The 110,319-nt window shown below is 37.8% G+C and overlaps 6 protein-coding genes across 7 annotated transcripts; 2 read left to right on the top strand and 4 right to left on the bottom strand.

Moving 5' to 3' along the window:
- The first annotated feature begins 4,746 nt into the window (after positions 1-4,746).
- LOC145779520 (solute carrier family 22 member 15-like) lies at positions 4,747-21,594 on the top strand. Its single transcript, XM_082591127.1, has 12 exons — positions 4,747-4,951; positions 7,595-7,702; positions 8,293-8,422; positions 9,342-9,506; positions 10,998-11,127; positions 17,372-17,475; positions 17,968-18,079; positions 18,302-18,442; positions 19,018-19,100; positions 19,441-19,622; positions 19,888-20,106; positions 20,485-21,594. Exons 1-12 carry the CDS (start codon positions 4,865-4,867, stop codon positions 20,530-20,532), a joined length of 1,509 nt encoding a protein of 502 aa, XP_082447253.1. The 5' UTR covers positions 4,747-4,864; the 3' UTR covers positions 20,533-21,594.
- Positions 21,595-21,666: 72 nt separating this feature from the next.
- LOC145780309 (uncharacterized) lies at positions 21,667-32,127 on the bottom strand. Its single transcript, XM_082592012.1, has 7 exons — positions 32,016-32,127; positions 31,164-31,354; positions 28,990-29,175; positions 27,890-28,021; positions 27,081-27,239; positions 26,190-26,316; positions 21,667-25,051 (listed from the first exon to the last, which is right to left on the bottom strand). The coding sequence occupies exons 1-7, from the start codon at positions 32,125-32,127 to the stop codon at positions 24,963-24,965; spliced, it is 996 nt and encodes a 331-aa protein (XP_082448138.1). The 3' UTR covers positions 21,667-24,962.
- Positions 32,128-47,755: 15,628 nt separating this feature from the next.
- Positions 47,756-71,502, bottom strand: LOC145779310 (protein tyrosine phosphatase type IVA 3-like). Its single transcript, XM_082590864.1, has 10 exons — positions 71,378-71,502; positions 65,140-65,237; positions 63,599-63,710; positions 62,381-62,501; positions 58,642-58,812; positions 58,346-58,452; positions 51,180-51,272; positions 50,049-50,179; positions 48,384-48,458; positions 47,756-47,932 (listed from the first exon to the last, which is right to left on the bottom strand). The coding sequence occupies exons 6-10, from the start codon at positions 58,448-58,450 to the stop codon at positions 47,830-47,832; spliced, it is 507 nt and encodes a 168-aa protein (XP_082446990.1). The 5' UTR covers positions 58,451-58,452; positions 58,642-58,812; positions 62,381-62,501; positions 63,599-63,710; positions 65,140-65,237; positions 71,378-71,502; the 3' UTR covers positions 47,756-47,829.
- An 11,143-nt stretch (positions 71,503-82,645) lies between these two features.
- On the bottom strand, positions 82,646-103,691 carry LOC145779322 (adenylate kinase 2, mitochondrial-like). Its single transcript, XM_082590879.1, has 7 exons — positions 103,542-103,691; positions 102,916-103,020; positions 96,047-96,178; positions 93,790-93,884; positions 84,616-84,688; positions 84,147-84,339; positions 82,646-83,579 (listed from the first exon to the last, which is right to left on the bottom strand). Exons 1-7 carry the CDS (start codon positions 103,629-103,631, stop codon positions 83,575-83,577), a joined length of 693 nt encoding a protein of 230 aa, XP_082447005.1. The 5' UTR covers positions 103,632-103,691; the 3' UTR covers positions 82,646-83,574.
- Positions 86,028-87,191, top strand: LOC145779610 (uncharacterized). The gene is made up of 2 exons (XM_082591247.1): positions 86,028-86,323; positions 86,798-87,191. Exons 1-2 carry the CDS (start codon positions 86,115-86,117, stop codon positions 87,189-87,191), a joined length of 603 nt encoding a protein of 200 aa, XP_082447373.1. The 5' UTR covers positions 86,028-86,114.
- On the bottom strand, positions 87,277-91,555 carry LOC145779609 (uncharacterized). Of its 2 annotated transcripts, XM_082591244.1 has the most exons (9): positions 91,399-91,555; positions 90,860-91,106; positions 90,262-90,434; positions 89,558-90,092; positions 89,111-89,297; positions 88,637-88,879; positions 88,272-88,443; positions 87,981-88,129; positions 87,277-87,771 (listed from the first exon to the last, which is right to left on the bottom strand). In XM_082591244.1, the coding sequence occupies exons 3-9, from the start codon at positions 90,330-90,332 to the stop codon at positions 87,575-87,577; spliced, it is 1,554 nt and encodes a 517-aa protein (XP_082447370.1). In that variant the 5' UTR covers positions 90,333-90,434; positions 90,860-91,106; positions 91,399-91,555; the 3' UTR covers positions 87,277-87,574. The 2 variants fall into 2 exon arrangements, with proteins under 2 accessions (XP_082447370.1, XP_082447371.1); XM_082591245.1 differs by lacking the exon at positions 91,399-91,555 and having other exon boundaries at positions 90,860-91,295.
- Positions 103,692-110,319: the final 6,628 nt, after the last annotated feature.

Below are 110,319 nucleotides of genomic sequence, written 5' to 3'. Positions count from 1 at the left end.
TTCAACTTGTACCCAGTTGGGCAGCCTAAAATAGTGTCTATTTGTCAGCCGGAACCAGATAGAATAACCTTATTGTGCTTTCTCTGCCTTACATAAAAATATCAACATTACTTAAAAAATTGAGTGATCTCTACAAAACAAAGTAACACCTGGTACAAACAAGTTTTGGTTCAGAGGAAATATTTGATTGCCAATAAGCAAGAGCTTGTAAAACAGTTCAGAAAGATGTTGAAATTAGACCAGAGAAGTTTTCAATTCAAGCATTGTCCGGCCACTCTTCAAAAAATTGCAAAAGAAGAAGTATAAAGTGATATATGCGCAGATCAGCTGAATAGAAAAATACTTGGGTCCAATGAAATAAAACATGTATAATGTGTGTTTAAAAAGGGTCATTCTTTGTGAAATCTTTCAGACTTTACCTATTTTGTCACCCATATTCACAGATTTTTATGAAATTTATACGTTTGTAGAGCCCAGTTTTCTGAGCAAAGTGGTGCAAACTTGAGAAAAATTGAGTCAGTACTTTTTAAGTTATGGCCATTGGAAAATGGAGAATTTCTGTGATCACTCAAGCATGAGATTTAAAAAAATCAAAATAAGTTTTAAAAATGTTGCAACAAACGGATTTTTCAACGTCTAAGTATGGCATTTGATTAACTTATTGTTGCTAAGGCATCATAATTTTTGAATGCAACTTTCAAGCAACTTTGGTCACGCTTGAGTGATTGGTTGGACACTTTTCCAACTCTACATTCATATAACCACTCATCCGCAACGCAACTTTGACCGATTATAAAAAAATGGCTATGTTTGAAATTTTTCGAGTAAAGTATCATATTAAAGGTTTTAAAATAATCTTTTTAATGGAAAAAAGTCCAGTGATGTTTATTTGAGTTTATCATATTACCAAAATAAGTAAAAACGTAATCACAACATTTTTAAGGGTTATTCATACGTTTTCTATTTAGTTATAAGGATATAAATTTCAGTTCAGTTCAGTTTTTCTATTATTTCTGACCATCACAACAAAAAACAATATATGCCAAACATAGCAGAGATCTAGAAAAAGGTAAAAGCGACAAAACGCGGACGTTATAACGTGCATGATACCAAAGCGTGATAATCAGTTTAAAATATGGCACGGTTGCAACACTTATCTTTAAATTCATTAAAATTATGTTGAAAGTACTAATGATCACAGTAAGTTGTAAAGCAAAAAAATTAAATTCTTAAATATTTTCTTCTTGCCTTCAATGTTTGTTTTTTCTATTGCATGCTTGTTCACCATTGATGAAATGAAGTTTTTTGGTAAAACATAAATAGATAGCTATTGTAACGTGTCTTGAAATCATTATATGAACACTTGCACAAGATATTATAACTTATTTGAATCAGACTGAAAGGGCCATGCTCGTGACATAACACCCAAAACAAAGTAGAACATCAAGAAGGAAATTATGTTATTCCCCTAAAGAAACAATGCTCTAAGTAAGACGATTTGACGCCGTTACATTTATCAATCAATATTTTGAAACTTGCATCAGCAAAAGAAATTGTTAAAACATTTGTGCTTCATCGAAAGTGGAAAGAGTTTATTATACTTGAATAATACCTTCTGTGACATGACGGGGTGACTCACGTGGCTTATCATGTAAAAATCAACACAATGCAATCGGAATGTAAATTTTTGACAGACTTCGAGCACTTTGTTCGTATGTTCATGTCAGCTTTATATCTATTTGAAACAATAGTTTTAAAACAGTAAGTTGCAAAAAGATAAGCGATAAATCTTGAATCACTCCAAAACTTCTGCTTTCACTAAAAAATAACTAATCTTTTCATGTTACCAGCGTTGGCAACCTTCGGATTTCCACAGCACAAGTCAAAAACCTAATTGAACATTAACATGGGTCTGCTACTATTCGGTGAGTCCGATTCGGTGAGAGCCTTTTCGGTGAGAGCCTTTTTCGGAGAGTTCCCTATTCGGTGGTTTTTTTTTATTTATTTTTTAAATTATTGGGTACCTTTGCCTAATTATTATCATTGCCGCTTTTACATCGTTTTAACGTCGCTAAACGTTGAAATAAGACCCTAACCCTAATCCCTAACCCGTAACCCATAACCCGTAACCTCTAACCCGTAATCTCTAACCCGTAACCCTTAACCCCTACCCTTAACTCCTACCCCTAACCCTAACTGTGGTCACAGTGACCGGATGCCTGCGTCCCACACCATTGGGCAATCTCCCCATTCTCGCTGGCATCCAACCCACTGAGCTTCGTCGCGAAGAAGCCACTCTGTCTCTCGGCCGACGGACACTGGAGCCTATAACCATCTTCTCCACCACAAGACCTCTGCTCTCTCAAATGAGCACCCCCGTCGACTGAAATCGAGACACCTATTCGTGCAAGGCTCTTAACTTTTGATCAACGAAGCTGATGAACATGACATTTCTGCGGCTGCTTGGGCGGACCATAAATGGAATTCTGAATGGAAGTAAAGGGTAGGCTACCACCAGACTCCATTCGTTCATCTCCGACGCCGACACACGCCCCATCGACCTGACACTACAAAGACAGGCATGGGTATGCCTCAACCGTCTCCCTACAGGCGTCGGACTTTTCCGCTCAACCATGCATCAATGGGGAATGGCCTCTTCCTCCTCCTTTGAATTGGGTGCCGAAGAACAAATTGCAGACCACAATCAATGACTGTACCATCTTCAAGTCACCTAATGGAGTGGAAGGTCTGCGCTTCATGGACGATGAAACCAAAGACTGGCTGCTCTCTAGTAGCCTTCCAGTGTAGCCTAGTCCTGAAATATTGTGAATCTGGGGTGGTAAAAGGATAGACCCTCGGCTCCAAAGGCTCACACGACGACGACGCTGCGTCCAGTTGTGGTTGGTGTAGATTGCAACAAACTGCTAACACAAGGCAGCGCAAGGAAATTGATAAGATGCTGTCTTTCACTGGCTAACAACAAGGGATGAGCAAGTTGGAAATCGTCTCTATTTTCTGAATACACAGATCAGACACAATAGTTGAATTAAGGAAGAGTTTATTGATTAGCCTGTAGGCTACACGTGGCGATATGCCCGGATTATCAGGCCAAGTCAGCCCGAACAGTTGTTTCAACTTGAGAAGTAAGAAGTTAACGCAAGCAAATCAGTTTATATCATGTTAAAAAATTGTGACCACAGAATGGCTCTCGGTAAGATGAAATTTGTTAAAAGGTGCCCAGTGAGGCCAAAGTTACAATGTTAATAAACTAAACTTGATGGTTAAAATTAAAATACTTGAGGGTAGCCTATTTCTGGACTGCAATGTAGAATATGACACAAAAATGTAGGAATGCGAAACCGCGTAGCCTATCCTACACTGGAACCAGTGTTTTGGTAAAAAATTCTAAGCAGTTTGAAAAGCTCTCATGTCATTGTTTAAAAAAGAGACGAAAACGTTAATTTTACAAAGCTATGGTGCATCATAAGCGATATGTTATAAAAATCAGTTTATCACTTATATATGCAATTAAAAGGTTTACGGTATTCTGAAACTTGAGTAATTTTTGCTTGTTTTTTTTGGGAATTTTGTGTTAACGTTATCTTCTTATCTTAACTAGGCTATGTTTTTTGTCTGTGTATGTGTGTGTGTTTTGAAATGCGGAAACGTTGTGTCTTTCTGCAACATTTTTTTTTTATTTAATAAAACTACCATTCAACGTTTTCTCTCTACATTGAGAAATTCCAAGTTTGACTACTTTGACTTGGAATTTCTCAATGTAGAGAGAAAACGTTGAATGGTAGTTTTATTAAATATTTGTGGAAACTTCCTTGGTTTCATATTATCTGAATTTTTTTAAATGGTGAAATTGTCGTTTCTTTATGGTGGCAATTGACTAGAAGACCGTATGGTTATGGTACCGTAGTCTCGTTGTCTCCCATTCATTATGAACTAGTGTAACTTTTTCATTGTAGCCTATATATTTCTTGCATATTTCAAACATGTAGGCTACTGTGTTTTTGTTACTGACAAGTACACCATTGATTGTTTGACTCTACGCCACTTGCATAAAATTATTTAGAACAGCTATGATTAGGCCTATATTGATAAATCTGGCGACAACAGTATTATTGGAACATTACACAGAGTTCCACAACATGAAACTTAAAAAGAAACCAACTCTGGCAGACTGCTTTTTTATTTTCACCGAACAACTCAATTGCCTTGTGACTTTCGCTAATACCGATGAAACAAAAAATGCACATATTCCCGCCTTTGATCGGGTTTCTATGGCAACGGCCGTGTGTGCGCAATGCGATTTGTACCAGCAGTGGCCGAGTGGTTAGCGCGTTGGGCTCGCAGTCGAGAGCCTGCATGTTCGACTCCAGCCACCAGCACTTGCTGTTGTTTCTCTGGGCAAGAAACTTTAGGATAATTGCCTCTACCCAGTGATCGATTTCGAGTAATGGGTAGTACCAAATTTAAGTCATAAGTAGAGTAGACAACCGGAAACAGACATTGTCGTCGGCTGCAGCGTGGGTCAGGTGTAAGTCGGAAGGCGTACACCGATGCATAGCGCTCGAGTCCGCTTTCCTGCAATGCAGGATAAAGATAAACAAACAAAACAAACAAACCAACGCCGAATTTAACTTGCAAATGATTGGAGCCTTTTTCGTGGCAGTTGGCTGGAAAAATACAATTATCTGGCAACATTGGTGTTTTCTCATAAAAAAGTGTAAAGCTTTCTTGTGAGTTGTGGTGTTTCGAACTTTCTGCCCTTCATGAGTAGCTAAGGATACTCTACTGTCAAACAGCATTGAATGAATTATGATTGTTTAGCAGTATATATCTCCATTCCGCAATCATGGATATTGACGATTGCTATGCGAAAGTTGCTGGTGGATTTGGAAGATATCAAATAATTCTGTTTTGTTTTTCCGGTTTGTTCCAGGTACGCAGAGATGGGCAAGATCAAGATCACTTTTTGTTTTGGCAGTGGCTATTTGACCGGCTCCGGTCTTTGAATCTGAAACACTATTTGACCGGTCATGACGTCATTACATAAGTACTTTTTTCTTTTTCTCTTTCAAAGCAAAAGACGTGAAGCGCCGATATAAAGTTCTAAATTCAACACGCTCTCTCCAACTAAGTCCGTGGCGCATACGTTGCGTCTCGGGTTGCCATTCTAGAGGGGATGAGTTCGATACTATCCGGAAGCATTGACTTTTTTTTCATTTTTTTTTATCTAAACTTTGAACCGAAGCGCATTTTTGTGATCAATTTTTAATTTGAGTAGCCTACAGCCCATTTTTTTATGTCTTTTCAAATGTGAGAAATAAAGTTAGAGTTTTTTTAATTTGCTGGAATTTGAGAATTTCTCTTGGTAATTTTCCGATCGTGATAAATGGTCCAATTTTCCAATTGTCCATTTTTTTTAAAAGAAAATTACATTTTTGCTCTCAAGTTAGTTATAGCCTATACAATACTACTTCTTTAAAAAATATAACTAACTTGAGAGCAAAAATGTAGGGTCGTTCAGCAAACACGGTCACTTATGACGATCGGAAAATTACCCAGAGAAATTCTCAAATTCCAGCAAATTAAAAAAACTCTAACTTTATTACTCACATTTGAAAAGACATAAAAAAATGGGCTGTAGGCTACTCAAATTAAAAATTGACCACAAAAATGCGCTTCGGTTCAAAGTTTAGATAAAAAAAAATGAAAAAAAGTCAATGCTTCCGGATAGTATCGAACTCCTCCCCTCTAGTATGGCAACCCGAGACGCAACGTATGCGCCACGAACTGAGTTGAAGAAAACGTGTTGAATTTAGAACTTTATATCGGCGCTTCACGTCTTTTGCTTTGAAAGAGAAAAAGAAAAAAGTACTTATGTAATGACGTCATGACCGGTCAAATAGTGTTTCAGATTCAAAGACCGGAGCCGGTCAAATAGCCACTGCCTTTTGTTTTTGTGTACCGTATATAGTTGGTATTGCTAACTTTTACTTTTAACTACTCGATTGCTGGCCTAAGAATTGTATTAAGTTAGTGACTGTTGCTGTTAGGCCTATCAATTGTTGACGTAGTTTGCGTAGAATCTCAAGGTCACACCCAAGGCCGAGGTTAATTGCGAAGTTAATTACAATTTCTATTTTTATTTAAATTTCTAAATTCTATTTGAATAAGATACTTCTGATGATCTGTTAAAGGTGAAACCAGCTGTTAAGGATTCAGATAGTAAAATAGGCGCCTAACTATTTTTTTGACCGTGGTGGCGAAAGCGTGTTTCATCAGCAGCAATGTAAATTCAGCAAAATGTCACGCAGATCGATGAAGTAATTATGCCGTCACACTAGGATTGCTTTTATTGCCACACTCGGAGTTATCGCTACGTTCGACCTATCGTTAATTATTATAAACAAAACTCGACCATTTCGGTTAAGCAAACACATGCCATGCGTCTACTAGCGGTTGATGGACCGCGACTCTTTAAGCTAAGCACAAGATAATGTTCAGCAACGAACTAGATTTATTAGCATGAAACACGAGACGAAAAGGTTAACTAAAAGGTATACTGTATTAATGGAATGACAATGTTTTAAAAATGGAATGCAAATACTAACTTGATCATACGCTTGAAAATATACCTGTTGAAAGTAAAATCATTCCATGTTTACATCAATTCAACAGCACGTCACCTTGAATAAATTTAGAAGTTGCTGACATCCGTAAACAGCCCTTGAAAATAGTTACGGAGAGACGTTTGATTAAGTTTTGCACTTGACATTTCTCCCTTTTCACTACAATGTCGCAACTTATGACTGACCTGCTTTCAATTCGCTGTAAAACGCCAGTTTTCGTGTTGTAGATGAAACAAAAGATGCACATATTCCCGCCTTTGATTGGGTTTCTATGGCAACGGCCGTGTGTGCGCAATGCGATTTGTACCAGCAATTGTTGCGTTGGTTAATGTTAGTGGTTACCTCGGGCCGAGACTTCAAGTTCATTTTCACAGCGAGGGATTCACTGCAGAGGTTTCGACTTTCGAAAGCGACATCGAGTCTGTTTGCAAGTGCATAAAGCTAAACGCACGCTTCGTGTCTACGCAGCAAATTGTGTTGTTTTTGGGTGCGTCTGCAGACGTTAAATCAATGTAACATGACAGATTTGTTGTCAGGTATGGGATTGTAGCATCGCTGCTCGTTCTGGTGATTATTTATTGCAAAGCTGTTGCGGTTTGCATTTAAAAAATGTTTTCCTGCTGCCGATCGCTAGTTTATTTATTGTTTTATGTATCAATAAAGCATAAAAGTTGCCCCCACGGAGAAATATGCGTGGGGGCCAGGGCCCACGCCCCCACAGGTTAGGCGCCTATGGATAGTAATAACTATATTTGATTTAATTCGCTCTGCTTTGCTTTTTTGCTTTGCATTGAGCACTTTTTGTAGTACGGTATTAATAGTTTTTATTGTTTTTCAGTTTATATAATTATTTTTTATTATGCAGTAGATAGATATTTCTTGCCTTTGCTGTGTATGCACTGCTACTTCATTTCAATATATATAACTCAAATTGCTGTTTTTTTTTGCAGTTGTTCCTTCCTTCTATAAACATCTTGACAGTATTTGTGGCAAAAAATCCTGCAAAACTGTCTCATGACAATCCAAGAGTAAAAAATGACAGCTCAATATTAACAGAAGTAATTTCCAGAAAAATTTACAATACAACAGTAAAATAGATGGCATTTTAACTGTCAGTCTCAATGTCTCATAGCCTAACACTTTTTTTCCTGTTTTTTTGCATTCAAAGAAGACTAAGTTTTTCTTCACCATAACATTATTGACATTGCGCTGAGTGACAGCTATTTTTATCTGATAACTTTGTATATACAAACATACATATTCTATTTTCCGGTAGTTGTATATATATATAATCATTTTTTGTATGTCTTGATTCTTAAGACTGAAAAGTTTAGCAATATTATTGCCGATGTCAACGCCAGTACAACCTGAGATAACAGCTTCTTTAGAAGTTATGTGACAATGGTATCATTAAATACATAATGTATTTGACTAACTTGCTAGTCACACAATAATTGCCACCTTTTGGTATGTCTTATCTATTCTGCTCAGCTAAGAGAATTGAAAGCAATGCTTAGGATAGAGTTGTACGGTACTCTATTTAATGTCACTGATCCTCTTCAGTGGAACTGCAGTGAAGCAGTCATGATTAGTGTATGCAATATACTTGTACTTTATTTTTGCTACACATTCTTTTAATGACTCACAGTGGCATTTGTTGGATGAGGCTTGGATAGGAGACTTAATACAAGCGATATATTTTTCTGGATTTTTAATTGGAGTTGTAATGTTGGGACAAATTTCTGACAAATACGGAAGACGACCAACAATGGTAGTAGGCAAGTTAGTTAGGTTAACATGTCTTTGATACAAGTAAACAAGGTGCTTTGCCTAGTTAGTTAATTCATTACAAAGTTTTCATGATTGTAAAGTAGATAATTAGGTAGCCATCACATGAAGGAAAGGGAGACATCACAAAGAAGACAAGGCCTGAGATTTTCACATAACATTGAAAATGCATATTTGGCAATCAAAGATATTTCAAGGATAGCTAAACTTAAAGTTTAGTGGGAAAAACTATTCATGGTAGCTTAGACTGACAAGCATGGCACATGGACAAAATTACTTGTTGCTTCTTTTTGTAGCATGAATAAAATTACAATCAGCTCCTTTTGAATTTAACTTTTTTTTTTATAAACATCAACAATTGCAAACAAATAATTTATGTCAACTGCATTTGTTAATAATGTAGTACAGATATTCAAGAAAATGAAGTATCTAGAGCTAGTGTAAAACGTTTTTTCATTCCTTCGCACTTTTATCATTTGATTTTTGTGAGGCTGTTTTCTTTCAGCTTAACAGAAGATGATCTAGCTTCTAGCTGATTGAAATCGATTTTTAGCTATAAGTTATGTATATGATTGAACTGACTCGAGTGAAAATAAATCTCTTTGTAGTACAGATATTTAATTGTTTGCAAACTTTCTCATTCATCTGCATATTTTCATAACCTGCTTAACTTTTACTAGTGATATAAATTTTGCTTTTACATCTGTAGTACCGCTTACAGTTACATTCAGTTAAATTTATGGATTGTTTCTTGAATTAGGAATCGCTGTGATTTACTTACATGCCATGAAAATAAAAAAGCTAAACCAAAAATTGTTTCCCGCTATTACATATACCGTATCAAATTCAAGTGTGACCCTGGTATGTTTAATAGGAAATTTACATTCCATTTATTTGATGATTTTGCAGGTTTCTGTCTTTTGTTTCCAATTTGTATTTTGTCATCGTTTTCTAACTCTTGGCAACTGTTTGCTGCTTTTCGCTTTGCCACTGGGTTTTTTCTGGGTGGAACTACACTTGTTATGTTTATTTATTTGCAAGAATTGACTGAACGTTCATATTGGGCTTTATCAGGTATGTACAAAACGAGTATCAATTCTAAACTTATCTGTTCTTTGGTGTAGCTATAAATTTATCAAGTTGAGAATGCTTAATGTTTAATTTTTTTGCATTTGAGGCTTGATTTGTGAATCAAGCCAAGGTTTTTAAAACTAGAATTTGAAGTAATTGCATTGAAAGCCCCATGGGTGTACGACTGTAGTGTACGTACAACTGACTAAAACATAAAAAAAAACATTCTAAACATAAAAGTTGCACAATTCATATACTGAGACAAATAATCGCCACAAGGACTCGTAACCAGAAACATTGTTGTAGTCAATCTTTTACTATTTTTTTTATTGTACGGTACTTTACTATTAAACAATTTGTTATGCGAGTTTACAGCATGCAGTTTGTGAATGTGTAGGAGGAACGATCTAGTAGTTGTGCACTTGTGCAGGTAGGCACTGTAAGCAGGCATCCGCTACTTTAAAAATGGAGCGTCCCAGCAACGGGCGCTCCCGGTACTTTTTCACGCTACGTTTGTCGTAAGCTGACACAGGAGGGTGCAAGGTACGCTATTCAAGTACCCTGTAAAGTTAAAATGAAGGCGAATACAAATTTCCCTAAAATACGCGTTTTTAAAATAATGATTATAAAAGATGAGGTTCGCGTGAGACCGGTATGAAACGTCAATCGCCGAAAAGATGTTTTATTTCATTGTATATAACGTGAAAGTAGCATTAACTTACGACATTAGCGACTACCACTACCCTGGGTTTTTTTTTTTCGCTGAGACTTTTCGGTTATTTGTCCGAAATAACTTGAAAAAATTCGGTCATTTTTTATTTATTTTGGTCATTTTTAGTCATTTTTGGTCATATATAGTCAATTGACTATACATTTTTTCGGACATTTTGACCGAATTGACTATATTTTTTTCGGACATTTTGCTAAAAAATCGGTCAATGACCGAAAAATGACCCAAAAAAAAAACCCAGCCACTACCGCTGCATTGATAAAAAGTGTCCTGCAATGGAAAATAGTTTACCCAGAAAAATGGGTCATTCCAAATGTCAAGTTAGCTGTGGAAAATTTGTATGATTAGGTGACCTCATTAACATTTCATTGACTGCAACAAAAGTAAATTACATTACGGTACGAACTACGAAGACCATTCTTCATAGATATCATATCTTTTTAGTTTTTGTCGTCAATGTCCCTTAGCTTCAATAAAGTTGAGTACCAGCCACAAATGCGAGTACATTGACTTGCGTCCATGAACAGAAAAATCTGGCAAAACCTTTGAAGCGTTTAAATCGTACATGAGTAATTGCTAGGGTCCAAGCGTGCAACTTGCACGACCACAAAACAGAAAAATTTAACCCAAATCACCATTACTTCTGCATACAGCAGTGTGATTGTGCGTGCTTGAAACTCTTATAGTCGCCCACTATTTATAATCTCTAATTTTAGTTTGTTGCTTATGATTCAAACTGTATAAGTGGCGTGTTGTCATTGCAGGTACCATTCAAAGTGTGTTCTTTCCTCTTGGCATAGTTGTGTTCGTGTTTGCGGCTTATTACATCCCAGCTTGGAGGCAATTGGTTAGAGTGTTATCCTGTCTACAAATACTGCCTATGCTTGGTCTTATGTGAGCTTACTTTAGTTGTATTATAGTTTCATGTTTTTAAAACTTGTTTTCTCATTTAATTTCGAAAACACAAACACGAAAACTGACTTGTAACTGACATACAATTTTGTCATGAAAAAATTCTCAAATTGAAAAAGTTGCAAGCTTGTCCGAGAGCAACACATATATTTGCGATGGATACTGTGCTATATGTATAACAATACATCGTTTCTTTTGGAAGAAAAGATGTTTGGTTGCTGGGTCATTCCATGCCAAACGTCCTGGACCCTCCAGTTTGACCCTCTCCGAATTTGCTGAAAATCGGACAAAAGGTTGGATAACTTGATTAAGCTAAAAATTGAAAATTTTAGCTCAAAATGTATTGTACTTTTCAAATTATGATATTTTTAAATTGGGTACACCCCTGCGCTGATGAGCGCTTGGTCATTTTCGGCCATTTTTAAACAAGCATATATCTCTAATTGCAAATTTAATCTACTTCATTTCTGGCAAAATGAGACACTTGTAGGTATATTACATGAATGCAGTTTCAAAATTATATTGTCTGAAGGCATTTTGAAAATATGGAGGCCCAAAGTGTCCCCATTTTGATGCGAAGACAAATTTTGGACCATATTAAAAAAGCTGTAGCTTCCATACAAAACATAGCATTGCTCTCAAATTTATCCTGGAGGGGCCCTCCTACTGGATTACAACTACATTGAATTTGGAAGGAAACACTGCTTTCATTAAAAAGTAAAAGTTATTTCTTGTCAAAATATGGACCAGCAGCTAATTTTGCTAAAATACGCCATCTTGTGGTGAAAAAATGACTCCGTCAGACACTGTTTTCGAAAAAAAAAATTTTTTATCTCAAAGAGATATTCATGAGGAACTCATCTTCTGAGTTTCAACTTTGTTCCGCAACTATTAAGGAGTGAGATGCAGTGATGTTTAACCCCTCTTAGTATCCATTTCAAGCAATGAGAAAAACATCAACATTAACTTTTAAGTTAGCCAATTGCACTTGTTGTATCGTAAATGACATAAACAACTACAGTACATTGTACAAAGCAAGCAAAGAACATTCAACCTAAAATGACTGGTTGCCTTGTAGGCTACTGGAATTTGACTTTTTCGTAAATGTAAAACTTGTAAGTGTGTTTGCATGTTAATTTTCCTCTTTGTTTGGGTCTTTACAACTTTTAATCTAAAGCATTTACAAAGCTGAAATTTGGTATTCTGAGTAAGAAGCAGCCCTAGTTTTCATATCTACCCTCAAAATTGCCAATTTCAAACTAGTTTTAGAGAACGTTGCAAAAATTGAAATTTTTTACATTTGAATTTTTTTTAGCAATTTTTGATGTCTGCTATCTCCCAAACCAATAGTCACAGTACTACCATTTTGCATATCGTTAATCTATACTAGTTGGTAATTAACCCCCATGAGACTGACACCAAACAAAAATGAAATTTTTGAAGTTTGGAGGGTGCAAAGATGAAGCCCGAGCAAAAAAAAACTCAAAATGCGTTATCTTGTGGTTAATATTTGACACTGTGGACAGTCATTCAGAAAGTCAAAACTTTCAGGAAAACATCTTCTTTGCCTAAGCTATAGAAAGTTCAAGTTTCAAATATGTAACCTAACTCCTTCAATAGTAAATGCAGCTGTGAAATCATGAGCTTGACCATCACATGCAAAAGTCTCGTGGGTGGGAGGTAGGGTAGTTCTTATTTGGCAACAAATGAAAATTTTGCTGAGGACAACCTTTTAACTGGTGAGGTTGTCAGAAAAAAATGACTCCTGCAAAATTTTTGAATTTGAAATTGATTTAGGGAGGGTCCTATTGGCTCTCCCCCCTAAAGTTTTGCGCCCTCCCCCAAAATACCATCTGCATATATCTCAAAAACTGCATGAGCTAGAGATATGGTTTAAGTGTCAAATATGCAGAAAACATGATTTCCTATCTGCTTTCTGAACAGTGATTGTGCCTATCTTGAGTAGAAAAGCAGTTATTTACTAAATAACTGCTTTACTAATTTACTTACTTAAATAACTGCTTTTCTACTCAAGATAGGCACAATCACTGTTCAGAAAGCAGATAGGAAATCATGTTTTCTGCATCTTTTGACACAAAAACCATATCTCTAGCTCATGCAGTTTTTGAGATATGCAGATGGTATTTTTAGGGAGGGCGCAAAACTTTAGGGGGAGAAGGTCAATAGGACCATCCCTAAATCAATTTCAAAAGTTTTGCAGGAGTCATTTTTTCTGACAACCTCACCATTTAAAAGGATGTCCTCAGCAAAATTTTCATTTGTTGTCAAATAAGAACCACCCTACCTTCCACCCCCGAGACTTTTGCATGTGATGGTCAAGCTCATGATTTCACAGCTGCATTTACTATTGAAGGAGTTAGGTTACATATTTGAAACTTGAACTGTCTATAGCTTAGGCAAAGAAGATGTTTTCCTGAAAGTTTTGACTTTCTGAATGACTGTCCACTGTGTCAAATATTAACCACAAAATGGCGCATTTTGAGTTTTTTTGCTCAGGCTTCATCTTTGCACCCTCCAAACTTCAATAATTTCACATTTGTTTGGTGTCAGTCTCATGGGGGTTAATTACCAACTAGTATAGATTAACGATATGCAAAATGGTAGTTCTGTGACTATTGGTTTGGGAGATAGCAGACATCAAAAATTGCTAAAAAAAATTTCAAATATAAAAAATTTCAATTTTTGCAACGTTCTCTAAAACTAGTTTGAAATTGGCAATTTTGAGGGTAGATATGAAAACTAGGGCTGCTTCTTACTCAGAATACCAAATTTCAGCTTTGAATATGCTTTAGATTAAAAGTTGTGAAGACCCAAACATGGAGGAAAATTAACATGCAAACACATTTACAAGTTTTACATTTACGAAAAAGTCAAATTCCAGTAGCCTACAAGGCAACCAGTCATTATAGGTTGAATGTTCTTTGCTTCCTTTGTACAATGCACTGTAGTTGTTTATGTCATTTACGATACAAGTGCAGTTGGCTAACTTAAAAGATAGTGTTGATGTTTTTCTCATTGCTTGAAATGGATATTAAGAGGGGTTAAACATCACTGCATCTCACTCCTTAATAGTTGCGGAACAAAGTTGAAACTCAGAAGATGAGTTCCTCATGAATATCTCTTTGAGATTAAAAATTTTTTTTTTCGAAAACAGTGTCTGACGGAGTCATTTTTTCACCACAAGATGGCGTATTTTAGCAAAATTTGCTGCTGGTCCATATTTTGACGTGAAATAATTTTTTAATGAAAGCTGTGTTTCTTTCCAAATTCAATGTAGTTGTGATTAGAGATGTAAATACAAAAAAAACGAACGTTTTTTTTTTAAAAACGTGTTTTTTGTCAAAAAAAAATTGGGCCAAAAAAACACTCGTTTTTTGTTTTTTTTATATTTTTCTGGAAAAGTTGCAAATTTTTTACAATTTGCAGCTTAGTTTCATTATAGTGCTCTTGAAAAACATTAAACTAGTAAAAATAGTTTTATGGTTGTGCTGAAATTCCTAAGTGTTTGTGCTTGGCAGCAGCATAGCCAATGTTTTTTGCATAGTCCTACGTTGTTTCGCTTTCTTCTTCATTCTCAGGCATGTTTGTGGCAGTAGACCTGACAAACATTGAATTAATGCAATTTGATACATGACATAATGTAGATGAGTTAATCTCTTTTTCCTTTTATGGAAGTTAGCCTACGATGTTAGTATATAGGTACTGGTTATTCTTGTACACATTCAATGGGTTGACGAAATTTTGGCAAAAACAAGACGGCAGTATTCAGAACACACATTACCTTGTTTGTGGTAATTTACTAATGCAAGCTATTGCCAATAGCTTGTTTAAACATGTTTTTTAAGTGATAGCTTAACAACGATGTATTGTATATGCTTCATAAATGTTGAAACAGAAGTATTTTTTTCGTGTGTTGTAACTTGTAAGGTCTTAGACACTTTGTCATTGATGCTTCTTGCAGATCTTGTGACATAATGCAAGAGATCTTATCACTGATATTTTTAGCTGTTAAAAGTAAGTGCATTTGTCAGAAAAGGTTTAGGTTAATGTTCCTTTCAAATGCCCACCACCCATGTTGACTATTGCTAGTAACTACCAACCTTGAATGAAGAAATTTTCCCTTTAAAGTAGAGTTTTTCAGCACTGCTCAGTGTTCACATAGTGAATAAATGCTTCATAGTACTTTTCCTGACAAGTATAAAGTTTTACCCATATTCCCGTAATGCAGGATAAAAATACAACACAAACATCAAAGATGAAAACTTATTTTATTTGGGAACTAGGCCTACTACTTTTTGAGATAAAAGAAATTGACCTCTTGTCGTTACGCACCAATAAAACCATGATGCGTAACTTTAAAAAAAAATTTTTTGTGGTAAAGGAAAGATTGACAAAAAGTTTGGCAAAAACAGAAAAGTGCTAACGTCTCAAAGTCTTGCAAACTAGTTCAAATTGGATGGATTAAGTGCAACCATACTTCTTTTAAACATGTCTATGACAGCACAATGGTGTGATTAAGGGAAAACAAACATGACTATGACATCACAAAGGAGTATTGAACCTCTTCAGGGAAAATAAAAAACATCAAAATGTTTCCATCTTTCACTACATTTAAATGTGATTTGGGCTAAAGTTGGGACTTTCGCACTACACTGCTTTTGCCAAACTTTTCATCAATTTTTCCTTTACCCAAATAAAAAAAAAAAAATTTTTAAAGTTATGCATCATGGTCTTATCGGTGCGTAACGACAAGAGGTTAATTTCTTTTTATCTCAAAAAGTAGTAGCCAAAACTTGTTTAAATGTTCATAAACAGATAGCCCACCCAGAAAACATGGGGGTAGAACTAAAAATTATCCAAATATGTTGAGCGGTTCTTGAGATATTGCCGTTTTTCTATTGTTCCTTATTATGAAGCCACCTAGTGGCTAAGGTTATTTCATTTATAACTCGAGAACCGCTTGTGTGGTTTTCATCAAGTTTGCACCAAATGCACATCAACTGGAACAACTTCTTGATGTTGTACTGGAAAAGGTGTGGTGTGCTGGTCAAAAGTGCCTTTGTGAAGCAGAGAAACAGGACACTGACCACCTGGTCCTCACATGCCCATTAACCAAAATCCCAGGTGGCTTCAAAACTGTACACGAGTGTGGTACTGCATTTAACAACTGGCTGGACCAAATTACAGACAATACTTGAGATGTGCTAACCATAGGATTTGTTACTACTATTTGAGACGATGAGAAATCTTTATGGCTCGTGTGTTGAGACTTGAGATTTACAAAATGGCAATGAAACAATATACTAGACATATAGTCTGATTTGAAATAAGTTATACAAGTTATGAGACTGTTTGTTTGTTGAAAGAGACGCTATTGCAATGAGTTTACCCTAATTGCTGCATATTGTGACATTTAATGTCAAAATAGGTAAAAAAAAAAACGAATAAAAAACAAAAAAACGATAATAAACAAAAAAAACGAGCTCGTTTTTTTAAAAACAAAAAAAAAACGTTTTTTTACATCTCTAGTTGTAATCCAGTAGGAGGGGAGCCTCCAGGATAAATTTGAGAGCAATGCTATGTTTTGTATGGAAGCTACAGCTTTTTTAATATGGTCCAAAATTTGTCTTCGCATCAAAATGGGGACACTTTGGGCCTCCATATTTTCAAAATGCTTTGAGACAATATAATTTTGTAATTGGATTCATGTAATATACCTACAAGTGTGTCTCATTTTGCCAGAAATGAAGTAGATTAAATTTGCAATTAGAGATATATGCTTGTTTAAAAATGGCCGAAAATGACCAGCGCTCATCAGCGCAGGGGTGTACCCAATTTAAAAATGTCATAATTTGAAAAGTACAATAGATTTTAAGCTAAAATTTTCAATTTTTAACTCAATCATGTTATCCAACCTTTTGTCCGATTTTCAGCAAATTCGGAGAAGGTCAAACTGGAAAGTTTCAAAATTTCAGGACGTTTGGCATGGAATGTGACCCTGCTAGGTTACTGTTGTTACTGAGATAGCAGTTTTTTTTATAACAAACTTAACACTATGCAAACGTTTTCATCATGCACAGTTGCACACCCAACCGTACGACCACCCTCAACCCAGTGTCGTTTTGTGTTTAAACAAGACAACAGCATGTCACATGATTACGAAAAGCTAATTTACCAACTTATAATAAATGAAATTCGTCTTCAGATTTTTTCCGGAATCACCACGATGGCTTTATTCTAAGGGTCGATTACAAGATGCTGAGCGTGTTCTCATGCTGATAGCAAGACGCAACGGGGTTCGCAAACCAGGTATTTTGAAAAGGTTCAGGATTGATAAGAAACTACGGTTAGCATGCAACACGCATATAAAGAATTTAATGATACAAGAACATTTTCTACGCGTGCTCTGAGGTGGCTGTTTGGAGATTGAGTCCGAAATTTTAGTTGTCTCGTTAGCACTTCAGAAACCGCATGATTGCTTTCAACCATCTTAGAGTTAGACGTGATACTACCCTGCCGCGCTTTCTCTTCGAAACAGCGCATTAGTACGACAAGATGTCTTTATTGTGACTTGTGAAGTCCTGAGATCCGAACTCGGGTTTCAGGACCCTTCATGTCCCTGTGACACTTTTCTTCGGAAAAAAAATTAGTACATGTTTATATCTTGTAATGACAGACCATGTTGAACGTGACAGCAAGGCGATAGTGGATGCACAACAATAAGTTTAGAATCGGTAAAGAAATATGACTCGGTTTGACAACGAGCACACAACTTTTCTGCAACAATGTGACTACTTTTAGAGATTCATTTGAAGCCTTTGGGTTCGGAGCACCCCAAACAGAATGTGACAATATTGGATTTGTGCCGGAATAAAGTGACATTGAAGCGACTTATCACTATGGGATTCATATGGTATGATAAGACTAAATTGATATATTAATATTATTTTTCATATAGATACTGTGTATAAACTGTATATCGTCTGTAACGCACTGTGCAAACAACTATTGGTCAAGCAGTTGATGGGGTTGATTGCTGCATTGTATTCACTTCCTGTGTTTTATGAGTCCTTTAGGTTGTATCAAAGCAAATTCACCAAAACTCATCTCATGAATTGACATTCCTCTGTGACAGGTTTGTCAATAGCTTTGTCTATTACGCCTTGACATTGGCTGCGGGGGAGATAGGAGGGAACACGTACAGCAGTGAAGCTCTGTCGGGATTGGTAGAGCTTCCGGGGATTTTTGTAATGCCATTGCTTCTCAATAGAAAGCGGTAGGTATTTTAGCTATACCTCAGTTGGTTAGTACGTGACTTCGTGAACTAAGAAGCTTCAAGATCAAGCGGCGCTGGTTCGACTCTCGGGGTGTGCACTTGAGCAACGCATTCTAAGGACTGCTCTCTATTCAGCGGCACCTAACGGATGGGATAATTCTCCGGCAACAACATTTCAACAATCGGAAAACTTCACTCTGTCAATCTCGGTAACCGGCCCTGCGTCAGAAGCCTCTACAAGTATGCGAAACTACCAGGAATGACCTATCAAGGCTTTGTCAGTCCCAGGATAAAGATTCAAAACCAAACCAACCAAACTTTGATTGTTGCTTCAAATCCTCCTGAAAGAGTAATTTCTTTACTAAAATTGCCCAATTTTTCGATTCTGGTTTCCGACAGCGCTGTTGTAAGACCCACTGTATCCCAGACAACAAAATCTGTCGTCTGCAGACGTTGAATCAAATATAAAAATGATAGATTTTGTTGTCTTGGAAAGTGCAAGTCGGGCACCATCACTATATATCGCCTTGCTGGACACCTGCTAATGAGGCATGTATTGTCCAACCCTGTTGCAGGTTGGGAAGAAGATATAACGTTATGTTTTCACTTCTACTGAGTGGATTCGCCTGTTTGTCGTTGATGGGATTTGATCCAAAATGTGAGTAGAAAAAAATAAAAACACCAGAGATTGTGGTGTTTTAATTAATCTTTTCACAAACTAGATTGTGAAAAGATTAATTATTATCGCTTCCAAGTAAAGATTTGTGCTCACACTGCTCAGTGTAGATTCACTGCCGTCAAGCGTTAAATTATTGCAGCAATACTTTAGTTTGTGAGCAACCAATATCATCGACAAGATATTGAATAGTTGATTTACAATTGGAAATGTTTTTTTGTTTTTTTTATAATCGCCCGAAGCTTTAGAAATTGTTTTTGTGCTTGGTATTGTATTGCAAAGGTGCACTGTGGAATACTTTATGGGGTGTCATCATTTTCAGCTACTTCTAAGTGGAAGATTTGTATTGGTCTGTTGGGAAAATTGGGGATATCTTTCAGTTTCAACAGCATCTACATCTACGCTCCTGAGCTCTTTCCTACTTCCGTTCGTAACGTTGCTCTGGGATCCTTGTCCATGTCGGCAAGAGTGGGAAGCATTCTAGCCTCATTTTCAGAATCTCTGGTTAGTGTAATAGCAACTTGTGATCTATACAGTAAAACAAGCTACGCCTTGTCGCGCGCAAAATCATGGAATTGATCAAGTGGATTTAGAAATAAAATGCATGATAAATAATTTTAATGTGTAAAAAATGCGGTGGGCCACGAAGCGTGTGAGGAAAATTTATATTTCTGGATTGCGGTAGAATTGATTTCTTGAGTAACATGTGGACTAGTCAACTTGAAGTTGACTTCCCAAACGCTTGTTGAGTGTTTGATTGTTTCATCAGTTGGAGTCGCACGCCATGCTGGGTTACTTTATGTTTGGGGCTTGTGGAATCTCAGCCGGTCTGATCACATTACTCCTGCCTGAAACACTGGGCAAGAAACCACCCGACTCTTTCAAAGATCTTGATGGGCCTTCTCTTCGTTCTAGCTACAGTGGCCGAGACAGTTCAGTCTCTCTCAGTTTTCCTGGTCTACGCAAAGGCGGCAGTGTTGATGAACAGGTGAGTACAGTTTGTCGTTCACACTTCTCATGTGAATGACTGAGGTGTTTGGTTTGAGAAATGCGAACTCGTGAGACTGGAAGAAATCGCTGTGTCAGTTCAGACACCAGACAGATGTCTCTGCGAATGAGCCTGTGGCTGTGGTGATCCAACCGACAACTAAAACATAACATGGACCTATTCGTTGTCTTTGCCTGTGACAAAAGCAAGTTATCAAGTGGCACGTTCAACCACCAATGTCGTGTTTATTCCAACGGAGTCTTGAAAGCGAACACTCGAAGATTTGTGTTAATCACATGGGATTTGCCTTTGTTCATCTTGATTTAATTCAACCTTGTGAACTTCGTTGACCTGATAACATGTTACTTGTTTTGTCAGGCTGACCTCCTCTTGGCTGATGAAGACGACGACAATGACGTCATGTGAGAGGAGCTTGTGAATTTTAGATCGATGAAGTACTGACGTATTTAAACTATTATGCCATTTTTGTGGAAAAAATAACGATCAACAGGTTATTTAGGCTACACTTGAAAAATCACGTAGTGCCTTTCTGCTAAGACTTTTTTTTTCTTTACAAAACGGCAAATTCTAGTGCAATGCTTTTAAATGAAAACTGGAAACTCAAATAAGCGGCTGTCCATAAAAGACGTCCGCAGTCAGGGGGGTTGCAAATTGCGGCTTTTGCTATGACAAAGTGCGGACATTTTTTTGCAATTTTATGAGGACATCCTTTATGGACAGCCCCTAAGCGGTCATGTATATTGTTTCCTTGTTGTGTAGCACTCGTTGTTTTGCACAAATGCCTGATTTGATCAGCTGCTGTCAAAGGGAAATATCTTGTTAAAGCAAAAGTGAATTACTGTATTTATGCTTACATGTAGGACCTGGACCATGTTAGATATTGATTGTTTTTATTGATGAAGTGATTATGCAAGAGATTGTGGTATTTCGTTTTGCTTTTTGATTGGCATTGTTGTTGGAAAATGATCGTAGAATAAAAAGTGTTTTATTTTGCTTAAACTTACGTAGGTACCGTATGCTTCGGATGGTTTTATTGTGCAATTTATACAGTTTATTGTGAGCAACCTATAGTACAATTACCTGGGCTCTTTCTCGCAAGATGTTTAGTTTTCATGTTTCCCTTACACTCTGTACACAATGCTGCAGTCTTGCAGATGCTAGCTCACATAGTTCATTTTCATGCAACTCGTTGTTAGTGATACGACAGTTACCTTTGATTCATTCCTAGTCGCTATTTTACCTCTTATTGTTTCTTAGACTGCCATGTGGAATATTCACGATAACGGTTCGTGTTTCTGTTTTTACCATGCTTTGACACAAATAATATTTATGGATCCTATTGCAGTGTTTTAACTTTGCGCGTATACCCAGCAATTCCGATGCATGACCTGCTGGACTTAAATAAACGTACCCTACTGCATTACCGGCCATGCTTGTTTTTAGGCCTGTTAAAGTAGGCCGGTTAGGCCTGTTAAAGTATGAATGCGTGGAGCTGTTTAAAAAAAAAACAAGCGTCAATGAAACAGCCTTATTATCGTGCCAATTTGTTAATTGTAGAACAGATCGATATAGAAAAAGCACAGAACTGCAATAATGCGGTAACATAACCACTCAGTCGTGAGGTAGTCATTGCTGCTGTGTCGACCCAGATAGCAAATCAGTCGTTTTTTTACATGAGTCAACATCTGCGGATGTTGAATCAATGTAAAAAAATGAATATAAAATTTGCTGTTGAACGATGCAGCCACAGAACGGGAAAAACACGGACCACGATGAATTGTCAAGTGCAGGAAGCTCAATCAATCAAAATTTCTTTTTGGAGATACAAATTTAGGCTATCCGTGTTATTGATGATTTTAGCTGTCACAGCAAAACATTGTCACATGATATCAAGTAAAAATGATGTATTCGACAAACAAACAGATTAAATCTGATTATGGTTGTTAGGTAAATTTGACAGGCTACTCCCGGGAAGATCTAAGAATTCCATTGGCTTTCCGGTAACTCTGCTGCCCAAATAAATCGTTCAGCTTTCTGAAATGGAGAAAGGATAGACTTTCCACATCAGTTAACAAAATGGCCACACGATTAAGGTTTGCACAGTAAAAAAATCATAAAAAATGATTTCCTTCACAAAGTAAAGGTGTATATTAGGGTGTCTCACTTTTAGGCGACTTTTCAGGAAAATTAGGTTCGGGTCAAATTCTGACTGGATTTTCGTCACTGATTTCAAAAACGACGTTATTTTTTCATTATGACGTCATCTTGATGTGCCAGCTAGCGGATTTTTGCTATTTTGGCCTTATCACGAATATGGTAAGAGCTAGAGAGTTGGAACTTGCGCCAAAATGACCGGAAGGGACGATTTCCTATTTATTGTCAACACAATATGAAACGCTAACTGCAACAGAAAAGGAGTTATTTTGAAAAAACATGTTTTTGGTCATTTTTGGACAAAAAAATGAGAAACATGGCAATTTTGCTACAGTGACGCTTTTATATCGATTAAGTTGCTGTGCTGCGCCACATTGTTTAACAATTAAGTACAGTGGTACTTGGTAGTAGTCTACTAGCATATTGTATTTACAATTAATTACCTCAGCATTGATTTTTGCATGCATGTTGCAATTACTAATACTAGCAAACGTTAAACCCTTGGTCATTTAGTTCAAAGATCTATCAAACAAAACCACCATTCAACAACACAACACAGTTCAATGGGATTATTTATCACACCATACTGTGCAAAGCAGCACAAATGCGCAAGTCTGTTTTGGCCAAATCATCTTGGTCATCTCGAATCAAGCCGTTCACAACGCGTTTCAGTCTTCCAATGAAGCGCTCTGTCGTTGTTGTCGATCATACGCTAAAACACTGATGGAGACGAAAAACATGCTATGCATGGAGCCATCTGACTTTCTTCGGAGTAAAAATCACGTAAGTTGCCACACTTCAAAAGCGTCTGCTCGATATCAACGTTCTTGGAAAATTTTTCTGTCTTACCGCATCAGCAGCAAAAGGCGGAGCTTCAGTGTGGGAACTTAAAGCAACGTTAGTGCTCAACCATTAGGATGCATGCTTAACGATGTATCAGAAAAGCGTTGAATACTGGTTCATCAACATATTTATCTGCAAGTTATAAACCTCTTGTGAACAGTACAATTGAGGGACCTTCAGCAGCGGAAGGTTTAAGATGGATGACCAAAGATGCTGGCAAATGAACACAAACAATGAAAGAAACCATACGTTGAAGTTTAGGGATATCCTGAGGCTCAACACAATACCCAAAAATCAGCATTCTTAAGTAACCCCTCGCTGTTGTTATCCAACGCGCATGGGACACGCCTTCTTGACGATAAAAAAGTGGGAGTTTCAAATTTCCTGGAACATCCATCAATAAATCAGCTGCCAGAGCAAGAAGACACATATGGTCGCTCCGAAAAGATGAATCTTTAGCTTCTTTCTTGTGCTCAGAAAGCCATAAGATCTTGGCTTTTAAATGATTTGCGGCTATATCTGTGATGGAAACTTTACAATCTTGTCGGATTTTCAGATGTTGGGGCTTAGGTTTTGGTATTTTCTTAATTCTGTTCATCAAACCACCATCTGCCAGACAAAATTTATGAATCTTGTTTGCAAAATATCCCAAACAAAAATGATGCAACATTGCATCATTTTTATTTTAGGATGTACTGTTTATGACATAACAATCGAAATAAAAGCGTCACTATATTCTATTGTTAAGCTACTACTACTGTACTTAATTTTTAAACAAGGTGGCGCAGCTAAGCAATCGAAATAAAAGCATCACTGTAGCAAAACTCAAGCAAAATTGCCATGTTTCACTTTTTTGTCCTAAAATGACCAAAAACATGTTTTTTCAAAATATCTCATTTTCTGTTGCAGTTAGCGTTTCATACTGTATTGACAACAAATAGGAAATCGTCCCTTCCGGTCATTTTGGCGCAAGTTCCAACTCTCTAGCTCTTACCATATTCGTGATAAGGCCAAAATAGCAAAAATCCGCTAGCTGGCGCATCAAGATGACGTCATAATGAAAAAATAACGTCATTTTTGAAATCAGTGACGAAAATCCAGTCAGAATTTGACCCGAACCTAATTTTCCTGAAAAGTCGCCTAAAAGTGGGACACCCTAGTGTATATAGCTAAAAAGTTTCGAATGTGCCTAACCCTACCCAGAGAGCAATATCCGTCATTTTTACATTAATTTAACGTCTGCAGACGTTGAATCAATATAAAAATGACAAATTTTGCTGTCTAAGATAGCAGTGTTATGCTGCAAACATTACATAAAGATCGAATGACAAAGGCCAAATAAGTAGGTTCGAAAGAACAATCGACCAGATTAAGATGTTTCATATGCAGGCAATTCTCTGCTGAGGCCTAATTTTATTCATAAAACGCTTTGTAACTTTGCTTTCCCAAATGCGTTAGACTAGGTAAAATTCGTCAAGATTAAAACAATTAAAGATTTTCTCAACTGTAGACAAATAATGCAGCCGCAAAAACATCTATTGGTGAGAACATACAAAATAATGACTGAATTTCTACTGCTTCAAAGCCTATTGACATAAAGTAAAATATTTGCGATCAAACGAGTTGATTCTCAGCAAATACATCAGTGATCTTCCGATTCCACCTCAAACATGCACAAAAACTTGGTTTCCATCTCCACAAGAACAGAGTATCCAGACAAGAACAGGCCTATGTCAAGTCCCAATCCTTTTTTCTCTTGCAATCGTTTTACCGATTCTTGGCCAAAGCATTTTGGTGGGGGTCAGGTTACGAGATAAATTCGTCAAGTTGGAAGAAATTCACCCCCTGAAGTTTGATATGGTTGTTGTTATAGTTTGAGGTATGGATTGCTTCAGCTGTCTGATCAGGTCTTCCAGAGCAGGTAAACCTGAACGTGAGTTACGATTAGCACGCTGCTTTGAAGACAAATAAGCGAGTGGCAGGTGTGGTCTTATATTGTTAGGACTGGTGTTAATTTCAAATTTTACTTCAACCTTAATTTTACGTTCCAATGAGATATTCAATGACTTCTAGTATAATGCGTTTAAGGTAGGAAAGGGGGTGAAAAGGAAATTCTAAAACAAACTGTGCAAAGGCGTTAGAATATCCATGGCCACCTAAAGATATGGCCTGATTTGTCACATTTTGCAGAAATTTCCAGGTTTTTCTAACTTTAGGCGAACGTTTAAATAAATTTTTCTAAAAATTAGATTTTTACGCTTTCTGTATTCTTTTCCCCAGATGACACAATAGGTTTTAACATCCTCACATGTTGAAAAACAAAAAAAATTTGATTTCGAAGATTTTAGTCAGACTGTTAATTTTCAATAACAGTCTGATTTTGCGTTTTTCAACTTACTTTTTCTCATTTGCTATTGCTTCCCCAAGGAAACAAAAAAGTTTTATGTCATTAGGAAACTGCAAAAAGTAAAAACATCTTAAAAAATGTCAGTCAAGCACTAGCAGCAGCTGTAATCAAAATCTGCAAAATGTGACAAATCAGGCCGCATCTCCAGGTGGCCATGGAATATCCTATTGCATCCGAAAATCAGGGCTAAAGTTGAGTTTACAATAAGATTTTAAATTGCGCTTCAATGATTGTAAGAAACGCCACAATGTTTACTCTATTCTCATTCAACAAAAAGCCAACTAGGTATATGAGAAAGTAGATTGCAAGCTCTTCTGAATCAAGAGCCAGACACGTGGAATCAATTCAAGTCGTTTACTCGATGAAAAAGTACGTCATACTAGATGGGAAAGAGCGCCACCCTTCTATTAAACAAATGTATTATGTCTCTCCACTAGAAGGGGTAGTTCGGTATCACCGCTGAATTTAATATGATCAACTTTTTATTAAAATTTGACCGAGCTTACTATGTTTTGCTAATTGCAGGTGTAAATGCACATTTTTGCAGGCTTAGAAAAGATAGTGACGCTCTTAACAAGTCTACAACGTAGTAACATAAATTACAACACTATTGACAAGAGATGAATGCTTCTTATGATGACAACGTGATAGGTCTTACTTTCTTGGTTTTCTAAGGTTCTGCGAAGGGTTGCTAATTTCTTTTTGAGCAAATCATTTTCTCGGATTAACATGGAATTAACGGCTTCCAGTTCAGAGATTCTTTCCACAAGACTTTCGGGATCACTCTACACAACACGGTTCATAAAATACAGTGTGGTCACCACCAAAGCACGTGAAAATCGCGATCAATGCTTTGCAAAGTTGACATTCACGTGCTAAATAGGTTAGAACTGTGCAGTGACGCCTTGTTTAACACATCCTCAGGCAACCAGATACCTCACTATCCGACAAGAAACAAACAGGAACGGATTTGATGAGCTTAGTGGGGCTTACGAGATGCAACTATATCTGTATTTTATTTCAAAGAATATTAAAAACTCATTCTTGGCATATTCATTATTCAAACATAATATGAAAGAAAAAGTTATAAATCAAATCAGCTGTTAAGTTGGGAAGCTCACAATTGTAGTAGATAAGTGCAACAGTTTCACATTTTGGTGCAGTTCCTAATGATGTAGGCTGATCCTCAGTGGAACACTCACGGGAAGAGAGAGTTGTCCATTAAGCGACTAAGCGTATGTATTTTTGATACCGGTAGATTTAGTTTTCATAATTCCAACCTGCTAGCTAGTGCGTCTACTTTCAGTGACCATAACCACCTGATTGCTTGTCAGAAGCCCGGAAAAATGAGGGTTGGCAGCAGGAAAGGCATCCGGCCGTAAAACGCATGCGAAAACCCAACTGGAGATGCAGCTTTAACCAATATAACCATGCGGTAACCTGCAAGCCGAACTGACGACCCCGCTTAAAGTGGGAATTCGACGAGAAACAAAACCTTTACATACAAGCAACCATAAAAATAGTTAAGCTAATATCAAAGGTTTTTTACTTGAGTGGACGCAGTGGACAAGTCACGTGACTGAAAACGGTGGAGCCAATCTTCAGTGTCGGAGGAATGGTTCAGTTCGTTGGGAGAGGGAAGATGAAACAATTCTTCTGGACTTTCGTTTGTTTCCATCTTGGGAGGAAGGGACTCCATGATCTGATTCTGAAATAAAACAAAAGTTTCTGAAAGAATCCTTACTCCACGCTGCTATTAAAATTAGAATCAATTCGTGAGGTAATTCTTTGCAGTTGCGAGAACAACGACATTTCGAATGCACGAAAAAAATTTCAAGTTTCATCGCTAGACCTAACGTTGTTGATTATACAATGTACACTTTTCAAAGAATCGTTTTCACAAACTACAAATACGTCACCTCCATAAACTACACAGGATGAACTAGCAAACAAAAGATACAACGCTATTCCTAACAGAAGTGATTGATGCAAAACCTGGCAGCAAATCAGTCAATTTTTACATTGATCCAACGTCTGCAGACGCTGAATCAATGTAAAATCGACTGTTTTTAGGCTTGTTAATGTCGAATCTAACTTTCGGCAACAGAACTGATTAACATTTAAAAAATTAAAATCGAATAATTTATGAGTCTTATTTTTTGAAGGTATTAACGCAGGGCTGTAAAAACTACCGGTAACGTGTTTTCAGACTGCAAACGTAGTGAAACGCACATACACGCAAAGCAGTTTTTCTCATTCCCAGATCAAACCCAAATTGCAGAAGTGTTAACCACACAATAACCACCCAGTAAGAAAAATCTTAAAGCACTGCCATAGACGGTTACCGTTGTTACTTACATTAGAGCCCTTGATATCGGTGACCACGCTGTTCCATCTTTCATATTCAGTTGAATGGAGATCTATCTGTGAAGTTCGCTCCTCCGCACTTCCGGTGGAGACCATTGTTCTCCGGTCAACCCATTTCTTCAACTAAAAAACAGGAAACAAACTGTTACGTCATTTATCACAGGCCTCGAAATTCCTTTTTGTTGACCGCGGACAAACGTGTCCGGTCTGAGCAGCTATCTCGGCGAAGCTACGACGAAGCCATCTCGGCGGACAAATTAAGTCTCACGGCGGACACACCATTTTTAGCGTGGATCGTCATAGTTAATCACTTTATCTTGATAATAATAATTCTTCGCCATTTCAGAACTATAGCTACCACTGTCTAAAAATCTTTGAGCAAACGTAAAAATCGTTGAAGCAACGTAAAAATCGAAAGTTTTCCTGCTTGAATTGAAGCTAAGGGATACATACAGTATTTACATTTTCTAGATGCGCGGGAGAATTATATTCTCGCCACAATTGTTCGTGCAATGCAATGACGATTTGTATCGCTAGTTCTTGTGTTATTTCTCGACGGACAAATATGACCGATCTAGATGGTACTTCCCGCGGACATCACATGCTGTGACGGCGGACATGTCCGCCGTGAATTTCGAGGTCAGCATCATCATGAATAAGTTCCTTCCTCTCATCGAGGGTTGGAAGCAATGAAGCGCCAAGTTTCTCTGTTGTGAAATTTTTGTGTTGCAGTTTCGTGATCAAGTCCTGACCAGTCTTTAAAATCATTAGTGCAAATTCATTGTGGTCTGCCTCTATTTGGTTTTCCATTAATTTTTTTCTTCTAACAGTTTGTCCTTGAATAGAATTATTGCAAACTATGAGGCCAAAATATTTCAATGTTCTCGTTTTAATTATTTGTAAAATTTCCATGTTAGTTTACATTCTTAACTAAATAGTCATTCAGCAATTGATGCGAAAATGTCCATGGAAAACAAGACATGGCCCCATCATAGTCACAGGCTCAAAGTGAGCAAAAATTGGTGTAAAAAATTAAACAAAAAGTTATTCATAGTAAAATGAATGTTTCCAATAACAGTTTTTTAAGTTACTTTTTTAGCTTCTTCGGACTGGCCACTTTCATTCCCGTTGTCAAGCTCATGGAATGGTGAGTCGCCTGCGTCTCCCACTTCAAAAACATCACATTCGTCGAGACTTCTTTTCCTTTTTGATCCAAAAGGAAGCATGACGAGACCATTTCCTTGCAACTTGGACTGACATAACTCACAAGGAAAAAGCTACAGAATATAAGTTTTCAGTTTTCACTAATTGCAATAGATCAAAAAACATTAAAAAATGTGCAAGACACCTTTAAAATCGTCTACATTTTATAATAAAGCAACCGCAATGCTAAACAGAAAATGTTACACAACTGCTGTGTCATGCCCAACAGTAATCACTAGGGTGATTCATAAATTGATTTTTTTTTTTAATTCAATGGGGCACCCTCTTGTATCGTGTCAATACCTGAAAAAATAATCCTGTCAAATTTTTAGGGCAATCGAAAGCATTTTTAAGGTTGCTACCGACTTTGAAAGCTGCACATAATACACAAATGGGTCATTCCCTGTCAACTCAACAGGGTGTGCAAGCTCGACCCTCTTAGATTTTCTTGAAATTTACACTAAAGTTTCATATTGATGTATAACACAAAAAAAATTTCAGCTCATTATCTCAAGACGTTTAGAAATTACAGCCCTTCAAAAGTCACCAAGGTCCCTCAAAATATGTTCGCATGTACAATTGTACATTTTCCTCCATGTTTGGGTCTTCATAACTTTTAATCTAAAGCATTTACAAAGCTGAAATTTGGTATTCTGATTAAGAAGCAGCCCTAGTTTTCATATCTACTACCAAAATTGCTAATTTCCAATTAGTTTTAGATATAGAACTTTTCAAAAATTGAAATTTTTTACACTTGAAAATTTTTTATTAATTTTTGATGTCCGCTATCTTACTATTGCCACAGCAAACTCGCAGCATCAGGCTAAGACAGATCATTTAAATCTACCTTGTGAAGTAAGCTACGATCATGCTGCTAAAAGCGAAACTCAATCAATTGCTTTACTGTTAGCTTGAACATTTCCAACAATGGTTATATTTGTTTCTTTAGTAAACCAGCAAGATTCACCCTAGTAAAAAATTTAACTGTTGTGACGTTGTACCCGCTTTGTCTGTGTCAATTGGTGGTGATCCTGATCACTACATTTCGTTGCTTTCTTTTAATAATTCCGAGGTACGATAAGTACGGTACGGTATTGCATACGTATTTTGAATGAACCTCGGCTAATACCCAGAATTTCATGCCAAACTTGTCTGGTTTGTTTGGCATGAACACGATAAAAGACATCTGTTTTCCATTGGAAATAGCTGTTCATCGATTGGCAGGCTCCAATCCGGAGTGTAATTGTTGATGCAATTAGCAACAAGTCCTTCCAGTGCCTCTCGAATACGAATAAACGTATCTGTTGCAAATTGCTGATAGATTTGTGGAAGATATTTGTAACTCAGTATGATGACCTAAAATCAAGCCGAGCGATAACACACATCAAGCCGAGCGTTGGACAATTACTATGAGAAACGCTATAAGTAATTGGGAAAACTATTGAATTAGTTTTTTTCACACAGAAAATCTTTTATACTTTACAAATCTTATTAAATTTGTATGAGGTGTCGATTTCGACACCTCGGCCGTTGGAGGTATATCCGCTCATTGTAGATAACATCAAAAGATTGTTTTAGAAAAATAATACTGAACTATATCATAAACTGTAAGCATAATTGGGAAGCTACTGAAAGTTTGAAAACGTTGCGATAGCAATTAAGGCCCAAAATAGTGAGCTAAATTTCTAAAAGTGTCGATTTCGACACCTCGGCCGTTCTAGTGTTAAGAACATATTTCACAAAAATTATAAGAATTTCTCATCTGGCAATGCAACAGCAACCCATGAAACTAGGTACAAAGCCATGGATTTGAAATACTCGGAATGGCTCGTTTCGGTGAGTCCGATTCGGTGAGTCCAATTCGATGAGTCCGACCCCTTAACGGGGGATTTTTTCAATTTTTTTTTGGAATTATAGTGTACCGTAGCCTAATTATCATTGCCGTTGTAGGGTTAGGGGTTAAGAATTAGGATTAGGGGTTAGAGGTTAGGAACTCACCGAATCGGTCTAACCGAATCGGACTCACCGAATAGTAGCAGACTCTGAAATACTAGACCCTTACCTTTTTTTCAAAATCTTTTGTTATACCATGCCAATAGAAGGATTTTTGTATCATTTTAACCGTTTCTTTAGGATTACAAAGTTCATTTCCTGGTCGTTTGTCATGAGCCCATTGTACAGCACCTCTCTTTTCCTCATCTGTGCGACATACCAGCTGTGTTCGACCTTTGCCAATGTAGACTAAATTTGAGCCTAAAACAAAAAACCAAGAGTAAAGTCAAAATCAATTTACAAGAATTGTGCTTTTGCTTCGTGCAAAAAGTTGTTTTGCCCTTTTGATGAAGTCTCTTGTGTATTATATTGTACCTGTGTCGTATTATTGAATATATTGAAGAGCGGATAGTTAGGGGCAATGGCAACAAGCATTTCTCTTCTTTTATTTGTAATCACATAAAAGTTGCAAATTTCAGTTTAACAAATTTACAGATTGTTGAAAAAAAGCTTTTAATAAATCAGTGCAATAGGCGCTTCATTGCAATTCACATGATTACCAGCAAGCATTGTGCATGGCCTGCATGCTGCTGATATGTCCATGTAGATAATGCAATTCATTGGCAAGGATAACTAAAAGCATTTTGTCAAAGCTGATGAAACATGCGGTGGCCCAAACTGAGAAATTTAACAAAATACTTGATCTTTTCTTTCAAAACACATATGCCCAAGTGGGTCACACACATGGGTGGGACGCTGCATAAAACTGTATGCCTGAGATAATACATACAAAAGGAATAATTTTAAAACCATGAACTTGTAGTTGCATCATATTGATCAAGTTAAAGAATAAATCTAAAAAGCAGTACTTAATATCAACAATACCATAAAACAAGCTTCCTTTTACAATTAGCTAACTTGCCTTTTACAACAAAATTGTGACTAGCTTTACGTATTCCTCGTTTTTTAAAATCTGGTGTGTTGGGATGGTATTTTCCAGTTTGCAGATAGAACTCCAGATGAGAAAATTCCATTGTTTTACAGCTGATGTAATCAATCACAATAAAGCAAATGTTATTTTTTACTGTCTCCCAAAAACAAAAAATGTAAAATTAATTTGCAATTATTCAGTAAGTTCAGTAGTCTATAGTCATTACCATAGTCATAGAGTTGCAAATGATGTCATCGTAGTTTACAACAACAGTATTATTATCTTGCAGCTCACCATCGCCAAAGCTTAATGCACCTTCCTGTTTATGCCAAGGTGCAATCAAAATAATTTCTAGATTTAGAACACATCTCTTTCAGGGGTTTTCTTTGCCTACCTTGCTCTTCATAATGAGCTAACGCATCAAGAGTGTTCCCCTTAAGATGATCAGCACTTTTGATAACCCACCAAGGTACGGTAGATCAACATTGCAACCGTCTTTTGTCTTGTTTTTTATTTATGTTTTATTCATATAAATTGTTAAAAAGAATTTTCACTACGTAGTTTTTTTCTCTTTTTTTTTAATTTTTTTAAATTCTATAAAGGTGTTGTGACCGTGCCATATTTTAAACTGATTGTCCTACTTTGGTATCATGCACGTTATAACGTCGGCGTTTTGTCGCTTCTACCTTTTTCTAGACCTCTACTATGTTTGGCATATATTGTTTTTTGTTGTGATGGTCAAAAACAAAAATAAACTGAATTGAACTGATCTCTAACGTTTTCACACCTGATTCTCAGCCATCTTTGCACTACCAACTTGTTGCACTCAGGCATGATTCTCGGTGTCCTGTAACTATTTTTGGCACGCATTACCTCTGTTCAAATCAGCTTTTTGCAATTATAGGTGATAGTCGGTACGTACACGATAAACTTCTCCAACATTTAAGTACCGCTGATCCAAGTGGTAGGTGACTCAGTCAGAAAAAGGTTGACAACAACTGCTCTAAACATACATGAACACCGCTGCCTGAAAATCTTTTTAAAAATGTTAAAAGATACATTCTAGTTGAAAAAAAATGGATTTGCACCTGTGATATGTGAAGGCAAGTTCGTAAAGTATTACAATTCAGCCACTTCAAAGTTAATGTGCGTTGAAAAAGCTGAAAATGCTTCAGAGCCTTTAGTTATCAGTTCTCTTTAAATCCTGGTCCTTGACTCCTTGTTCTTTTAGCTAGAGTTGCCAGGCGCTCATCAATAAATTTTCACAAACAGTTAGAATTTCTTCAACTCAAATTCAGTGCCCTTTACAAGACTGAGCAGAAGCAGGTGTAGGGGGAAGGCGGGGCAAGTTGTGCAACGGGGCAAGTTGTGCAAGTCCCCGTTTGAAAGGAAATAAATAGCGTAATGAATCTTTAACGCCATTATTATATTTTACCTATAATGTCTTTGAAGCACGTGAATCGCAGTTATCAGCTTTTGGGCAGATTAGGCTTGATCAACGATATAAGGTGTTTAGGTCTTAGGATCTAAATTCGGATGCAAACGAAATTTTGATTTTTTGGATGCACAGTAGAACTAGTCAAACATTAGCAGTAGGGGTCAGTAGACATATGATGTAGTTGTATTTTCGCAGGTAAAAATTTTTCGTACATTTGTTAGTTTTCTTGAAATTTTTTGTTCTTTAAAAAAAGTGTGAATGGGGCAAGTTGTGCAATTGATGACGGGGCAAGTTGTGCAATTGTTCCTGTAAACCGCCTTTGTTAATTTACAAATTTTCTAGCCTATTAGCCATTTTTACATAGTTTCAAAGTCTTCCACATAAATGAATGTAAAAAATGACTATAGTGAATGAATGTAAAAATAGCTGATTTGTTAAATTGTCTGTACTTTTGCTGGTTGTAATATGTTGCTCAACTTGCCTCTAGTCAAAACGAACAATTGTTGTTGCTCAACTTACCCCATGGTGCTGCACAGCTTGCCCCATGGTGCTGCACAACTTGCCCTGAAAAAATAATCTGGGGCAAGTTGTGCAATCGTTACTTAAACTTGAATACAGTGCAAAAAATAAAACCAACCAGTTTTTGTCTAAAAACTTGGCTTATTAGCATGTTTTTGAAATGCAATACTTGAGTCTTCGAAAAAGTTAGTGAAATAAAAAAAAAATAGATTTAAAAAAAACCTGCTCAACTTGCCCCGCCTTCCCTTACCTGAAAAAAATCTGTTTCCTTGTTATAACTAGTTTAAGTTGCCGTTTTGGCTAATGCGATTCTACCTTCACGTTTTTAATGAGATTTATTCTTGTAAGCAGGACTCATCGGCTCATCAAAAAACAATTATTTTTGACTAATTGATTGATTGAATCTTGATCCTCTGGGAAAGCTTCTTTGAGAGCTTAATCCTGACAGATTTGCATACTTGTAGAGGCTTTAGTTACAAAAAAAAAAGACATTTGGTAAAGGGTGAGAATCGAACCCACGCCATCGAAATGACAATTTCCTTGTCGTAACCCCAACACATTTGGCCACGCTGTTGGTGGTGATACTTGATGGTTTGGTTTTGAATCTCTACCCTCGGACTAACAAAGCCTTGATTGGTTGCTCTTGGAAGTTTTGCATTTTTGTAGAGGCTTTTGACGCAGGGCCGGTTATCGAGATTGGCAGAGTGAAGTTTTCCGATTGTTGAAGTGTTGTTGCCAAGGAATTACTTCATCCATTAGATGCCGCTCCCTAGATGCCGCTGAATGGAGAGCAGTCCTGAAATGCGTTGCTCAAGCGCACACCCCGAGAGTCGAACTCTCACAATATCACTTGCTAAAACACATGACTAAAATCAGTTGATTCGCAAGAAAACTGTCCTATGTTAGTGCCTAGCCCCTCATGACGCTTTGATCCTTGCTTGATCAAGCACATACGGTAGCCTACGGTAGGCTACTTTAAATGAGCCGAACCCGAGCTTTTTCATCTTACGGTTTCCTCTTACACAAAGTCGGGCATTTAAACAATTGGGCTATTGGAGCAGACAGCTATAGGAAACTGCAGTCTGCAAATAGAGCCCTACAAAAATTGAATAGCTCTCAAATATTATTATACGGTGCACACCAACAGCCAACAGATAATGTGCAAGCAGAGCTCTGGTGCAAGGGTATTTTTCTCGAATTGCACGCATATGTCGAATTGTAGCCTATCAACAACTCTCTGTCAAAACTGAGTTGCGTTTGAGCAGGCTGGCTATGTCCAATTAGGTCGAGTAGGTCGGCCGATAACAGACAAACTTCAATACCATTTTTTTATGTAATAATCTACTAATAAGCCTGCCGTTATTTGGTACAGACGAATCAGAGACGAATTTATGTGAAACACAAAAAAGGCACGCACGCATAGCTGGTCACAACGGTAAACCATAATCTCTTCATGGGAAAATTGTAACGTAAGATTCCCGAATCCGTTCGTCTGTATGTAATGACCGGAAAAGAAACACTCTTTGAAACGTCTATTCAAAAAGTGTATTCCTGTAAAATTAGCCCGCGGCTATCGAAATCGAGATGCAACGCCGTACACCTCTAAAAACTGTCACTACAATACAAACCACTTAGATAAAGACGGAAATTTTGTCCAGCTAGCAAGCACTAAGCAAACAGTTAAATGTGCGACTAACTCTCAAGCAACCATTTCACGAATGACCAGAATAGATAGCAATATCTCAAATTCACGTATGCAGTTCTGTGACGCAATAGTGAAAGACATTGTCACGCAATTCAAAACAGGTGTTCAAAGCTAGTAATCCAATGTTTCATGTTTAAACAGGTTTCAAACTGAAACAGGTTTAAACAGGTTTGACACAAATCTTATGAACGATGGTGCAATTTTGGCACATTTTCTAGCAACTTCCATGACGTAATATTCAGTAGACTTGAACGGTTTTTATATGACGTTTGATTAGGTGAACAATTGTCTGGAACATAGCGGCCCCTAGTTATGACAGTCTGACATGGCATAATTAAAAAAGAATTAACGACAATTGTGAGCAAATGAATAAAAACACATGATACACAAATTGTTTGAATCACTCACGTTTAAGTTGATACGCAAATACAAAGGGCATGCAAAGAATGAACAGCAATAAGAATAATACACGACGATACATAAAATTGGTACCATAGGTACACACTAAAATGACGCTATATACAATGGTTGCGATAATAACCGACTGTTCCGGGCTCAGACAAGGGTCGGCCACCGCAGACAAAACCAGGCTCAAACCCTAACACTTAGGTGTTCTTTACGGGGGCGAGGCACGAAATATCCCTCAACACGTAGTCTACTTTCACTTTCCCCGTACTCTCATCATAGTTGCAGACGGCAACTTTGGCTCTACGAACCACAGGCTTCCCTTTCCTAATTTGTGGAACTACCTCATGCACCCTCCCAAGTTGATACTTCCCACGTTTACCAATGTCTTGGAGAGAACCTACCACTACAAGTTGACCAGGCTCCAAATTCTCGGCCATTTTTAACCATTTTTTCCGGCCCTGAAGACCTGGCAAGTAAAAATCGATCCATTTACTCCAAAACTGCTGAGAAAGTGACAAATTGAACCGATAATCCCTTCTTAATTGGTCACGATCATGTGGTTGCCCAACAGCACAGTATGGGTCTAAGAATGGGGTCAAAAGTGAGGCAGGGGTGATGACAGTAAAATCTCTAGGGTCATCACTCAAAGGTACCAAAGGGCGTTCGTTCACGATCCGAACGGCACTGCTGGTGTACGTAAGCAATTCAATAAAATTAGGCTTACGTATTGAAGCGTCCAAAATGTGAAAAAATGCAATTTTAAATTGTTTTACCATTGCTTCCCAGGCGCCACCTTGCGCCGGAGCATACGGAGGTATAAATTCCCAGTTTATCTCTCTCTGTCTCAGGGCGTTGTGAAATTCAGCTGATTCTATCAACTCGGGTAACTTCTTAGATGCTGCCTGAAAGGTACTTCCATTATCGGAATAGATAGCATTAACCTGCCCACGTAAATCTGTAAATCTTGTAAAGGCAAGTAAAAAATCACTCAGCGACAATGACGTAACCAGCTCAACATGAATAGCTCGAGATGCCATACATGTGAACAAGAGTCCCCAAGCTTTTTTGTGACTTCTACCTTCAACAAAGGTTAAAGGTCCAAGATAGTCTAAGCCGCAATCAAAAAAGGGTTTCCTATGGGCAGTTGTGTGAGACAAAGGTAAATCAGACATGAGCTGCCTTATAGGCCGCGCTTTCTCAATCGCACATACACCACAATCATTAAGATACCTCTTCACGGAAGCATTACCATTAGCGATCCAAAACTTCTGTCGCGTAGACAACAAAGTGTGCTGTACTCCACAGTGCGCATTTCCATTATGATGCGACAGTACAACAAGCCTAGTGAAGGGGTGTTTCGAAGGCAAAACAATCGGATGCTTTGCTTCTAGAGAGATCTCGAGAGAATTACTTAAGCGCCCTTCAATGCGGATTACACCAGCGTCATCTACACAAGGTCTGTACTTTTTAAGTGAACGCAATTCTTTCAAGCGTTCCTTCTCATGTTGCGAAGCGCCAACACTACCCCGCTTTATCACTTCTTCAAGGGCATCCGGCGATCGCTTGGTCATTAAATGTACCACATCACCATACACGCTCTTCTGAACAAACTTCACAGTTAAGTCTAAGGCTCTATTAAGATAAGAGGCGTCCAGTTTTGGCTTCACAAAGCTACGCTTTCTCGTTTTACAGCACAAAAATTCAACAAAGGCGACTAAATAAGCGATTCTCTTTTTCATAACATACAAAGAAGGTGCGGCCTCGATCAATTTGTGAAGGCCACCCTGTTCAACGTCAAGCGACTCCTCTTCGTCACGAAGATATAGGCTATGGACAGGTACTGACTACTGAAGTGGCATTCTCTACAAATGGAATTTCCTCACACTGGTAGAGAAGACTAGAACCATTCAACCACAACTCTCGAAATTCTTTTTTTGTAATAAGATTTGGCCGTGTGCCAACATCAGCTGGGTTCATATCGGTAGGGCAAAAACGCCAATGCTGGGCTCCAGACAACAATAAAATATGCTCAACTCGACGCGTGACGAACAACAAATGCATGCCGGTAGGTTTTTACGTCTGGCTTCACCACCGCGCGGTGCGCCAACAGCAGTCGAGTACTGCGAACTCCCTGACATCACATCATCATGGGGTTTTACCGACGTCTGTCTAACCGGACATGAAGGCAATTTTCCTTTGCCAAACTTTTTAAAATGCTGCGACTCACCAGAATCGCCCATTAGCATAATGCTAAAATCAGTCGACTTGCGCGTTTCCTCCCGTACTACAAAATCAAACAAACTCTGAAAAGTAGGCTCATCAGTACCGCCATACTGATCACCTAAAAAGTCAAGATAACGCTGCTTAGCGTCAAACGGGAGTCGCTTAGCCAAATCCAAAACAAAACGTCCTTCCAATTTGTCACGCTGACTATAAGCTTACGCGTAAAGCAGACACTGTGACAATTCATCTTTAACCTCTTTCAAATCACTGGAAGAGATCGAAGTCAATTTGCTACCATAGCGGTACTTCCTAATTTCCGGTTCGGCGAAAAGACCTTCACGAACTCCAAAACGTTGAGACAAGCGAGCTAATGACATTTCTATCCTGTCTTCCTCTGACAAGCCAGGAGTGTCGGAAACCAAATTAGCAATCGTTTGCGCAGCTGTTCTAACACAAGCTGCTTGTAGCAAAGTCAAACGAGTTCGTTTAAAGGGCGAAGCTGCCATTTAGGCCGTAACACGATTTTTAAAGAAGATAAATGGCATATTATTACCATCGTAACCAATCAAGGCCGCCTTATCGAAAAACGTCCTACTATTTTGATATTCAAAAAAGCTATCCTGTTGTTGAGAACTCGATTTAGCGGGAGAAGACAAGCTATATCCCTTAAGGGGCTGAGGGGGCTCAGTCACATGCACAGCCCGATTACGCTTCTTACACAAGTTAAATTCAGGAGACGCGATTCGCCTCTCACAACCACCCAAATTACGTGCAGCTGGGCGATCAAAACCTAGCGGCGCAGAAAACTGTGAAGGGGGCAAAACATTACTTCGGATGGCGGCCCCGTGACCTGTACGCTCTGGGGGAGGAGTTCGGCTAAAATTCGCAGGCCTTGGCTTTAGATCCTTCGGAAGATCCTTAGCTGCGGCCCCGAGACCTCCTGAAATAGCTTGAAAACATGTGGATTGCACTGGTCCACTTACAGATTGAACAGGCGTCTGGAAAAGGTTATGTAAATTAAACTGCGATTTATGTTCACTTCTGGAATGGCTAGAATAACCCTTCTTAGAACTACGCCGGGAGCCCAACTCTGAACGATATTCAGCCAAAGCTACCTCTTTACGTTGTTCAGCCCTCAACTGTGCGTCTTTGAGTGCGAACTCAGCAGCTCTCGCTTCAGCTCTCGCTTCGGCCTCAACTCGTATGGTCTCAGCTCTCGTGGCGGCCTCAGCAGCTCTCGCTTCGGCGTCAGCTTGTATCTGGAGCTCCTCTCGTCTTAGCTGCAGGTTAATTTGTGCAACTATCCGTGACGAGCTCTCAGACATCCTAGTGCTTACATTTGAGGCGCTATCCTCAGGATGTATGTCAGCATCCAACATATCTGAGAACTCATTTACTTTTTGTTCGAAGTTATTTTTTAACGAGTTAAATTCGGAATCTACCCTATCACGAAGTTCTGCCAGAATTGCAGAGTTACAAATTTTACTCAAAAGAGCATGGAAATGCAGTAATTCCTCTTCTAAAGTAGATAAGTTAGATCGAAAAATTAACAGTTCTTGCTTATCACTCAAAGAACCTAGGGCTACAGAAAGTTTCGCAATTTGAGTCAAAATATTCCGTCTAAGATGCCGGGGCTCTCGAACTGACTTAGCCTCATCGTTACTGGGTCCCTCCCCAGAATGGCCTGCCCGACCGCAAAGAACATCATCAGGCTTAAACTCAGTCGAATCGACGGCGGCCGAGTCCCTGTCGCCACCGAGTGTAGACATATTAAATGTTGGGGCTAAATTTAACAATTAAAAAATTAAGTTACACAAACACACAAAATATTACAGTAGTTATAAAAAACTTAACTGCAAAGACCGTAAAATACAAAAAAGAATTTAAATGCACGATACCGTAGCTGTACGAGTATATGAAGTCCAAAAGTCCACAAAACTTGCTTGGATTCGTTCACTTGAATCTTCAAGCACAGATGGATTGTCTTCAATCTTCTTTCTTGCCAATGAATGTCAAAGTTGTTTTCCTTCAGAACCAACAAAGAAACGCCTTTAATTTTTAGCTTGAAGTTCTTCTTGGCCTACCAACTAACAAGCCACGTCTTTATTTTTTTATGGTCACAACGGTAAACCATAATCTCTTCGTGGGAAAATTGTAACGTAAGATTCCCGAATCCGTTCGTCTGTATGTAATGACCGGAAAAGAAACACTCTTTGAAACATCTATTCAAAAAGTGTATTCCTGTAAAATTAGCCCGCGGCTATCGAAATCGAGATGCAACGCCGTACACCTCTAAAAACTGTCACTACAATACAAACTACTTAGATAAAGACGGAAATTTTGTCCAGCTAGCAAGCACTAAGCAAACAGTTAAATGTGCGACTAACTCTCAAGCAACCATTTCACGAATGACCAGAATAGATGGCAATATCTCAAATTCACGTATGCAGTTCTGTGACGCAATAGTGAAAGACATTGTCACGCAATTCAAAACAGGTGTTCAAAGCTAGTAATCCAATGTTTCATGTTTAAACAGGTTTCAAACTGAAACAGGTTTAAACAGGTTTGACACAAGTCTTATGAACGATGGTGCAATTTTGGCACATTTTCCAGCAACTTCCATGACGTAATATTCAGTAGACTTGAACGGTTTTTATATGACGTTTGATTAGGTGAACAATTGTCTGGAACAATAGCCTACAATAAGCTATGTGTTGTGCGCTTATGGATACCCTGAGTCTGACATCGTTCGTTAACTTTAACCAGTAAAAAGTTTCTGCGCAATTCAGTCAGGTTTGCAGAGTTTATTGTGCAGTCAGCTTTAAAAACTTAACCAGAGTGTTTACAGTCGTTCAATCGATGGAAACGCAGGCCAACTATTTCCTAGTTGCGCAATGTCATTCCTTTGTAGGCCTCCTTGAAAAGGTGGTCTATTAACAATAGATTCTTATGACAGACAGTGTTCATATAGATGGTAACCGTGGTTATTATAGCATCGTTATGGTCAATTTTGTTTGAGAAAATCCACGTTCAGTTTCAGTAAAACTTCTTGCAATTGCATTTAATACTTTGCTCATGAGCAATGTCGTTAGCTGATGTGTCACCTCTGCACATGATGATTTATTCCGTTACTACCATTCTGGTTACGTAGCCAAGTGGTGAGAGTGCTGAATGACAAAAGGACACCAGATGGACATAAACCGAGAACACGGTTTGTTCAAAGCACATAAAGACGTAGCAGGTAACCTACTGTCCTATGCGGACACATGGATTGCCTTTTCATTGATCTGACAATACAAAGACCTTTTAATTCTATTGACAATACTAACACTTAATTTTTTTACTTGTTGTCATCTTGAACAGCTTCAATGTTATTTATTTGTTTGTCTCAATTAGCCAATTAGGCTATCATTGATGAGTTGAGGGGTGGCTGCTGCTTGACTGGAAGACCTTGAATGGCCACTTCGCAGCCTTCGTTGCTGTGATGCTATTTTTAGCCTATTATCATTTTCTTTTTTCTAATTGTGATCTTTTCAACAGTTTTACTGTAGCCTACATTGTGTTTTGATTCATCGCACATTTTTTGGCAGTAGCGAATAAACATCTATCTATCCATTATACTGCAAATCTCATAAATAATAATCATTTTTCCTTTTGAATGGAAGCACTTTTTGCATAGTTCACACTCTCCAGAGTGATGTTATCTAACCCGAACTTCAAACTTTTTTATTCAGCATCGGAACTTTCGGTGACAATTTATTTTGTCAACAATTTATAAAATTCAATAGGCTATCGTCCTACTACTTGTTCAACTCAAGACAAATAAACCTTATTACTATCCGACTCGTCAGAGGTGGGAAATTGCGCGCTACCCTTGTAGTGCCGCTACATTTTTGTTACATTAGCAACCCTACTTTTTTCCAATATTGCGGTAGCGGAAAGGCACTACATTTGTTAAAGTTGTCCTTCCACTAGCAGCTACTTTCCAACTCAAAGCGAAATAAAATGAGTTTTTTAGAGAATTTTAATGGAAACACTTAATAAGAAAAAAATTCCACGCAGAACTTGTCTTCCATAACGATGTTAAAATGGAAGTAATGGCAGTGTAACAGAATTTGGTACTGAAAAGAAATATCATTAGTTTTCACAGTCATTTTGACTTCACTAGGTAGACCTACTTAAATAGAGCTTTTCAGTGTTAGTTTAAAACGAAAATAGCGGCAGCGCGTTACTTTTCATCGACTGGTTGCCGCAGCGCCGCTTTTTTGGCAAATTGTAGCAGTAGCGCGCTACTTTAAAAGTAACGGATGCCCATCTCCTTTACGACTGATACAGCCGGTTCCGCTGTCATCAGGGCCAAATGATATCAAAATTCATAGACATTTCTTGCAAAACAACCAAACAATCTACGCGTCGTGACTTCGTTGCTCACTCTGGGCATCTGTTCTACATGAAGCAAAACTGTAAACACCTGCGATCCTTAAAGAAAAAGCTGCACAACATTGGCATTCAGATCTAGTTGTAACTGTGAATTGCTCTCTTGATGGCTGATAGTCCGACAGGTTCTAATTTACGTTTTATTTGGCCTAAGTGTGAAGAAATTTGGGTACCAATGCTGGACAAAGCAAACGAAAAAAGCGATAAGACTTTAACTTTTTTTACCTTCCAAGATTTGTTTTCACCATAGATCCTTGCAGCAAACGTCTCCGCTTCCTTCCTGACATGTCATCCACATTTATAGAAGGTTTACATATTTAACCATTAAAGACTAATGACTAAAATGCGCGAGCCTTTTCCGCATCGCAAAAGAATCCGCTTCAGAGAAGAGCACCTGTCGACAGTAGCGCACCCAGAAAAAGGTTTGGGGGGGGCTAATTCAGAAATGTCGGCTGAGTGATTTGCGACAATACTGACAGCAGTGGCGTATACTGGTGGGTTGAGCAAGGGAAGCAATAAAAGTCGTGGGGGTAAAAGCGTGCCAAAGGCACGCGTATCCTAGGGGATCCGGGGGCATGCCCCTCTGGGAAATTTTTGCAAAATTACACTTGAATAATGGATTATAGTGCTTTCTGGAAACATTTTTATGGTAATATTTGTATGAAATTTATTAGCAGATAAACAGCTATTAACTTAAAATGAAAGGTAGCTCTTACACGAACAGGCAAAAACTGCGGCTCAAATTATAGAGAACACCAAAAATTCAGCTTAACTGCTCAGTTACAGCTACCTACTGCTGTAGGCTAGTAGCCAGGATAACAATGTAAAGCTAACATTAGGCTCAAACTTTTTCTTGCAAGGCAGATATGACCCCAAAGCCTTAGATTTTCTCATTACGCACCGGAATAATACCCAACATGAAGCAACTCTGAAATTGCTTCCACAGATTAGTTGAAAGAAACGTAAATCGCGTAAACTTTCCTCTGCTTTTTTCCTTTGTTTCTTCGTATAGCAAAAACGAAAGCAATGGATGCGGTACGAATCTCTGCTTCCGTAAGCTTCTAACTTTTTTAAAATTAAAACCTAGACGGGACATGAGTTAGTAACTGTTCTAATTCGTATTAAGAGTAACAGTGACAATAGGCCAATACCCATCCCTTTGATTAATATTTAAGGCACTCACGATCCACAACCCACCGGTTGCCGATACATCAGGATTTGTTCTCTCAATTAGATTACAAGTTAGCCTAGTGAACCCCATGCTACTAGCACCATCAGCTTCCTCATTCCTACGTCTACTCTTGCAATCTTCTATAGATCTTGACTTTTTCCTCATGTATGACAAAATAGAATTAGCTTCCTGTTTGCCAATACAAATAAGTGCGAAAACAACAACTAGCACGAAAACAGTTTGCAACAAAACACTAATTTTGTCAACATTAAATTTGATGTGAACATTTTTTCTACTTAGCCTACAAAACATTCAAAATTAGTTCGTATTTTCAACTGAAGTCCTAGACGCCTTCGCCTTTCTGCTCAAATTTCGTATACAGTTTTACATGTCCGTGTGCTTCAGCATTGACGTACGGTACATCGGTAGGTCCACCAGACATTTGACGACGAGAGCATCTGAACTTCAAAAGTGCCATCAAAGACCATATCACGGAGTGTTCTTTTTGTACCGATCGAAAATTCTCTGCTGACTCATTTAAAATTTTACGCAAAGGCAAATCCCAATTTGACATAAAAATTCAGGAAGCAGTGTTAATCAAAAGCTACAACTCAAATTTAAACAAAAAATTAACTTATTTGCTGGAGGCGCGTCTATTTTCTTCAACATTTATTTGGGGAACATACAAAAACTTGATTTTTGGTGGCGGGTTTGGGGGGGGCTTGAGCCCCCTTAGCCCCATGCTGGGTGCGCTACAGCCTGTCGAGATTGAGACTGGTACCAGCAACAACCCATTGGGGAACACCCCATGTCTATTTCGTATCACCGCAGCACAAGCACCGCTTGACTATGCACAAACGCTTGACTGACTATAACTATCAATGTGCAATGTACATTGTACAATCAAAATCAATGCAAATAGTGCGGTTTTGTGCCAGCTGAAGTTGCATTGAATATTGTGTTAAAAGCTGAAAAACGGCTTCTAAATTCGATGCGGAGAAACAAACTGCTCACTGTAGAAGGCTACTGAATATCCCGTTTATTCTTCTCCCAACAAGATGCATGCAAAGCCGCACTGAACAAAGTTGCCATAATTTGGTTTTTCGTCATATGCCCTTAACTTTAAAAAACCTGTCTCAAACGATAGAAGAATTCAGCACTGAAATAATCAAGAAACACTGCCACATACAACTTTTTCGTTGAGACAGAATCACAAGTTTATTTTCAAGCTTACACAATTCGTCATTAGCAGTGAGAGGAGAGGCAGCTCTGGGTGTAAAAATGCCGTTCAACTAGCAACCCCGTCCTTTTTGCATTATTCAATGTCTGCAGAAAGCGTTATAAATACGTCATGACGACACATCTGTAAACATCAAATCAATCCAAAAAGACTGGTTTTGTGGGCTGCGGAGACAATTCAAACCAAGATTTGCAAAAAAACCTTGACATAAATTTGACACTGAATTCATCAATAACTGTGAGATAAAACCACAGTTCCCTGAACTAACATCGGAAGACAAAACAAATTTTAACGTTGCAACGCTGAATATCCCACCCAGAAGGTGAAAGAGCGCAATCCCTACAACCCAGGAAACATAATCAGTCGTTTTCATTGAATCCACACTTGTTAGACTTGAACCATGGACTTCTAAATAGTAGCATCTGGACTGGACACTCAGTGGGCAATATGAGGCCAAACAGTTGGTACAACAGTTGGCCAACAGTGGGGCAACAGCCAAGTAACTAACCCTGTTGGCCCACTGTTGTACCAACTGTTTGGCCTCATGTTGACCACTGAGTGTCCAGTCCAGATGCTACTATTTAGAAGTCCATGCTTGAACCAACTGATCTGGGTTGAAACACTCGTTCGCGTTAAGATCGCGCATGTGAACAGCAAAAGTTTCGGATTGCTTTCACACAGTCCTTGAGAATTTATAATGATTTCAGCAAACGTTATAAATGGTAAACATTATAACATGACCATCAAATTTTCCTTGCTGCTGATTATTTTCTTTTCTAAAATTAGTCTCTCATTTTGGTAAACCACACTCCTTTTTCTTTCCAGCTTATGCTTCTTTTTCTTCTTTGTTAAATCGATGGTCATGTTCTAATGTTTACCGTGATAAATACGTCATGACACGATAAGAAAATCGTTTTGTGCAATCTGGCAAAAAAATATTCCACATTGTTTTCATAATAAAAATTACAAATCGATAGCAAGCCCTTTGAATTCGAAGGTATTTTTAGAAGCACTTACAAAGTGAACACTTTCATGAAACAAGCTTCGGGATACACCGAGGTTAAACATCACCACATTCTCGATTACACAGACGAATGACTTTGCATAACAAAACATGGTGTCTATCGTTGTCAATCATTGCTACAATCAGCTGCCGAGAAACATCAAGGCATTGAGTTCCCGCAGCTGAAAAGGTTGGACCGAGTCGACAGCAAATCAGTGCTTTTCACATTGATTTTATGTTTGCAATTATTTCTATAATAAACATGGATGCTCCAAAACATGCGAGTAAAGCTTGCAATAAATTAAAGCATTGTCTTCATCATGTCGGGGTAACCTGACATTTACCTAGCCAGCAAAATTTGTCGCTTTTACATGAATCAACGTAAAAAGGACGTATTTTGTTGGCTAGGTAAAAGCAACCAATAATTTCGGAAGCACGCGGTCACATTTTTGACTGTTGTCTATGACATGTCAATAAATGGTAAACTGCTTGATAACAACTTTCAAACCAAGCAAAGCTCATGAAAACTACAAGCCAATCAAACAGAAGAAACATCAAATTTTCGCGATGTGTGTGACTACCAAAGCAAACTTCATTTGACATGTCAAAGGTTAAATAAAATTTCATTGCAAAAATGTCACAGGAAACACCGGACTCACTTTGGTGTTTGTTACAATGTGTTGCACAATGCCAAATCTTCCGACGCGTTTTTGCACAAACACACGTCTTTCCTTTATCCGACGATAAGTATCCCAGATAACAAATCAGTCGTTTGAAGACGTCAAATCAGTGTAAAAAACGACTGATATGCTGTCAGAATAACGTCACAAAGCTGAATCTAAGATATATGGAAGGCTGCGTGGTGATCTGAAAAGATTCTACACAATACTTTCGAAACTGAATACAATGTTAACGACCACAGCGCCATTCTGCACAAGGAAAAGGCGGCGTTTTTACGAAACCTTCTATCAAACACGCACGTCGTACAATACACACCGAAGGACACAAGCCTTAGAAACACGGAAGCTTGTAGTTGGATAAACGTTGGAAAATGTTGACCGCACAGAATCAGCAGATAACTTACCACAGCACCAAAAGCTGATAGGATTTTTGAATTTTGAACACACGTGACGTGGTGTAGCGCTCTCGTGCCGGATAACTACAATATTAAAATTAAAGGACAAAACAAATAAAACAATGCAATTAAAACTGAAGCTGTAACTCAACAGACTGTAGCTCGATCAACGTCGAATTTATGCGAGAGTCAAACTTCGTGAACCGAAAATACTCATTAACTTAAAGTTGACATCATTCACAGAAATAAAACCTTCTGTTTTTTTAACTATTGCGATAAATCGGTAAGGCGTTTGATTTCCCGAATCATCATTTTTCTGTGCAACCTAGGTGTTCACCAAAATGAAAAAAAGAGTTGAGTCAACCTAAAATCAACTTAAAAGCAAAGTATACTGCAACGCAAGCGAGACAGGTAAAACGTGGCTACAACAAAAATTGGCCTCTCAAGAGTTGAAATTTTGTTTGCGGGCGTTTTTTGTGGTGTTATCAACACTAGGTGCACCGCAAAAAATCAGCCCTTTATGATGAGGTTTGTATTTCAAAATAGTGCGCATGCGCAGTTTATGAAATGCTGCAAAAAAAATCGGTCACATGATGGCGCAACCCTTGTCTTTGCTGCCGAGATAGTTGCGAGGGCGGTAGCTTTCCAGGTATTGAAGCTGTTTTGTGTTTATTGCGCCCCTTCTTTTTCTGAAAAAAAAAAGAAAAACATTAACGGTTTAAAAAATAGTTCTTAAATTGCGGTATGTTAATTTTTTTACTTCTACCACAGCAAAATTGCTTATTTGCAAGGTGTCGTTGGATAACCAACGGAACCAAATCACCACAGTCAGTAAATGTGAAAAATTATGTTCGACTTACAAATACAATGAAACTGTTCACTGTGAATTTATTTAATATACAATACTGCGCCTTACAAACAACTGGCAACACTTGAAAAACACCTAAAAAAAATTGCCAGCATTGTTCTATTACTGGCAATACTTTTGTAACGATTATAGCCAAACCAAGCCACAATATATAACAATCTGTTGTGTAATGCAGCCTACTAGCGCAGTGAGGTGTTGTCACATCCTGTCATGATACGTGGAACCCTGTGACAGCGATAACTTCATAATGCAGAGCGTTGACAAAGACTTACTCTCGTATGAATTCCACAGCATCTTCATATCTCATACCAGACTCCATAAGAGCAACTGCTACCAGTACAGGGGCTCTGTAGAAGAAAAACAAGATGAAAACAAAAACAAGAAAAACAAAACTTGTTTTCATTGCAGTGCGCTTTATTCAACACGGCTTTGTTGCTATCGTCACTCAGAAGCCAGCGTTGTCGCAGCTGTGGTGACATAGGCGTGATTGCGTGAACATGCAGCGCAGTGCATTACTGCTGGCTTCTGAATACTGAGTACCTGGTGGAAGACAAAGCAAAAGTCCTCTTAGAGCGAATAGAAACATTATGATTCTGCTTCATTTGATACCAAACTCATGTTCCTAGCACCAGCAGTTCAAAAGTTACAGCCGATTTGAGAATTTTGGGGGCATTACCCATAAAATGGGGGATAGCACGGCCAATAGAGGGTGCAACTCCACGAAACCAGTTTTGTTAAATTGTTATTTGCCAATTTTTCAGGGATCTAGACCCCCTTTTTTGAATTTTAAAAAAAGTTGTTTTCACCCCACCCTGCTCTCCAGTCGCTCGTATGAAGCAAAAAGTTTGTGACCAGCAGAATAGAAGGACCAAGAGCTAGTTTCTTGAGCAAAACTGTCATTATATCGAGTACATTTATTTTTGTAATATTGTGTTTGTGCCTCTTGGCGGTTTGAACAACGCTAAGGGTTTATTTCTTGGAAATATTATTATTGGAAGATTGTTATTAAATCGTGAAAACAAAGCTAAAGAATATATCTAGTGTTTCTTTTCATTGGTTTAACATCGCCACTATCTCATTGATGTAAAACGAGTTTCCCCCACATCAATGTGGTCAAGGTGATGATTCATGCGCTCTGTGTAATTGGTTGCGGTAAGAAACAACTCTAGTTTTACCCATAGGGCCCTTCCGTACAAGTCTGATGTCTAACGTTCTCCCAATGCCATTGCAACGTTGAACGATTTGCCATAACTGAAAAAGCTTTACACCAAAATTACATTCTAAAACGAAACCCAGCTTAACGTTCATCAGTAAACACGTCAGCGAAACTTGTAGCCTTGGACCTAGTCATCATGAACGCGCAAGCCCGTTATTTTGAACAGTAATCACTGACTTTTAATGTTGGGTGCACCAACAGCGGATCTTTTGAACGACCAATTAAGCTAATCGTATGATTAGTTAATCGGAAATCAGTTTGCACAATTTACAGGAAGATCAGTAATCGGTGATTCTAATCAGCGGATTACTGTTTGTGCGTAGCGAAAAAGCTAGTCAGCGAAATAAGTTGGGCTAATGAACATTTAATCGGCAAATAACCCACTGTTAGTATGGTGGCAAAATATTTACTATGCAATAAAGTTGTTCATGTTAACTCAAGAACAGAAATATCAAAGTTAAAAAATATAAAACCTGGTGAACAAGATATTTCTGAACTAAACAGTATTGACTCTAAAGTCCTAGACACACAAAACACACTCATGAACAATTTCAGAGAGGTTTAATCAATTATTTTCAAACACTGTATATGTGCTCACTGCTCCAAGTCAAAAAAAGTTTTAAAAGTGGAAAGTAACAAACAACAACTAGAAAATCCTGTTACAACGTAAAACACGTGCTGTCAAGGCGATTGAAGATCTTATCAAAAAACATGTAACTACCTGCCAAGCCCCGCCACACAGTGCACGGCAATGCAAGTCTCCGGGCTTTGTTTGATGTGGGCTTTGAGCAGATTAAGCCAATTTTCGACCACAAACTTGGGAGGGGCTGCGCCGTCGTCAAATGCCCAATCCTGAAAAGAAATGTGCAAGACTTGGTAAACGAACTGTCACGAACATACCCGATGGTGGCGAACGCAGTGTACAGAGCGGATAGCCTTTGTTTAGCAACCCAATCAGCAAAGATATTCGTTTTACATCATTTCGCGTAGCTGGATATTAAACTGATGAGAAAACAAGAACCTTTGACAGCTTGGGATTGAAACTTATGTGGTCCCTAAGAATGAGATGTTCTTTATATTATGAAAAGTAAGACGACAAATCATCTATTTTTACTGTACACCGGCCCCACTTGGTTTAGGTCAAACAAATACCATTTTAAGTAAATTTACAGCAATTTCCTTATCATGTGGAATTGTGGATACAAGGGCATGGTCTATCTCCTTTCTCCACAAATTTCCTGCTGCATTTTCAATCGTAACGTTTCATGATGAAAAAACAACGCAACGAAAGAGCAGTTTCAGTCGGGTGAAATAATAAACCACTGTTGCTTCTAATCACATTAAATGCTACGTCAGTGGCTACACTTAAGTTGACAATCCCAGACAGCAAATTCATCGTTTTTGCTGTCTGGGTAGTGACCGTTTTGCACTGTTTCATCGTTACAAGATGATTTCATTCGATCGGACGTCTACGCAAGCTTGTGCCTAAGAAACTGTTTGATCTTTATTTACAGCGTCTTGTGATTGGATCGTATTTTAGACACGAATAATAACCTTGTTTACCATTACTGCTCGGCTGCTATATAAAGATCCGATGACATCTAAGCCGCACACTTAAGTTCAAATTTTCACTTTTCTTTTTTCAAAACGTAAAATTGGCCTAGTTGGCATTTTAAAAACTGAAAAACTGTAGATGTTTTCATAAACAAATGGTGAGGTTAGTGTAAATTTGAATGAAGTGATGTGTGTCGCGAAAACGAAATGGTCGAGAGCTAACCAGCAAACGTCGAATCAATGCAAAAAAAGTACTTATTTTTTGCCGAGCTTCTACTGACAACAGAAAAACACCAACCATGACTTGGATGCCTTTGGATGTTAAACGTTCTTTATCGTATGTTGACTCGCACACTCGCACCACTGTATCAGCTTCGTAGTGATTCAGTATCTGCAAAGTAAACGAGTTCTTTAAAAAAACATGCCACTCAACACTGCAATTGCGGCAAAATAGCACTTCTTTTCCTGTTGTTGGACGGATTTTATGTCTGCAAACATTGATTCAATGTGAAAAGGCGTTGCTATAGCTACCTATGTATTTCAGTTTCATTGTAACTGGATCGATTCTATGAAATCGGAAATTGCTGACCATGTTATCCGTGAGAATTCAGTGTCCCACTTATGAGTATGTGGCACCGAACGAGCATGGCATATCAGTCTGCCATATACTTTGATAAACCTATTTCATACAAAAGAAAAACCAAAGATGGAAGTCACTTATTCCAATAACCAAACTGTTTCAAAAAATTAAACGACAATTGGAAGTGATCAATTGGTTGGATCAACCTTGATATTTGTAGCAGAGTCAAGTAATACAAACTCCAGCAAAAGAACAAAACACTTTTGGGAACTTAACAAAAGACATCAGTTCAAGGAAGTAAAAGATATGTTGTTTTTAAATATCAGTGTGTGATTTATTTACAGGTTAGGTTGATATCGAGTAGATTAATACTAGAAACTACTGGGCATGGACGAAGGTGACATTGATTTCAGATGAACAAAAATTGCTGTCGATTATTATGTGGTGAAAGTTTGAAACAAACAGGATTATGCAGTGCACCAGATGCATTGATACAATGTATACTATTAAAAAAAAAAAAACTCACTGCAATTGAACTGACAAAAGTTTTTGTTTGTACAATGTTTCAACAACGCTAAACGTTAAAACGATGTAAAAAGAGCAACGTTGTAATCATGCAGAACAATTCACTTGTTAGATTGTTTGGCTTGTCTAAATATAAACTAGCTTATTCGGCTAAAGAAACACATATTCTATTCATTGGGTTAATATGATGTTGTCATAAGGTTTTATTTCTCTTTCGTTGAAGTGGTATCCTATTCTATCGATTTTAAGACATTTTGGACTCGGGTTATTCATTTATAGAACCTAATTTGAAAAAAAACACCAGATCCAATTTGACGTTTCGGTAAACATCAGTGAAATTCGCTATTTGTGCAATTAATGAATGTATAGAGACGACAAAACAACAAAAGGCGCGAGAATGAAAGCAAATTAGTTTCATTAGACAAAGAGAATTCTGGCCAAAGGAGTGAGGACTCGGGAAGAAAATCAGGCTTTGTTCATATCGAATCAACGTCCGCATAGGTTGAGTCAATGTAAGCAAGGCCCGATTACCTGGGTGGGGAATGTCACGTGGTTTTGTCAGGAAAACGTCATTTAATCCGATTTGCAAAGTTTATCCGAACTAATTTCAAAGATTCAGGTAGTAGAAGAGATCAAAAGTTCATAAGGATTATTTTAAAATGAACAAACAGTGAACGAACGAAAAGTGTTTTGAAATACCACTAATTGTGGTGACAACCCAGGCGCAATCAGACCTTATATAGACGTTGCAACAATGAAAAAAGGAATTAGTTTGCAAACTGGAAGCGCTTTTGGTCTTGCTTCGTCACAAATCTATCGAACAACGTCCTAGCAACAAGAATGACCACATTGCAAAGATAATTTCAAAAAATACCATAGCGGCATAGCCTACTGTTCCGGTACAGTGGTATAGTACATATTATATGGTACACTTCAGAAATATGGCATAGCACAAGACTATGACCAAAAAGGGTGCTAATTAATTCCCATCAAAAGTTAGATTCAGCTTCGGTAGAGAGTTTGCCTATGGTTCAAAAAGTTAGATTATTAAACAATATCACAAAGAGCTATTTAAGACCAATTGGCGGCGAATTTTCAGTAATCTGCCTAGAAGCGTAACATTTTCGTTATTTCAGTTCAGGGACTTCTCACAGGCAGCAAACTTTTTAACACTACAGCCGATCATAACAATTACAACTATTAGTTTATATTTTTTATACTCACATATAAAACTTAGGTTTTAGAATTGTAGTTGAAATGACAATCATAATCGTACTATCAGTTAGTCAGGGACATTGTGTCTATCAGTATAAATATTGTACACAGAAACCCTGAAAGAAACAAGCTTGTGGAACAAAGTGAACCGGTGTAACGGTCCAGGAGTTACTGCGGTCTGAAAGTTACCGTAACTTCTGGACCGCGTATACGCGGTCTGAAAGTTACTGCCAGTCCAGAAGTTACTAAAACAAGGTTTTCAGATTTGACGCTTGCAGCAGATTTGTATAAATGATTTCAACATTGGAAACATGTTGAAATTGAAGACTTCCACCATTGCATCTTAACAACCTGATTTACAGCAGAAACGTAATTGGGAATGAAGCGAAAATAAGATGAAAGTTAAAAGATGAGTTTTGTACCAGAAATTGTTGCTGTTTTGGAATGAAATTTGAATTTGTAACCTAACAATTTACGTAGGCTATCATTTTAACCTGATTTGTTTGTATTTTACCATTTGAAGTTGTGTCCGTGCCTTACGTGCGTTGGCAAATAAATTTGCATGGGGAGGTGATTGACTAGATGACCACTTAGCCTATAGTCTTCTGCTGTCATCCTGATTGTGCTATAATGCAACCTACGATTCACAATGTAGTACTATGAGTGTTTTATTGACTCATTGTAGGCTATATGGCTCTGTTGAAACAAATAATTTAATTGATCATCGCTCCAAACATTTCAAAGTTTAAATCGGGCTATACGTGAATCGGTGGCATTTAATAAGCTATAGGCTACAGCAACAGGCCTTAATATATCGTGCAAAGTTTGCATTTGAAGGCTATATTGTTAGCCGCTGGTCTTGAGTTGTAGTTGACGAACATAGTCTTTGACTATATTTTATCCTAGGCCTATTTCATGAAAGTTAAAACCAAAGTTTTCTAGTGAATGAAGCACTGAGCCTATTTTTGGTCTGGTTTTTCATAACTACCGTTTTGAAGAAATATAAAGTAACTTAGGCTACATGTTGGCCAACCAGTAGTCAAAACGCCATCAACCTTCAGTGAGTAGGCTATCACAGTCTCACACGCGGGGAAGGCATTAGCTTTTACGAAAGTTACAGTTTCGGTAGAGACTTTGTCTTGTTGAACCATAGGCATACGAAGCCGAGCAAAGTTTAACATATTAAAGATTATTATTATTTACAAAAAACACAAAACTACGCAACAATTAAATATCGAACGTTTTCGACATCACAAGATGTCCTCTTCAGGAATAATATACATACAACTTAACTACATCTGAATAAAATACAATGGTTAACTAAATCTATAAACAGGAAAATACAAAAACTGCTCAGTACTTCTGACTAGCTCAAACTCAACGATAGGCTCCATGAGAATCAAAGGTAACTGCATCAAAAGGTGTTAAACAGATCAAATGATATGGTAGAAAGGCAAGGTGCGAAAAAACTAATTTTAAAATACAGAGAGCAAGAAAGACGAGCCGCAAGCAGACAATTGTCTGTTCAAAAGTGGATTGTGACGTTTTATGTAGCCTACAAGGCTTCCAAGATCTTAGTTTGATACTCAGACCTGCCTCTGGACATGATCTCAAATTGCTTGATAGAAACGTTGTTTTGACATTCTGTAGCCTACATGAGAAAATGTGATCTTTAATGGCGCTTTTCTGTATAGAATTCAAATTGAGGTGTTCCCCAGCTCTAGTCGATAAATGTCTTGTTGACATACATGTCTTGTTGACATTTTACGAAAGTGTTGAACACTTTGAGATTCCAATGAATTTCCGTTGGACTCCCATCGAAAACACGTGGCACGAAACTTAAAAGTCTAGAATTATGGTTTCGTGATGAGAATATTTATCCTTGGGATTCATCTTTCGCACACTTGCAGAGGGTTTAATCTACTGATCAAGTGAAATTTCAGTCCATTTACAAGTTTTCCCAAAAGAATTTCGAAAAAGCACACCCACTTACAAAAGCAGTAACTTTTGGACTGCTTCTGCGGCGTTGCAGTCTGGAAGTTACTGTCAGTCCAAAAGTTACCAGCGGTGCCAGGCGTTTTCACAATCGATAGAAAAGCAAAAATTGTTTTAACTAAGTGTAATGAATTCATTGCTCTCAAACTAATGCAAGCTTTTCAGTTAACATTACAAAATACTTATAATTATTAATCTGACCTTTTGAGAGGTTAAAAATTTAATTATTTTTTTGAAACAAAATTAAATAAAATTTAAATGAAATATTTGGCAACTCTTGTAACTTTTGGCATGCAGTAACTCTTGGACTGCTACACCGGACTGGTCTTGGTTTTTGCAAGCATCATGAATTTTAAAGGTCTTCGAGAAAGCTTTCGTTTTCTGTGAATTATGGCGTAGGATTATTATTAATATTTATGGTGATATTTACCGCATTTTAAATTTTAACGAAACCATCAAATCAAGTCTCGTTAATCATGCTCATGCAGCTTTGTTGACACGCCGAATGAGCGGCAGTGAAGTGACAGTCATGCCGAAATCAACTCAATATCTCAAAACGTTGAAAACACGCAAAAATAGCCGGTTGGATACGTGACACTACTTGAAATGAGTTCCCATGACCGAAGTCTTGTTTACTCTAGTTCAAGTGACCCTGAAAGAATCAAAGACGTTGCGAACAATTGCGCAACCACAGAGTAGGGTAAAGTGCAAACAACAGCATTCGAAGAACTCAATAACGCTTTGAATCGAAAAGAACACAACACGAAGCACATGTCATCTACTTGACAGCAGGCTATCAATGGTCTGTAGTCACTGCAATGAAAAATACATGTTTGAAATTCTATCATATCAAATATGGTTGCTGGCTACCTAAAAACCTTTTCGACAATAACTGGGATCATCAGAGAGTTTTTATCCAAAAAAAAGGTTAAAAATACTAAATATATATTTGGTGAGAAGATTCTGGCGTCAGAAAAAACAAAATTCTAACTTTTCTGTATGTGTACCCCATCCTTGGTTAAAATGTGCGAATACTACCAAGTTTTTTTCCTACTACAGTATTTCAAAAATAGCCAATCGTGAAGTTGTTGAACTGAAGTGATTTTGTATAATTAGCGTGTTTAAAATAACATTTTTAGACAATTACCGACGTCAAAGAGATGATTGAAGTAATCTCAATTCACAAGCAATAAAAATTTGCCCTTTTTTGGTAAGGCAACGTCAAATGACGTAATACGATTGCAAATAAGTCGATACACCTTTAATGCATGTTCCAGTGAGTGAAATTTCAGTACGAATAAGTCAACAGGCTTTCATCGTAAGAGCACAAAATACCGGTCTCAACCGGTTGATACCGGCGCGAGATACGCAACACGTCTAGACAAAACGAGTGCAAAGCAAACTGCGGTGCCAGCACGGTAAACAAGCCAACAAACCACTGCAAATCATGAGTCATTAGAAGGTTAAACTGCTATTGACCGGCCGCCACCACATCAAACTAACATGTCTTTGATTTCTGGGCAACGGAGTTCGAAGAAACGTAGTGAAAAAAATTAGATGTATGAGAATGTACTTTGCGTTTACATTGTATTGGGCTGGTGATGGGTAATTGCTTGTCATCGGTAATTTCACTGACGCAAGGTCACCTGACAGTAATGCAACAAGCAAAAGTCCTTTTTACGTTGATAGAACGTCTGCAGCAGTTTAATCAATGCAAAAAATGTTTGGATGGGCAACAAAGAGACTGTTTCTTCGAATGGTATACAACTGGAGTACTAGACAAATGGAGTTGAACTGTTAAGATGACATGTTGCCACAAAATCACATGAGTACCACTTGAAAGGTACTCATTAGTTACTTGCCTACTCTACATACCAAGAATACCATGAGCACGTCACAGTCACACTCAGAAACCACACACTCTAAAACAAACTACTCAAAGCAGTGTGTTGTCAAAATGACGCTTGACAAGTTTATCCAGAACAAAGGCGAGTTGCAAAACTCAACAAACCGCAGCTTTCGAGTGAGCTGACCAACGTTTGTAACCACCCACGGCTTACCTTAGAGCCTTAGATCACATACTAACCAGTAAAACGTTAATATTCATGTTGATTAAACACCTTGGATCAATAGCCTACTCAAAGTATGTTTACAAATTACTCTGTCACGAGACTGGGTTTCTTTCATTACCGTACGCTTTTGATACGAAATTCCCTTTACAGTACCACAACCCAATTACGTTTTCTGTGGTGATTTGACATTGCGACTGAGTGGCGCAACGATTAACGAAACACAGTAATCTGTGTGCAACGATCTGAAAGAAATGAATTAACAACGCATCAGTCAACAATAGAAACAAAGGCCGCTCAAGGCAAAACACCTTTCCATTTAAAACCACCGGTTGTCAAGCGGCGGATCGGGTTAACTAAATATCAAATCATCTTGGTGTAATAAAATGTTTTGGGCTGTTGGAATAACGTCATTCTAAAGTTTAATTGCTATTCTGTTAAAACTTTGCAAGGAAAACTCTCTGCAAATTCACACAAACAGCTAATCAGTGATTTTTACAATGATTCAATGTCTGTAGACTTTGAACCAATGTAAAAAAAATGACTTGCAAGAATGTACATCTGAGCGGGTGGAAAAAAATCACAATCAGAACAGTGAATTGTTTATTTCTTGTGACCGGTTCAATTAATAGGCAAAAATAGAGAAAAATATGTTTATCTGTTCAATATACTGTAGTTGCTTGGCAATCTTTATTGCTGATGCGGAATCCTGGAGAAAATTATACTGACATCGCACGAAAACACGAACCAGCAACAGTGCATTGGCATCAACATCCCCTCATAAAAACTCCTTTGAGTGTAGGTAGCACACATCTCTATTTACATTGATTCAACGACTGCATAGTGCAGATGTTCAAAAATGTAAAAAAAGTAATTTACTGACTGGCTTTGAAATACTTTAACTCCACGCAGGGATGATGAAGATATGTGGAGAAGGACGTTCACAAGTCTTGTAGAGTCAGTCTTAACTGATCAGGAGTTTATTTCAACTTCAAATAAAAAGACCCAACCGTTGCCTCACACAATAATGGTGGGACATGAATGTTTTTTCATCATTCAAAACACGTCATAATTACGTACCTCCAAGAACTTTTCCAGAGTGGAATTGGTAGGATTGTGGGTGATCAGGAATCTCATAGCTTTGTAACGGACTTCAACAGGAGCTGGTCTGTTCATTCTCGCCATTCCTAGTATTCAAAATCACAAGAACTTTAAATCATTTAAGTCAAACTGCAAATAAATTGCCAATCAATTGATCAGTAGACTATCAAATATTGCTAATCCAGTACTGGTACTATGAATTTCTACTTTGCTGTCTTGTCACTCTTCAAGAATTAATTCCTTTTTTACTTACACATAAAAAACAGAGCAATTACCTATTTTCTTTGTATCCTTTTCTTGATTGGATGTAAATAAAGTCTTTTAGACTTGTATGTGCAAAATGCAGTTGAGGTAGTTTGTTTCTATTGAGGTAACACAGTCTGTTTTGTAGCATTCAACAGTCCCAACTTTTACCGATATCACACAGCTTCACCCCATCTGAGGACCTAAAACATAAGACACTGTAATTAAAATGAGAAAAATGAAGAGCCGCCTCTGTATTGAGTTTACAGAACAATTCATGGCATGCGTGACACATTCCAACCACTTCCTTATCAACTAGGACTAGTATATAGATTTCACTTTATTGCTGAACAAAGTAAAATCAGATTACTTTTGCAACTGATATCAACTTCCCCAAGTTTTTCATTTCATCTTGTTACAAATTAATAGTTTCTGGTGGGTGGATATTTGATATAATGAACAAAATGCGGGATTTTCCAATGTTGTATAAACGTAGAGAAGTTTACTAATTCCTGATTTAATTAAAAGGCAGCACAAAAGTTCGCAACACATCAAAACATGCATTTTTAAAAAGTAGCAAAACATTCACTGATCCAACACGGGCATCACGGGAAGTTTCTTTTCCTGTGAAGGCAATTGAATCAGTCACTAATCCATGATAAATCACCATGTTGATTCAATGCAATAAAAACTTCACTGACTTACTATTATGTATTAACAATATTGTTTTAGCCACACAACGTATTGCTATTTGGAGATGATGAAATTGCGGTGGGAAGTTAAACCAGATGATATTAAACTTGCTGAGAATAAAATTATTTCATCTGCCAACTTTTGACATAAAATTTAATAGTTTTTATAGTGTTTTGACTGTCGTCCATGACACTTTACGAAGATATATAATAATCATTAAACAGTTTAAATCAAAAAACAAAGTCTTAAAACGTCTACTCCGTCTGTCCCTCCTTATCTGAATACATAATATATCGATTCTTTCTGTAGCAAAATCTACTCCGGCTTCAACAGTACAGTCTACCCAAGGGTGTGGGTTGTTAACTAATGCGTTTGAGAACAAGGACTCGCTTTAATTCGGACCGAGGGTTTTGACTGGTTAAACGCGTTTTCAAGCAACTGTCAAGCTGTGTGACTTACTGACCTAAATTCTGGATAATCGGCTTATCAACGCAAGGTCCAACACGACGCAAAAATCCGTCCTTTTTACAATGATTCAACGTCTACAGCTGTTGAATCAATATATATATCAACCCTTAATCATTGTACAAAGGAGTAGGTATTCTGCTGGTTGGGTAGTATTTTAAATGGGTCAATGGCTTCCAAGAGAATGAGATTTGATTCAGTCCAAGCAAGCAAGTGCATTCAAGGAGTATTGAGAAACTTGGAAACAAGATTGAAATTTGACCTTAGACAAGATTTCATGCTGTGAAATTGCGACTTGCTAATCAATGCCCTGCACAGCTCCCTACAGATAATGCTATTTATAACCAGAACATGGTGCTAAGGTGTGGCGACTAGCCGCGATAAGACTAAGAGTGTTTATGTGGTTTTAACACAAATTCGTATAAACATCCTGCCGTGCAGAAACATATAACAATGGATCAGAAACAAAGAAAAAAATTTTCTCAGCGAAAGCTGAACCAAGACATCATGAATACTTACAAAGCTAAAAGCTTTGCTAGCTAAACCAGGTATCGAGCACATTGGTCAATGCGACTAGCGATTGTTTTTATTCTGCAAGGCATATTCCTTTTGCCAGTCTCGTCTTGCTACAAAAGCGGTGATAAAAACACTAGTTCACGACTTTTTACAGCACTGTCAGACACAAATTACTTCTGCTGAACTTTCTTTTGCTTAGAAAAAAAACTAAAAAAAACTGACATGGTGCGACGCATTTCTTTCAGACAACCTCCTCTTGAATAAGATAATAATTCAATGGTACTTGTGTTTTGTAATTAGGTTGTAGGCCAGTTTTATTAAACAGATATTAGAATTTAGTATGTTAATTTTTATCAACTCCCTGTTTCATAAGCGCCAAAAAGGGCAACTTTTCTTGGCTGGGTCATGACATGATAAATATAATTATGAAATAATAAACAAATTTATCACTAGGTTTTTTATGATGGTGCTTCATAGTATATTTTTAAGACACTTCCATAGCTAAAAAAAAACAAAAACACGCTTGAAATCGCTGTACCACACGAATGTACCAGGCAATAAAATGCTGCTGTGCTTTTCACCAGATTTCCTTGCTTAAAAATTTATACAGATATAAAAAAAAACCTGATTGGTATTTTGAGTCACATTCAACCTTATTGCAATGATCAAAGTAATTAACAATCCCTGAAACGTTTGTTGTGGTAAATTGATGTTACCGGTATACGCAGCCTTAACTAAAAATGATTGGACTTTCATTGATTGATTTGATCTTTATCCTCAGACTGAAAAAGCTTCTTTAAGAGCTTAATCAGGACTGGTAGTTTCGCATACTTGTAAGTGGCTTTGAAACGCAGGCCTATTAACCTGGATTGACAGAGTGGAGTTTCCGCTCGTGTTGAAGTGTTGTCGGGGAATTATTTAATCCACTAAGTGCGGCTGAATGGAGAGCAGTCCTAAAATGCATTGCTCAAGGGTTGACCCCGAAAACAAAATCAGTGTTGCTTAATCTTGAGTTGTGCGCGTAACCACAGAGTTAACCGGGCTGATCAATGTCAATGATAAACAATTTTGTCACTGAATAAACGCAATGGTGCTTATGCACAACATTGACTGATTGATCGGTGTTTGAAAGCAGTTTAAGAATTTTAGATATTAATTATCAGGGTACACAATATAGTAGGTACAATTATGTTAAGTTTGGGTGTTACTCACGAAGATAAAAGTTAATAACATAGACATACTGTAATATGTTAGTGAAGGGGACAATGCTATTAATTACATTTCCTTTGCTGCTGAATAAACATATGTCACTTCCTCCTTCCGATTGGGGTAATCATGATGTGCTCACTTCAAGCATGTCAGTATACTGCGTATCATCATCGGGCATGCGTAATTGCGTAAAAAGGCGTTGGGCCGTTGGCTATGGTGATTTTCCTCAACAATCAACGGTGCAATGTTCTTATTAAATTTACAAAATCTTGGTTTGTCCATATTAAAAGATTCTTAAAAATTTCGAAACGTGGACGCCCCCCCAGGTGCCTTTGACCAGGAGCCACCCCATCATTACCATGTGTTCAATTCTGCGTTCTCAATACTGTGTATACAACTATACATAAAACAAATAGCTTGCTCATTGTGTCATACATTAGCATGTTTACATCTGATAGGGAAAGATACAGGGTCCGTTAGTACAGTAATAGCTGCATAACATGTTATCATGGTGTCATTTTGGTTAAATTAAGCTTAAATATTTGTCGTTAAAGTCTACCCTTTTCCAACCAAATTGGCAATGTTTTCCAGACCACATCTAAGGGCTACTAGAGAGCGCTAGTCTTTGTTCTCGTAACTCAAGAAACGCAGATCTTCCACTCCAGTTTCTCAGGATATGACTATGAGAATGTGATCAATTCACGATAATACAATTTAAGACGGCATAAACTAAACACTAATAGCTAGGTGATGGCTGACCTTAGTGACCTTCGCTGCCATCCTTGTTGTGCGAATTAGTTGCGTTTGTATAAATTTTTTTTCACCAACAAAAGAAAAGAAACTGAACTGCCATAGTCACTCACGAAAATCACACCAGATATATAATACCTGTAGTAAGTTGAAATGCTCAGGTTGGAACCAAAAGCAGAATGAGAAAAGATTTTCTGCCAGCTTGAGATTCCTTTGACAAGTTTAGAGAGGTTTTCTTCTTGAAAAGTACCTCCAGTTGCTGAAATACATTAATATTTTTCATTACGGTACAGTACCAGTATCATTGAACTGAATTTATTATATTATCCACACATTACTTTTCTGCTATACACCGATGTCTCAGTATACTGATGAGTCAAGATATAATCTTATGGAGATGTTTCTCCAAGCGTTCTTCAAGACCCTGTTCAAGTGCAAGAACTAAAAAACAACAGATAGAACAGATTAACCAAGTCTGAGATTACCACTACCATTTATTTGCATCAAGCATTATGAATGCAAGTAACAATTAGCAGAAAATATTTCACATTTGAGACAGATAAACTAAATTAGTTCATCGCATTCATTAATACAGTTTAATGAATTCCTACAGTGCTTTCAAAAAAAAAGATCAGACATTTTCAATTTCAAGTAGAAGTTTAAACTTGAATAACTCGAGTACTATTATTAATATTAATAAATGGGCTTTATGCTCTATAACTCCTGTTTCGATACAAAGCCCGTTATAACGTTCATGTTTTGTCGCTTCTACCTTTTTCAAGACCTCTGCTATGTTTAGCATATATTGTTTTTCGTTGTGATGGTCAGAAACAAAAACAAATAGAACTAACTACAGATTGCCATCATTCTGAAAGTATTACAATAAAGCTTTCTCTGTAAGCAAATGATGATGATGATGATTATGTGCCTGATCTGATACAGACGTTGGCGATCATGGTCTTCCAAACTTCTCTGTCATTTGCCATTCGTATAAAATTTTCACTGTTGTGTTTGTGGCCCATTGATTCAAGCTGTTTAAATAAGTTAATCTTTGTCGACCTCTGCTTTTTTTCCCTGTATCATCCCCAATAGAGCTAATTTTTCCAAATCTCCATGTCTGTGAATATGACCTACAAATTGCATCTGACGCCTTCTAACTGTTGTTATTAATCTCCTTTCTGCATTTGCCAATTTCATAACTTCGTCATTACTCTTCTTTTCAGTCCAAGATATCCTCAACATCCTTCTGAGAAACCACATCTCAGCAGCCTCTAGTCTTTTCTTCATATCTTTACTTATAAATAACACTATAATATAAATATTACTGTAAGCAAATAAATATCTTAAAACACTTACATGAACTACGTTGGCTTTACGGAAAATGTTGTGCGTAGCAGCGAGCACAGAAAATATCACAGGGAACTTGGACAGTAAGGGCTAACAGTACTGACACTCTTGAAGTCTTGAGCTGTGCAAAAAAAAATTGAAAACTTTAACTAAACGTAGAAAACTAAGCTACAATAAAAAAGCAATTTACTAAAAACAATGCACAAATCGAATGCATGACACACCAAATAACAGCATGGGTTTGAACAAAAAACATTAACAAATGTTGGATAATTCCAGGCCTTTTACAGCCTTTGTCAAGAACCAGAACTTAGTCACATTAAAAATAGAGATGTACCGATATATCGGTATCGGCAAAATTTGGCCGATACTAAACACGCAAAAAAAAGGGGTTTGCTGCGGATTTTCTGCAGAAGCAAAGATATAGACTTTTTAAAGTAGTAACTAACGTCACATTGATGTAGAAAAATAACAACCTGTTCAAATTTTTGATACCTCACACTCCCATGACTTCATGCGCGCACCTTTTGGCATTGTTTGCTTACAGTGATTCTTTCACTCAAACAAAACATTTTGTTTCAGCAGTTTTGCGTTGTTAGATTTTTAAGTTGTGAAGGAGACTTAATTTCCCCAATATTTATCATTTGTGTTTCTTTTTTACTCTCAGCAGAGGATAAAACCAGGCCAAGACTACCCAGGTAGCAAAAATGTAAGCTGGTTTATTGAATCACAAACTGATAGAACCAGCTTACTAAAGACAACCAAGTTACATGGGTTTTTCAAATGTTTAGCAATGTAAAAACGATGCAAAATTATACATTTTTGCTACCTGGGTAGTCTTGGCCTAGTTTTATCCTCTGCTGAGAGTAAAAAAGAAACGCAAATGATAAATTGGAGAAATTGAGTCTCCTTCACCACTTAAGAAACAGTTTTTGTAGGACTACACAATTCACTTGGTTTACATTTTACATCTTATTATCAATTATGATAGCCTATTTGGAGAGTTTGCGCAAACACTTTATTAATTTTTCAGAAACACCAATTATGATGTAATGTTTCTTCCCTTATACCCCAGTCTTCAATCACGTTGGCCTTTCATGACTAAAACCTATTATTATGACACAACAATGCGGTTGAGATTGGATCCTTGAATCTTTAATAAACTATGCCAATTGAAAGCTTATTTTAATAGTTTTATGCAAATAAGGTGAAACTTAGCATTTGATATAATTCCTTGCAAATACCAAAATTGCTTCTTTTTATAACACCAAAGTATTGGCCAAAATATCGGCCTAAAAAAGTGATATCGGGATCGGCCAAAATATCGGTATCGCTACATCTCTAATTAAAAACATTTTATATGATCTTGAAGCATTAAATTTCATTGTTGTGTTCACAATACTAAAAGTTACCACTCAAGCTTACTACTTTTCAGCTATAAATTGAAAGAAATATATACATAATATCTTACACACACATATACAATTATACATGTAAAAATTAGATTTAAAAAAATTAATCAATACAATATCCAATATCCAATATCATACCAATGTTTCAATGAAGAACATTTGTGGTCGATAGTGCAGTTCCAGATGGGTTCCCACAATTCAGAAGTTACCTACACTTATGCAACTGTACATATAATCTGCAAATGCATTTTAAAAATTAAATTAATTTTTTTACGCAATTAAAAAACCTTTGTTGGGTAGGGGTGATCTTTCCGGTGTCAGCACTACCTGACTACTCACTATATAACAGCGAGCATTGCATTTTGCTAACCATACTAGTGTAACCTCCCACACTAGAAGCAAGTGTCTATCGCTGTCAATTCTTGCTACACTCAACTGCCAAGAAACACATGTTTTTGAAAAAGTCTTGATGGCTAGTGTGGAGGGCTGGAGGCTACACTGGTGTGGTTAGTAAAACACAATGCTCGCTGTTCTATAGTGAGTAGTCAGGTAGTGCTGACGCCAGGAAGATCGCCCCTTCTCAACAGTGCACACCCTTGGAGACAATTGGCTTTGTGATTTTGGATTCAATTGACTGACAAAAGCAGCGGTTAAAAACTATGTGGCATGATTTAGTAGTGCGATACTGATCAGAAAAAAAGAGCCCAGCCTCATGGGCAAAACATGTGCCTATCGCTGTCAATTCTTGCTACACTTCACTACCAAGAAACGCAAGTATTAAGAAAACCTTTGATACTGCTTAACAATGTAATTATTCAAAAGATATTCTGTTAATATTCTTTTACAAGGTAGTTGGATAACTTAGCAAGTGCTTCAACTCTCAGCAATTACATTTCAGCCAGTGCCAAGTCAGCAAATGAGATTTATGTGCTCAGGGTTCGATCTTAGCACTGATCCTCTGGCCAATGTCTAGTGCGAGTTCCCCGCGGACCAGTATGAATCGTTTCGCACTGGTCCGACTGTCCAGTGCGAAAATATCATCGTATTATGTCATTTCATCGTTTCGAGTGCGTGGTTCTCGTTTGCGGTTCTCTTCAAACAACAAAGCATGTGATCCGTGCGTGTTAAACCGTAAGAAAAAGACGATTGCAACATCATGTGTTAAATCGTAAGAAATAAGCAATCGCAACATCACGTGACGGTGTTAAATCGTAAGAAAAAGGGTAATTGCAACAATACGTGACACGGGCAGGTTTGACAACATTCTGAGCTTAGTAGACCTGGTTCTGAGTATGCCAGCCAGCTCTGCTGAAACTGAGCGTGGCTTCAGCCAATTGAAAATTGTCAAGACGAAGCTGAGGTCAAGGCTCCGGGCTGACCACGTAACAGATCTTTTGACCATCCAGATACAGTCAGCAGGAATAAAAGATTTTGACCCAAACCTGCCATACATCTATGGCTGGCAAACGATTCATCTGTGAGACCAAGAAGGCCCGACACTGGCTATGTGTTTACAAGGCCAGACAAACACACATCGGATTCTCCCGTCATGAGATTCCAATTATGACCCATCATCGGATTCAGAAATTGAAGAAGAGCCCCAAGTAGATTGAAGACTCAACGTAGATTGAATGTCTTGCCTAGATAAACTGTTGTTACTGTTATCGCCATTGTATATTTCCATGTTATTGCCACCATTCATTATTGTCGTTTTAAGGTGGTTTTCCCTGGGTTGGCCTCGTGTTTCCCACGACAATCTTGTTTTTATCAGTAAATGGGACAAACCAGTGTGATCTCGTGCAAACCAGTGCAAATGGTGAGCCACTGGTCCGGTTGGCCAGTGCGAAAAAAAGTTAAAGTCGAACCCTGGTGCTCATGTGGTTGTGGGATGTGCTTGGTCACCCTTTAGTCAAACTTGCTCACTGAATTGTGACAATCCAAGTTAGGGCTTGCTCAGTTTCATCCTTTACCAACTTCAGTCACAGGCTGAAATGTTGCTAGCTCAGTTGTCACTTGCTTAGTTTACAACTTCTGACTTGTAGGAGACTCCTTTTACAAGGAGTTAAGCATTTTTTTAACTAAATTAAAATTACCGTAAAATAAAACATTATGTAATCCACGAATTTTCTCCAACATTTTTGTTTAGAAATAAGTATAAAACATATATACATAAGTTATCATGTCTTGGTCTTGTGATTGATACAATCAGGGTAGTACTATTCAAAAAATTCTTAGTAAATGCAGCTAAGCTAAATTTAACGGTGTCAGCGCAATAGGCTACAAATTAAACTTTTCAAACTCACTAAACTATTCATGAAAACATCACAAAAATTGAAAGCATGACACTAACAATTTTTCATACTAGATTGATCACAGCGTTTCCAAACAGTTTTTTTATTACATTTCTATTCTAAACGAGAAACAACTGATATTGTGGCTAACAATTCAATGTAAAATATCCAAGTGTGAAAACGACATTTGTCGTTAACAGCACTTGTCAGTTGCAAGTGAACAACTATAAACGGCACATGCCGTTGGTAACGTTTAACAGATTAATGGTATGCTAAAAATAATTACAAAAGTTCCTAATTCTTATGGTTTCTTTGTCACACCAAGTCTGGGACTTTTCTATGTGACAAAGAAATGGGAAAATTTAGGCATTTTATCCATTGCTGGATAAAGTTACTATGCAAATGTAGAAGACAATTAACAGCATGACCTGTAGGCACAAGTAACGGTTTATGCCAAAGGGTAAAACTGAGTTTCTCATCCAGACATCCTGGAGAAAGTTCCTAGTTAAAGCATAAACTGGTACCTTTGCAATAGGTATATGTAGAAAAGTTGCACATGCGCCATAGCTGTACTAATTTGCCTCAATCATAAAAATAAATTAACGGCAAAAAAAATGTTAAAAATGTAAATCAATAAACTACCGGTACCAAGTCAAAATAAAAAATATCAGCAACCTTTAAAAAAACATGTAGTTTCACTCAAAAGTGAAAATTATATGACTTTAAAACTCTTTTGTATTTTTTTCAAAGAAAACGCCTAAAAAGGCATTATTAGGATGTTTTAGGTTAGGGTTACCATATTTGAAAAAGCAAAATTCCGGACAGTGCATGACTATTTTCATGAGACCATATACATGCGCTACCGAAATGCTAAAGCAGCAAACGTTGTACGATACTAATGCTAAAGCGCCAGCTACCGAAATGAGAAGTATTGTCTTCTGTCACGAGCAGAATCTCACACCAGGCAGGGTAAGCACTCTCTAAATTACGGACCGTCACTGAAAAAAATCTCAACTTTAGAGTGAAAAATAATAATGAGAATTAGGTTGTGCCGAAAAAGGAAGAACAGCAATTACATGCTTAAAACAAATTAAAGACACGCTTGTAAGTCAAGTCACTACAAATTTACTCTTCTGACCATGCATATTTTTCTGAAGATCTAATTCTCTTCAATTGGGCCTTGTGTGATTTCAAAAATGAGAAAAATTCACTAAGCACATATCTTTGAAATTATATTGAAGAGTCATGTTACATCATAATTCCGTACAACCTCATAGTAAAAAAAAATGCACACGGTACGAAATAACAATGTTCTGGATTGGCAGTGTGCACACTGCACAGTACGATTGCAGATGCAGTAAAATGAGCTGGCTGAGCGAATTTTCTAGGACACCCTTAATTTACAGGATTATTCCCGCAATTTTAATTCCCCCAAAACGCCCATCATAAAATTCCGGACATTTGAGCATTTTTTTAAATTCCTCCCAGACGCAAAATTTAACCCTAAATTCCGGACATGTCCGGAATTTTCCGGACGGTATGGCAACCCTATTTTAGGTATATGTATATATCATTCACCACTTTTTTTTTTTAGAATGCATACCAATTTCTTGTACAATGTAGGCTAAGAATCAGCAATTTACTTGAAAGAGGAAATGTTTAGAAATCAAATAGCCTACAATCCATCGCCAAAAGTCATCAAACAATAAACTCCTGTTGAAAATATAAGAAAACTCAACATGGCAAAAAAGAGAACATTATAGCATTTTTGGGTGTCCTCGCAGAACCGTTTATATTTTTTTAAAAAGAGGGCAAATTTTCTTAAAAGGGGACATATGGTAACTCTACTATACCGGTATTATCACAAAATAATAACATAAAAAGCTTAAGTTCATCTAGAGCAGGGGTTTCCAACCTTTTTTCACTGCAACTCCCTCAGAGCAATCAATGTAGCCTCACAACCTCTCATAAAATTATTCAACAAAAGCATATTTAATGCAACATTTAATCAAACTTGATTCATGCCGACATCCAGTTATGTTCAGTTTTGCTGTTCCAATGTAAACTGCTGAAACCAAAAACGTCTTTTTGCAATGTTATTATGGCTTTTATTAAATTTCTTCCTTTTCCGGTTGTTATTTTAATGTTCGATTAAGCTTGACTAGATAACAGGAGAAAAAATAATGAGAATAATCTACATTTTTGCACTTTTACCGGTTGAATTTAATGCAATCTTTTATGGATTTATTGAAATCAGTTTCAGTGAGATGGTTGATGCTGCATATTTTTAGCAATTAAGTTTGTCAACGCGTGCAGCCAGCTAGCATGCACCTGTCGCTGAAAGAACTTTCAAACAAAATAGCCTACACTAAGTTTTTTCAATGCTATTTGAAAGGAGATACTGAGAAATCTATATTTTGCATAGGATTCTAACTAATTTCGCTTTTTTGCTAAGCAGCATACAAGAACTTGGTGAAAAATATTGAATGTTTTTTATTGTTAAAGCCTTTGCAACGTCTGAAAGCTTAAACAACAATAGAGTAACCTCAGGTAAAGGCATGATTAGAGCTCGACCAATATATCGGTCAGGCGATATGTATCGGCCGATATCAGGTGTAGCCGATATGTTGTATCGTATCGGCTATTTCTCGCCTTAGAAGAAACACAAGTTGCTCAAACGTGCTTGCATAGCACGAACAATTGTTGCAAGAATATAATTTCCCGCCCATTCTAGTGTGCGCATCTAGAAAATGTTAATACTGTATTCCTTAGCTTCCATTCAAGCAGGAAAACTTTCGAGTTTTACGTTGCTTCAACGATTGATGACATTGAATCATTGTAACAAAGGTGGATCCTTCGCTAAGAATCGATGGGAGTACCGGTACTTCCACACTAACCGCGCGCAACTTATTTCAAGTCTTACGTCACAATGTCTGGCTTTGATCTCCGAGCGATATTGATAAGGCAAGATTCGTTACAAAATTAGATCATATGAGTAGGCGATTACAGCAAGATGCAGCAAAATTTGTCAAGTTTTGGTAATACAGTAAGACAAAAAAGGCCCAGGAAAAATTAACTTTCGCTCACATGACATGCAAAAATAAACCCAAAGAAAAAAGCCTAGTGAAACTTTGCACAGAAGAAAATAATAGCGTCATTGTAGAAGTTTTCCGATTCGTGCCCAGAGCATTATGACGCAAGAAGCCACACGACCTCGTTCGGTGGAAGTTAATCAGTTATGCGGCATATTAAGCAGCTACACGGCTATATATAATATATATATCGGCCGATATACATCGGTATAAAAATTTCGGCCTAAAAATTTCATAAATATTGGTATCGGCCTGAAAAAGTGATATTGGTCGAGCTCTAGGCATGATCGATTGCGAAAAAACATAGTTTTTAACCTATTTAGACTAAAAAATTGAAAACAGTGTACGGTACTGGATGTTTAGGCGCCTCGTGACCCTCCATAAAATGGCTTGCAACCCCCAGGTTGAAAACCCCTGATCTAGAGAAACACCGTCTTATAACAGCAAACTTTATTACACGCACACACTTCTTTCTTAACTAAGTGTTGAGACAGTAGGAGTGCAACATAAAAAATATTTCATGAAACTGGCCACACTTACACTAGTACAACATCACAATGATGCCACTTCTTTGTTTTTAAAAACACTCCACAAAAACTGTAAATTATATTATGTCTCACAATAAGCTCCAGCGTAAGTTATAGCATACCGTAATATCATAGCAGCTTAGTTTTAATTCAGTGTTGTTCTTGTTGCCAAGGGCGAGGGATGTAACTTACTGGGTACTTCAATATGCTACAATCGCTTTCATATTTATCGATATTACTTTTTGTTGATACTAATATGTAAAATAATGATTTTAATAAAGAATAACTTAAAGTCTTATGTAATGTGTAGGCTATAGCATAATCTTGTCAGCATCAAGATTTTGAATACCGAGAGAGAGAAACCGATTGGTCTAAAACGATCCAAACAATTCATCTTTATTCGGACAAGATTATAACTTGAATTCTGCAAATTTCCACCAGCTCGGAACCTTTCATTTAAACTTACCAGGATACGCGATGTGAGAACGCTTGGAAACCATAACGCCATCGCAGCTTTTTGTTCAGTAACGCACGCCAATCACAAACCCATGAAGTGGGCTATTATTTCACATGTCTTTGCTTCACATTTTCTGCTCATCTCAACGCAAAAAGGTTGAATGTTTTATAGAGAATTGTGACATCACAAAAGCGATATGCGTCAATAACTTTTAAGGCTAAAACGTGTTAAATGAAAGGGAATAAAAAAATGACAAGTATTTTAGCGGTGAAAAAAATTGCAAAAGTTAACAACTTTCCAAAAATCAAATTATTGGTGGACAAAAAACGTTCAGCGTCAATTATTGGATGGTCAATGAAGTGATTATGTTGTGCAAATGTACGTTTTAGCTCTGTTGGTTATTTATATTATTGGTAATGATATGCCAATTGATTAAATGCCGTTCCAGCACAGTCGCTATATTACGGTACAGTATTAGTGATATAGATATTGTGGTTCCAGTAAAAAAAGTATTGCCGGGATGACGTAGCCCACTGACAAAACTGACTAACGTGTCTCCTATAGTCCTATGTTTAAAACTTTCATCTTGAAAACTAATTAAGATCACTTAGGCCGACCCGCACCTCAACCAACTTTGGTTGGTACAGTACTTCAGTTCCAACCTCACCTTGTTTTCGACTCACCAGTCAGCACCCCGATAGTTCATCTGGTCAAGCGCCTAACTTTCAGTTTAGTTCAGTTTGTGTTTATTTCTGACCATCACAGCGAAAAAAACATAGGCCTATATCTTATAGGCTACCAAACATAGCAGAGGAGAAAAAGGTAAAAGCGACAAAACACAAACGTTACCAGAAGCCTATGTGTTTGATACCGAAACAGGACAATGTGTTTAAAAATATGGCACGGTCGCAAACGAAAAAAATTCAAGATCAAGCGACGTTGATTCCACTCTTGGGGTGTGCGCTTGAGCAACGTCTTTTAAAGACAGCTCTTCGGTCAGCGGCAGGCCTACCTTGCGAATGGAATAATTCATCGACAACAACACTTAACCCACGGATGACTTAAACCAGCGGAAACTTCACTTTGTCAATTCCGGAAACAGGGCCTGCGTCACTGCGTCAGTGGTTCAAAGCCTCTAGCCCACAAATATGCAAAACTGTGAAGATTAAGCTCTCAAACAAGCTTTCCCAGACCGAGGATAAGGATTCTCACAATCAATCAAGTCTCAGTCTGTCCTTGGTCTTGATAGAAGCTGCTGCAGAAAATGTAGCCTACGCTGTAGCTGCAAAGATATGTAGAACTGAGCATTGTAAATCATGAGTTGAAACATGCGGACAAATTAGTGATAGATTTGTCTCCTGAATCCGCCAATGGGCTTCACTGCCCAAGTCGACCTCACCAGTCATATTCACACTCACTGAAGCAAGCCCGCAACCAGGGGGGGGCATTGGGGGCATTTGCCCCCCCCGAAATTTTTTGAAAAAGTTTTAAGTGATGAAAGTCTAGCAAGTGCGATTGATGCGGTGTCAACAATAGAATTCCAAAAAAAGTTTTATCTAAACATTTACAAATTCTTGATAATTTTGGCTACACTTCCAGTCACAACTGCTTCTGCAGAAAGAACATTTAGCTGTATACGACGCTTGAAAAGTTACCTTAGAAGCACTATGGGGCAGGACAGGCTTTCTGGACTAGCTCTCATGCAAATCCATCGTAGGCTACTCAAATTCCAAGCGCGGAATTGGCGTTAAACGAACTTGCCGAATCAAGTAGAAAGTTAGACATTATGCTCTAAATTAAAATGTAATTTTGTATTTGCAAAGTCAACTTCTTTGGGCCTACAAACATAAAAACTTGTTGAGCCAACAAAATGTTTCAGGATTGTAATTTGTAGCCTAATTACCGTGTTGAGTTTATTCATATGTATCTGTTTGTTTATGTTGATGTAAATATATGTTATTGATTAATTTATGACTCCAGTCGTGCCAATGCAGTTCGTAGCCTACAGATGTTGTATTTTATTTGTAATCGACTAAACACATTACTGTACGGTATTATCGTAATTTTCTTCCTTGGGTAGTCATAGCTAAATGAGAAAAGGTTACAAAGACTAGTTTCCTATGCTGTACGGTACTAAACAAAAACGTGATTGACATAAGTTATGACCACTGAACCGTAACATGGTAGTGCCACACACTCTATCAATGGGCGTGGACAACATAAAAATGTCACAATGCATCATTTTAATGTTTGTTCTTTGATAAAAATTAAATGCCCCCCCCCGAAAATATTTGCTGGTTGCGGGCCTGCACTGAAGTCTACTTTAGATCATTTGACCAGCTTCGAAAACAAAACATCAACAACATTTCGTAGACAACTGGTCATAGGCTATAGCTAATTTGCTGCAGAAGTGTACAGGAGCCGGAGTCTGAAACTCTTGGCAAAAACAGGAGTTGAAGTCTTAATTTTTTTTGCTAGTTGATACTTTTAGCTTAGAAATATTTACGCTGCACTTCGAGCGGTTGTTACTTTTGTGCGCTGCTGTGGTTTTATTTTACAAGCAGTTATTGTTACATTTAAAAATATGTTTTGTGTTTCATAACAGCAAACATGGAAGGTGTAAGTTATAGCCTAATATAAAACAACCTGGATGATGGTCTGCGCTCGGAGTCGAATTGGAGTCAATACTCCCAAAAAAATTGGAGCAAGAGTGGAGTCACAAACTTGGAGCCAAAGGCTAGAACATCTGATTTCGTAAGCTATAGGCCTTTGGTTTGCTGTACACAATACAGCCCATTAGCGCATTCAAGACACCTCAACTTATCAACAACACACAACCCAATCTACCAAACGCCGTAACACGGCACGAAACTTTGCATAGCCGCTTTGGACAGCAGCGGTGTAGGCCCCTATGTAGGCTCTGATTTGTCCAGAGCGTCGGCAACAAAAATAGTCCTGTGGCCACCATCCTGTGTCAATTCAAACTGTGTGGACTTTGTGAAGATTAAGGCAAAAATATAGATGGTTGTCGAAATTTATGAAGTTGCAAGTAGGGAACGTTCAAATATTACGTAACGCTTTTTTTCCGAATTTTTGACCCCCCCTCCCCCATGTAACGCCAACGTAACGCTTTTTTCAATCCCCCCCCTCCCCCATGTAACGCTTTTTCACTACGAATTCAGCACAAAAAACTACCATTCCGTACTCGAAAGCGTTACGTAACGTTTTGCTTGAACCCCCTCCCCCCCGATGTGACGCTAACGTAACGCTTTGCATAAACCCCCCCCTCCCCCTAGAAAGCGTTACGTAATATTTGAACGTTCCCGTACGGTACGGTAATTACAGAAAACGAAGGTAGTTTTCTTTGAGTTGGTTTATTAATCAAAAGTCGCTTGTGGTGAATCAAAATGATAGCACTCTCTTTCCTGCTATTTATATTACACAGAAGGCGTTTAAACCATGGAGAGCAAAAAACGAATGCAAATTCTTCTTGACGAGTCGAATTGATTCCATGCCCTTGGAAACTACACAGTGGTAGGCTACGTATGAATGTTGATTCTTCCCAACTGATGCTGGTCACTCTTTCTTTTGCTCTCATGGTTGTAGTGTCTGTGTATTTACATAATCTGTATTGGAAACCCGTAACGTGCTAGTATATAAATGACTCGTGTCTCGCTGTTTGGATTCTTTGTTCCGCCACGCAAATACAAGTGCTATGTTAAATCTGAACTATCAAGTTGTGTAAAGCAGGCTAGGCAGACACAACAATTCTGGCGACGAGGATAGTAGGATAATACTCAGAAAAGAATGGAGATACCTACGTTTGATTTACAACCTTTTGACTGTGAAAGTCCTGGAGCAAGCACGCGATGGACCAGATGGAAACGAGCTTTTGAGTTGTATGCTGAAGGAAAAAATGTCACGAATGCTTCTAGAAAGCGAGCTCTGCTGCTGCATTGTGCTGGAATGGCAGTGCAGGACATTTTCTTTACCTTTGAAGGGGAATTGAACAGCTATGAAGCTGCTGTTCAAGCATTAACTAATTATTTTACGCCGTTAAACAATGTCCCGTTTGAACGCCATGTATTTAGATCTCTATTTCAAAAAGAGGAAGAAAGTGTAGAACAATTTATAACTCGATTAAAACAAAAAGCAGAAACGTGCAGTTTTGAAGACATGGATGATCAAATTCGTGATCAAGTCGTGGAAAAATGTAGATCGGATGCGTTACGACGGCGACTCTTAGAAAAAGGAAGTGACTTGAACCTAAAAACGTTAAGAGAATTGGCCTTGGCATTCGAAGTGTCAGAAATTCAATCAAGATCATACAGTCAGGAAGTCAACAAAATCTCGACGTTTAAATCAGTTAAGAAAAGCTATCAATCTCGATTCCGATGTTACCGATGCGGAAGGGAAGGTCACAAAAGCAGCGACAGAAATTGTCCAGCGCAAGGAAAAGAATGCAGAAAATGCAATAAAATGGGTCATTTTGCAAGCTGCTGCAGAACAAAATCTGTTGGAACCAGCCACGTGGAAAAGAACCCGACGAATGGAAGCAACAGGACGAACCGAAAAAATAACATCAGACAAGTAAAACGAAATGCTGATGGTGAGTTGGACTATATCTTTAATGTATGTAGTTACAATACTGGAAAAGTTTCGGTAAATGTTGGTGGAATCAATATTTCAATGATTATCGACTCGGGAGCTACATGTAATGTAATTGATCGTGCACTGTGGGAAGATTTAAAAAAACAGCGCATTAAGTGCAAAAGCCATCTTTCTGACAAAACAATCTACGCTTATGGAAGTGATGCACCTTTGAAAATAGCAGGAATTTTCACTGCAGACGTTGAAACAACAAAAAAAGCACTGAAAAATGTCGAATTTGTAGTGATCGAAGGAAAAGGGCAACCGCTGCTAGGATTGAAAACAGCCACAGAGTTACAAATAATTAAATTTGATTGTGAACTAAATGCTGTAACTAAAAGTTCTTCGTTTTTGAATAAATATCAGTCATGTTTCGATGGTGTGGGAAAATTAAAAGACTTTCAATTAACAATACCTGTTGATAAAAATGTTAAGCCTGTGTGTCAACCTGTAAGACGAATACCATTTAACCTTCGGGACAAGTTAGGAGAAAAATTAAAACAGTTGGAAGACCTTGACATCATCGAAAAAGTTGAAGAACCGTCAACTTGGGTTTCACCTGCAATGATCGTGCCCAAGCAAAATGGAGACATTCGTTTGTGTGTCGATATGCGCCAAGCTAACAAAGCTGTCAGAAGAGAACGTCACCCGATGCCTACCATTGAAGAAGTGCTGCATGACATGAACCAAAGCAAGGTATTCACTAAACTAGATGTCAAATGGGCGTATCACCAAATTGAATTACAACCTAGTTCTAGAAATATTACTACATTTGTGACGCATGAAGGATTATATCGATACAAGAGACTGATGTTTGGAGTTAGTTGTGCTCCGGAGATGTACCAACGAGTAATGCAACAAACGCTACAAGGTTGTACAGGAGTCAAGAATATTCTTGATGACATTATCGTGTACGGGTCGACTCAAGAGGAGCATGACAGATAGTGGGTTCACGCTGAACAAAGAAAAGTGCGAATTCAACAAAGACAAACTTGTATTTATGGGACATGTGCTGTCGTCTAAAGGAATTGACCCGGAAGAGGCAAAAGTTGAAGCTGTTAAGGAAGCAAGAGCACCAGAAAACGCTGCTGAAGTAAGAAGTTTTTTAGGACTGGTGAATTATAATGCTAGATTTATACCTGATTTAGCCACGGTGTCGGAACCGCTTCGTATGTTAACTCGTAAAAGTGTTGATTTTTATTGGGGTAAAGCTCAACAGCAATCCTTTGAAAAGCTAAAATCTTTATTGTGCAATTGTGTAACTTTGGGTTATTATGACAAACATGCTAAAACTCAAGTAATTGCTGATGCTAGTCCTTATGGTTTAGCTGGAGTGCTGGTGCAAAACCAAAATGGAAAAAATTATGTTATTAGTTATGCTAGCCGTACTTTAACCGAAATTGAACGTAAATATTCGCAAACTGAAAAAGAAGCTTTAGCTATTGTGTGGGCATGCGAAAGATTTCACGTTTATTTGTATGGGAGCAGTTTTGATTTATTAACAGATCATAAACCGTTAAAATTCATTTTCACTTCCCGCTCCAAGCCGAATGCTAGAATGGAACGCTGGATTTTAAGATTAATGCCTTATCAATATGAAGTGAAGTATATCCCAGGGAGGCAAAACATTGCCGATTGCTTATCTCGCTTATTTTCTTCAAAAGCGCTGTGCAAACACGTTGATGACACGCATGAGTATGTGAAATTTGTAGCAAAAGAAGCGACGCCTATTGCCATGAGCACACGTGACATCGAGCGTGCAACAAACGCTGATTTTGAGTTGCGCAATGTCATGGATTGCATTCTTTCGAACGACTGGTGTGAACTTGAATGTAAATCTTATCTAACAGTTCGAAGTGAATTAGCTGTCATTGGCCGTCTTCTATTACGCGGTACACGTATTGTGATTCCAAAAACATTGAGACAACATGTTCTTACGTTAGCTCACGAGGGCCATCCTGGTATCGTTGTCATGAAGAGACGTCTTCGTACTAAAGTATGGTGGCCTGGCATAGACAAAGATGCCGATCGTTTTTGTAAAAATTGTTTTGGGTGTCAACTTGTTTCAAAACCTGTATCTCCTGAACCCATGAAACGTACCGAATTGCCGGAAGGACCCTGGCAAGATCTTGCTATTGATTTAATGGGACCTCTGCCTTCTGGTGATTATGTTTTTGTTGTGATCGATTATTTTAGTCGTTACTTTGAAATTGATGTTATGAAAACAGTTACTAGTGAAAAAGTGATTGGAAGATTAAAGAAAGTGTTTGCAACGCATGGTTTACCTTGTTCAATAACTTCTGATAATGGTCCGCAATTTATTAGCAACGAATTTCATTCATTTTTGAGCGAATGTGGAATATTGCATCGTAGAGTGACTCCATTGTGGCCTCAAGCCAACGGAGAAGTTGAAATTCAAAATCGCTCATTGCTTAAACGCATTAAAATTGCACAAGCTGAAGGTAAAAACTGGAAAAATGAATTGTATTCGTATTTACTTATGTATCGCTCTACACCACACTCAACGACTGGAGTTAGTCCAGCCGAATTGTTGTTCAAACGAAAATTGCGTACTAAGTTACCATGCATTGATCGTTCTTATGACCATGATTCTAAATCTGTTCGTGACAGAGATTCAGAAATGAAGGAAAAGGGAAAGTTATATGCTGATCTTAGACGTGGTGCAGTTCAAGCTGATATTAAACCTGGTGACACTGTACTATTGAAACAATATGGCCGTGATAAACTTTCTACTACCTTTCGTAAAGATCCGTTTATTGTCACAGAGAAACATGGTAATTGTGTGATTGTTGAAAATGATGACGCAAAGTATAAAAGAAACGTAACCCATGTTAAGAAATTTCATGATTCAAACAATGACCCAACCACTGATGTGTCTTCGAGACATAATGTCTCGACTGAGGCTTTCTCTGATTCAACTGATGTAATACCTGAACAAAATGTTTCGCCTGATAACCTTACTGACGCTGTTATTCTAACCAGGCCACACCGCAACATCAAACCACCGCAACGGTTTAAAGACTTTGTTATGTAATTTACTGTGTTGTGTTTAGCCAGAACTGTTATGTTTAATTCTTGATCTGTTGACTACATTTCGAAATAGTGTTTGATTCTGAAAAGGAAAGAGATGTAGTGTCTGTGTATTTACATAATCTGTATTGGAAACCCGTAACGTGCTAGTATATAAATGACTCGTGTCTCGCTGTTTGGATTCTTTGTTCCGCCACGCAAATACAAGTGCTATGTTAAATCTGAACTATCAAGTTGTGTAAAGCAGGCTAGGCAGACACAACAATGGTAAATTTCTTTTCGGTTGTTGATTAACAACATTTAAAATCTCTTTTTTGGTATTATAACTTGGGCGTAATGTTTTTGTTTCGAATTTTATTTGAATGTTTAGTTGCTTCGCCACACCAGACGAGTAATCGTTACCGTACTTGATTTAGTCCTCTGAATCACAGCATCGTGGGTAGGGGGACACTTTTCGAACCGGGAAGGGCGTAGCGACCAAAGAACTCCAACGAAGTGTTTCATGGTGCATTTGCTGCTTTGGAGAACTGTCTCTTTCTTCGACAATTATACTAGCGATTTTCCTCTCTTAAAAAGATGTCTTGTTTTTGAAGCACAAGAATCTTATTGGTACCGGATTAAATTATTCCATCAATGGCCCTGATCAGTCGTCTGAATGCCGTGCAGCACTTCGCGATAATTTAGCTTATATGTGAACAAACTCGGTGCTCACTCGTCGTATAGGCAAGCTTCCCATCACCAACTTCGTTGCCTAAAAAATATTCCTTCCATTGGCTACCCAGTAAATCTGGGCTTTGCAAAAGCCAGTAAGTGCAAGCATGGGGCAGACCAACAAGGTATTTTATAATTAATTACTAATTCTGTATTTTATATTAATGATTTTACTTTGATTGCCAACGTACAACATAGCGCAAAATCCCCAATTTTGCGTTTGCATGTTTAAGTTCAGGTTATCATAAATGTTAACTTGACTTTGTTTTTGGTGTGGTTTTTAAGCGCGGGAAGGTTGCATTTCTCTCTTACATTTTTTTGGATGTTAAATGGCAAAATCATCATTTCTGTAGGGTAGTATAACTGACTAACAGACTGTAGAGTCGTCATGATGTTTCCCTGTCAGTATAGGAACTCGTGCAACTTTTGCAGTGCATATACAATAGGATGTTTCATTTTTTCACGATTTTTGAAATCAAAAATGCTTGGGGTCTAATCAGATCGGATTTTGGCCACAAACAACCGATCCAAAATATTTTTTCGATCGGACGACTTTTAGAGGGTGCGCGGCCCCCCCAAAGTTTGAAAATTTAAAGCGTGGAAAAATTTGCAGGAAATATGCGATATCTCGGTAACGGAAAGTGATAGGAAGACGTGTAAGGTGTCAACTTGTGCGGAATGGCCAACTTCCTATCTGCGTTTAATACATTTTGCTACCCTATCTGCAACGAAAAAAAGTTAATTGCAAAAAACTGTTTTTTTCATATTTTCGATGTTTCGTTCTACAGAAGCAAAACCCTTGGAACCAGTAACTACAGTGATTACAAGTTATAGAGAGCAACAAACATGTGCTATGGCATAGGGTACAAGTGTGCATCGAATGTTACACAACAATGGACTTCCTTTCACGATTGGCTTAGAATACCGTCATCTCCTATCGCACAGTCTCTCACATGTAAACGTTTCAGCATAAGCTACCAACACAGAGTAATTAAACAAAACAGTTGACATTGACGTGGCTGTGCAAATCAAGAGTCATACACCATGTGAACGCGAAGAAAATCATAAATTCAACAGTATGTACAATACTTGCGGACTAGAGGTACTCAAACGCAGGAACAGGGATCCCCCAGTCATAACCAGTGAAAGCAAAACAAATAAGCAACATCATGTAGAACGAAAATTCGGGCATGTTACCCAAGAATAAAAATTACTGCCGGCATGTAACACTTAATGATTATTCTTCAGCATTGCTTAAATGCACCACATGCACCAATAATCGCATTAAAGACAGCTTCACTATTAAACAGAAATTTCCTTGAGAAAAGACTTTACTCCGATAACTCTTTCCATAGTTTTGTTCTTTGCTCGATCATGCGTTTGAACCAAAAACACATAACGATCCATACCATTCACATTTCGATCATCATAATGAAGCTGCAGGAAATCGGAAGCAGAGATGTCATCATCACATTTTTCTAAACACAGCTTTCTTGTTTTCTCCCTACATCTATATACATGGTAGTCGGTGAGGCAGCAATATCGTCACCAGCATATGCAAGCAACTGGTCAGATTGTTGGCGAGTAGAAGTGTTTCGCCGGTCAGCTAACATACAGCTTAAAGAACTTACGGCAATTTTTCGTTTTTTTGTGTACATCTTGCCACCTGTTACTGCTGTCTTGGCGAAATCAGGATCAAGAATTAAGCCTCGTGTCTCATCTTCCGAAGACTCACTGGTGGAAACGGTTATATCAGGTGTAATCATATCTGCAGGTCTTCGCCTTAGCCTCTCCTGTGCTACCAGGCTGGAAGTTTCTGAGCTGGTTGAATAAGAGCAAGATGGTTCATCTTCACTTGGTAACTTTTGCTGGTAAGAACTCTGATGACTCAATCTATTTTTTTACCCTTAAAGTAAAAGATCTGTCGCGAGATGCAGTAATAAACATCTTTCTAGCAGAACTTTGATCTTGCAAAAACTCAATCTCCTCTTCTGGGATACGGTGCATCCATTGACAGCCACAAGAAAGTCTGCCGTTGTAAAACTTCACCTGTGATGGAATGGCACATTTACACTTGCAGATATCAAACAGCTCATGGAATATACCTTCTGTCGCTCCCGTCTGTGGCTGTTTTCTTTTCTTGATTGCCTTAAATTTGTTTATGAGCAGTTTTAACCTGGTCTCAACTCGAATGATGCTTATCGCCGGAAGGCTGGCACTAACCCAAACATGAACTATATCATTTATCAACTGTCCCTTGACATCAGCAAAACATGGAGGCTTCTTAAAGAACTTGGGATTCGTTTCACTGCATTGCTTGCATAAAAAAATGTAGTGGTGAAGAACGCTTATGTTTGTGGTTAGTACATTCCCTGGCAGCTTTTCAAATTTCTGCAATGTCTCACTGGCGTCAAGTCTTGTTTCTGGCATAATAGCAATTGAACTAACTACTTCTGGGTACAAATAGCCAATACTTAAATCTTAACACCTGCAATGACAATCCATGGTAAATTATACCAGCAGATGGCGAATGACATCGACTCAATCTGCAACGGGAGCTTCTCAAAACAACCCTATACATTATAACTAACAAATCTTCTTACTACAAACTCGAACAAGAATGTAATTCTGAAAACTTAAAAAGCACAGTATAATATTCTATAAGTCGTCCACCTGCATTGTTAGATCAAAGTGCATTTAACAAAACCTTTTGTTCGTAAAAAATGTCATTTGTCATCACTGCAGTTACTGGAAGGAATTTGCTTCTGTAGAACTGGGAAGAAAACATCGAAAATATGAAAAAAACAGTTTTTCGCAATTAACTTTTTTTCCGTTGCAGATAGGGTAGTAAAATGTATTAAGCGCAGATAGGAAGTTGGCCATTCCGAACAAGTTGACACCTTGCCCGTCTTCCTATCTCCTTCCGTTACCGAGATATCGCATACTTCCTGCAAATTTTCCCACGCTTCAAATTTTCAAACTTTGGGGGGGTCGCGCACCCTCTAAGAGTCGTCCGATCGAAAAAATATTTTGGATCGGCTGTATGTGGCCAAAATCCGATCTGATTAGACCCCAAGCATTTTCAATTTCAAAAATCGTGAAAAAATGAAACATCCTAATATACAACTTGCATATTTCAAATAAATCATTGATAGCATTGTTCGGTAGCACAACTAAAAGTTAAAACACAACATTGTTGCACGATTTCGTTTCTTTACTTTGTTATGACATACCTTGACCAAGCATTCCTCTCAACAAAATACGTTGAAAAACAAGGAACATAGGTTAACAATAGCACTGAAAGTATAATTTTCATTCTTACCATAAATGCATAAATCACGCAAATACAAGTGAGAACTAATCCTATATTAAATTTCAAAAGCAACAATTTTGCTCACGAAAAACCACTTCAACAGCTTACAATTCCAGTCATTTTTGAAAACAGTTCAATCGACATTCGAAAAGTATTACAACAGTAAAATAATTACTTTCATACTTAAGTTCATTTATGGCAAACTGCAACCATCAAGTCATCAACTTACATAACTAATTATGACGTCAGTAAAACTGACATAAACAATTAAGATATCATCAATCAAAAAACTGGTACCGAAGCGACTCCGTCACGATGAAGGAAAAGACAAAAACTGAATCGAATAAAATCCGTTTATTAAAACTACTTCCTCGGGGAAATCTTGGAACGTGCGCAAGACAAGAATGATTGAATGGGTGGTGTATTTGATAGAACCGCAGATTAGCACAGCATCCAGTCTACCACAGCAACCACAAAGTGTTCACACTGCAAAACAGAATAGATAATTAGATATGTTACACTTTGACTAGAGGTCATAATAAAGATAATTACGTACTCGCTACACAACATCATTATGAAAGTAGAGTACAGTTTTTGTATTAGTGAAATTGCAAACAACCTCAAACTGCACAAAACATGTCCAGACTCTGACTGGAAGTTCTGGTGAATAAAACATCAAGAAAAGTAACCAAAGCAGGGATGGAATGGCATGGAGGCTTGCCTATCACAATGCTGGAACATTAATTATATAGTTCAAACTCCTTGCAGGGCTCGTCTGATTTCCTTAATGCCTCAAATTTCAAATCGTTCCAAGCTAACATACTGGGTCGGTTACTGTAAACGTTGATTTTTGTATCTACCACGACCAATGCAGAAGAGATGTTAGTCAGCAAGAATCTGACACTCAGCTCGATATGAGCCTGGACACAGAAGCAAAATGTGCCGACCAAGTGAACAAAAACTTAGCACGATTTACAGTAGAATAAAACTTTGCAGAAGATGTAACTAGAAGTCTCGCTGCATAAACAAGTAGAAATCATCTAAAATACTTACAACATTTCAAAAATATTTCACTGATTTTCTTAAACACAACATTGGGCGATTGGGATGCGTCCACAGTGGTGTGGATGCCTTTTTTGGAATAATATTGAACTAAGGGGGACGTCATAGTGTGATAGGCGTGCAATCGAGTTTTTAATGCTTCTGCGTTGTCGTCGGCTCTCCGCGTGAGAGGTTCTCCTGAGACCTAAGGAGGAAATAATACATAAGTAATTAAGTATTCAATGAAGCAACGCCTTACATCGATGTTGTTGAAAAATGAAATTGAAATATTGGAAAGCTCACGCTTGTTTCCGGTAGCAGGAATTAAAAAAATAGACTCATCTCATCCTTTGCTCGATTTCGCGCCAAAAGTACAGCACTTGCATCAAACACGTGTTTCGTAGGCCAATTTTGGTTCTCTCAGGCGCGACTCTGTGTAAAGCTACGTTGTTGCCCGAACTTACATCAACGAAAGACTTACGTCATCAGTCATAGACGTCTTGGGAGGATTGAATTCAGTGTGGTAGCACCTTCCACTTGGTTTGTGTATCAACCTGCAGATAAAAAGAACATTGGAATCCTATTTGTCAAGCACGAGTCGCACCATGACCCAGAATGTAAATAATCCGCCAAGTGACACACTGTGGGCTTACCTCATAAAGTCAATAAGCAATCACAGCTTAACATGAAGATAGACCGTTTCTTGACAACACTGCAGCTATACTGCCTGTTCATAGCACACACAGGCAGTATACAACCACTGTGAGATCAAGAAACAGTGAAATTTATAATAAACTTTTTTGGTTTACAACTGAGCCACTAAAATAAACTAACCCCAATATCTATTCGGACTCGAGCTGACAGCGCAAGCAAAATAGTGTTCACAGTGCTGAAGAAAAGTAGTTGGACGTCACTCAGTACTTTCCTATAGCACTGTGCCGCTATCTTGTGCAGTGCTTCTAAGTGTTGTAGCTTCACGGTTCAATGCACTGGAATGTTACGCAGCGTGGTAGAAGTTCTGCCCTGAGGCGGAACAAAATTACTTTTCTTTTGGCGGTTCAAACGTTGATGCTTTGATAGATATTCATCCACATTTTTCAATGTATGAAAAGTGAAAGTCAGTGAAAACGGAAATGACGTGATATTCCACGTTCTGATTCGCAAACGCAGCAAACCTTGCCCTTTTTTCTTTGGAGATAAAACTCATTGATTTGTTGCCAGCCCATCGCAGTTTAAAAATGCTTAATCAATACAAATGCGAAAAAATACTGAAAAACTTAATAGCCAGGAGCAACTTTCCACCACTTTTTTGACACCTATTGGATTCTTTGAGCATACCTGTCCTTATGACTTGCGCTGTTACTCACAACAATTAGAACATTGCTGACACAGTTTGTAATGATTCTGTGAGAAAATGTGCAACTCAAAATCACTATTCTCCAGGGTTAGTCGAAAACGAAAGTCACAACACGACGAAAAAACGTCAAAACTACGTCATGAAGCTAAAACTTTCAGCAGAAGATCGGTTGCAGTCATCATGCGGTGAGACAACGCAGTCATAACCATACCGCAAAGGCATTCGTGCGTAACGACATTTAACACAATGAAGGGCGTTGATGGACAGTCAAAAATGGTATCAGGTTACACGACTACACAAGCTTAAGTCTATCCAAGACGATGCTTAAAGGGCTAGGGACATGAAAAAAATTTTTTTCTACAAAAGTGATTTTCTGATTTTATACGTGGTCAATAAGAATGCCTGAAAAAAAAAAGTTTTTTTGAGCTGTATTTGGGGTGCTTTGAGGGCCTTTTATTTTCACTTTCTGATAGTTGACGATCCGACACGCGTCACTGCGTAAAGGCGACTGTTGAGCAATGACGTTTCACCGGGAATTCTCTCGCATCGATGTCAGATCGCACTGCAGAAATAAGTAATTCGGACAAGCAGCAAGTGAAGTTATTTTGTTTCAATAACGTGGTATGGAGACATTACAAGATTTTAGCAGCGGTTCTGATGAAGAGGCTGAAGTATTTTGTGACTTTGGAAATGAACATCTTCCGATGCAATCTGATCACGACCATGTTCAACCGTACATGTTCGAGCCTTTGGCAAGCAGCTCAGAAGAGGAGATTGAAGTATGTGAAGCAATGGATTCGGATATTGAGCTTCGAACGAACAGCTTAAACTGGTATGTTGTCAGCGTTTGTATTTTTACACACTAAATTTAATTAGCATTACACAATATAGATACCAATTGTAAACAAACATTTGTCTGCGGCCTATAAATGGCTTAAACTGTGGGAAAGGCAATAACTTTTTTGCTGTGTAGCATTGCGCAATATTAGGCTACTCAATTTACTTTGAAGTTATTATATAACATGTGGCCTTCTATAAACATTCCTTTTCATCGATGCGACCATTACGGTAATCATCCCAAGCATTTCTATAAGTAGGCCTACCGGTAGTAGACTGCGTTACCCACCAGGTTTCACTTCTTGGACGACCGCGTTTCCTCTTCCCATCCACCTTTAGATCTAGTGCCTTTCTAAGAAAACTTCCTTACACTGATATCAAAACAGTGTTTATTTTAACACCACAGTACACAAGTGATATGCATGCCGTATGGCTATTGCAATTTGATTTTTTTTTTATAAAATTACAGGTGCAAGTGCGACAACTGCGATATCCTTCCAACAGTAGCGGAATGCAGGTGTTGCACCGAAATAGAGTGCATTGCCCAAAAAGTAAGAGAAGGACGGGAGACGTATGGCTGCGAAATAAAGTGCATAACAGAGCACCCTGGGTTTCAGGCAGCCTGTCTCAATGTGGATGTGTTAGAAATTGCCTGGCTGCAGTACAAGCAGCAGTATGGAGTTCATGGGGCTCCTGAACATAAGCGCCATAGGCACATTGCATATAGGCAATTAGCCCGTTGGTGTTGGGGGTACCTTGGTCGAAACCTTAGAGTGGTTCTTCCAGCATGCGCCGTGACTTGTATAAGAACCCAATTCTCGCTCCAAAACAATGAGGACGATTTCGTTGGATTTCAACTGTAAATACCTGAAGAACAACCTAAGACTTGATATGGCTTCTTCTGAAGAAGCCATATCAAGTCTTAGGTTATATCGATATTATTGTTTAATACGTAATGTTTCGCCCCCTTAATAAAGTACTTTTACAAGACTCACCAATGTGTGTTATCTAGTTTGATACAAATATGGTGCAATAGGCTACTAACTTATGTTGCATTGTAAGTTACTTTATAGCGGTTAAGTATGTCCGCGATGGTATTAAGCAATAAGTCAAAGAAATGGCAATGGTGAAAAATGAAATCAATGAAAGATAAACTAATACGACCACCAATCCCAAACGAAAGCGAAATATGAAATAATATGCTGTACGGCGTACATTCAAAAAACACAGAAGTACATCTATAAGGTTATGAACTTTCACTGTTATTAACTGGTGCGCTTGTAAGAAAACGCGATATATGATTGTTGACGACACTCTGTTTATCTGGACGCTTGAGATTGTGACATAAAGGAGGAGGGGTTTCCCATGACAACTCCTCTGCAATGTCATTACTAGCATCTTCAACTCTTGAAGTCACTTCAGCTATAAGTTCAGCAACGTAACCTGCAAAGCAAGGGTTATAAAATATATTTCTAGTCAATGTTCATCGCGTAATTTAACCGAAGCAAGCAGCTGCAACTGTCGAAGAATAGCTGGCTGAGTGTTTAGGGACTAGCAAATGCTTATGAGTTTTAGAAACGAATAAACGCACTATTAGGTTGTTTAAGTAGACTTTAGCACATATTTCAATTTTAGAAGACATGTATTCTTACTGAAGGTACATTCTTGCATTATCTTTTTTAGCGTGTGAGAACCTCCTTTGCCTTTTGGAAAGGAAAGAGAAAACTGCAAATTTCCGTCTTTTGTTTTAGCTTGCTCCTTTCTGCTATTTTCATTGTAATGAAGGGCCGCAAGTAACAATCTAAAGTTAAACATAAGCGTTGATTACTGACGATGACAAGCTGTTTTTTAGCAATCTCATTGCATTATAACTCTGTAGGCTTATTACATTCTTAAAAGCCTCTTTAACAATGGTTAGGCAGAATATTTGCTGAATGGCTTACCTGCATTTCATGGCAGCATAACCAAAGTGAAACATTTTGGGTGCAAATTGATTGACAAGACTGTGGTAGGCCTCTATGGAAAACGTCTGCCCTTTCGGGGACAATTTCGTGACATCTTTTCGTAGATTCTTGCTTCCCAACAATCCTGTCAAAGCTTCATAACATTCAGATCCTGAAAATAAAGAGTCTTGCTACTAAACTTCACATGTCAACTTAAAACACTTAAAAGCCAAGTCGAAAATTGCACAAGGTACTTTATCCAACACTGAGCGAATATAAGCAGTTAGCATGCTTTTGAAACAGCCTTCTTTTATGTTACTGCAATCACACTTGAGGTTAATAAAGACAATAAGTACAGAACAAACCTGCTGTGAAGTACTTCCTTTTCGCAAGTGGCAGATGTAAGCACGAAGGAAATAACTCACTGTGTCCAGTGTGGATGTCACATATGTGATTTGGCAGAGAGTCCCATTTAGCTAAAGCTAAATCACCATTTCCATCACTTGTCAAACCACACCAATACAGATGGTTTATAATGCTTTGTCGCCATTTCGAAACAAGCTCAAATCCCTTCTTCTTTTCTACAGCAACAAGTTTTTTCGAAAGACCTTAACCAAAGGAAATTTACAGAATTAGCGAGTTGCCTGCAGTATAAAATGGTTTACGAATGACTAGATCACTAAATGCTCCATTCACATTGCAATAACTAATGCATTTAGCAAGATCTTTTTTGGCACAAACTAAACTACATGAAAAATGAGTAGACTAATAGAGTTAAACTTGTTGTTTAGATCGTTAATCGTTTTATGGTTTTCTTTGCTTCAATGTTTAGCGCTTACCTTTTGCAACATGCCATATATCAAAGTAATGCGTCATTTCTTCATGATCCTCCCTAATCCACTTCTGTATCTGCAGGTGTCTGTCCGTAATCAATGTGCATATGTTGACTCCAGCACTAGAAAGGGTATGGAGACACCTTTTCAATCCCTCTAATTCCATGTGGTAACTTCCCTTGACCTCATTACTCTAAACACACGTCTTACATTAGGTAGAACAGTAGTAACTACTGAGGGAAAACATGTATTCGTTGTATACAATACTCATGTAACTTTTGGGGAGCTTTCCATTACATTTGTGATTTGCGGAAATAGCAAAATTACGACATCAGAATTGTGGGTAACTCCATTCAATATTATATATATTCCTTTGAAAGATGAAAATACAACATAACATAATTCAGGACACGATTTTGTAGCAAGTAGCATCGTAAGAACATGTAAACTTACCTGGACAATTTCCATGCTTAAAATACGGTTTTGCTTCACATCCATCAGAGTATAGCTTCCGTATTTAGCAGAGTGACCCATAGAGTCACATCTTGCATCACCACCACAAATAAGATTAACATCCTTCTTTGCTTCTTGCAGTACATTCTGTTGCTTCATACTCCAGACATGGTTGACAGCAGGTATTAAAAACTTTTTTTGATGTCGAAAAAAGGTACGCTTTTCGTAACACTGAACACCCCAAAAGCGCAAAAAACGTAAAGTTTTTGTAGGTAGTGCTCCACTGAACAAAATAGAGGAACTTAACGAAATATTTCCTTCTGGTATTCCACCCACAAATGGCTGACTAAACCATTTGTAAGACTGACGGCAGTGATGGCAGATTTGTTTAACTGCCAACAGTGTTCCCTTGCATGTACTGGAAGTTGTTGCTCCTGCCTTACCACATAATTGACAGATTAAAAACAAACTCATGAGCATGCTATGGAAAATCACATATTTATTTTCCGGTATTGATTTTTGATTAGCTTCTGATCTGGAAAATACAAAGAAAATATCAATACATGTTTCAAAGTGGATGTAGCTGGACAAATTGAGGCATTCTGCCAATAAAGACCTGACCTACTCCAGCTCAATAGGCAGCTATGAACTCCAGTTAGACATTCCAAGTGTCAACACAAGCCAGAATATTATGCATCACTTACTCATTACATTCGAAAGAAATCATAAGATTCATTGTAATCTTCATCCAAACATTCATGCATGTCTTCTTCATTTTCACTATGGATGGGAGTAGAAGATTGAATAAAATCCATTACCGGTATTACACATTGAGTTGCGGCATCACTACATCTTATCGGTACATTGCATTGGATGCCTAAAACATTGCAGAAATTAAATGTGGCTGATACAGCTAGTCATAAATTATGTTAACTAGTATGTATGTTATGTTAACTAATGTTTACAGTAGTATTATGACTGTGGTATTGTCTCAATGAAGGATTTGCTTTTTTTTATTGTAACACTAACATTAAACTTTGATACTTTTAATGCAATGTTAACTATTAGATGACACTACAATAACTTTAGTGGATCATTGAAAACTTTTAGCACATGTGGATTGTGTAACAATTTACCAGTAGCCTACATACAATATATTTCACTGCAGTACAATAAGTTATTTACAACTTGATGAAGAAGGAAAAAATAATTTATTTTAAACCTTGGGCAGTGTAGCATGATTATGAAATCGACTAACATCGATAGGCTAGCATCTAGTAACCTATTTAACAAGTTTATTACCTATACTTCTGGTATTGGAAACATTAACGGTTTGGGTCATTGCAACTTTGCATTGTGGATTTATAAACATGGCTTCATAAATCATCAAAGGCTGTTCCTGTTCATCAATTGCTTCTTTTGTTATACTAGTAGAGTTTTGACCAGCAATTAACTCTGTTTCCACAGACACCACTTGTTGATCTACAAGGCTGCTACCAATATTTTGGGTTTCTTTCGAATGCACTGTAGTTACTTCATGTTGCAAAAGCTGAAATATTTTTTGGCATCAGTACCACATAAAATACTCTCTAAGTAGACTAATACAGCAGTGCACTTGACATGCCAGTATAGAACTTAACATATGTGTTAATTAAAGAAAAAGTACGGTACTTAAAGGCAGTCTTATGAGTAGAAAAGAAAATTGATCATTAACACCTTTATATGTAGGCTACGAGATAATTTACTAACCTTCACGTAGTATAAACACAAAACCTGAATAGTATGAGAGAATATAACTAGTAGGTTTGCAATTTATAGGCTAGCTATGGTAGCTAATTTACTTGTTGAACTCGGCGCTTTCTGACAGCACTCCTCTCTGTCTTTGCATGTGGTTCAGCCGTAGACGTACAAGCTACGTTTTGCCGCAGGCTAAGAATTGATGGAACTGCACATTTCTTGAGAATCCTTTTACTGAAAGTTTAATTATCTTACAGTTAACTCTCAAGATTATTTAAAAAAAAAAACTTTCTTGTCCTGCTGTAAACCTTATCAAAGATCAACTTTGAAATAACGACATTAGACTAACCCAATTAATGTGTGACAGTGGTAGTCCAGCTTAATAACACTATGGTAGTTTAGTATAGCAATGCAGCAATGAGCACTATTGGAAATGCAGTCTAACCCAGGCTAGGCTGTAGAAACTTACCTGCCTGAAAACCCCAATTGTACTTGTAGACTCGATTCTTCAAATTGGTTCCTACTGTCAAAGTGTACGGAACAAATTTGTGAGCTTGCTTTAGCCTTCCAATACTTTCGGTTTTGTTGAACAAATTTCTGCCATTTTTTAAACAGGTTTGGATCTTTGGGAAACTGATGAACACTTATCCCAGGCTTCGGATTATTGCTGCATCCCCAAACAACACATCTTCCAGGCATTTTTGCTCCAACAAATAACTTTTACAAATGAATTAACAGTTTACTTTGTAGCCTAAACCTCAACTAAGCAAATGAAACGTCGCTTTCAGCTGTCTTAATGCAGTATCTTTATGTTGTCGTGTAATTGTCTTTGCTGTGAAGGTTAGAAATAAAAACAACTGAACTGAACAGTGAAAAACTACAATCGTTCATCAATTCACCGGTGTGACGTAGAAAGGGAATTTCCCGAAGACATTTTCGGAAAGGGGCTACAAAAACCTTATGTGTTGGATTCGTGATTTCAAAAAATAAAAACACACACTTTCAGCTTGTTTTAACCAATTTTGTTGATAGGGGTTGTTCATGATACTATTCCCTACAAGAATAATCCAAAAAACCTCAATCAAAAAAATCATGTCCCTAGCCCTTTAAATAAACAGTACAAGGTCACCTTTATCATTGCTGAAAAATTGGCGCGAAACTAAAAAGCTGAATCATTTTTTTACAAATTAAAATTCTTTTTATTGGAACGCTTAACAATTAAGCCTTCGCTGATTTTGGAGGGGTAAATCAGTCTGTCAGACTCGAGGGAATCTGTCTATCTATAGCTAGGTAAATCAGTCAGATTACATATGTTGTTAGCAACCCGCACACTAGTCGAGATAACGTCATACATGGGGAATCGAGGTCGAGGGTACAGCAAAACAAATGCGTCCTGATGCAAAAATGAAGAGTAGTTAGTGTCTGACTGACCACACAGAAGCGTTAATTTCCTTTTGTGCGTCAGGACGCGTTTTATAAAAATAGTTGGAATATCACTAATTTTACACTTTGCGTAACTTCGGCAAACTGTTGTAAAATGCAAATCAACTGAATACGCGAAACGGTATGTGGACGCGTGAAAGTTGAAATCACAAAGTTTTAAATTTAACCATGCCACCCATCAAATGTTGTCATATTACATTGTTTTAACGTCAAGCAACGCTGACACCATGTGAAAACCCTAAGCTTTTGAATTGCACATTTATGGATATCATGAAACGTACAGTTGGTGCGGCATTTTGCCGCCATGTATGACACCAGGCAAAGATTGGCATTTAGTGATGTGAAATAGTAATTTCCCACTAAGAGCTGACAAAACTCAAATTGTTTATAACGTCAAATAGAGTTATTGTGATGTTAGCTGAATAAATACGTAGCAAGCCGTTTTATAAAGTGAATAGTCAGGAACATTTTCTTTAATGTCCGAAGGTTTTGAGCACGATTACGCTCCGTAAGGCTGAGCTAACATACACTTTGTTTTTCAATTAAAAAAACTCTCAGTATGTTTTAATTAGAAAATATTAGCATCACCAGACTGTGCACATTTTAAGATTCAGTCAATAATTTTTTTACACTTAACCTTTGCACGAAACTTATTTTGTATGATTGAGTACCAACCAGAACTAAAAACAAATTAATAAGATTAAAAAACGAAAAGATTGAGTAAAGCCACTTCTATATAATAAAGAAAATGGGGTGGCCAGATACCTTCCATGCCAGGTTACAATCGACGCATACTTTCTACAGAACATCAGCATGTGCTTCAAAGACGGAAGTTAAAGCAACGCAAGGAAACTTGAGCAGTTTTAGAAACGTGTTGCTTTTGAAATTTGTACATGCAGCCGTCATTCACCAGCAATTGGTAAGAGCTTTGTGTTAGCGTCGCCCCATCACACGAACGACTTGTCTGCTCACGTCTCAAAATGTTTTCAATTAACTTTAAAGTCAGTGCAAAAACGGCCAAAAGTGACAGCCGAATGGGAAAGTCATCTTACCTGCCACATATCCTACTGACCAACAAGGAGTCGTCAATAGAAAATTCAACAACAGAATCAAGCTTGCTTTTGCGTTTTTGTAGTAAGTCATCCAGCTGAAAACCAACACAAAACATAAAACCAAGTTCAAAATAGTTCCTACTGTCATGAACAGTACTGATTTTATCGGGTCTGCTACTATTCGGTGAGTCCGCTTCGGTGAGTTCCTAACCTCTAACCCCTAATCCTAAAACGGCAACTGATAATTAGGCTACGGTACCCGATAATAAAAAAAAAATTGAAAAAATCCCCCGTCAAGGGATAGGACTCACCGAAACGGGCCATTCCGGATTTTATCACGCGCTTTTAGCAGGATGACCGAACAAAAGGTATATAGTCAAGTGGGGTAAAAAAAAATAGTGGGGTTATTGGGGTAAAAAAAAACACTTACCATCTCACATCTAAAATGAGTAGATATTCACTCAACTTTTTTAGTGTCTGTTTAAGTGGTCTTTGGAGATTACTTTGAGGGGTAGAGGAAAAAGATTGGATTTGACAAAGAAGAGCTATGTTAAATAGAGTAAATATGGCCAGCGAAGGGTGCAAAAAAAGGTTCAGAGGAGTTTATTAAAGGTTTTTGCTAAATTTTAGTGATAGGTAGTATGAATGTTTTAATGTTATATTGTGAGTACTATGTTGTGAGGCTACTAGATGCAACAAAGACTGGGGCCTCCAAATGTTTGTGTAAATTATTATTGAGGTGTTTTTTTTTACCCCAATAAAATTCGTTGATTTGGGGTAAAAAAAACAGTGCATTTTATGGAATGTTTTGGCTTTGTATTGGTGTTATGTCAACTGCCAAGCAGTATATCACCAAAAAATACAAAAACAAACTTCTGGATGCATCAGTGCCAATGTATGCATGTGTTATGCACAATCAATTGATGTTTTCTGGAGTTGGGGGTCCGAGCTTAAGGTTAGTGTTGCGGGTTAGTAGATCAATAGCGCAGATTGAGAGTACAGAGTGATCCATTGATTGATAGTGCACAACACATACAATCATACATACACAAACTGTTGTTTTATTTCCTGTCTGTTGTTTTTTAGTTGTATGTTCATTCACAAACTGCTGGTTGATTTTTTAGGATTCACGATCCGCGAAATTTAATCACCCACTTGCATGTTCAAACCAGAGCTGCAGATAAAATTCAGGATGGCGTGCATAAGTATACTAGACACAATTTTTTGTCTTGCTGCTGTTTTTATTACAGTAATGAGACTTTGCGATTTCACAATGTGTATTTTAATAAAAAGTGCATACAAAAATTGTGGGCAAAATCGTTTACATCATCATCATGACCCATCCGGTCAGTTTCGAGTATGGGTTCAGCATCTCTCACAGTCCTTGATATATGAGTTACACAAAGCTTCTTTCCTCTGGTGGAGAATCATTTACATTTCATATGAAATCAATAGCAAAACATATGAAATCAATATTATAATAATAAAGAAGAAGAAGCTGCTATACTAACAGGTGTTTTTTTTTTACCCCATGAAAAATTTTTTTTACCCCAAAGCTGGGGTAAAAAAAAATTCAGGTATTTTGGGCATAATTTCCAAACCAGTTAATGGATTTAAAAAATTTCATTGGGGGATGATAGACATACATGGTCTGCATATTGTGACCAACTTTAGTGGTCATACTTGATAAGCTAAAAAATCTAGGACAACTTTTCTGAAAAAAATTTTTTTTTGCCCCACTTGACTATACAAAAAAAATAAAAGTCATATAGATCACACTCCTAAACAAAGTCAGTATATGTGTGTGAGATAGTTCTATCTGCAAAGTAATTTCCGGCCTTCAAATGTGGCAATTGTGGCATTGATCCAACAAAACAATTGGGATAAGCCTTCTGATTCTACTTTAATCTTTTGCACTCTTCATAACAAAAACGAGGAAAGTCTTCTTAAACTTCGCAAACTTTAGTTAATGAATTAGCTTACCTAATTTTAATAGGAATAATTTTGACTATCCTAAGTCGTTTTTAAACCACTATAAAAAGATGAGCTTGAAAACAAGAAAAACGACGATGTCTTGCAGCTGAATTCAGTTTTAACATTTTTAAATTAATGTAGTGTAAAGTATGAACTAAGCAATAGCAGAGCTGCAATAGCTTTCAACATTTACTGCACCATTGTGCTATATTGCTTATTTTATTAGCTTTTTCCCTTCATCAATTCAGGCAAGTCACAAACTATAGATTGGAATGTTCATTACCTTTTCAGCTTGAGTAACCGTCCGTGGAAATCCATCCAACAAAAATCCATGTTTACATTCTGGTTTATCTAGGCTTTTATCGATTATTTCAACAACAAGATCATCATTCACAAGCTTTCCAGAATCTACAATCTATAATTATATAAAATATATATTTATTTCTATTTGCCCTTATTTTCATCACTCACACACACCACCTGATGAGAAGGTCAGTAGCCTAACTGTTTTCAGCCAACAATTAAGTGGTGAATGCAAAGCAACTGTCACAAGAAGGGAAAGGCTGGCTTGGGCAAACTTCAGGGAATGTGAGGAAATGTTTAAATGGAAAAACCTTTACGTTAAAATTTAAACGGGAAATCTATCGGAGTTGTTTGTGTGCAGCCTGCAATATTGTACGGCAAAGACAGGGGTTCCCAAACTTTCTGTTCATCGGTACCCTTTGGTCAATTTATAGATTCGCTCATGTACCCCCAAAATTTTCTCGTATTTTTGGCTTTAGAAAGTTTAGATATTGCAACAAATTAACAGTAAAGCTGTATTAGAAGACTGCATACATGATATTTTGTACCAATCAAAGCACACAAAGTTATTCATAACAATGTAATCCAAGGTTAAACAAACACTACAATCAATCAAGCAAGCAAACAATATATCGGCTGAATAAGCTCAGCAATCCTAGCTAATGTGATGGATGAGCCTGCTGTTTAGCAACAAGCTCATTAATACGAGGTGAAACATTAGCAACAGCACAACGAAGATCATGTTCAGGTGTTTTGAGCTGTGATCTGTTTTTTGATTTGATTCCAAGCAGCAGAAATGAAAATATTGACTCACACAACCATGTTGATGGAAACAACAACAATGCATGAATAGCAGGTTCCACAATCTTTTTGTACGACTTGCACATCGTAAACCAAAAATCACATAAATTTCTCTCAGAGTACACATCGCGTGCAAAGCCATCATGTTGGAGTTCAATCAGTTCCTCTTGCATCCCTGTCCCAGCCTGCAGTATCTGAGCGTTCGCGGTGAAAGGACTCCTAAGATATGCAACTTCGACTTACCAAGACTTGGGAAATAGCCGTCAATTTCCTTTTCCAACATCATAAGATGTTCAGTGACCAATTCCGAGAACCTTGTGATCACAAATTGGGGATTTTGACACAGAAATTCTGTTACAGTACTAAACATGGAAAAGCTGCCAGAGCAAACATTTCCCCTCCACAACTGAAGTTTCGCCAGAAATGCTTTGACTTTAGCTATGAATTCACACACTGTTAGGTCTTTTCCTTGGAGACTCGTGTTTAGCATATTCTGAGCATCGAAAATATCAACAAGGTAGGCAAGGATCAAAATAAAAAAATCATCCCTCAACGAAGTGACAAAATATTCACATTTGTTTGATTGTTTAAAAAATCCCAGCAATTCTTTACGAAGCTCATATACACGTTTAGTAACATTTCCTCTGGAAAGCTAACGCACATTACTGTGAAATAGAAGTACACTGTGATCGGCACTTAAATCTTCACAGATAATTTTAAACAACCGGCTGTTCAGCGCACTCCCTTTTGCATTGTTCACCATCTTAATCACCAGTGATAAAACGTCCAAGAGTTTCATCACGAAGGACTTTGCGTGACAATGCAAACCGGTGGATCATGCAGTGCAGTTTTGTAATTACGGTTCTCATAGCAATCAATCAGCTGTTTTGTCTTGTGTGCTGTGATTGGACAAAATAAGTCATGTGAACTTGGTAGTTACTGTAGTTGTAGTTACTGTAGTTGTAGTTAAAGCTTCTACTGGGGTGAAAATGTGACTTACTAAGGAGTTCTTAATCTCAGGTCTTCAAATTATTAACATCATCAGGTGATAAAAAATATTTTAAGGCAGATTAGAAGTTATGGAAATAATATCCTTATATTTAATCTAATGTACCCCTTGAAAAGTCGAAATGTACCCCTGGGGGAACATGTACCCCAGTTCGGGAACCCCTGGGCAAAGAGATATGTATGCTAAAAAAAGAGAGAACTTGCAATTTTGAAAAGAACGGAAAGAGCAATAGTGAGAACAATGTGTGGGGTTAAAACGACGAGAAAAACTATGTTGAACAACTTGCAAAGGCAAATGGTGTAAGAGACGAAATGGCCCGTTTCGGCAAATTCCCTATTCGGCGATTTTTTGAAAATCCAATGACGCCTTTTGTTTATTTAGAGAATTTTGTATTTTATTCCACAATATCGTTTCTTTTGCATTCCGACAAGGAAAAATAAATTCAATTGAAATTTAGCGAAAAATATTTGAACTATTAAATTAAAACGTTTGCTCACATAAAATCGACATGTATCCTACGTCACCGCCCGCATGCAAACTTAGAATACCGTATATTAGAATCCTCAATTATTACAAAATTCCAAATCCAAGGACGCCTTCTGTTTATTTAGAGAATGTTGTATTTTATTCCATAATATCCCGTTTCTTTTATAGTTGAAATTATCGAAGCTTTAGATGAGTGGGGTTTAGACCTAACCACTGAGATCTTAAATCATATTTATGACACCAGAAACATCCCTAGTGATATGGTACGTTCTATATTCATAACTTCTAACGAAGGAAGTAACCAAAGGAATTCCAGGTCATGTAATGCCAAAACCCAGGCTCATTCTAAACTGCCATTTAGGTTTTAACTTCATCTTTTATGTCACACGCTATTTGGCAACTGTATTTTTTCGTTGACACGTTTTCGCTGAGACTTTATCTCACTAACCTCTATTGTTAATCATGAAAAATGTTGTTTTGATGTAAAGCACTTATTTTGAACGAACCCAGACAACAAAATTCGTCATTTTTACATTGAATCAACGTCTGCAGACGGTTTATGATGACGGACGTTGAATCAATGTAAAAATGACGGATTTTGGCCGTCTGGGAAGGCACTCAAAGGTAAACACTGGATAAAATGCAAGAATGCAAAAGAAACGATATTGTGGAATAAAATACAAAATTCTCTAAATAAACAGAAGAATCGGACATACATCTCTCTGTTATCATTTTTAATGTAAAAATTCCTTCTTGTGGTCCCTTTGTCTGGAACAAATCCAAACTGTGCTGTTGAAATTTCCGATTTTAGTTTTGGTCTCAATCTCATCATCATGATTCGGAGTAAGATCTTTGTTAGATGATTCACAAGGCTAATTGTTCTGTGGAGTGAGCATTCTGTTGCTCCGGTTTTCTTTGGTAAAGTCATGAATATGGAACGTACCATATCACTAGGGATGTTTCTGGTGTCATAAATATGATTTAAGATTTCAGTGGTTAGGTCTAAACCCCACTCATCTAAAGCTTCGGTAATTTCAACTATAAAAAAAATCATATAGTGGAATAAAATACAAAACTCTCTAAATAAACAGAAGGCGTCCTTGGATTTGGAATTTTGCAATAGTTGAGGATTCTAATACCGGTATATTCAAAGTTTGCATACAGATGGTGACGTAGGATACATGTCGATGTTATGTAGAGCAAACATTTCAATTTAATAGTTCAAACATTTTTCGCTAAATTTCATTTCAATTTATTTTTCTTTGTTGGAATGCAAAAGAAACGATATTGTGGAATAAAATACAAAATACAATCCAAAACTGTAGCCGAATAGGAAACCAGCCGAATTGGACTAACCGAAACGGGTCATTCCGGACTTTGACAGTAGATGGGAAGAGAAAACGAGGCTGTCCAAAAAGGGTCTGCTACTATTCGGCGAGTCCGATTCGACTAGTCCGATTCGGCGAGTTCCCTATTCGGCGAGAGCCCTTTTCGGCGAGTGCCCTATTCGGCGAGTTTTTGAATTTTTTGAAAGGAAATTATCGGGTACCGTAGCTTAATTATAATGGCCGTTTTTACATCGTGTTAACGTCGCTAAACGTTGAAATCGTGTAGAAAAGGGAGCTATTGCTGACTAGGATACTTTGAAACTGAGAAACATTCACAGAAGCCCTACGATTTGTTCCAAGAACCCATTTAGCATAACATTTCATTTGTACATTGATTCAACGTCTGAATACATTATCTTAAAAATGCAACGTATCGTAGGGCTTCTGTGAATGTTTCTCAGTTTCAACGTATCCTAGTCAGCAAAAGCACCCTTTTCTACACGATTTCAACGTTTAGCGACGTTAAAACGATAGGCCACACATTTGGTTAGCCTTTTTATTCTGTTACTACAATGTAAAAATGAACTGTTAGGCTAATTGGGTTCTTGGAACAAATTTTTGCTGGTCGGGATAACTAGGCTACGGTAGCCTACCCGATAATTTCCTTTCAATCTAAGCTGTAGGAGTGTAGGTCACACATTTGTTGATCCAAACTAATCATTTTAACCATAGGCGCCTAAGCCGTGGGGGCCAGGCCCCCACGCATATTTCCGCGTGGGAGCAACTTTTTATGCGGCATTGATACATAAAACAATAGATAACCTAGCGATCGGCAGCAGAAAAACATTTTTAAATGCAAACCGCAACAGCTTCGCAGTAAATAATCACTAGAACGAGTAGCGATGTTACAATCCCACCCCAGACAAAAAAATCTGTCATTTTTACATTGATTTAACGTCTGCAGACGTTAAATCAATGTAAAAATGACAGATTTTGCTGCCGGTGACATAGCAAAAATCTACCATTTTGCGTCGATTCAATGTCATCAGATGTTGAATGCACCCAAAAACAACATAATTTGCTACGTTGACGCAGCGTGCGTTTAACTTAATGCGCTTGCAAACAGCCTCGCTGTCGCTTTCGAAAGTCGAAACCTCTGCAGAGAATTGTCGCGGCAGTGAATCGGTTGCTGTGAAAATGAACTTGAAGTCTCGGCCCGAGGTTACCACTAACCAACGTAACAAGGGCTGGTACAAACCTTACTGCCCACAGTCGCACAAGCGGCATAATCAACACAACAACGGACTCGCGCAAACTGCATGGCGCACACACGACCGTTGCCATAGAAACCCGATCAAAGGCGAGGAATATGCGCATCTTTTGTTTCATCTGCAACACGAAAACGGGCGTATTACAGCGAATTGAAACTTGAAAGCTGGTCAGCCATAAGTTGCGATATTGTAGTGAAAAGGGAGCAATGTCAAGTCGAAAACTTAATCAAACGTCTCTCTGTAACTATTTTTCAAGGGCTGTTTACGGATGTCAGCAACTTTTAAATTTATTAAAGGTGACGTGCTGTTGAATTGATGTAAACATGAATGATTTTGCTTTCAACAGGTATATTTTCAAGCATATGATCAAGTTAGTATTTTCATTCCATTTACAGTATACCTTTTAGTAAACCTTTTCGTCTCTTGTTTCATGCTAATAAATCTAGTTCGTTGCTAAACTTTATGTTGTGCTTAGCTTAAAGAGTCGCAGTCCATCAACCGCTAGCCAACGCAGACGCATAGCATGTGTTTTGGTCGAGCTTTGTTTATAATCATTAACGGTAGGTCGAACGTAGCGATAACTCCGAGTGTGGCAATAAAAGCAATTTGTGTGACGACATAATTACGTCATCCATCTGCGTGACATTTCGCTGAAATTACCTTGCTGCTGATGAAACACGCTTTCGCCCCCACGGCCAAAAAAATAGTTAGGCGCCTATGATTTTAACTATTCAAAAGTACTAACTTATAGACATAAACATTATTTTTTTTGTAACATTTTCTTCGTTTTATTTTTCCTTCATATCTTAAATTTTTCTGAAGGTGATGCAACCTTGCCAAATTTCTTTCAACTCAGTAACTTACTTCGGTCACAAGCACGTTTTAACGTTCGCGTTTTGTCGCTTCTACCTTTTTCTACACCTTTGCTATGTTGACGTGAATTGTTTTTGATATCATGATCAGAAATAAAAACAACTGAACTGACATGACGAATTCAAGCACGTTTTAACGCTCGCGTTTTGTCGCTTCTACCTTTGCTATGTTGACGTGTATTGTTTTTGATATGCTGGTCAAAAATAAAAATAACTGAACTGACATGACGAATTCAAGCACGTTTTAACGCTCGCGTTTTGTCGCTTCTACCTTTGCTATGTTGACGTGTATTGTTTTTGATATGATGGTCAAAAATAAAAACAACTGAACTGACATGACGAATTTTAATTTAATAGTTCAAACATTTTCTTTTTATTCCTTTCTGCACGATTTCAACGTTTAGCGACGTTAAAACGATGTAAAAACGGCAATTGTAATTAGGCTACGGTACCCGATAATTTCCTTTTAAAAATTTCAAAAACTCGCCGAATAGGGCACTCGCCGAAAAAGGCTCTCGCCGAATATGGAACTCGCCGAATCGGACTAGTCGAATCGGACTCGCCGAATAGGACTCGCCGAAACGGGCCATTCCGGTCCAAAAAGAACATGGATAGAACAGGTGAAGAAAGAGGCAGATAAAGTCGAACAACAGGAAGATGTGATGGACAGAACAAAATAAAGAATAGGAGTAAAGGCAATCGCTGCAAGGAAAGAATCAGTCACCCCCACAAGTGGGGACAAAACTGAATTTGGATGATAATAATGAAACCTTTGCTTTCAAATACAGCAGTCGAATCAACTACAGTTTATACATACTAACTTTTAGCCCTTGGTATTTTACATCTAAAAGATCAGTGAGCAAAGCAAGTAATGTTTATTTCAATAAATACAGTAGTAATACGCACAACATATCCCTGACGCACAAGCACAAGTACGTATGTTGTCAACTCTATTTTAAGTTTACTGCCAGTTGAACAGTTACCAATTAACAAAGGGTTTGTAAACTCAGATGAAATTGTCCAAATCTAAACCATGTCTGTTTCAGACACTAATGAAGTATTGATACTGTTCATTTTCTTACCGACTTTAGTCGTTTTCCCAGTTCTGATCCACTAGATATCATTGCCCTCAGCATATCTCCTGTCGATAAATGGCATGCACAGAACCTTTCAGCTAGTTTAGGAGCCTGAAAAAAGAAGGTTTCAAAACTCTGTTATTGTGTCGTAATCGTTCAACATGTAAAAAACATTCGCAATGAAGCGTCCACGTTTTGCGGCTTTTGGGCTTAATACCAATCCACACGCCTTTTTCTTTTTGGTAGAGCTCCATCAGGGTGTTGTTTAAGGAAAAAATCTATGGCTGTGCCACAACGACTGGGAGGAATGTCTAACCCTAACCTTACAAGCGCTCGTGTGGCCTTGGCATTTTAAAACTATCTCATGTCAAAACAAATAAGTGCTAACATTCAAGCTCACAATATAAACAAACCCGATGATACCCACTGGAAACCACTGTGAACACTATGTCAATAGTTTTAACATAAATTGAGTATAGAATTTTCTTTCTAATTAATACATACGGTATATAGAAATTAGCTGCTGCAAAGCTTTCTATGTGTACTTTAATGTCCTCCAACACAAGATGGGAGCAGCAGCATCACAAGTAAAAGAGCACTGCATGCCATTAAATTTCTGTAACATACGGTACCTGTGTGCCTTTTCCAGCTCCTGGTGGTCCCAACAAAATTGCTCTTACACCTTTTCGTGACGGTGATGGCGGAGCTTCAACTGGTGGCATTTTTTGATAAATTAAATTTCTTACCTTACTATAAACAATTAAGACTAACTAAGACTTTTGAATTCTGCAAATAGGATTATGATTATCAGAATAAAAATGTAATCTCAGTAATAAACAAACAAAAACAGAAAGGTGTTAGCAAAATAAATTTTAAAGATTCTATTTGAATAAAAAAAATCTGTGATTGGTCACTGGTCAGTTAAGTTTATTTGTCTTGTTGGCAAGAAAACAAAATTAAACAAACACAGATAGCAAGTAGTTGGAACAAGATAAATTATCTCTGATCATGCCATTTAAATGACTCCATTCATATGCCAACATGCTCAATAGGCCTGATCCAAATGCGTAACATGTGCATTGTGCAACAAGTCAAAATGTTTAAAATTAGCATTAAAAACATTTGAAATATTGTTGAAAGCTTTATAAACACTTCCAAACATGCAAAAAGAGAGCTGCACAGTACACACATTTTTTTCTATTACATACTTGAAGATAAACACCAGGCCTCGAAATTCCGGCGGTCATGACCTCCGGAATGACCTCGTATGTCTGCCGAAGCCGACTCATTGGTCGGTCATAAATGACCGCCGCAAAATTCTTGACAAAAATAGAGCTAATGCAACTAAAAGATATTTTAAATTTGAATTGTTACAATTGTTTGTTTAACGTGAACAAATACGGAGCTGAAACAATAATAGTACAGTACAGGCTATTGCTTTAAAGATCACATTAGAGTGGCGTGGTTAACGAGCTGATGGCAAAAGTAGCCATTTTTACATCATTTCACGCCTTGCAATGTATTGCCTTGAAAGAAAGTTGTCTGAACTTTTCGGCAGGATATGTATTCTAATTTTAACAATGAGGATTATTGCGTTACATTGATTGTTTGTTAAAAAGAAACGTCACAGAGAAGCAAGTCTCAGCTGGGTTCCGCACGTGCTTAGGCGCATGTGGCGACCTTATTCACGCTGATACTGATAGAAAAAGAATTTCTGCACGGAAGGGAGCATGTTAGACTAACACTATTGTGTTAGTTAGTTAACACTAACACTATTGAGGGCTAACACTATTGATATTGAGTCACTGATGCGCATTTGTCTGGACGGTCCTGAGCTAGAGATTTACGACCCCGCGCCGGCAGTAATCGCTTGGCACACTGATTCTATAACGCGAAAACCACGGAATAAGTGATCGTAGTTGTTTTTGTAATAAAGAAATTTGGATTGTTGTTTTCGATTGTGTTTATTGCGTCGTTACACGACTGTCATTAACGCACTGATTTATTTGCAAGCAATCTGCTCCAGTATACTTCAGGGTCGGTTAATTAAGCCATCAACCATTGTTTGTTTGTTTGTCATATCTTTATCCTGCATTGCGGGAAAGCGGACTTGAGCGCTGTGCATCGGTGTACGCCTTCCGACGTACCCCTGACCCACGCTGCAGTCGACGGCAATGTCTGTTTCCGGTTGTCTACTCTACTTATGACTTAAATTTGGTACTACCCATTACTCGAAATTGATCACTGCGTAGAGGCAATTATCGTAAAGTTTCTTGCCCAGAGAAACAACAGAAAGTGCGAGTGGCTGGAGTCGAACATGCAGGCTCTCGACTGCAAGCCCAACGCGCTAACCACTCGGCCACTGCTGCGGACATTGCAGAGTTATTCTGTTGTAGAAAATCTTCTTCTACAAACACGACTACACAATACTGTAGTGTGATTTTGCGCAAAATCTACATGCAAAAAATATGTCTGGTTGAGATATTAAATGTCCGCTGGAAGGGCCAGTCCGGTAGGACATGCTTCACCGCCGGAAAAAAATACAAATTTCGAGGCCTGAACACTGTTGCCACTATCATTGCAATCAGGTGAAAATTTAATGAAAGCGTGGTGGATAGAAGCTACTAATTTTTGTATATAACAGCCATATTGATACCGCAGTAGATATAACCACTTTCTAATTTGTGCACACTACACAGGTGCAAATTAATTTGTCTTCCGATCACTTTGTCCCCAGAACTTCATCTCATGTATGGGACGAGTTAGTTATTACTTTTGTACACTCACCATACAAAGCTAAAACCTCAATTGCTAAGGTAACAGGGATCAGTTGTCAGTAGATGTAACAGAAAATATATTTCGCACTTACTAGTGCATCATCAGTTCTGAATAAAGGGCATTTATAGACTGATAAAGGTCCTTTATCAGAACTGACGATGCACTAGCAAGTGCGAAATATATTTTCTGTTACATCTACTGACAACTGATCCCTGTTACCTTAGCAATTGAGGTTTTAGCTTTCTAGACATGGAACAGGGATCGTTTCAGAACAAGACTAGGTCAGAAAGCGAGGCAAACTCCGACTCAGCTCAGCAACAGCCTAGAGCAGTTAGCTCACCATACAATTAATGAATGTACCGGTAAAGTTAACTAGATTCCTTTTTGCTGATAGACAATGTTACTGGACAAAATCCAACATTTCAATAGCCTACCAATAAAAAAAAATTGACGCAGAAAAATATAAAACAATGATATTGTATTTCGTGCCTATTGTGACACGTAACATCGCCTGCAACACTTAGAAATGCTGCTTTCAAAAATTTTATTTTGGTGTTACTTTCGTTTATTTACACAAATTGTAAGAATTAATTAGATTGGAAGTTTCCATGTTTATGCACAGACTGTGCTGCAGTGACATAAATGTATTGTACATTAACTGTTATCAGGGTTCGATCTTAACGCTGGTCCTCTGGCCAATGTCTAGTGCGAGTTCCCCGCGGACCAGTACGAATCGTTTCGCACTGGTCCGACTGTCCAGTGCGAAAATATCATTGTATTACTGTCGTTTGATCGTTTAGAGTGCGTAGTTCTCGTTTGCGCTTCTATTCAAACAAGAAAACACGTGATCCGTGCGTGTTAAACCGTAAGAAAAAGGCAGCAACATCACGTGTTAAATCATAAGAAAAAAGCAATCGCAACATCACGTGACGATGTTAAATCGAAAGAAAAAGGGTAATCCAGGCCTCGAAATTCGTTTTTGTTGACGGCGGACAAACGTGTCCGGTCTGAGCAGCTATCTCGGCGGACACACCAGTTTTAGCGTCGATCGTCATGCTTAATCACTTTATCTTGATAATTCTTCACCATTTGAGAACTACAGCTACTGTTTACTGTTTAGAAGGCTTTTTTAAATTCCAGCGAAGTCCCTGATTCTGAAAAGCTTTCATCAGAACAACGATGTGCGCTTGAAGAGTCAAAGCATCGCGTAACTGCTTAATACGCCGCATAACTGATTAACTTCCACCGAATGAGGTCATGTGGCTTCTTGCGTCACAATGCTCTGGGCACGAGTCGGAAAACTTCTACACTAACGCTACTAATTCTGTTGTGCAAAGTTTCGCTAAGCTTTTTTCTTTAGGTTTATTTTTGCGTATCATGTGAGCGAAAGTGAATTTTCCCTGGGCCTTTTCTTTCTTACTGAAATACCAAAACTAAACAAATTTTGCTGCATCTTGCTATAATAGCCTACTCGTATAATGTAATTTTGTAACCACCTACCTTGCCTTATCAATATTACTCGGAGATCAAAGCCAGACATTGTGACGTAAGACTTGAACTAAGTTGCGCGTGATTAGTGTAAATTGTAAAAGTACCGGTAGTCCCATCGATTCTTAGCGAAGAAGCCACCTTTGTTACGCTGATTCAATGTCACCAATGGTTGAAGCAACGTAAAACTCGAAAGTTTTCCTGCTTGAATGGAAGCTACGGGATACAGTATTCACATTTTCTACATGCGCGCTAGAACGCGAGGAAATTATATATTCGCAATAATTGTTCGTGCAATGCAATGACGATTTGTATCGCTATTTCTCGGCGGACAAATATGACCGATCGAGAGGGTACTTCCCGCGGACATCACATGCTGTGACGGCGGTCATGACCGCCGTGAATTTCGAGGCCTGTAATCGCAACAACGCGTGAGCTCTGGTTGCCTAGTACAGTACTCTCAAGAGATTTGATGCATAAAAATGTTAAGATTGTGCTAGAGTTTAGAGAGCATGTGAGTGATGAGGCATCAAATTAACTTAATAAATAGGTTAAATTAATAATGATTGTTGACTGTTATTATTGAATTAGGTACTATTGAATAAGAATACCGTACGTAAGGTTTATGCAAGATCGCTTAAAGAATTCGCGTTCTGTTCAATAAAGTTCTCTTTATTACAAAATTTATCAGTAAACGGGACGGACCAGTGCGATCTCTTGCGGACCAGTGCAAATGGTGAGCCACTGGTCCGGTTGGCCAGTGCGAAAAAAAGTTAAGGTCGACCCCTGGTTATCATGGGGTGCAACCTATTTTGTCCATTGAACAATTTGTGGCCTGATTTTGTCCCATGAAATCGAAGTACGAAGTGTTCTGGCGACGAAATAGGTTGAATCCTTGGCTTGAACATTTCTAACCTTAACGTCATTGCATAGGGGTGCAACCTAGTTCGTACCCTGAACAGTTTGTACCCTCAGTTCGTACCCTGAAAAGATCAAGAGAAAAAATTCAAAAAAGCCAAAGTTGCTGTTCGGAGTTTCCGCAAACAAACAAACTGAAAAGATCAATAGAAAAAAATAGAACAAAGGTGAAGTCTCTGATTGCAGTTTCCGTTTTTCCGCAAACATTTTAAAATTTCCAGTATTGATCACAAGAGTTTGCCGAAGTTGCTGATCGCAGTTTCCACAAACATTTTAAAAGGGTTAGGGTTAAGAAAAGATCGAGAGAGAAAAAATTAAAAAAAGCTGAAGTCGCTGATCGGAGTTTCCGCAAACAAACTGAAAAGATCGAGAGAAAAATAGAACAAAGCCTAAGTTGCTGATTGCAGTTTCAGTTTTTCCGCAGTTTTCGCAAACATTTTAAAATTTCCAGTAATGATCCTAAGAGTTTGCCGAAGTCGCTGATTGCAGTTTCCGCAAACATTTTAAAAGGGTTAGGGTTGAGATCGGAATTTCCGCAAACATTTTAAAATTTCCAGTAATGATCCTGAGAGTTTTTGTCTGCGAAAACTGCGATCAGCAACTTCTGCTTTGTGCTATTTTTTCTCCCGATCTTTTTAAAGCGAAATATTTAAAGGAAGTGGCTATGCTTACGGCGCCGTAGATATAGCCGTTCCATGCCTATTTTTTAATCTTTACGTCGCTTTTACTGCGCATGCGCGCTGTTGCTGCGCTTTTTTCTTCTTCCACCTTCTCTCTCAAAGCTAAAAATGAACAAATGAAAAAAAGTGCATATATAAGTTCTAAATTCAACTGCTTTTGCCAAGTGAATCAGTGGCACGTGCGATCTTTGTCTGGCTCGTACCCCTAGAATATGAGTTCGATACCATCAGGAGGTGTTTTTTTTTTAAAGTAAATTCTAACCCGAAGTGACTCAATCATTAGGCTGTGCATTTTTGTGGCCGTTCAGTTTAGTTTGTTTTTATTTCTGATCACCACAATGAAAAAACAGTATAATTATGACAAACATAGCAGAGGTCTAGAAAAAGATGGAAGCGACAAAACACGGACATTATAGCGTGCATGATATCAAAGCAGAACAATCAGTTTAAAATATGGCACGGTCGCAACACCTTAATAAAATTTTTATAAATTTAGAAAAAAGAGAAAAAAAGGCTAGTGAGTTTTCTTCTTTAAAAAAATTTTCAATGATGACATAGATTCAATGTCATCAATCATTGAAGCAATATAAAAATCAAAGCTTTTCTGCTTAAATGGAAGCTAAGAGATACAGTATTAACATTTTGGCAGTGGCTATTTGACCGGCGCCAGTCTTTGAATCTGAAACACTATTTGACCGTTCATGACGTCACCACACAGGCACCTTTTTCTTTTTCAAAGCAAAAGACGAGAAGCACATATATAAGTTCTAAATTCGACAATACTATTCAACTCGATCCGTGGCGCGTGCGATACTTAGCCTGATTCTATACTAGAGGGAATGAGTTCGATACTACCCGGAAGCGTTCTTTTTTTTTTTTAACTACCGTACATTTTGACCCGAAGTGCATTTTTGTAGTCAATTTTTAATTTGAGTTGCCTACAGCCCAATTTTTTATGTCTTTTTAAATGTGAGTAATAAAGTTAGAGTTTTATTAATTTGCTGGAATTTGAGAATTTCTCTGGGTAATTTTCCGTTTGTGGCCGCGCTAACTACTGATATATAGCCTACTACACAGTCCTTGAAATTAGCCGCAGCACACGGCAATTGCCATGGTAAATGCCACCACAAACGTCATAATGGCCATAGGCGTCGAAATAGGGTGGGCAGGGTGGGCGACGCCCACCCTGCCGTGAAACGAGGGTGGGCAAAATATGTTTCGCCCACCCTGTTTTCATGCCACTTATGAAGTATTCGTTACAACTATTTTCATTTTTCTTAAACGCTGGACTATCCAATCAACTGCAGCGCAACTTCTTGTTTTACGCTATGTCTCTCGCTAGATATCCGACAGAACAAAGCAATTCCGTAACAACGCTGCGTGGAAAAACGGCGGTACGCACTGCATTGTTGTTGCTACGGCAACTGCCACAGTTGGCAATTCCTGGTGAGAGAAAGCCACGTTTGATCTTTTCTCCGAATGGTCTCACTTTCGTTACGTCACAATCAAACTTCAGTTCCCGGTCAGCGTAAGGGAATGAGAATAT

The sequence above is a fragment of the Aplidium turbinatum genome, chromosome 11 (genome assembly GCF_918807975.1).
Source record: "Aplidium turbinatum chromosome 11, kaAplTurb1.1, whole genome shotgun sequence".
NCBI lineage: Eukaryota > Metazoa > Chordata > Ascidiacea > Aplousobranchia > Polyclinidae > Aplidium > Aplidium turbinatum.
Note: the sequence above shows the minus strand (reverse complement) of the source record. Positions and strands in the feature narration are given on the sequence as shown.

What these genes read in the sequence shown, in the direction of transcription:
- LOC145779610 (XM_082591247.1), top strand. Translation starts at nt 86,115, where the DNA reads ATGGAGACATTACAAGATTTTAGCAGCGGTTCTGATGAAGAGGCTGAA. An exon ending in CGAACGAACAGCTTAAACTG is followed by an intron (nt 86,324 to 86,797) that starts GTATGTTGTCAG and finishes ATAAAATTACAG; the next exon opens with GTGCAAGTGCGACAACTGCG.
- LOC145779310 (XM_082590864.1), bottom strand. Translation starts at nt 58,450, where the DNA reads ATGGCGAGAATGAACAGACCAGCTCCTGTTGAAGTCCGTTACAAAGCT. An exon ending in CTCTGGAAAAGTTCTTGGAG is followed by an intron (nt 51,273 to 58,345) that starts GTACGTAATTAT and finishes TTTACTTTGCAG; the next exon opens with ATACTGAATCACTACGAAGC. An exon ending in CCAAAGGCATCCAAGTCATG is followed by an intron (nt 50,180 to 51,179) that starts GTTGGTGTTTTT and finishes ATTTCTTTTCAG; the next exon opens with GATTGGGCATTTGACGACGG.
- LOC145779520 (XM_082591127.1), top strand. Translation starts at nt 4,865, where the DNA reads ATGGATATTGACGATTGCTATGCGAAAGTTGCTGGTGGATTTGGAAGA. An exon ending in CCTCATTTTCAGAATCTCTG is followed by an intron (nt 19,623 to 19,887) that starts GTTAGTGTAATA and finishes TTGTTTCATCAG; the next exon opens with TTGGAGTCGCACGCCATGCT. An exon ending in GCGGCAGTGTTGATGAACAG is followed by an intron (nt 20,107 to 20,484) that starts GTGAGTACAGTT and finishes TTGTTTTGTCAG; the next exon opens with GCTGACCTCCTCTTGGCTGA.
- LOC145779322 (XM_082590879.1), bottom strand. Translation starts at nt 103,631, where the DNA reads ATGCCACCAGTTGAAGCTCCGCCATCACCGTCACGAAAAGGTGTAAGA. An exon ending in GAGCTGGAAAAGGCACACAG is followed by an intron (nt 103,021 to 103,541) that starts GTACCGTATGTT and finishes TTCTTTTTTCAG; the next exon opens with GCTCCTAAACTAGCTGAAAG. An exon ending in TGGGAAAACGACTAAAGTCG is followed by an intron (nt 96,179 to 102,915) that starts GTAAGAAAATGA and finishes ATATAATTATAG; the next exon opens with ATTGTAGATTCTGGAAAGCT.
- LOC145780309 (XM_082592012.1), bottom strand. Translation starts at nt 32,127, where the DNA reads ATGGAATTTTCTCATCTGGAGTTCTATCTGCAAACTGGAAAATACCAT. An exon ending in CAAAAGATTTTGAAAAAAAG is followed by an intron (nt 29,176 to 31,163) that starts GTAAGGGTCTAG and finishes TATATTCTGTAG; the next exon opens with CTTTTTCCTTGTGAGTTATG. An exon ending in AACCTTAGAAAACCAAGAAA is followed by an intron (nt 25,052 to 26,189) that starts GTAAGACCTATC and finishes ACTCACGTTCAG; the next exon opens with GTTTACCTGCTCTGGAAGAC.
- LOC145779609 (XM_082591244.1), bottom strand. Translation starts at nt 90,332, where the DNA reads ATGAAGAAGACATGCATGAATGTTTGGATGAAGATTACAATGAATCTT. An exon ending in TATGCTGCCATGAAATGCAG is followed by an intron (nt 88,130 to 88,271) that starts GTAAGCCATTCA and finishes GTTTAACTTTAG; the next exon opens with ATTGTTACTTGCGGCCCTTC. An exon ending in AATGCAAGAATGTACCTTCA is followed by an intron (nt 87,772 to 87,980) that starts GTAAGAATACAT and finishes CTTGCTTTGCAG; the next exon opens with GTTACGTTGCTGAACTTATA.